General features: G+C 35.2%; 7 protein-coding genes across 22 annotated transcripts in view; 3 read left to right on the top strand and 4 right to left on the bottom strand.

The window, feature by feature from the left end:
• Positions 1-16,169, bottom strand: part of LOC106058711 (N-acetylgalactosamine-6-sulfatase-like) — a 19,718-nt gene extending 3,549 nt beyond the window's left edge. The window contains exons 1-11 of one of the 4 annotated variants that reach the window (XM_056005050.1): positions 16,163-16,169; positions 13,066-13,110; positions 11,510-11,633; positions 10,526-10,600; positions 9,647-9,749; positions 8,894-9,037; positions 8,734-8,800; positions 7,955-8,082; positions 7,715-7,851; positions 1,305-1,408; positions 99-235 (exon numbers count right to left, since the gene is read on the bottom strand). In XM_056005050.1, coding sequence (XP_055861025.1) covers positions 99-235; positions 1,305-1,408; positions 7,715-7,851; positions 7,955-8,082; positions 8,734-8,800; positions 8,894-9,037; positions 9,647-9,749; positions 10,526-10,600; positions 11,510-11,633; positions 13,066-13,074 — 1,028 coding nt within the window. In that variant the 5' untranslated portion in view covers positions 13,075-13,110; positions 16,163-16,169. Of the gene's footprint in view, positions 1-98; positions 236-1,304; positions 1,409-6,402; positions 6,507-7,714; positions 7,852-7,954; positions 8,083-8,733; positions 8,801-8,893; positions 9,038-9,646; positions 9,750-10,525; positions 10,601-11,509; positions 11,634-13,065; positions 13,418-16,162 lie in introns of those variants that run through there. The other 3 variants (XM_056005051.1, XM_056005049.1, XM_056005048.1) reach the window with 3 other exon arrangements.
• Positions 16,170-17,683: 1,514 nt separating this feature from the next.
• Positions 17,684-22,240, bottom strand: LOC106058709 (ribulose-phosphate 3-epimerase-like). Its single transcript, XM_013216200.2, has 5 exons — positions 21,959-22,240; positions 20,935-21,042; positions 20,153-20,287; positions 19,457-19,543; positions 17,684-18,893 (listed from the first exon to the last, which is right to left on the bottom strand). The coding sequence occupies exons 1-5, from the start codon at positions 22,199-22,201 to the stop codon at positions 18,771-18,773; spliced, it is 696 nt and encodes a 231-aa protein (XP_013071654.2). The 5' UTR covers positions 22,202-22,240; the 3' UTR covers positions 17,684-18,770.
• Positions 22,241-24,766: 2,526 nt separating this feature from the next.
• Positions 24,767-33,724, bottom strand: LOC106058708 (peroxisomal membrane protein 11A-like). 10 transcript variants are annotated; one of them, XM_013216196.2, is made up of 7 exons: positions 33,597-33,724; positions 33,233-33,319; positions 31,087-31,253; positions 29,636-29,757; positions 28,185-28,348; positions 27,310-27,471; positions 24,767-26,111 (listed from the first exon to the last, which is right to left on the bottom strand). In XM_013216196.2, the coding sequence occupies exons 3-7, from the start codon at positions 31,149-31,151 to the stop codon at positions 25,932-25,934; spliced, it is 693 nt and encodes a 230-aa protein (XP_013071650.2). In that variant the 5' UTR covers positions 31,152-31,253; positions 33,233-33,319; positions 33,597-33,724; the 3' UTR covers positions 24,767-25,931. The 10 variants fall into 10 exon arrangements, with proteins under 10 accessions (XP_013071650.2, XP_013071651.2, XP_055861045.1 ...); XM_013216197.2 differs by having other exon boundaries at positions 33,624-33,724; XM_056005070.1 differs by having other exon boundaries at positions 33,233-33,346; positions 33,624-33,715.
• Positions 33,725-46,725: 13,001 nt separating this feature from the next.
• Positions 46,726-66,865, top strand: LOC106058707 (serine-rich adhesin for platelets-like). The gene is made up of 10 exons (XM_013216195.2): positions 46,726-46,861; positions 50,526-51,638; positions 52,972-53,061; positions 54,669-54,759; positions 56,557-57,143; positions 57,265-57,472; positions 61,154-61,284; positions 61,801-61,938; positions 64,374-64,537; positions 66,505-66,865. Exons 2-10 carry the CDS (start codon positions 50,534-50,536, stop codon positions 66,673-66,675), a joined length of 2,685 nt encoding a protein of 894 aa, XP_013071649.2. The 5' UTR covers positions 46,726-46,861; positions 50,526-50,533; the 3' UTR covers positions 66,676-66,865.
• Positions 66,866-73,517: 6,652 nt separating this feature from the next.
• Positions 73,518-108,586, top strand: LOC106062836 (uncharacterized). 3 transcript variants are annotated; one of them, XM_056005042.1, is made up of 9 exons: positions 73,518-73,728; positions 80,866-81,865; positions 83,616-83,706; positions 91,076-91,626; positions 91,757-91,919; positions 94,828-94,958; positions 95,546-95,683; positions 103,740-103,903; positions 108,230-108,586. In XM_056005042.1, the coding sequence occupies exons 1-9, from the start codon at positions 73,693-73,695 to the stop codon at positions 108,386-108,388; spliced, it is 2,433 nt and encodes an 810-aa protein (XP_055861017.1). In that variant the 5' UTR covers positions 73,518-73,692; the 3' UTR covers positions 108,389-108,586. The 3 variants fall into 3 exon arrangements, with proteins under 3 accessions (XP_055861017.1, XP_055861019.1, XP_055861020.1); XM_056005044.1 differs by having other exon boundaries at positions 73,519-73,728; positions 80,861-81,865; XM_056005045.1 differs by lacking the exon at positions 73,518-73,728 and adding an exon at positions 75,674-75,820 and having other exon boundaries at positions 80,861-81,865.
• Positions 84,710-87,825, bottom strand: LOC106077888 (intersectin-2-like). Of its 2 annotated transcripts, none has more exons than XM_056005046.1 (2): positions 87,522-87,825; positions 84,710-87,488 (listed from the first exon to the last, which is right to left on the bottom strand). In XM_056005046.1, exons 1-2 carry the CDS (start codon positions 87,777-87,779, stop codon positions 85,653-85,655), a joined length of 2,094 nt encoding a protein of 697 aa, XP_055861021.1. In that variant the 5' UTR covers positions 87,780-87,825; the 3' UTR covers positions 84,710-85,652. The 2 variants fall into 2 exon arrangements, with proteins under 2 accessions (XP_055861021.1, XP_055861022.1); XM_056005047.1 differs by having other exon boundaries at positions 84,710-87,455.
• A 15,406-nt stretch (positions 108,587-123,992) lies between the features above and the next one.
• On the top strand, positions 123,993-127,030 carry LOC106062574 (probable serine carboxypeptidase CPVL). Its single transcript, XM_013220869.2, has 2 exons — positions 123,993-124,101; positions 125,460-127,030. Exon 2 carries the CDS (start codon positions 125,466-125,468, stop codon positions 126,807-126,809), a length of 1,344 nt encoding a protein of 447 aa, XP_013076323.2. The 5' UTR covers positions 123,993-124,101; positions 125,460-125,465; the 3' UTR covers positions 126,810-127,030.
• Positions 127,031-144,179: the final 17,149 nt, after the last annotated feature.

Here is a 144,179-nt window from a genome sequence, read left to right as displayed (position 1 = left end):
CTACCCAAAAATATGGCATTTAGTCTTTCTAATGATTAAGATAACAAATAAATTGGAATGATATTTAATTCCTCTCATCTCACGCTAATTTCACAAACCTTTCAATAGTTTTCCCATTTAATAAAACATCTTTAAGACTAATGCCATCTATGGGCCTATCAGCGGGAAGAGAAATGTTGCTTAGATCCAATAAAGTACTAAACAAATCCATCAATGAACCAGTCTGGAAAGAAATCTGAATCAAGAAAACAAAATATAGGGGTAAAATGCTTGTCACTTTGAATCAATAAAGGAATTTAACAAACTTAAGTGATTAGGGATGAACATAATTAGTAGTAGAGTCTTTGAATACAAGACAATAGATAGATAATTATTAATACATTTCAACTATGGTGACTGTGTGTACTACTTTATAGTGAAACAAGATAACCAAATAAAATAAATTAGTGTTAATTAAAATGTAACTAATCAATATGGTCAAAATATTGTTTATGTTTTAACATTACTTAAAGTATATTTTAAATTGCATGTAGTGAGGTTTAAGGAAATATATATTTTAAAGGGATATGAAAGTTGTATTCAAATCTGTGTTATAATATTTCTATAATTTTAGTTCCAAAGTAAGTCAGTTAAATGCCCTTTATACTTTTTTTGTTTGAGTGTATTAAACAAGCAAAATATGCAGGTGGCAACTGAGTTTGTGTGATGATGTGAAATCCTTATTTTTCTGGACTCAGAATACAATGCCTTAAGAGACCCATACATTACTGGGAAATTAAAAACATTTTCAAGTCCAACATGTCATAACAGATACCAGACATTTATCTAAGGGGGATAGTAAAAATGGTTTGTCATTGTGCTAGTCTACTTTATCTGACCTATTCTTCTCTGGGAGATATAAAAATACAAGGATGAGTAAATCTTAAACCTTAAAATTTGCTTATTTCTTAATGTGATATCTTTAAGCCAACATCTATAACAGAGTCTTGGTGACACTACTATTCTCTGACAATTTTACTGCATTGGAAGCAGCAGCAAAAGCCAACAAGAACATGATTGCCCAACTTTCTGCTGGATGCAGATTCCTCAGGAGGCTGACAATTATTAACCATATATAGTTTAATGATCTATCCCAACAATCAATGAGCTTTGAAAAACTATAATGTAAAATCTAACCACTTGCTAGAAAGACAAAAAGCCTTTACAAATCTTTATCATCTCATGGACAGCCACAACACACACACACAACAGGCTGATAAGTTCACATTGATCAATGATATAATTATTGAACTCAAGACAATTACCTGACCACTTTTTATATGACTTGGCCAGAAAGCAATGGAAGGTTCCCTAGACCCACCTTCAAAAGTTGTCTGTTTGCCACAAAGAAAAGGCCCATTACTCCCACCTAATGAATATTACATCAAAAGAAGTGATTTAATTTAAACTTAAAATAGTTTTCAATGGCAAGATTCCTATTATTTTAATATTTTAGAAATTAAAATTACCAAAACACTGAAGCAGGACGTTTTGGCGCGAAGGTCGTTTTGGCGACGGGACGTTTTGGCGCTAAATACATTATGTACGTTTATTGTATATCCTTCATGCGAAATTTTGTCTTTTCCTCGCTTCGACTGGACATTTTCCATTTTTTATATAGACTTCCACCAGGTTTTCAGTTAGAAATATAATAGAATGAAATGGCGAAAGTTTTTCTAGTCTGCGTACTGGATAAAATGATTAGTGAATGGTCCACACTACGCGAGCTTCTAAAGATGTAGGGGCGAAGAGATTGAAAGAGAGGGGTAGACATTGGGCCGCTTTGGGAATTAAAGATTAAGGATTATAAATTCGCACCTAGGGATGGCAAGTAGAGTGCTAGAAACAGATTATCGTCTTACGCATGAGAGAGGGGAGGGGTGGAGGAAAGAGTATATACAAGGAGTGAAATGTGAACAGAAGAGCGAGGGCGGGATAGGTGTCACATGAAATGACCATTTCCAAGGAGATGATCGCCAGACGCATGACGCCAACGACCAGTGCTCGGTGCTGGTCTTGTCTTCATTTGTTTAACTCTACCTGCATCAATGCGAGATGTGTCACCCAAATCACCCCTACTCAATTTCTCAAAATATATCTTTTCTATCTATTGTCACCCATAGTGTTTGTTTATATTTGTGTATTCACGTTAGAGTTTGTACTGACCACATTCCGTGTCTTGATCTTTACTATGTGTGGAGTTATTGTCGTCATTCAGCGTGATAGAGATTTAGATGTTAACATGGTTTTTGTTATATTAAAGTGTGACACTTAGCTAGTTCGTATATTACACTAATGTCAAATAAAAAAAAATCTTTTGGAAGGAAATCCAAAAATGTCATCCAGTGTGATTAGCAGAACTCACATATAGCATGTCATTACCATTCAGGAATCTGACTTATTATAGGGCTATATTCATGAAATAAGCAAAACCTTTATAATTAAAAAAACAACAATTCGCTGAACGGTGTTAGAATTCATACTATACATACAATATTATGGTAGAATGAAATAAACATTGTTATAAAAGCTAAGTGCTTATTAAATAATCGTCAAATGATATCTCGCGCCAAAATGTCCCGTCGCCAAAATGGTGGGGCCAAAACGTCACGTACCGCCAAAATACAACTAAGATATATACAGTAAATACAATAGAATAATTTTTTGTTTAGATGAAATATGAAATAAACCATTAAAATACATTTTTAAATAATGTTAAGATTACTATGATGAATGTCCTCAATAAAAAAATGTAGAAATTTAATATAGCAAAAGCAGTCTCTAATTATATATAATATAATACATGTCTAAAAAAACTGTACAAACATGTCAGCTCATCTCAACCTTAAGTAATTCAAAAATATCAAGTTTAAGTTCATGGCTTTTAATTTAAAGAATATTATTAATTAGTATTATTACAATACTAGCAGACAAAGGCTTTGTCTGCAAGAGATGTGGAAAAATATGCAGGTATCAACTGGATCTGTAAAATCTTGTGAAACACTGCATTCCTCCTTAATCCTCCAGATCGAAAACATTGCCCTTATTATTATATAATATTATAATACATTAATTAATAACTCCGCCATAGATGGTCTCAAGCCCGGCTGAGAAAGGATGAGGGTTGGGCATAGGGCTAGCTACCCTACCCTGTAGAAACACTAGCTACAGAAACAAGACAATGGACCTCCAGCTGAAAGGTTTATGACATGTCGGTGAAAGCCAGAGTCATCTGAAAGCCAACAGGCCAATGACCATCATCTCAACCAGGACCACCATCACCATCAGTACAAGGTATGTCAGGACCATGTATGAGACTGGGATGACACCACAAGTGGCATGATTCAACCTCACCATCTTACGAACAACCCCTCTATAGAGACTACTGAGACACTATAGAGTGCCTGAAAAAATTACAAATACCATCATTAAGTCATATGAGGGGTGACTGGCAGAATAGTGCATGGCAGACAACTGACAGACACATTTGAAGTCCAAACAGGAGTGAGACACGGCTTTTTACTCTCTCCCTTCTTGTTTCTGATTGGTTCATGAAGACAGCAACAGACCAGAAATGGAAAGGTATACAGTGGACACTGTGGAAACAGCTAGCCAACCTCAACTTTACAGATGGCACACAACAGCAGATGCAAGAAAAAATAGGCATTGTTGCGGACAATTCAGCTAGAATGGGTTTTAACATACACAGAGGGAAGAGCAATATGTTCAAGATAAAGGCATCCAACAATACACCCATTACAGTCCAAGGTGAGGCGCTGGAAGAGGTGGAAAGCTTCACCTATCTTGGCAGTATACTAGACAACCATGGAGGAACAGATGCAGGTGTCAGAACCTGCATTAGTTAAGCTCGAGCAGTCTTCCATCAGCTGAAAAACACCTGGGGATGAAGGGAAATAAGTACCACTACCAAGATCAGGCTCTTCAACACCATTGTTAAGCCAATACTTCTATAAGGAGAACCACCATCACCGACATAAAACAAATCCAGGTATTCATCAGTACCTGCCTGAGGAAGATCTAGAATGACGAACTGTGGCAAAGAACAAAGCAGCAGCCCACTGAAGTAGATATCCTGCATCCATCATAACAAGGAAAGACTTAGAAAAGAAGAAGAGAGGATGGCCCAGAAATACATGGCATCGCAATTAGGAAGAGAATGCCAAGCAGATGGGCAAGACATGGGGACAGTTGGAGACAACTTGCCCAGGACCAAGATGCTTGGAGAAAGCTGGTTGGTGGCCCAAGCCCCAGACAGGATCACAGGCAGAGATAAAATGACATTAATTTAGAAAAAAAAATAATTTTTTACCAGCAGTTAAATGTATGCATGAAAATGTTATATTAATGGATGCATAAAAAACAAGAAAAATATAAAAATACTTTAAAAAAAAAAACAAAGCTTATATCAAGCGTAGTTGTACAAATTAGTTTGGATCAGTCATGTAATTAAATTTGTAATAGATCTAGATAAACAATAATCAATCGTTGCGATTAGAAATATTTTTATTAATTGTTTTTGTTTAGTCCAATTTCATGCTTTTAGCTTTCTCAGTACATTATGATCCTATCACTTGTCTGGACCATTTGAAAAGGGGCTGGGGGAGAAATAAAAGGGTATCTGAGTGAATATTACTGTGATCGCTTTTTATATGCATTAAAAAAAAGGTTTTATAGTTATTTTCAAACTTTAAAGCAGCTACCTATTTCTCTCCACAAAGTATAAAGAGAATTTATTCAACTTATACCACCACATCAGTCAAGTAATATTTCTTTCTCTTGTTCAATACCAAACAAAATAAGTAATTAGCAACAAATTTTTTTTTTTAATTGATTCTTGTTTTGTCAGGTAAAAGAAATAATTGTGCAAAATTTCAGCTTGATATCATAAAGGGTGTGGTAGAAATAACATGTACAAACCTTTTACCAGACAGAGAGTTGATATAAGTTTGTTTAAAAAAAACTCAATTAAGGAAATAACAAGCAATTGATTTTATTATAAAATTATTTATAGATATATTTTTAACATCTTGAGGTGCACCGCTGTTCATTTTTGTTAAACTGACAAAAAACTGATATTATTTTCCAAAAAAACGAACATTATAAATACATCATGTAATCAGTGTATAGAAAAGAGATAAATGGTGAATAGAATAACTAGTGCTGCATACAATTATTTGTAATAAAAAAGTAATATAAATGAACAATTCTTGAAAAAGGAATTTAAAAACAAAAAAAAAAGAACATAAAAAATTATTTAAAAAAAAACAACAAAGCTTTATATTAAGTGTAGTCGTATAAATTAGTTTGGATCAGTCATGTACAGTTCATGTAGACATATAAATCTGTGCGATAGAAATACTTTCACCAATTGTTTTTGTTTGCTTTTAGCTTTCTCAATGCGATTCTATCACTTGTCTGGACCAGTGGTGAAAGGGAGAGGGAACAAAGGGGTACCTTGGTGAATGTTTACATGATCATTTTTTAAATGCATTAAAAAAATGTCAACTAAGGGCGCAAGATTCCTCAAGGGGACTAATTAAACTTATACCACGACATCTGTGAAGTATGATTTATTTTCCTTGTTCAAGATACCAAACAAAAGAATTAATTACCAACAGTTAATTAATTGGTTATTTTTTTTAAATTGGTTCTTGTGTTATCACGTAAAAGATGTAATTGTGAAAATTTCAGCTTGATCCGAGATTGGGTGTGGGAGAAATAACGTGTACAAACTTTTTAACAGACAGACAGACAGTGAGTTCATATTAGCTTTGTTAAAAAGAAAAGTTTTTTGTTTTTTTAAATTAAAAATCAAATTATAAATGTCAGTGATATAAATAAAAAATATTTAGGTTTCAGAAGTCTGTAGGACGTAAAATAGAGTTCATCCATTTCCCTGGCTAATGATTTTGAAGAAATACATAGCTAGCACAATGACTAACCATTCACTAATAATGTTATAAAATATAATAACTTCTACTCAGGAAAACTTTTTCTAATATTTTCAAGTATTTTTAATTTGGAGTGTTCTGTATAGATATGAAAAGTTATTTTATTCCATTTGTCATTATTTTGTTATCTAGTTTATAATGAGATGTATTAATTAATATTTTAAAATGAGAGATTTTTCTCTGACCATAGCCAGCTAAACTACTAATAAATAGTTCATCTTAATTAACTTTATTGTAATATTTTCTTGGCTTTCCTCTTGCAGATTGTCAAACAAGGAAAAGAAAAAGAAATCAAATCACAGACCATTGCACCACAATCAAAGGAGCAATGAAACCCCTTCAGCTCAAAAATAAGCTTACAAAGTTTAGGGAGTGCTTATTGTATAATTACCTGCCCACTACTAACTATGCCTGGCCACCAGGCAACAGATGGCTCCCTCATACCACCTTCAAAGGTAGTCTCTTTGCCGCACAGAAAAGGTCCATTGCTGCCACCTGAGGTTATAGTGCATATCTTTATTCTACATATAGCAAATAAAAGTAGTTTGTATTCTATATTTTGACTACGCTGAGTAAAAGGATCTAGGCTTCTGGTTTTAAGTGTAAATGAATCAATAATAGTATCAAAGAATCTAAAGAAAGGCACAATATTTAGATTAAGTGACCAGTGATGGGGTCAAAATATGCACTGGCTATTTTTTGACTCTCAGATGTCTGAAAACTGCTGATATTAGATGAAGCCTCTTTGAGTTCATGCATGCATGCAATATGCTCTATTTTATGTTTTATAAGGATGACACAAGCATATATAAGTGTCTGTAAGTCTTGGACATTTGTTTAAAGCTAAATTAATTTAATCTAAATGAGCTACATACATTATTACATTTTTTTCATCAAGTTTTTATGAGCCTAGACTAATATATATGATTCTAAATCTAGACGTTCTGCAAACATGTGCTGCAGTCGCAGGATGCTTTCAGTCGACATGATTAAAACGTTGAGAACAATGTGTATTGTAAAATATCAAGCATAAAGGTTATTTCTTCTACAATTTAAAAACAACAAATAATGACTAGCATAAAAAGCTATTTTCAAACTCTAGGGATTGACTAGCATAAAAAGCTATTTTTAAACTCTAGTGATTTTAGAATAGACCAAAGTTCATGAGTTCAAATGAAAACCTGGCCACAGTTAGGGAAAATAAAGGCATTTGGTTGTTGTGCTATCCATTACTTAGCTGCTTTTCCTCAGGTCATATTAATAAGAATTGACTTACCCATTACTGGGCAATTTTTTTTTTTACTTATTATATTTCAAAATTTAAACCAAGAAAAATCAAACCCATAACTAAAAACATTTTTATCAAATGATTATTAATAAAAGTAAATTTGTGTCAATGAATATTTATCAAACAAACTGTAGATCTAAAACCTTGGTATAAATGTCTTTAAAGTAAAAAAATTATGAACATGTGCTGAACATCATTAAGCCATAATAAATAATATAAGTAGTACATTAATTTACTAGACCCATTCAATTTTAATTACAAAGGAGATTAAGTGGCCAGCACAACCATTAACTGCCTTTAATTTCCCCCCAAGCAAAAAAAAAAAAATTAAAACTCAGAAAAATCATAAAATTCCAAGCCACTTCCACCAGGGTTCAAATTAGCACTTTACAACAGACACTGTGTATATACTTGCCTTGTGTTTTAGCATATGTGGCAGCTCCGTTGTCAGAACTAAAGAACACAAAAGTATTTTTGGCAATACCAAAAGTCCACAGTGCCATCAATATCTGTCCCACTCCATAGTCTAGCTCTCTGACAGCATCTCCATATCTAAATAAAAGAAACAAAAAGTGTATATAATATATAATAATAAGGATACATAGGATTTAATGTACTTTTTTTTTATTTGCTTGAAAGAAAGAATTCTACTCACAATCCTCTCCTTGAGGTACCTAAAAATGAAGATGATGCATACAGAGGCTCATGTGTAGCATCAACAGCCCAGTATAAGAAAAATGGCTGGCCAGTTTTGGATTGTTTTTCAATAAAATCAGTAGCTTCCTAAGAGTGACAATGAAATCAATGATGATAAGAAATAAAATTTATAACAGCCAAAAGAGAAATGAAGATTATCAATGATCAGAAGCATTAACCATTTAAAAAACGGAATTAGAGAATTGACTTTTGGCACTTTAAACTTCTTGTGAAACAATTTGTCAATTGAAAATAAAGAAAATAATCCTAGATGTGAAAATCCTCAATCATAGTTAAAGATAGTACACTCTTATTTCATATGAATACAAAGTAGGGGTATGGGTCACAATGAATTCTTATGACACAGTGTACTGCTATATTTTCTGTCATCTTCCAGGCCTGTTCCACATCTTTACTTCTATCCTTATGCCTATTTTTCCTAGCTTTTGATATCTTAAAGCATTACGTTATGTGCAGTAGCAAAATTAGAAGTGCCTAAGCTATTTTATTGTTTATATCCTTTTCTAGTAACAAATTCAGCCAGCAGAAATTTACTATTAACTTTTTAGGAATCAGCCATGAATGTTATTCAAAAGACAGTATATATATTTTGAGCCTAGATCATTGCCAAGTTAAAGACAGTCTATCAACAAGAGCTGAAGTTCATTGACTGTTTCACCAAGAGTTTAATGTGAAAAGAAAATATATTTCAAATGAACTAATTTAGCTAATTCTAACCTTAATATACATTTGTGTTAGATTTGATTCACCTGTTTTTATATCAATGACAAAATCTTCAAAATATCTGGAAATAAAAATTATTATAGTGATCAAATTGTGATAACATATTTTAACATACTTAAAATTTGCATTTCTAACAAGCTTTGTGATTACCTACCTGCCAATCATGTAAGCGTCCCGGTAAATGGGTATATTAGGGGTGGTCTTGTCATCATAGGGACCAAAATGGCAATTAGGTGAACCAAACCATTCATCAAATCCATGCTTTAGTGGATGATAATGAGGCTGATGACCTAAATGCCTGTTAGTAAATTATTAGTAAGAAATATTTAGTAAATTTTTAGTTAGAAATATTTACATGAGATGGAAAAAAAATGAAATTTCAACAAAGGTGTTGCTAGTTATAGAGCACTTAGCTCTGGAAAAATAATGTGAGAAAGAATTCCTGAGCAATTGTTTTTGTAAATAAAATGCATTTATTTATTTATGCTGACCACATGATATGCTTATTAACAAATTATCCCAGAAACATAATTTTATATTAGTTTCCTTTTGGAGATTACTATGCCTCAGAGTAGACTTTATTTATTCATTTCATATTTTGAAATATTTTATTGTAGTTGACATGCAAATCACTTAGCTAGTGAGTTAAAGAGGCAAAGCACTTAATTAGCTAGTGAGTTAAAGAGGCAAAGCACTTAGCTGGTGAGTTAAAGAGGCAAAGCACTTAACTGGTGAGTTAAAGAGCTAGGGATAAAGTGCCAGCCTGGGATGAGATTTTTGTACATAAAGATGTTCTTTTGTACAACAAATACTTATCCCAAGCATATTCAACTCTACATCACTTGTTCAATAAACCTTAATGCTTAGAAGAGGAGCTTTGAACTCTATCTTTAGAAGAAAAACTCACCATTTTCCAATAATTTTATTGCGATAGCCATTTTGTTGTAGTAGCTCTGGCAGAAGAATTTCATAATCTGGAATTCCTCCGACAATGTTTTGTGGAGTGTAGGCTAAAAAAGTTAAAACCACAAAGCAACTGAATATTTCCCAAACTACAAAACGACAAAATGATAGAATGGGTTCTATTTCTATTATTTTGGAGATCTTGACTGAGGTGAACTGAGTCAAATGTATCATTAAGTGGGTTTAGGGCAGAGCTGTGATAAGACTTGATAATATTCACAAAAGTGTTTTATGTTTTAATGTTTCAAATGTTTCAGATTCAAAGATAATTATATCCAAGCCTAGGCCTCCTGCAGAACGGTGTGTCCAAGCAAACAAAAGTCCAGATCACATACCACAAGGCAGCCACCCAAGTACTTTATTTCACAAGAGAAAGGAACTTTTCTGATAAAATTTTTCTTTTACTTAAAATCATTTGTAGAAATATGACAATGAGTGAATCCAGTGTTGGCCGAGTTAAGAGTAAAGCTAGAAAGAAAACTCATAAAAATTCACTGAGTACATGGATATCAAAATAAACACTCACGTTTAAGTTTTTAGCTAAGTAAATGTAACTAACAAGCAGCAGAAGTTCTACTAGGCTTCATTTTTAAGTTTCATCTACCCAAACCTACTGGTTTTGAAGTGTTATTTATCAGTCTTTGCTCCTGGACTTAAAAGTTTAAGCAGACAAAAGACCTTGACTTTTAATAGAGACATTTGAGTCACAAATTTATGAGAGCATAGTATTTCAGAGGTGCATGTGAATCACCTACTTCAAACTATTGCCAAATGATAATTTCAATTTTTTTCATTAAAATAAAAACACCAAAAATCTACTCACCATTTCTTCCTGGCATATTGTTTGTGTAGAAGCCATTTCTAATGGGAAGACGTCCACTCAACAAAGCTGCCCTGGCTAGAAATATTACAGATTAATTTTAAGAGACATCTTTTTAAAAAACTAAAAAATCTATTGAAGATATTATTACTATTTGAAAAATTAGATGGTGTAACAAAAATGACTTGGGAGGAGAATTGATTGTGAGAAATAAAAGACAGAAATGGGAAATGAGTGATGGGCTTGGTCACTACTTTAAAAAAAAAAGATTTTGATGAAATATGAGAGCATGGACTTTGTCCCAACTTCTCAAAGAAAACCTTATCTTATTGCATCTTATATAAAACAGATGTTACTTCAAAAAAGAAGATGATTACATATCTATGTCAATCTAGTCAAGCATGTTAATCAATCATTGACTTAAAAATTGACAAGTCATTGGTTTTCCTGTCTGACTAAGGCAACCTAGACTCCATGCTCTAATAGCACTAGGGAAGGAGAATTTGTACAAATTTGTCCTAGCATATGGATTAAGTCATGTGCCTTTATCTTTGTGTCTTTCTCTGAGTATTTTACTAGGTTTTGTTTGTGTATTTGAAGATTATGGTTCAATGTTTTATGTATAATGCTATTTTACTTTTAAGTCTTCTATCCTGAAGGCTTTCTAAATTTAGTGATTTTACTAAAGGTGTTACTCAAATCAAATGTGAAAATTATTTGTTATGAATCTTACTCTCTATTTTGTGTCTCATCCAGTTTCATAATGTTTTCTTGAGTTGATAAGTGGTAAGTTATTTTGGCCTGTGTAATTTATCAATACCAAGACCATGCAACATCATTGATCAATCTATTGATATTCTATGATTGATCTGCTATATCATACACATACATTTCAATCAATTGTTATTCTATGATTGATCTGCTGTATCATACACATAGGCCAACAGTTCAATCCATTGTTATTCCTTAATTACTTATCACTCTTACAAGGAGAGCACAAAGGATTGGCTGAATAAAAATCTGGAAAAAGCATTCCTTCTGCTGCCATCTGATCTAAATTTGGGGTTTCTTTGTTAGGTTCACCAAAAACACCAAGATCACCCCAACCCATCTAAGAGATAAATTTGAAAAAAAAATTATTGGTTATGATGGATATATGATGGATGTAAAATAACATTTTCAAAATATCAAATATATTGCTTTTGTAGATATTTTATCAAATAATTTTTTTATTTTTTTTGGGTCATATGAAGCCAGCATTGACTGAATATGTGTAAAAATTTGTAAAAACAAAATGAAATGTTACTATAACTGTATTATTTTTGTATTGAAGCTGGAGGTTAAAAAAAAAAAAAGAAAATAGAAGTCTTGGAAGTCTTGACCAAAACCAACATAGAGGTTATGAAATACTTTAACCCAAAACCAACATAGAGGTTATGAAATACTTTAACATTTAATTGAAGCCAAAGAAAATTCAGTGATTGTAAAATTAATTTTTTAAGGGTGTTAATGGAAGTAAGTATAAATTAAGAGATACTAGAATTATCAAACAGAAGTATAATATGCTTTTGTATGTGGCAGGTTGATATAAGCAAGCTACTCTAATTCAATGTAAAATATGTACTATAAATAATGGGCCAAATAAAATTTGGGGAGTGTTAAAGTTCGGACTCAATCTCATGTGAGTGTTCGATGAGCAGGATGCAATAATAAAAAGTCTTCAGACAAAAAGCATCAGAGAGCCTTTCAGATATTTTGATAAAGAGCTGAATGTAGGACTTTTTCTAAGACAAGAGCGTGGGGAAAATAAATATAGTGGGTTAAAAGGGGGTTTCAGAGAGAGAGAGAGAGAGAGAAAGAAGGAGATATATTTAAGGAAAAATCGTGAGCTGTTTCATTAACAAATACAATAATTCAAAGGATAAAAATTATGTTAGGAGGACCTTTAAAACGTGGCCCATTAATTGGAAGCTCAAAAAAAAAAAAAAGGATAGGGATATGTTCCTTCAATAATAAACAATATAGAAAACCTGGGAACAGGCAATATAATGCTAGTATCTAGATCTATTAATTATAATATATATATTTTAAATCACTAAAATTATTACATAGATATATATTTATATATAATATAGAGATCTTTGTCAATATGGCATGTAGCCTAGATGCCATGCTAGATAATAATAGATTTAGATGATATATATCTTCAATCTTGACCGAAATCAATAACTTCAATTTCAAGGGCACTAATAATTTAATTTAATTTACTATATGCCCATAGCCATAGGTCTATTAAAGTCTATTAATATTAAAAAAAGATATTATCTAGAGCGAGGGAGGAGTGACTTGAGTGAGCTTCAATAACTTTTTTCAAAGGCACTAATTTAATATAGATCTCTATAAGTATAGTATAAGTCTATATATATAGCATAGGCTAATAATAATAATATATAAATATATATATTATAATTATTATCTAGAGGAGAGTCTAAATCTAGGTCCACTTAAATAGATATATAACAATAAATGCATTTAGTTTTTACATCATCCATTAGCAATATTACGAAGTTGGGCTTTCCACCATCATTAAATTGATTGTTTTTGTTTATTATTTTCATCTTTTCCGCCAGCTCCGTGATCTCTAATTTGTCCATTAATATGATTAATTTGAACAACTGCTGTGATTAAAACAGCTATCCATAAAACCATGGATCTAGATTTTATATTAAACTTTAAATGTTCTGCTAACATAATTAGAGCTCTAACCACTTATCATGACTTATGTAATCTATAGATCTAGATCAAATCATTTAAAATTAAAATGTATAATTTTCATATTCAAGACTGAGAAGAGTGAGATGAAATCATGAACCACACAATTCTATAAAGTTAGTCACATGAGCCAGTAAAGTCATGTGATCATTCTAAAAATAAAAAAATATATATAAATACTTGAATCGAGATATCTTATTCTTAATATGTGGCATTTTACGTCTAGAGAGACGATCTTTTCCCTTTGTGCATGACTAAAGATTCCAATCCTTGATACACAGCTGCGGTCACAGGTTGGGCATCTGTAATCGCCAAGCGCCGTTGCATTTAAATTCACCATTCTTTCTACTCTGTTGTGTATGGCATCATTTATGCACGCTCTCCATGTGGATCAATCCAGTGCCGCCGTTTTCCCAGCTAGTGTCGATTTATCGAGATGTAGCCTACGCAAAAAGTCACTGTCAGAGGTCCAGTGTCTGCAGTCATTCTGGTGCCAAGAGATCGAAAAACCAAGCATCACATATGGATCTATATCGAGCTCCAGATATAGATATGTCACACTATTGTGTAAACTGCTTAATCTAAATGCGGCGCTATTATCTTACCGAATAAATTACATACCCTACATTCCTATTTTAAAATATTTGCAGTAACATCTAGCTAGATGAAGTGTAATATATGTTTGACTCTTTTGTAGGCTTTTAAATTGATGTTTCGAGTGTTACTTCGGAATTAAAGATGGCATCCTCATTTCGGCTAGAGCAATATATAGGCATAATCCTTTCGCAGAACAGAGGATAAAGCGATGAGCAGGCCCGGGTTACGGTTAGGAACCATCCAGAGTGCATGAACCACACGACCAGGCAGCCATCCTAGCTGGTCAAGATTTACAGTCTGTAATAATTAGGCCTAATATAATTCTATAAATCCCGGACAAAATGCTTCAGCCTTAACGTAGGCTAACGTACGTAGCACTCGGGTGGAAACTCACTGGAAACGGTCGTTAGAGGAGATCGACGAGGCCATAATATACCGGAATTTAAAACAGAACCTCGATATCCGTTGGGATGCCTATATAAGGACCAAGTCCACTGGCGGGGATGGAAGAAAGCTCTAACAAACATGTCACTTTCCACACACCATTCCTCGTCAATTTCAAGGGGCCGTTTTTATGGTATGAATGTGGAGTTTCCCCAGTGCGCCCATCTTTTAAAAATTGGCCTAGCTTCTAACCCGAGCGTCTTGGGATACGAATCATTGGGAGGCTTTTAATTTATGTACCTACTAGTAATAGGAATGTAAAAATGTAGGCTACATCTGATTGGAGCTTTCCCAGGAAGTTTGTTCAGACAAGCAGATATGGAGTCAAGCTTCCGTGGGCGTATAGGCCTAGAGTTCCAAAAAAGACTTGACTCTTACAACGATTATGAATGGAAGCTCTCACTGCATAGTGAAGCCGTTCTATTAGACTCTACCATTTGCTTGACGTGTTTCGGGTGTTCCTTCTGAGTTGAACATAATCTATTTCCTAGATCTAGTTAAAACCCCCCGCAAGACGACAGGCTCATACCTGGCAAGGTATGAACCCGGGACCATCGAAACGATAGTCCAGCGTACAAACTGATCTACCATAGACAGCCACCCTTTAAGGTGATGAGGACAGTAACGAACAAGAAGAAAACTCTATAGGCCTATATGGCCAGTTCATATATAGGCCTATATGGCCAGTTCATATATAGGCCTATATGGCCAGTTCATCTATAGGCCTATATGGCCAGTTCATATATAGGCCTATATGGCCAGTTCATCTATAGGTCTATATGGCCAGTTCATATATAGGTCTATATGGCCAGTTCATCTATAGGTCTATATGGCCAGTTCATCTATAGGTCTATATGGCCAGTTCATCTATAGGCCTATATGGCCAGTTCATCTATAGGCCTATATGGCCAGTTCATATATAGGCCTATATGGCCAGTTCATATATAGGCCTATATGGCCAGTTCATATATAGGTCTATATGGCCAGTTCATCTATAGGCCTATATGGCCAGTTCATCTATAGGTCTATATGGCCAGTTCATCTATAGGCCTATATATATATGGCCAGTTCATCTATAGGCCTATATGGCCAGTTCATCTATAGGCCTATATGGCCAGTTCATATATAGGCCTATATGGCCAGTTCATATATAGGCCTATATGGCCAGTTCATATATAGGCCTAAATTTAGTAATTAATGTTTATAAACTTTAAATAGATTATATCTTACAATTAGGCGAAGTGTGTCATATCAGGTCACACGTTGAATGGCTCGTTAACTTGAAAAGAAATATATCTTAGATTTACAAGAATCCTAGCCATATTTTATTTTATTGTGTCTTTCTGTGAGTAATTCTATTTTAGTAGGTTTTCCCTTCGCATATATCATACTGTGTTGGACTATTGGGCACCACACACGATCAAGACCAAGACTTTCTTCATTTCTCTTTGTCTGTTACCTTTAGTGGCCTACTAGAATCTCTGTTAATGACGTGCCCCTTTCATTTTTAATTTTGTCTTCCCATCGCTTTCAATGTCTGCCTCTTCTTTTTCTTGGTACGTTACTGTTCCCTGAATTAAGGTCTTTGCAAGCCCTGAAGCGCATCGCTAAGTTTTTGGGGGCCGAGGGCTATGACTAAGGTCTTTCCTGTTTGTTTTGACCTTTGTAAGTGCTGCTGCGGATTGTGCAGTTCTGGTCAGTAGTCCAGGTTTTGTTTCTTCGTTTGAAACGAGAGCTCTAAAACATTTAAAACTTTTGATGCTAGCCAGCTTTTCGTCTCCAGTACTGATGTCGATTTTAAAGCCTTATGTTGTTTATTGATCATAATGATTGTTTTTGGCATTGATGTGTATGCTACAGGGCTTTGCTTGAATGGCTTATGAGGCTTTTGGTGCGATAGTTTTGGCAGATTTGCAAATTTCCCTACATAATCTGCTCAAAGTAAAATAAAAACAATGTATTGCTATGTGATGAAGTGGGACACAACCTGGATAATGAGTGATTGGGTCCAGGGCTAGGGACACTCTTTTGACTGTTACAAATCTTAAAAAAGTGCGTATGATACTACTTCGAGTGAAGAATCAGATATTCGTCTGTGTTGGTTACTGCAGTAACTCTGGATCTCCTAATGTTTCAAATTTATACAACTCCCAACAACATTCAGTTTGTCTCCTTAGCACATCTTTCTCAATTATTTAGCCAGATTATTTGGTTATGTCTTTGTATTTAAAAATTATGGCTTCATGATAAGCATTGTTTGTTTTTTAATATCAAAATGTCCTGTGTTACAGTGCAGTAACCAAAAAATTACTTTAACTCTTTTTTTTTTTACTTAAAATCATGTATGGGAAGGGGGAGGGACAACTAAGAGTTCATATATACAAGATATGTGTTAGAATAAAATAGAAAGATAATTATATAGTGTTTTGAATATTTTAGCTCACTGATAGGTCTGTAGCATTTCATCTTCACATTATCTTTTTTTTTTCTAGTTACAATGTTTTGCTTATCAGAAACATTCAGGTCCAAACTCGAGATGTGACTAATATCTTGTGGAGTGATTGAAGTTTTGTTACAGATAGGACTTTAATGCTATACTTCATCTTTCACTATATTGATCCTCTTATGTGTATGTGGTTATTTCTCCAAAAATATTCAAAGAGAAATAAACATAGCCTCAGGAAACCCTTCTGTGGTCTGCAAGTTTTCCCCCTTTTTTTTTCTTTCTGCCCCTCAAAGGGAAATAACTGCTATTAGTTTTTGTGGTCTGTTGGTTCATTCAGTTTAGATAGCAAAAACTAGAAAAGATGTTAGAAATATAATGACATGATATTTTAGATTTACCAAGTTCTGGTGCAACTGCTACTTTTTTACTTTTCTGAAAGCAAAAGTTTAATTTTTCAAATTTAAATATTTAAGTTATTTGTCATAAAAATACGCCATTTTTACAACTATTCACTATTAATAGTAACAAAACAGAGGAGACCATATTAATAAGGGAATTGCAATTTCATATATTTTTAAAGACATTTATTGCAAACAGTTCTGTCTTTGTATGTATACAAGTCGAAAATAATTTAAAATAACGTTTAATAAGCAGTGTTTCATATTATACAAAGTGGACTGCAATATTCAAAATAAATATACATTAAACGAAATGTAGACATTTCTTCCTTGAATGAGAGATTAGCCATTTACAAAACCATTACTAGGATAATCATTCAATAACACTTGTTAAGACAGGTTCAGTGCAGGTTCACACTAAACCTATCTTAACATCAATCAGCTCATTGAATTCATAGGAATATTAGAACTGTAATAAGAAAATGAACATAGAGACTTTTCTTATTGTATCAGGGAAGTTAGGCTTGTCGTTGTTGAGAGTTGACTAAGAATATTGAAACCTGCCAATAAACATCTCACTATAAGTAAAGTTTTGGTAGTTTAGATATTATTCTATGGATTAAAAAGATCACAGGAGTTATTTGGTCATCTAACCACATCTGACATTAATAAAACTTTAACACTAATTATCAAATGTACACAGCTACAAAGGACTACTTTACAGTAACAAAAATAGAACATCACCTTTAAATTTATCTCTCAGAGGTATATTAAAAAAAAACAACAACACACAAATTAATAGCTCCTGTACAAGAATATAAACTCTATGAATGAAAAGCAAAATATTAATCTACAATTATAGGTTTCCATAACATTAAACTCCAGCAAAGGTTTAGAGGAAGAAAAAAATTATTATACTAAATTTATTATGATAGATAAAAAAATTGAATCAGCAACAAGAAAGAAAAACATGAATTATACTTCCATAGTTAATGCTCAATTTGCTTTCACAGAAAACGCTCATTCAACTTTCATTGTTAATGCTCAGTGGTTGTTACCATGGACAGTTACAGAAATCAAATTTTTAGCTCAAATGTGTCTCTGTGCAGATAGACTAAAACCCTGGGGTGTTAAAAACACTGAGTAAATTTTCATACAAAGTCTGCTCTTAGTTGCTGTAGAGGTCAAAGTAAAGTAAAAACAATTTATTGCTATGTCATGAAGTGGGACACAATCTGGAAAGAAACACATTTTTTGTAACTCCCCAAATGTAGGACAACTTCATTACTCTAGTGTTGAAGTCTAACAGTAAGACAGTATCTGAATAGTTGTAATAAGAAGACTTTCAAATTAAATACAAAATCATGCATAAATTTATAAAATGTATATCTAAACAAGGAAAAAAACAAACAAACAACAAAACATTACAATATTGGCAAGGTTAAATAATTTAAAAAAAAAAATCCTAAATATTTTAAAAATAATTTAACTATTTACACATAGAGACAATACAAGAAACAAAATAGTAATTAATTTACTAAAACTATAAAAAGACCAAGGTATGAGTAAATGCTCTAGTAAAAAAGCTTTGTTATCTGTCTTGGTGAAATCTTTCCAGGCCTGCATTGATGATGTTTCTCATTTGTGTGATGCACAGTTTGGGGTTCTCATGTTGAACCAAAGCACTTCCAGACACTATCAGATTGGCTCCAACCTAAACAGGTAACAAGAACAGGAATTTTATTTGATAGATGCCTCTAAAAATATATGACAGTTGTAACAATGTTCATAGCAAACCTTTTCTGCTTAGAATAGGCCTTTTAATAGGTCTTTCTTTCATCAACAAGCTTTTATCAAATTGTATTGAAGATTCTTTCCAAAGCCAAATACTGGTAGCTGATGGCACAGATCACACTACTATTTCTCTATCACAAGTCAATTTAAACATACTCGACTTGACAGTAGGAGATAATACTAAAGATCTGATTGTAATTGAGTGGTGAAAATGTCTTCTTCTGCAGAAGGTTTGGGGCAGGATGTAATTATCTTCATTTCCTAAAGGAATATCCAAAACATGTAAAACAAACAAATAAACAAAAAGAAAAAAGAAAGGGAAGTTGATGAAATTGTGCCAGTTGATAAATTAAGATATCTGGAGAGAAGTGAAAATGATGAATCCACTCAAAGGGTACTTGGCCAAAAAAAAAAAAAAAAACGCTTTAAAAAAAAACTATAAATGTTCACATATATTCACATTTAAAAACACAAAAACCTTACATCAGCACACTCCTGTATTGTTTTTGGACCAACTCCACCATCCACTCCTATATCTAGATGTTTGTACTTCTGTCTCAAGAATTCAATCTGGTTCAAAATATAAAACAATAAGTGGCAATACAAAATGTAAATAGCTAAGCCTTTCATTTTCTGATTAAAAAATGGAAGTAAATTTAACTAAGGATTAGGCATAGAAAGGATGCATGCAGCCCACCAAGACTATTTTTTGTTTCAAATTTATTCACTTTGTTTCTTCCTTAGTCATTATAATTTAAAAGCACCATTTTTCTTACACTTATAATTTGAAAGCCCCATATTTATTACAATTATAATTTAAAAGCACCATTTTTCTTACAATTATAATTTTAAAGCACCATTTTTCTTACAATTATAATTTAAAAGCACCATTTTTCTTACAATTATAATTTGAAAGCCCCATATTTATTACAATTATAAGGTTGAACAGAATGCAGACTTATGATTACAATAAATTAACTGAATTCATACTACAATGCACTCTAAACACCCCCCCCCCCCACACACACACACACCTTTCAATTTTTCTATTGTTCAGGCCAGCAAATGAGATGGAGCACACATTACTTTCAAACAATTTGTTAATATCACACATATAAAGCAGGTATTTAGAAATCGAAAAAAAAAACCTGTCAAATAAAAATGCTGAAAATTGCTTACTTTAGGCAAACAATCTGACATGAACTTCTGACCTCCAAACCCTGGATTGACAGTCATAATTAGGACACAGTCTAAAAGGTCAATAAAGGGTAGAACAACTTCAACATCTGTTGGTGGATTGATTCCCATGCCAGCCTGGATAAAAGCCATAAAGTTACATCAATGTTTTTGATCATTGTATTTTACAGTAAATATATTATTATAAATAAGCCTCAAAACTTTTTAGTCTTTTTTTTATACCAAGGGAGAGAAGTGTCAAACAGTAAAGTGTAATAATCATAACATTATTTAGTTCTTGATAGTCTGCATTACTGGATTACTGAAAAAAAATCAAAGTACCAAAGGTAAGCTTTACTTCAATGAATTTAACAGTTTCAGTCCAGAAAATTCTATTTAATGATGTAATAGGGTATTCTCTTCTGATTTTCAACAGCATAAAATTAACAATAAATAAAAAAGAAAACTTTAATGATATCATTACCCCAGTTATACTCCTATAATCCAAATTTTGTTTTACTCTCGTAATTGTTATGATGTTAATCATGTAGGGACATAACTGGGTGAAATGCCAGGCAAAGCAGGGGGATAAATACTGGTATTTAATCCAGATTTAAGACATTTTAAAAATTAAGCTTTTTTATAATTTAGTTGTGGGGGGCATAGACTTGACATATATTTTCTAATAATATAAATTGTCAGTTATGCATATGATTGATCACTAAAAATTATTTAAAAAAAAATGGAACAATTCATCACATTTTGAAACACTAAGGACAAAATACCTTCATTCCTGCCTCTCGTATTTTTCGAATACATCCTGCCGGATCTTTAGTTGCCTCATAATGAAATGTGTACATATCCGCTCCAGCATCAGCCATGCCTTCAATCCACTGAAATAAAATTACAACTTTATGCTTTAAGCACAACCTCTGGTAATATTTAATTTAAATCCAAATAATACACATTCCACCTTATTTGTATGGTAATAAAAAGTACACCCTATTAGATATTAAAATGTCATGTATTTTTGGTATAAGAACCATGATTAATGATTTTATTAACAGAATTTGAAAATTGTGATATATATGATTAACTTCACTACAGATTGTTTTGCTAAGAACCACATCATGTCATCCAAAGAAGGCACAATATCTGACGACAATGGCAATAAACACTAACATTTATACACATGATTTTTTAATTTCTTTTAATTAAAAAAGTATCAGATCAGCAATTATATTTATTGACAGGGAAAAAAAGAATTCAAATTGAAATTATGTGAATATGTCTAGTCCTAGTCGACTCTAGTAGCTTAGGCCTAGATTGTAATTGTGTTGTTAATGAAGTCAGAATACACTAATACAGAGTCATTACTAATTTTTAATGATTTTGTCTAGACGCTAGATTACACTTGTGACTTGTCTGACTGGCGGGATCTGCTGGGGGAACTTTAGAAATATTATTCAATATTTATTAATTATTTATAAATAGATCTAGTCTAGTATTTTTTTTTATACTTTACTGTAACTATACTCTTCTATAAAGTTAATAAAGTATAATAAAATCTATAGTACTAGTAAGTAACTAGTACAGTAGTCTATACTTAGCTATAGAGACTATAGACTATAGACGTATAGTCATTATAGTGAATAATAGTAATAATAGTGATCCTCCAGATCTAGATTCTACCTTTTTTTTTCTTAAGTTTGGGGGGTGGGGGTGATAAACACTGCTCTAAACTAGACTAGTAATAAAGTCTATAGATCTAGAGTCTAGACCTCTAACTAGATCTAGATTCTAGATTACCTTTTCGGGATCAGCTACCATCATGTGCATTTCAAAGAAAACGTCTGGAAGTTTTGGTCGCAAACATTTGACAACAGGGTGACCAAATGTTAAGTTCGGTACAAAATGACCGTCCATGACATCGAGATGAAGATAATCTGATCCGGCTTCCATTAATTTTTGACATTCCGCAGCTAAATTAGATAAATCAGCATTCAATATAGACGGAGCAAGCTTGCAACAAGATCCACTGGACAGCGCCATTTTACATCCGAGTTGTTATGATTTACTGTCAGGGGAGATAACTACGGAAAAAAAAAAAAATCTACAGCAGATTTTTGTCTGAAGTTCAAAACTCTGCCAGTTAAAACTAGAGTAACTTATGCACTCCATACACCCCAAGGTCAAAAATTCAAATTTTGACTTTGATCTCGCATTATTTACTAATGGTTTGACATAGAAAAGAAAATAAGGTACCCCTAGTCATGTCTGAAGGTTCACACAATAGTATCGACCATAGCCATTGACAGTGGCGTAGCTAGGGTAGGGGGTGAATTAGAAAATCCCCTAATGAGTGTTCGAAATTTTGTTTACATTAAATATTAAGCAAAATGCAGGGCCCCCAATTTGATCTAGGCCCCTCCCCCGGGCCCCTAAATAATGGCAAAATCCTAGCTATGCCACTGGCCGAGAACACGGCGCACCGCGCCTCGGAACGAACCTGCTCGTTCGAAAAAGCCGAGGGCAGCGCTAACAGCTAATATAGCCAGTATAGGAATTGACCTCATATATTAGAAGGCCCTATATACTGTTGCCGCCACGAGTAGATTAACACACGATCCTTACAAGGATACGCATAGATAGTAGCCTAGGCATAATGATCTTTTTTTTTCTTATCTTTTATAATACAGACGTTACTTCAAAAGAGAAGATTAGGCCTACGTCCTACGCGTCATGCATCTAGTCATGTATGTTAACCAATGACTTAAATTCTGGTTGAGTAAGTTAGGCCTACAGAAATGTTTATTTATTTTAATGGAGTGAAATTACCACATAATCATCATCATCCAACTCCATCTGATAATAAACCGCTTTTTTTTTCAATTGAATCTTCTAAAAAAAAGAGACATTTTATTTGTTTCCTTAGATCTAATTAATTCATCAATTACAAACTTGGTTTTAATGGTTTTATTTATAGGCCTACTCAAACCGTTTACAATACTCTATTCAATTCACAACATTGTGGAAACAAAAAACCTGAAACCTGGGTGGGTGGACATGGATCTCAAAAATGGCTCTAACCATTTTCCTAGAAATTTGACAGTTGCTGTATATCTTTGGGAAAAGAAAAAAATAAATGATCCATCCTTGTTAATTTAACATTTATTAGTTACTAATGGAAAAAACATAGCTCTATAAATTGTATTAAGTGGTATTGTCTTTTTAAAAAAGTAATTTTATGTTTTTCTTGTTTAGTTTAAGACTGAAGTCTTTTAAAGCAATTTTAAAACTAGCTCTTATATTTAATCTCTTTTACAAATGTATACAGAAGATTTAACAATAATGACTTAAATATTAGAAAACCAAATTATTGCATTAAAGGTCGCTTAGTGGTAAAGTGCTTGGCTTTCAAAAGAGGGGCCTCAGGTTAGAATCTGGGATTTTGAATTTAGGGATTTTTAGGATACCATGAGTCCACCCAGTTCTAATGGGCACCTGACATTAGTTGGGAAAAAGTAAAGGCTGGCGCATGACACCCTTTCTAACTGTTGGCCACAAAAACAGATGAGCTTTACATCATCTGCCCTATACGTCACAAGGTCTGAAAGGTGTACTTTACTTTTACTTATATTAATCACAAGCAAAGTAATTCATGGAACAATAAAATATTTGTTGCAAATAAAAAAAAGTATTGAATTAAATTTGTAAAATATTTGCAATTTTTGTCTGCCTATAATGCATTTCTGAAATAATGTTTTTGACTTATTTAAAATCAAATACTGTCGATTGAACACTTAATATCTTTACAGATAATGAAAGATTTAAAATTTAGTTAATAAAGATAAACATGATAAAGCATTAAATGTACACTTCTATTTTTTTAAATAATTATAATTTTATTTTGTTAATAACCCAAAAGAAAAAAATGACATTACCTAAATAAAACTTCACCGGTAAATAAAAACAAAAACCTTTGACTTAAGCAACAATTATGAGTTAATAACAATAGATCAATAGAGTTAAATATAATGACAGAGTGTACAAGAAACCAGAGAAAGAAATAAGAAAGACCAACTCTTTGATAAACAGAAAGACAAAATATTTCAAATATCTGACCATCAGCATAGCAACTGTGTCACTTTTGCTTCATTATCCAGATTTACATACAAAAAAATACATTAATTACAAACAAAAAAATATAGGTCAACTACAACATTAAATATGTGTACAAGACTCAGTTTCAGTAAATGCTGATACATCATAATCTCTGTACACACAACATAAATAGAAACGATTGCCAAACAGAATCTCTTAAAACATATAACAGACAATATAATAACAAAGGCAACAAAATTTAAAGCTAATCTCTTAGAACTAGCTTTAAAATAGAACATTTTTACATGAATGGACTTGTATGAAACTAAATTCCAGACTAACACAAATTCATTTAGAATAATATATGGTATAAGTTGATAATGTAATGACTATATATCTGGTGATAAAAAACCCTATGATTTTTTGATACTTAGAAATATAAGCTGCTGATATTTCATATCCACTAGAAGAATTTTTTAGGTTTATGAAAAAAATACCTATGAAAATATGCAACAAAAATGTGTCCCTTCTGCATCAGTAAGAGAACTATATGACAACTATTACCTTTTACTTGTTAGTGAAGTTTCAAAAAGTAGCTAGTGAAGTTTCGAAAAGTAGCTAGTGATTCTCCATAAAGATAAAAGCATATTAAAATATATTTTCATACTTTCAGTAAATTGTAAGTAAACAAAATTATTTTTTATAAGTCTGAAACATTTTTGTGGGTCTCCTAAAACATAGACATTATAAAAAAATTCAAAGCAGACACTTTTACCATTTTTGTGTCCAAATTTACAACTGATGTATTAATTCTGACTGACTGAACATCTTTCATCAATTGGTATTTAAATGAGTTGAATGCAGTGGTGAGACCATAAATATATTTCATAGGTTAGTTCACATTGGAATTCTTAAAGTGTCACAACACTATTGCAGTGTGCTCTTTTTTTTTTAATTGTAAGAAGTGACACTGTTATGAGTAAGATAATCTATGAAGATTAATGGTTAAAAGTTGATATCAAATTGTTGTCATACAACTCTCTCAAAATGCAGTATACAACAATGGAATGATAGAAATATTTATTAATTTAAACAGCTAGCTATAAATTGTGTTTGAGTCATTTGAATAGTTCTTAATTAATTTACTGAGTTAAAATACAAAGTTGCTACAAATATGAAAAGAGTAATAATTTTTGTTAAGTAACAAAAGCTGGCATACATTTTTTATATTATCACTATATTTAAATTTCTTTAAAAAAAAATAGGGTCCAAACAACATAAAGGAAAGGAATATATTTTTTATTTTTACTTGACAACATTTGGATTTAAAAAAATCATTTACTTCATTATAGTATCATAATGAACATTATTTTGAAATAGCCAAAAAATGTATTTGACTTTATCTTTTCAACAAAAGAAGAGGAGCAGAGGGAAAAAAAATCTAAAGAAAGAAAGGAAGAGACGATTGCATTGGAGAATTAAATCAAAATTTTGAATGTGGTCCTAGTAAAATAGTTCTACAAACTGTTTTAAGATGAATGGCTTATAATATTTCTTACATATTAGTAATGGAGTATCAATGTTCATAAATACCTAGTTATGTTGCTATCAGCTATATGTGTTGATTTTAAATCTCATTAACCAATGGTTATGTTACAATTAATTTACTTCCCTAAAACTATATCTCAGGTTGGAAAGGTTTAATGTGTTTCTCCCATTCCTGTTGAAAGCCAATGATAGAGGAGATGACACCAGTTAGTGCAGCAAAGCCTGGGCTCACGTAACTCAATCCACCCAGTGGGATAAACAGATCACAGAAATCTCTCCAGAAGTTCATTCTGGCTGCATGCATTTCAATCTGTAAAAGAAAGTGTCAGCAATTGTCAGACTGGTGTCTGAATAGATTTGAAATGAAGCATCATGTTGAGTTTTAGAAATCTATTTGAACAATCCAACAATGAAATGAGCTATGTTGATCACTCAAAGATCTAATACAGTCCACCAATGAGATCAGAAAAAAGTAAATGAAATAAAATAATAGTGAACAACTATGAATGACAAAAAAAAAGTTAGCAACATTTTTCATTTTATACACAAGTCAATTGGTTTGTTTATGTTATTAGAAAATGGCATTTATATGCCAAATTAAAAAAAAACGACAATAAAAAATGTTTTTGTATATTGCTTTTTTTTTTTATAAAAGAAAGAGACTTTTTTTTTAAATTTTAAAACAGCTTAAACATTACAACAAAATGTGTAGTGAAATGTATTTATGTAGTCAGAGTTTTGAATTAGAGTGGAACAAATTAATAAAACCTGGCAGGTATGTGGATAAGTGCATGCTTGTGTCAAATACTTGGGAGTAATTTTAGTGTTGCATCCATAGTTTGTATCAACTAGCATGTCCAATCCCACTCAAACTAGACAATGACTAATGGCAGGGATGTACTATTTCTAGTTAATTATTCAAAAAATAACTGGATTTTACCAATCTATTGTAAAATTGGATTTTTAAAAAATGTAACATTTGATACTATAACTGTAGCCTGATAACATTAATATCCATCCATAACATTAATACTCAAAAGAATGAAAAAGATATATTTCAAGGAGGAGAACTATACAGCATCCTTTTTTTTTTTAAATTTTATATCTCTCACAATGAGCCAGACAGTGACATGGAGACAATATACTATTTGTACTGTGATACCTAGAGTAGTGTTATTTATTGACCAACTCCCCCCCCCCCTCTTGACATCTAAACCTCACATTTCTTAATCAGGCCCAGGGTATATATATCAGAGTATTTGTGACAGGAAATGAGAGTCAGTCAGTGGAAGCTAGAAACAATGCGCCTGACCAATACTATGCTAAATATCAGACTTGTTCACAAATAAACATTTAGAGAAGAAGCTTGACTGTGTCAAATTATTTTTGTCATTTGACTGGATGAACAAAAAATGTATTAATTACACGAAGGAACTTCATGCCCATGACAATAATGATTTATTAGCTTTCACTTCACAGTAACAGCTTGCTTGATTTAAAAATAATACCTGAAGTTTACTAGTGAGTTTAGCCTTCCTCCCATGCTCTTTGCGGAAGTGATGCAATTGGTTGTGTACAGACTGCAGCTTCACCATGCTAACTATACTAGCAGTTGCCAAAGCCAGCAACCATGCTCTTAGTGACCACTGGGTCCAGAAAGCCTGATCCATCTAGGTTTTACAAAATAAATTCTGACATGTTAACAGTATTATCATTGAATAAGAAGGACTAAAGGATAAATTAAAACATTGCAAGAAACATAAAAATTAATTATTTCACATATAAATTACCATAAAACACATACAAAGAAATAAAAACAATAATCTAGATTAGGCAAAGGCATAGCTAGCAATGTGCGAGTGGTGCGGGCTGCACTGGGCATCAAGTAGTGATGGGCGTCAAGCTAAGGTTAAACTTTCTCTTGTACATACATGAACAAACAGAAACTACTGTATTTAAAATGTTAAGAGAAATGTATATTATTTTTCCTACTTTGTTCATCTCCTATATTCTTTGTTAAAATAAATATAACAAGTAGACCCCCTTGAACAAATTTACTAGTTTTCTTTGAATCTCTTAAGGCAATGCACTTGTACACATCCACTCTTTTCTGAGACACATGGTACATGTTGTTATTTTATTTTCAAAGCATATTGTCTTTATTTACATATTTCTGACAGTTGTAGGTGTGGCTATATTTGTACGGCATAAGTTGATCAAAAATTAATTGCAGTCCACGATGAAAACTTTATGACTCTCTAATTTGGCAATTTAGTCCATTAAACAAGAGCTCATGGAAAACAATGACTTTGATAAAATTATATTTAGTTATCCAGCAGATTTTTAGTGTCTTTTTTATTAAAGTTTAGCTTTGATCAAATACCTTAATGACATCAATTTTTCCAAACCAAAGCATGTTATCTATGAAGAGCCACACAACTTTTGAGGCATTAGAGATGACACTCAGCACTCTAAGAGTAACGTCAGGTGTGTTCAGGGCATCAATAGTTTTAAAGGCCATTTCCACAAAATTACCCAATCGAAGCACTGAATATTAAAAAAAAGCAATAAAATAAAAACATTTTAAAGCATTGTAAATGCTAAATGTTACTTGTATCATCAAGTTCTATCAGCAAATATAAGCGAGATTCAATAGAGTATATATAAAGAAAATATATATATTTATATAACATGAGTTTAAAAGTTTCTTCCTATAAATAAAATAATATTTAAAATAATATTTTTAAAGTTTGCAATGTGGTTTTTTGAGTGATTTTTAAAGTAGATTTCATTGACTAAATTTTCTATCAAAACAGAATTGTAAAACAATTTCTTCATTAGAAATTTGTTTTTTAATAAAAAATTATAAATAAACCACTCTATTCTAGTTAATTGCTCAAAAAATAACTTACCAATCTATTGTAAAATTGAATGTAAAAAAAAAAATTAGCCCTTGATACGCCAGTTTACAATATATGTGTAATATTTAAAGAAAAATATTAAGGAGATGTCAAGACATGAATTAACCTGGAGCGGAGTTTGTGTAAAAGACTGCCACAATAAAGTAGTAGAGAAAAAACTGAATTGAATCCACAGCTAAAAGTTACATTTTTATGCTGACAATTTGTAAGAAATACTTTTAGTTTTTAAAAGCTGTATCTCTAATAATTTTTTGTTAAGAAACAAAAATGACCTAGTGTGGTTTGACTACTGTAGATTTGGTGGTCTAATATGCTGCAATTCCATTCATTAATAATGATGAAAGTATTTATACAACAAAATTAGACTTGTTTTTGATTTGACCTTTGTATAAAACTAATGTGCAATAAATATTAGCAAAGCTTATGTGAACTCACTCTGTCTGTCTGTCTAGTAAAAAGTGTGTGCACGCTATTTCTCCCACTCCTATTCTCGGATCAAGTTGAAACTTAGCACAATTATTCATTAGTATAGACAAAACATGAATAAAAAAACAACAATTAGACAATTAATTATTGTAATTGATTATTTTGATTGATACCAACAAGGGTAAATAATCCTTCAGTATTCATAGATATGGCTAAATATGTAGGGTTTCATCCCCTTAGATAATTGAACACATCATTTCTTCCACACCCATACTCTGATTAAGTAGAAACTTTAAAAAATTATTAACCGTACCTAACAAATCATGAATCAATTAATTATATTGTTTGATAATGAATGGGGGAAATAACTTCTACATTATTGCAAGATATAGTTATAAGTGCAGAGTTCTTTCCCTTTAAGCTTTGTTTGTTTTTTAAGATTTTTAAAAATATTTTGCTTGTTTTAGAAATGCAGTTTAAATCTCACATTTACGAGACAATCCTATAGTTCCTTCTAGCTTTTTCAATCTTGTAATAACTTCTCCTTTTACTGCTGGAGAGCCATAAGTCAGCTGCCATAGTATAAGTTTTGAGCTATACTGGACTAACCTAGAAAACAATTTAAAAAATTAAACAATAATATGACGTTAAACAGTGGTTATAGTTTTTTGTATATTTAAAAAAAAACAAAAAACAACTAAATAATCTAATACTGGCTCAAGGGAAAGGAAAGTGAGAGACGAGTTAATGGATGATCAGGATGTAGAAACTCACTGCACAAAACCTTAATACTTGCAACAGAAAGGCAAAGGTAAATGATGCTAGAGAATAAGCCAAAGAAACACTGGTAGATATTTCTACATTCTTCATTCATAAAGACACCCAGCTTTATTTTGAGTAAAGTTAGGTATATAGAAAAATTGTCAGGCTCTAACTGTATTGTGCTTACCAATTAAGAAAAATAAAAGAAAAAAATTTGAAAAGTGTACTTCAGTAATTACAGTTCTAGAGTAAAAAAAGCCAAGACAGTAAATTAAATCACTTCAAAAAATATCTTCTACCACATCTAATTTATTGTCTGCATTGTCCGATGTTTTTGACAAGTAGATCTATATATCTATATCTATATATATACTGCATAGTTTATTTATGTCTTAGCATCAAACACATAAGATTGATTTATTTCACTTAAAATAGGTTTTGGTTCTAAGAAAAAGGATGGATAAAAGTTATCTTGGTTTACATCAAATGTGTATAAAATTATTTAACAAGTGTTCTTGCAGGAGCTTAAATTTAAAAATATTTCTAAAGAACGTTTAACATCAAGGACTTTCAATTGTTGTAATTTTAAGCAAAAAATAACAGAGTGAAGAAATTCATTCTAAATGTATTTGTCAAGTATGGTATACTAGGCTTGAGACTCTTTGATTAATACTCTTTTATGTGATTTATTCCTTTAAAAAGAAAAAGTTCCCCTTTCAGACCCTAGGGTCTATAGGGCAGATGATGTGAAGGTCATCTGTTTCTGTGGCCCATGGTTCCTTGCTTTGTTGCAAGAAAGCATTGTTGTTTGCAGATCAGGTGTTATTTTCTAGTCTTATGTTTTAGTTCCTTTCATAAATCTGTTGTTGATTTGTTGATTTGAGGCACATCGGCACTCATAAATCTGTCTATTAGAGCTACTAATTCATTTATGGTTTATCTTCTTCTTGTTCTTCTAGCCAGCTTTTTGCTGCTGAGCTGTCAGCTCTTTTGCAGACTGTGCAAGGAAAAATAGTGTGCAGTTTTCTTCAGTTAAATGGTTTATAGAAACAATGATTTCTTCAGAAATTAGACCCAATAACATAAGAGAGAAATTTTAATTACTTAAAATGTATGCTTAATATTAAGTTAGAATCAATTTTAAATTTCATTGCTTTCTCTCAAAGTTGTACTCACCTGAATATCTTGTCCCTCGCAGATGTGTGGGAGTTAAAATTTATTAAATTTTTAGAAATTGTCATTTTTAATATTAAATTCAGGCCAATCTTTTTAATTCGATGTAAAAATATTCTCTTATTCCTCTTGTGAAACTTCAAATCTTTCAGTGCTTGCTAGTCAATGATCTTTAAAATAAAATGTAAGATTTACTAGCATCCAATATCAACCTAGATTAGATCTAGACAGACTAGTGTAAAATCTAGAAATCATGTGATGTTGATGATATTTTTAAACTTAGTTTATGAGATCTAACAATCTAACTACATGTAAAAATACTGACTAGCTAAATTAAGAGCTCAGACTTTTAAGTAATTTACACTAGGATTATTTGGGCTGTTTGATATTAGCCAGTGCGATATTGGAAATGGTATTTTCCTCTTATAGTCAAACTGTGGAATTTTACATCTCAAGAGATCTTTTCCATTTGCAAATTCTCATGTGAGTAAAAAGGCCAACCCTAGATACACATATATGTGTGATCACAGGTTGGGTGCTGCTTTGTTTTTAGCCTTTTTCCTACTTCATTAAACCATCTGTGATGAAGGACTATTCCTTTATGCTTTCTTTCCATGTAATTCTATACAGTGCTACTTTCTCCCAACTGCTGGTATTGATTCTGGCATAAGGATGGCCCCTTTGTGGGGCTTGAGCTTCCAGCCACCCATGAAAGGAGGAATTCATGCAGGGGCTCGGAAGAGCGTGCAACATGCCAAGACAGGTGTGAATAAATGATCACCTAGTCGATGGGGCCTCCTGACAGAGAGATCAGTGAAGAGCCAATTTCTCATCCTGGCCATGAGATAAAAGCTTTTCTCGGGTCACATGGTTCATAAAAGGGGTGTGCTTGCCTTGAACCATTTAGACATCTGAACCAGGTAATTGATTCTGAAGAGCTCCATGTCGCATTCATCAGTGTATGACCTGCAGCTCTCTAGCCTTCTATTTTATCAACACACAATATTTCTTGTGGGAGTCAACCCTGTGGCATTCTGTGATCATGACCCATCCAAAAGAAGCGTATATTGCTGATAACATCTTGGTTGTCCTGGCACCCTGTTCTTCAAAGGACTTCTTCATTGGTTATTTTGTCTTGCCAGCTTATTTTTAGGATCCACCATAAGCATTAGAGTAGGTGGACCATATTCTGCTCCCATATAGCAGAGTGCTCAACACAGGTCCAAAAGACTAGACTTTAGTATTGGTAGCAAAAGTATTAACACATGTACATACTCTTTTCTGCATCAATTAGATATCTATATCTGCATCACCAGCATAGAGCAGTTCCCTAATTAACACCTAACTTTGGTTTTGCCCTCAAACTGTATAAAGACAGGAAATCCTATTCAACAATGTTACTCAATCTATGTTTTTAATAGTTACTAATAGTGTCTTGTCATTTTGCCTACATTATATATATAGAACTATATAGTGATTTAGATTTGAAGAGATCTACCCTAAAGAATTTGTATAAATATTTAATCTAAATTATATATTTATAGTAAGAATTCAGATCTCTAGTCACTAGGCCTATATATTTAATATAGATTACAATATATCTATCTAGGATAAAAGCTTAAATTTAAAGTTAAACTCTAAGCAATCTAAATCTAATTCAATTACTTAATTCTGGTCTAGATGATATTGTAAGTCTTATTATTATAAATATTACATCTATTCTAATCTATATATAATATATATATATATTTATAAAGATATAGTTATAATGTAGACAATGTATAGATTATAGATCTAGGTGTCAAGATTGGCTGCCTGGTCGTGCGGTTTGTGCGCTAGACTGTCGTTCGGATTTGTCGAGGGTTCAAACCCTGCCCGCTCCCATCCCCCGTCGTCCTGCTGGAGGTTTGGACTAGGAAGTAAACTATCTTCAACTCTGAAGGAACATCCGAAACATGTAAAACATTTTACAAAAAAACTTTTTTTAAAACAAGATTTAGAATTACTATCAATTAGTCGTTAGAAAGATTAATTAGATTTAGATTATTATCATGCTATAGACTAGGTCACTAGACTTAAATTAATAGAAAATAGACTATAGAGTCATATAGACCTATAATCAAATAATCTAGATTTTAAGTAAACTGACTAGCTCTTAGGTGAGTCTCTCAATCACTCAACCACCAATCTCGTTGAACTTGTTAGTCGTTGAGTTGTTGGTGTTGACAGCCGACATCTGTTGAATGTTGTAACTTGTAGTCAACTTGTATCATAAAAATTATTCAGATAAATTTCTACAATAATTTATTTTATATCAACGAAATTATCGGAAATAGACTTAAAATAGTAAATCTAGAGTAATCTAGCAATCTAGATTAAAATTCTTTTAGACGATCTATTAAAAATAATTAACTAGATTCTAGATCTGTAAAATAGTCATCCTACTTTGTTACTAGACTATATCGATTCTAGATTAGTTTAGCCTTTATCGCTTCGTGAATAAATTGTTTGACCTCATTGTGAACTTTCAACTTTATTACCGAGTGTTTTATACAACAATAATATTATTCGAGATCTTAGAATAGATCTCTATTCATTTGTTTTTCAGTCGTAAAAAAAAAGTGTCAACTCTAACTTTACCTTTGACCCTAGAAAATCTCTATTTATACAATAAAGAGACAAGAGTTCCAATAAGGGATACTACCGTTACGATTAGTGAATGAAAGTTACCCATTTTATTTTATATCTATAAAGTTACCTAAAAATGTATCGATTTTGACACTTAACTACTCTTTGTTTACATCTTCATTTTTAAAGCCAAGGGAAAAAAAAAGACCACTAAAATTATGAATTGTCTACAGATTAAAAAATGAGCAAATACAAATATAGGCCTTTTTTTCAATATTCAACAGATCTAAATCTAGTCCTAACATGTAATCGATTTAGAAATGTATTTTGTTCATTGTGTATAATGGCTACTATTGTTAGCAGCCAGTAAAGGGATTTGGTTACGCGAACTGTTACAGCACCACTTCGACGAAAGTCAAGGGACAGATGATAATGAAAAAGACAGAATAAAACCTTTTTACAAATTAAAAATATAATGCAACACTGTTAACCATTTATTACTTTAGTTTAAAAAAAGTACAATTAATGTTGACATAGGCCTACATAATAATAATTGTCATGTTACTATTGCTAGTCATCATCATCAAACTCCATTTGAGTGAGAATTTGTCGAGACGGTGATTAGCAAGTTTGGGGAAGATCAGCAAGTCTGGGAAAGATCTGCAAGTTTGGGGGAGATCAGCAAGTCTGGGAGAGATCAGCAAGTTTGGGAGAGATCTGCAAGTTTGGGGGAGATCAGCAAGTCTGGGAGAGATCTGCAAGTTTGGGAGAGATCAGCAAGTCTGGGAGAGATCAGCAAGTTTGGGGGAGATCAGCAAGTCTGGGAGAGATCTACAAGTTTGGGGGAGATCAGCAAGTCTGGGGAAGATCGGCAAGTCTGGGAGAGATCAGCAAGTCTGGGGGAGATCAGCAAGTCTGTGGGAGATCAGCAAGTCTGGGGGAGATCAGCAAGTCTGGGAGAGATCAGCAAGTCTGGGGGAGTTCAGCAAGTCTGGGGGAGATCAGCAAGTCTGGGGAAGATCAGCAAGTCTGGGGAAGATCAGCAAGTCTGGGGGAGATCCGCAAGTCAGGGGGAGATCAGCAAGCCTGAGAGAGATCAGCAAGTCTGGGGAAGATCAGCAAGTCTGTGGGAGAACAGCAAGTCTGGGGGAGTCAATTGGAATATGAAACAAAGTTTCCTCTTCTTCCCCGCAGCTGGGGCTGAGTCGAAGTTTGGCCATAGTCGTGAGAAATATGAGCCAAAAGGACAGTGGCATGTCCTGCACTGTGTTATAATGACTTGCTCTGGCCTGGACAGCCTCCACCACGGGAAGTGCGGCCAGGGCGCCTCATGCGCTTTTAGACTCCACGGGCTTTTTGGGACTTGTCCCAGCACTCAAAAACTCAAACCACTTTTCCATTCTGTTTTTGAATTATAGCCAGGGCATGATGAAAACTTACAGTCTGTTTAGTTGGTGGAATTCGCCTCCCTGGTGGGCCAAGGAGTCTGCAATGGTGTTGAGAGTCGAAGTATGGCCATAGTCGTGAGAAATATGAGCCAAGAGGACAGTGACATGTCCCGCACTGTGTAATAATAACTTGCTCAGGCCTGGACAGCCTAGACCACGGGGAAGTGCGGTCAGGGCGCCTCATGCGCTCCCAGACTCCTTTTAGGACTTGTTCAAGCATTCAAACCATTTTTCCATTTCTAGTTTTTAGATTGTAGCCAGAGCATGATGAAATCCCACAGCCTGCTCGGCGGGTGGTATTAGCCCTCCCTGGTGGGCCAAGGAGTCTGCAATGGTGTTGTCAGACTCGGTACCCAATGCATTATTACAGGGGTGCAATAGCGTTGATTTATGTTGTGTGAAGCCATGATGACATCATGACAGTGTCGATATTGGGGGGTAATGGTCCAGGGCTTTGCAAAGCCTGTAGTACAGGTTTTAAGTCCCTACTATAACAATCTATGTTGCCCTCAAATGTCCCTCGCCGAGTTGAGAGTCAATGATTGCCATGGCCTCCGAATAAAAACTGCAAACACTACCAAATGGTCCAAAGATTTTAACTGAGTCAGAGGCATGCACAGATTTTGCAGTTTGCTAGTATGTTGGTATGGATTTTAAAGTTTTGTAGATCTGCATAATGAGTCATCAAAAGTCATCGGAACCCACTGTTTGAATCGTTGACAAATATTGCTGATGAAAAAACGTCAAAAAGAACTACAAGAGGCAATGAAATATGTCACTTTATGGAATTCAAATGCAACATGCCTCATTGTCTATAAAAAAAATCCGATCCTTCCAAAAAAAAAAGTCAGATGGGACGAAAATAATATTTGCATCTTGCAAATCTTACTTGATCTTTATGAGGAAAATGACATTGAACCCGACAAACATATAGGGCCTAGGCCTACACTAATTCCTGTGGGAAAAAAAAACAACACTTTCAAATGCTTGCTGACAGCATTTCATCAGTCTTTCCAAATGTAGCTGACATCACGTTTGCACTTGCCAGATTTACATTCAAAGTAAAAGTTGAACATGTTCCGAAGACATATTCTATTGAATAGTGATTTCTCTTCAATGTCAGTTACACAAATCTGGATCAAGTGTTTGCAGTCATATCCCGATTTGTCCTTTTCTTCCACTTCCAATAATATATTTTTACGAAACATGAGTTTTCCAGCCTGCTAGTTCTCAAGCCTAAATTCAGAAAAGACTTGATGCAGAAGATGATATTCGTTATGATCTTGTAAATAATTCCTGATCTGGTGAAACAGAAAATTTCTGAGCCTGTCACAACATTATTGTGATTTATAAGAGTTAACTGCTCTGTTGTGATTTTCAAATATTCACATAAGTATGCAACATGATATGAGGAATGAAGAAAAGAAAAAAAAATGCAAATCAAAGACAAAATGTCATTTATATAATTTAATTATAAAGAGAAATATAAATATATACAGGTATTACAAGAATACAATTACATATTGTTTTGTGATAGAAAAAAACTTGGCAATGCATATGAAATATATCCATTAGGATTACGATTACTTATGCTTATGAAAGAAAATCATTTTATGGTTGGGGATCGCCGCATAGTTAGAAATGGTAAAATGGGGACGCCGAGCTAAAAAGGCGGAGAACCGCTGACCTAGGAGAAGAAAAACTCTGATTTAAAAAATTTGCTGCCTTGTAGCTATACCCCATTACGGGAAAGGCTTCGGGAGTCAACCCTGAGGAAAATCAGGACCCGGCGACTTTTAGGCAGTATGAGGCACTCAGTGCTCTACTCTGGTAGAGCATGCGACGCCGCTGACATCAAACTGTATACATCAGCTGCGTGGAGAGGGGGGGGGGGGAACCGATGTGTCGGCGACCACAGCTAACACTCAGGCATTCATCTCATTTCCATAAGATGATCCATAGTCGCTTCGACATAATTATGCATAAAAAAAACCTAGGAACGCCACTTCATGGGTGACTGATCTGTCCGATATGATCCAAAGAAATGCTTTGCAGAATCTGTCGTAGTGAATGTCGTTGGTGATTGTCCCAACGCCTAAGGAGCTTCACTCCTGCACACTTTAACCACCAAAAAGCTTGCTATTTATAGATTAGTTTCCATGTATACGAATTTCCCAAAATGGTTGAAAGACAACATCATGAGACTCGATATTTTGTATTATTATTATTATTATTACGGTATTACCTATTCCCATTTTTTCTTCGAGACATTATGTCCCCATTAGCAGATGTTCATTTCTTAAAATCTATCCCGAGACAATGTCATCCAATTGAACACTAGTGTACTGACGTATATCTAGTGTTTCTTTCTCCGTGTCACGAATCTAACAACGACACATGCTCAAATCTGGATTTACTTTATCGATGAGTCTATTGACTGTCTCACCGTCTGATAACATGTCTGTTATTGTAGCTGCTGGTCATAAGCATACTGGAAACAAAACATACACAAAAAAACTATATTTAAATATTGAAACTGTTTTAGAATTAAATAGATTTGTAACCGATGTTTTGTTTAGATAGTAGTTTCTTCATTACCATGTCTCAGCCTTCCTAACATCCATGACTGCACTTTAGTAGACCTACTTTTGTGCTACAAGTATTAGCACAGACAGGAATAAATAGTAATAAGGCCTAGATGACAAGTATAGTTAGTAGAACGTCGTTTATCCGAAATGTCAAAAATCCGAACTGCCTTTTTTTCTTTACGATAACTGCAGATAAACACTATTCCAATACTACAAGTCAACTCATACAAATATCCGCGGGTTTCATTGTTGACAACAAGCTCCCATGGAGAGACCACCTCGAAACCCAAAGGGGCGTCAAAAAAAAAAGATTTTCTGGAAATTTTCAATAAAAAAAATTATTTTAACTAACAAACATTTTTACATATAAATAATCATTACTTGATCTGTTCTAAAGTATCACTATACTTATTTTATTTCTACAAGAGACTTCCACTCGCGTTAAATCTGATGTATAATCACCGTGATGAATATAATGCGCTTCGTTTATGACAATTTGTCAAAAAATCTTTTACTAATAACAAATCTGATTATAGCTTATAATTCAGTCAACAGTAGATGAGTAAAACTGTTATAAAAGAATTTACTAAAATAATTAGATACAATAAAAATCCATTTTTTTGCTACATCTTGATCAACAATCCTTTTTTTTTCAGTTTAAAATAATTTAGGTTGTTTTTTTGTGAGTTATTCAAATTCTAAGGCCAGTGTTTCTCAAACTGTGTGCCTCCCCCCCCCCCCCCCAACAACCCCCTAGGGGGCTGACAAAGATGCGCAATAGTTATTTTATTTTTTTTTACATTTTTTATAAGAACAAAACAACAACAACAACAAATATTGTAGCTATAATCCAAATTTCGGTAGGCTATTAGTCAAGTAAAAAGAATATTATCAATGCTTAAAAAGAAATGGTTACATTAAGTGGAGTCGTTACATCTACTAATTTAGACCTTTCAAACTGTTTTATATGAGAAGCGTCTGCAACAAGAACGATTCATAAAGATCTTTTCAAGAAGACTTAGATTCTAGCGAGTACTTTCGTAAGGGACACTTACTTGAGCACAGTAAAATTCATCCGAGTGAAGAACCATCATTCAGTTGGCACTTCTTTACGTAAACAAATAGGAACGCTACAAGACATCTTTCTGAACACCTGTACGATATTTCGATCAAGCCTATTACGAACGTACATGGTCTAATGCGTAGAATAGATCTCAATTGAGGATATAATTAGCATGTTTTTCAATAAGTCTTCAAAAACGATTTCTTGATTGAAACATTCTGTTGGCAAAAGCAATATCTACATAGCTAAAGACTTTCGACATTTGCTCTCGATGAGCGATAACATAGGTCGAGTCAAATGAAGTTTAGTGCCAATTGTTAGTTGATTTTCTATATTGATTCCAGAAGATGAACAAACTCGATATAGACACGAATGGCACAACACTAGCCCACAGATGTCTGAAAATTCAGACCCAAACTAAATCAAGTCATCTATTCTATGCTATAGTCAGTTTAGTCATATCATTAGTTCCATGTGGAGACGCAAAAGCTTGAAAAGGCAAATTACAAGACTAGTCATTAAAACTATAATAATAGTAATGATAATTTTATTCATAAAGTGCTGTTAACAAACATGATGTAGGCTTAAGGCGCTGTGATAACATTACAGATACTAGTCATTAAAACTATATGCCAGTGAAACAGCTGCGAGATGCAGGATTGTTTTAAATACTCATCCATAAGAAAGCGTTAAAAAGCTGACAAACCAACATTTAAAGCTATGAAAGAGAATCCATAATTGCCATAAACCCCCCCCCCCAAAAAAAAAGAAATGAAAAAAACTAAGATGCATGCTACAATTAGGCACATAAAAAGAACTGGTGCATGAATTATCCAAAGTACGCACCACAGACAGAGAGTACGAATCTGCTTTTGGTTACAGATTTTTTTAACGTTTCGCCAATAATAAATAAAGGTTAAAGGTCAATGCTACTAATTGTAAGAAGATCCGCGTCTTTTTGAACTAATGGGTGGATTAAAGGGCCAAAGAATTGTCAGACTATGCATTTCTTTTCATTCGTATTGTAATAACTGATGGGAGGCAACTCAACGATATGTGAGCTGGCGATCCTAGATTTAATTTTTTGTTTGTTATGGGTTAGTGTTAGGGTTGCTAGGTTAGGTTAGGTCGGCAGAATGGCAGCAGTGGCAGGAAGGATGCAGCGGTCCCAGGCTAAAGTTGAGGTGCCTCGGAAGAGTGACCCGAGAGGAGACAAAACTACAGCTCTCCCATGCCTTCGGAGAGAGGTCAGCCCAATGTTAACGGATGGCGAGATGGCAGTTGAAGTCTGGACTGATGGGTCATCGCCAAACTTTGTTATTGAATGTGTGAAGCGATACTACCAAAACTTAGACAGTTCCAGCACAGGTTTTTTTTGCAAGTAGCCATGTACTGGCCTGACAGAGGTGCCCCACCGCCACCTCTGTGTTTTAAACAACTGGGCCAGTTTGTCCTTCCATTTAGGACGACTGTCAGCCCAGTTGCAACGGCAGTTTTGTGGCCATTGCCCACACCATGAAAGGTCCTCACCTGAAACATAACTGCTATCAGGTCGTCCATTTGACCCTCCACTCCTTGGTGACCTGCTCACATTTTTGGTGTCAGAAGTGGGATCTGTGCTTAAGTAATCAGACACACATTGTTTTCTTAGGGATTAGGTTGTTGTTAGGTTTTTTTGAGGCTTTTGTTAGGTTGATTTAGGTTTTGGTTAGGCTTCGTTAGCGCATTGTTAGGATTGCATAGGTTGGTATTAGTTTTAGGTTTTGATAGCAGATAGCAGTAGGAATCAGTGTTGGAGAATTTATTTTGTTGTTGGTTGTTAGAATATAGGATATGGATAGTTTAGTTTGTTGTTTGAGTTTTGTTTTATGTAGTGGTCTTCGTTATGGTCAGTAGTGAGTTGGTTTTAATGTTACTTGGAGATGTAGTTCTATGAAGTTGTTGTAGTGCATTGTGAGGTAGTTAGTATTGTTGTTATGGGTTAGTGTTAGGGTTGCTAGGTTAGGTTAGGTCGGCAGAATGGCAGCAGTGGCAGGAAGGATGCAGCGGTCCCAGGCTGAAGTTGAGGTGCCTCGGAAGAGTGACCCGAGAGGAGACAAAACTACAGCTCTCCCATGCCTTCGGAGAGAGGTCAGCCCAATGTTAATGGATGGCGAGATGGCAGTTGAAGTCTGGACTGATGGGTCATCGCCAAACTTTGTTATTGAATGTGTGAAGCGATACTACCAAAACTTAGACAGTTCCAGCACAGGTTTTTTTTGCAAGTAGCCATGTACTGGCCTGACAGAGGTGCCCCACCGCCACCTCTGTGTTTTAAACAACTGGGCCAGTTTGTCCTTCCATTTAGGACGACTGTCAGCCCAGTTGCAACGGCAGTTTTGTGGCCATTGCCCACACCATGAAAGGTCCTCACCTGAAACATAACTGCTATCAGGTCGTCCATTTGACCCTCCACTCCTTGGTGTCCTGTGTCAGCCACTGATCATCTCTACTAGGCAGCGGTAATAGACCGACCAGAGCTGTACCAGTCGTCAAGAGCGAGGAACGGAGCAAACCTGTAGTTGTTTTATTTCTCTTTCTTACTTTCTATTACATATGTTGTTTATAGGTAATCCTTTATTTTTTTGTTATTCTGTTCTTTAAATGTGTATGATTTAGCTGCACTGTTTCTCTGTGTGGCTATGTTCTTTCATGCTTTAATTTTTATGCTCATGTATATTTTTTTATGATTTATATTTTTATATTTCCATGTATGCTTTACTAGTTGTGTTGCCTGTATTGCAACCTAGTAGAGATTAAGTAAGATGTTAAGTAAGTTTTTTTAAAGTCTTTATTGGGCTCTCAAAAGCCAATATTGTGCTGGAATGTTGTAGTTGCTGTAGTAAAGTGCTGTTTGTACAATTTTTCTAGTCATGTTAATTTTCGATGTTGCCGTCAAGGTACTCGTTATGTTATTTGTCTTGGAGGCTATGACGTAGATAAATGTAATACATTTTACTCAGTATTCTGTTGTTGTCTTTGGAAGGCCATGTAATGTTTTTTTGTAAGTAGTTTCGACTTTTTTTTTACTTTTTGAAGTACTTAAGGTGCTCATTAATGTCCTATTAAGCTGATTTGTCTGACAGTGGTACTTTTATTTTGTATTTTTCTATGTCTTACCACCACTAGGTTAGATGCCCTGTTTATAAGTTATGACACATTAACTTCAGGTTAGTGTTGTGACACTGTATGACTATTTTTTTGTGTGTGTGTTTCGGCACTTGGCTGAACATGCCAGATGATGTTTTACTTTTTTCTATGTTCTGGTCTGTATGACCCTAGTAAAGCCTTTAGTGGCTGACCATAAGTCTGTGTGACTATGGACCTGTTTGAAACCTTGTTGGCTTTGTATAAGTCTGTGTGACTTTGTTTTAGCCTGTGTGGCTAAGGAACTGAGTTAAGCCTCATAGAGTTCCTGTTGGTCTGTGTGACTAATCTTATTATGTTTGGCTAGGGCGTCATTTGCTCTAACCATATAGTTTTCATTATATTATTTTTTTAGTTCCATTTTTTTAGGATGTCATGAACTATATTTTGTATTACCTGTATTTTTATTGTTCTGATGTAAGCTTTGCCACTTGTGAAGCCATTTAGTACTGAGAGCTATGGTTATAGTTCTCCGTTCTCTTGTATGAATTCATTTTTATTTTATTTCTGCTGTGTATATTTTGACTTTTTATCTCTGTATTTAGTGTATTTTTATTTTGCGGGGACGCAAAAGTTTTGAGCGGGGGTGAATGTGAGCTGGCGATCCTAGATTTAATTTTTTTATCTATTTTTATCTGTATTTTAAGTTTTGTAAACTATCTAGGCTAGTGCTGAGTGCATGCCGGTCTCCCGCCAGCTCTTTTACTTTAGAAGTTAGTTTGTATGAGTCATGACCTGGCTCTATAAATAGAAAGGGTGCGGTCAGTTCTTTCTTTTTCCGGTGTTGACCGTTGGTCAGTGTGACCATGTAGAAGATATAGTTATTTAATTGTTGTGCTTATATTCATCTGGGACCGCCTGCTATAATTCCTGTCCTTACATCTACTGTATGCTGTAGTTACGTTTACTGCTGTCGTTACGTACTGTCGTTACGTCTACTGCCATTAGTCTGCCATCGCTTTCTTGTACCTTTTTTGTTGTATTTTAAGCTTAGGTCTAGGGTAGTAATTGTAGTGATTTAGTTAGATAGTTGGTTTGGTTAGTTTGTTAGTGTTTGTAGGGGTGTAGATTTAGAGGGTTTTAGTTAGTTGCTGAGTTCAGTTGTAGTGTTAGTGTATATGTTATATTTTATTATTGGTTTATTTGTGTATGTAAATAAAGTTTCTTTTTGTTTTATTTATCCTAAAGTAAAAGTTTCGTTATTGCTTTCTTTTAGTTAGTTTAGTTTAGTCTAGTTGTCTGGTTACTTAGGTGACTCTAGCCCCTTGGTCGTAGACTGAGGTGTCACAGATTGAGCCCACCCAGTAGCGCAAACATCTGCCTACTGTATAAAATTTAATGTTGAGCAGCAGTAAGAATAGGCCCTCCCACTCGCGCCTGCCTGACCTGCTCACAGATATACATGTTTATTTACAAGAAGACATCACACATACATAAAACAACGTCTGCCTTGAGCACAGCATCTTTATCCGCTCTAGACTTAGGCGGTACTTCGTTCACTTCCTTCTAATGTCAATATTCTTCTCAGTCTAGTCTCTGATAGTGCGCACCTTCTCAGTCTAGTCTCTAATAGTGCGCACCTTCTTAGCCTAGTCTCTGATAGTGCGCACCTTCTTAGTCTAGTAGTGCGCCCCTTCTTAGTCCAGTCTCTGATAGTGCGCACCTTCTTAGTCTAGTCTATGATATTGCGCACCTTCTCAGTCTAGTCTCTAATAGTGCGCACCTTCTTAGTCTAGTCTCTGATAATGCGCACCTTCTGCACTATCTAAGATGGCGGTGTGCAAGGCAAGGCTACAACAGTATGTAAATGGGCAGCTCAGTAAGGAGGAGCAAAGTAAATTGATTTGCCTCATAAGGCCATTCGCCCCCCCCCCTCCACCGTCTGTCTGTATTACAATCCCCATACTTTTGGGGGGGGGGGGTATGTTGGGTTGGCTATTGCCCCTACACTCACTCCTCCATGATCCTCCAGTGCTACTGCCCCAACTACTCTAAACGATATTGCTGCAGATCTGTTACCACATTATGTGTAAACGAAACAAGGTGAGAAGGTTGAACTTGATTCTTGTGCACGTGAACAGGGTAGTCTTTGCAAGAGCACAACGAAAGTAATATTCTATATCAAGTCTGCTTCTGTATTTAGATTTGATTATAGTAGCAGAAAGAGAGACAGAGTGAGTTGATATAAACTTTTTCTAAAGTTACTGTCAATGAAAAAACTGTGTATAATGTCAAGTTTTACACATTAATTTAGTAAAATAAAAATGGATGCCCTGAGGAGATCCCTAGCAAATTGTAATTCGACTCCACGTACACACAGGCTAAGAGCTTCCACAACGACCCTACATAACCAACACTCTTAAGTGGCATTGCCAAAAAGCTGAAAAACAAAACGCACGCCTTTTTCCTTGGCACTGACTGCAAAAGAGTTTACATCTCAATTATTCTCAGCAGCAAGAAGCTGGCTAGATGAAGATCTTATGATTGCAACTGAAATTTACGGACACAAAAAAGTGACAGTTTGATGACGGAGCTTAGTCGGCGAAAAGAGAACTTTAACTCAATATCTGATAGTCAACGGATTGGTTTGCCTCAGATGTGGTAGGCCTACTATATGCAGTTCGCAACTGGATCTAGATCTACGTAGTTACATGACATACTGCATTCAACCTTAATCTTCGGACTACAAGATACTATTTAGATCTATAGAACGTCAACAGAAAAAAAAATCCTGCTTTCTGGGAGTTGGCATTAAACGTTTTGAAGGGAAATCTCAAGTTTAAACGTTTTGAAGGGAAATCTCAAGTTTTTAGCGGTGGGACGTAGATAACAAATAGTAAGCGCACGACATCTAACGACATTGTTGGGTGGTCTGTGACTAGGCGGGAGGGTGTGTTAAAGAGGGGCTGGGTTAGGGTCCTTGAAGTGGAGATGGGTATCCTGGTAGCTAGTTTGAAAAAAAAAACACAACGCTTACATAATAATAAATCTTGAGGTAATCTAGAAAACAAGTTAATGTAAAACACCACGTGAGCCCACAATTACGCCTTCTAATTAATTCATTTAAATATAGAGAGAAACAAATAGAAGCTAAAAAGTGCCGAGATTTGGGAGGTCCGTGACCTGGCGGGAGGGTGCAGCAGCTGTGGGGCGGTTGAGGGTTTCTGGTGGTTGGGTGTTTAAAAGGGTTTGGGTGAGGGTCTTTGATTGTGGACTGGGTATCCTGGTAGCTAGCCTATAAAAAAAAGCATTGAAGAAAAACCATTCATTGGGTAATCAATCTTTAAACGCTTTGAAAGGAATAAAGACATTATTGAAGCACTTCTTCAAAAGGCTCTGGTTGATGAAGGAGAGGATCCGGAAATATACTTGTTTGAAGTGGATCCAGATATAGGCGAGCTTCTGAGTATTATGCAAGACTCAACACAATACATGAACGACTCGATACTAGCACAAATTCAACGAATGGGCACAGTGTAGGACAGTAGGACTCGATGGGAACCATGCAAGACTCAATGGGCAACATGCAAGACTCATGAAGAGGTAGGGAATCTATTAAGTACCTCCAAGGATGTGACAATGGAACAATTAATTCAGTGCAAGATTCAATGATGGCTTCGATGGACCAGCTGAAGGATAACGTGAAAGTCACATTTTTTTTTTACTTGTTGGCTGACGAGCCGTTGCCTAATCAAGGCTCTGGCTGTACAAATAGTTTTGACGGAGGCACTCAGGGTTGTAGCGGTTTTTGTGACTGTGTTGTGGACAAGTCTTGCGGGTTTGGCTTTCAAGACAAGAAACGTGACAACGATTGCTGCGACGATAATTGCAGACATGAAAAGAGACAGATGAAGGAAGAAACTTTATAATCTGACTGAAGCCCTTGCTACAGGAGTACCTCATATAAGAGTACCTCAATCAACTGGACAGATCAAGACAACATTATATCTTCATCCAAGCCTGTTGCTATGGACTTTAAAGACTTCTATCTATCTGCCAGTGCCTAGGAGTGAAATTCAAAGCTCGATAACTGCATCCAGAAGTGAGACGCGAGACTGTTGGCTGATGATTGGGGCTCATTGGACTTCGTTAGCAACATGTCTGAACGTGAGCCTGCTGCTCCATGTCTGCTGAGACAGTGTGTCCGATCAACGGCTCTAATGACGACAACCGTACTCGACACTGTGTGTCAAACGACCACCACAGTAAGTAGCCTACATTAAGTCTCGTGGCTCTGACTGTTAAAATCTTTGGACCATGTGGCAATGTTTTTACTTTCAATGCGGATGCCTTGGCGATCTGTGAAGACATAAAAGTCATTGACTCTCAACTCGAGGATGGTTATTTGGAGGCAACACAGATTGTTATAGTCACTAAATGAAAACCTGCACTACAGGCTTTGAAATATGATCCCCCAATATCGAAACTGTCATCATGGCTTCAAACAATATAAACCAGCGCTATGACACCCCTGTACTAATGAAGTGGGTGCCGAGTCACATAGTTGTCACGTCTTTGTCGTTTGCGTCAGTTGCAGCTTTAATGAGTTCTTATTTGTCAACAGACAACTTTGATTTCAAACAACAGAACGTCCATTTTGTTTGATCTGCACTTATTATTGTGCATTAAAACCTGTATCTTTATTGTCCCTTGTCGTTGAGTTGTTCTCCGTAAACCAACAAGTTTCTCTGTTCAACTTGCGCTCATTTCTTCCAAGCCAGTCCATTTGAAAATTTGCAGATTCATCTGACCAAAGTTATCGATTCGAGACGCGTGTGGGCCAATAAATGTGTCGTACTATAAATATACATTCACAAAGTCCCTCTCCACTTTTAATGAGATCTATTTTACGTCTCGACGTCCAAGTAAGTCAATTGTATACTCTAGGACTTGTATTAGTAGTATTTTTTTAAATTATTAATTTATTTTCGTGACAATGACATAAATGTTGAATTGACAAGTTAAAAAACTAAATTTTAAAAGAAACAATAGCACACGAGCTAAAGCAAGTTATCTCAACAAATGATTGCAATGAAGATGTATATAAGTCACACAGCGCCTTTTTACTTAGACAAACTGAACAGTTTTAAATTACAAAAGAACATCTTAATTTGACTTTTCGACGATACAAAAAGTCAGCTCACGTTCTATGTCATTACTTGTTGTGACGTGTGATCCAAACTGATGGACAGTTTAAAAAAAAAAGAGCTTAAAAATCCACCTACATTATATCTTCACATATTTGAATGACTTTTTTTTTGTCTCTGCTAAATCTAAAATAAATAAATAAATAAATAATAATACAATCGCCAATCGCACCATATTAACTTTGTTAAGTCTTCGCGAAATTGGGGACTTCTGTTCTTTAAGGACCGAATGGTACAAAAACTATTTGTTTCTTACTGTGTCAAACTGTATCAGCGCTACAAGTTGACTAGGGAATAGGAAAAAGATCAAAACCTTTGGTATAGTCACACGAAGGATTCTCTGTGTGTCTGTTCTTTTATGTGCAATGTTGCTTTAAATTATCTTTACCTGCCCAAGGTAATTTAACAGGAATGACAAGAGGACAAACAATGAAAAAGCAATTTAAAAACAACAAATCTTTTTTTTTCATCTTATTAACAAGATGTTTAAGTTTCATATTAAAAAAAAACAACAATTCCATAAAAATATTAAAATATGAGCTGTATATTTAATCTAGAGAAATTGATTGTGCTTGATGCGTCTTTTGTGCATCAGATCTATGGCTTAGTTATAAGACAATTAAACGAAGAAAGCAACAGTTGTATTGTAACCATGCTTTAGAGTTCAAAAGTTATGCCCAAATGGAAAGTAAAAGTGTCGGTCAACTCATAATTGAAACTATAGACTATAAATTACATATATAGTCGATGTTGAAACCAAAATTTAACATTAAAAATACGAAATAACAGTTAGCTCTCAAAATATTGAATTTCGTCGCTACTGAAATCTATCTATATAGGTTTTTTTTTTTTTTTTTTAGATAGTATAGAGTTTTTAAAATGAATAGGGTTTGTTGCTGAACATAAAAAATGTATATGTGTCAGACGCGAATAGCCCAATTTTCAGTAAAAGAAATTACAAAAGTCCTTTCTCTATAGAAGAAGTTACGAAGGCTATATAAAATACAACCACAGACCTATATATACTACAATAAATATAGGTTTTTGATTGCTAGTTACGATTTATTTAGGTAGGTGCTGTTTTACTATTACATACCAAGTATTAGAGTTTAGAAAAATCCAGGTTTGTTTCTTGTGCAACGCTATTAGCTAACACCTCATATCATCTTTCCATTAGTATATTTAGATCTATAATCTAATTCTAGTCTAGATCTATATATAAAAATCGAATAGATCTAGTAATAGTATAGATTCTATCTTGAGACTATATTGCCAAGTCTAGCCTATACTATGCCTATAGTCAGTTTTTATTAGAAAAAAGTCTAGATATTAATAAAGACTAAAGCTTTTTAATTATTAGATTATTAGATATAGACATAAGACATACTTGACATAGATCTAATAATACTGTAATACGTTTACTATACTTAATCTACTAAACTAGAGATCTATCAATAGATCTATCTATAATCTAGTAAATCTAGATCTATACAATATTTATTATAATACTTCTACTTATAATGACTTATTTAATAAGTTAGTACTTAGACTTAGATCTATTATAGTTTATAAATAGATTTACTTTTCAATGCCTAGACGTAATAATAAAATTGCGAATGATGTCTATAATGACTGATTATTATTATTTTTTTTTATAATAATATGCCTACTAAATCTAGGTCTAGACTCTACTTAAATCTAGTCTAATGACTGTCTAAGACTCTAGATGATTGAGAAGTTCACATAGAGGTGTTTTTTAATAAAACGGCATGTCGGCTGAAAGTATAAAAAGTGCTTTTTTTTTTTTTGTAAAAATAAAAAAGGCTCCGGTACTCAGTGATAGATTGCCTAACTTTCAACTAATAATAAATTAACAATTAACTTTGAATTACAAGAAAAGTAATCATTTTTTCATACAGTCACAAAAATATATGTATATCTCAATCTTCTTTCATTTAATTTTTTTGGAGGGGTTATTGCTACTTAATACAATGATACCGGATCAATTTAAATAGGGCCTAAGTATACAAGCAGGATTTCGAGCATTGGATAAATTTATTTTTTAAGTACAAAGTTTTATGGAAGAGGCAATATATTAGTTGTTTGAAGTTTGTAATTTCTTAAATTCAGGCTAAAAATATCGAAGCCTACATTTTTACACCCATTTCTAAACAATTAGAAGAGATGGACTGACTCATAGTGTAGCTTGTGTACATCTGCAAAAACACAAACTCAGTTAGACTTTCAAAACTATTAAAAGAAAAACTTAGTGATTATTTTTACTGTATAATTCTATTATTATTCCTTTTTAGAATTAGGATATAAACAAAAATTTGCCATATGACTTTATCTAACAGAAAAAAAAATTAAACTTACGTCTATTTATGCAGCTATTTATAGTTACCTAGTAATATAAAATATATTGAACTAACACGTACATTCTTCATAATGCAGCCATGCGATTTTTCGTTTATAAACATAGCATTATTTAGGACCAATATTTTACAAAGTCTGCTTGGAGAAATCAGGTATACCCATTAGGAGAAAAACGAGCCCTTTACTCAAGAAAAATTTAAGAAACTAGAATAGACACAAAATAAACAGTGACATTCATAACAAAATAATATTTAAAATTGATTAGAGTAACACCTTTTTAAGTAATCATTTAAAGTTTAAAATCACTACAATTTTTTTCAACAACTATTTTGTGTATGAAATTGTGTATCGGAAAATGCCGGGTACATGAAATAAGCTAGTCCTAAAAAAACAACACAGATCTTGGGTAAAATACTCATTAAATAAAGTACTGTAAATGTTTAGTTTCACGCGCTAGTTTCAGGTCTTTTCTTTTTATAGCCTCTATCGGGTTATATCCCAACTACCCGAATTTTTGTGCAGAATTTTTTTCTCTATCAGGTACACTTAAAATTATAGCATAATAATGTCAGTTTAATTTAAAAAGAGAACTGAAAAATACAAAGATATATAGGGAAAAAAAAGCGACTTCCGGCCCAATACTTTTGAATCAAAGAAACGAAACGAACTAGTCCAACAAACCCTATTGAAATCTAAGAAAAAATGTAGGCTAAAAAGTATGTAGAACAAAACATTCGCTGAGACAAAAAAAATATTTTTCTTATCTATCGCGATTACACAAAAAATAGCGTAACATAGTAACGTTTGATAATCGCTGGAGAAGAAACATATGTGACACTAATTAAAGCCCCTATGCTTAGTATTTTTTGTTTTAATATTTATATATTTTCTGGTTCCTTGTATATGTATTCAGCTATTTTCTTCTTTTTGTTTTTCTGCATGAATGTAAAACTAAGTTTTTAATTCCTTTTGGTTGTTAAATGCTTTTTTTAAATTTAATTTCAAGACTAGAGAATGCTGAAAGTCTGGCACCTTGTCACCTGCTTGGCAGTATCCCTGACCCCAACTGTGTATTCCTATTTCGTGGGGTATAATGCTAATCCCGTTAACCCTAATTATTCCCTCCTTCAGACCTTGTTTGGCACATACCTTCAGTACTATCCTTCCATTCTTTCCCAGCCCTTAGTCGCCCCCACCACGACTCCCCCGCCACCACCACCTCCTCCGCGGCCAGTCATCCAACCCACCGTATTTTTCAGCCAGGCCAGCGCCATTCCCATCAACATCTACAGCTCCTACCTTTGCGGAATTCTCAGCCAACCTTTGAAGATCCCTGCACCAACTTACCCGCAGATAAGTTACGATCCTTTCGGTTCGAGCCAACGGCTAGTTCCAGTCTCTCAATGGTTAAACTCTCAGACTTATCAGCCATTGCTTCCTGCTCCTCCAGCACCTAATCGATTCCAATTTTACGATTCATCCGATGAGTCTAGGGATTGGAGTAGCGAAGAGTTCAGATTCGGAAAGCGCCTCGTTCCCATTATGGCTCCCAAAGTGACAACAACGACTAAAAAGGTGACAACCACTCAAAAGTTAACAACCACTAAACCAACCACCACTACATCTAAGTATCAAGCTGCAACTAAAAACATGACAGACGTTTTGAAAACGCTACGGAGCAAATTGGTAGTTGGATTCACTAAACAGCAAATCAATCAGCTTCGTACATTGCTCAACGAGAATCTTAAGTCAACTGACCTTGAACTTGCTTCGGGGGTAATATACGACGCTAAAAGCAGCCTGGCGCTGAGCGCCGCCAACATCGCCCAGACATTCTTTGTCAAAGATCCAGCATCCAGCTCCAAGTCTTTGGCAGAAAGTGACAGGAGAAGGTTGTACACGGAAATAATCCTGGCGGCCAACGGTCGAGGAAACTGTGCCGATTGCCAGTTAAGCTTCCAGACACCAGAAGAGATCGTGCGGGTTGTGTACAGGAACATCCTTCCATCGAAGTTGTCTCGGCAGGAAATCAAAGACGCAGAGAACGGTATGGTGTTCCTGAGCAAGGCAAACCTCAGCAGACAGGACACTACCAACATCTTTGACAACTTAGTACACGGTAATATACTTAAAAAAAAAAGATTATAATAACTTTAAGGAGGCTAATCAGAAAAAAGATATGTTTAACAACATGTACAATGTCGGAATAGGAATCAAAATAGGAACACCAAAAAAGCACCAAATGAAAATAAAAAAAAGTTCCCCTTCAGACTATGAGATCAATTAATCAGATGATGTTAAGGTCATCTGTTGTTGTGGCCCACGGTTAACGATTGTGTCATGTGGCCAGCACAACAGCTTTACTCCCCATTTAATGTCAGGTACCTATTAGAGCTTGGTCGACTCAGAGACGAGCGTCCCAAAGATCCCGAAATAAAAAATCTTAAGTCTTCACCATGATTTGAGTCCGGGACTCCCGGTTTAGAATCCAAGCTCTGTACCCCTCAGCCACTGTGCTTCCCCCAAATGATAATGATGGATATACATGTTTTCTTATAATACGTTATAGTTCGAATATTCTTTATCTGCAAGTGTTCCGTCTCTGAGCTTTTGTATGGTGGATTTTCGTATTATATTGTATTTCTTTATGCACCTAGACTGGTAGAGTGATAGATGCATTTAATCTCAATACATAAAAGCGCTAAAAGATTATTATTTCATGGATATTTTCAATTTTTTAAAACTCTGGGAAAAAAAAATATTTGTAACAAACACTTTGACATCTCATTGCTTCTTCCGTTTCTTGGTCTGTGCTATAAATTACCGTTTTTCTAATTGTAATTCTGTAAGAGACTTCAACAATCGTTTTATCTGATAGACATAAACCATCTGATATAATCATTCTCTGTGTATATTATAATTTGTCAGTGTGCATCAAAATAGATAATCAGGTTCACAGTGAAAACATCTTTAATTATTAACTAATGTTATTCTACATATTTTTTTTGGTGAACAGAGACATTATAAAAAAAAAGTGATATAGCAACCTTCATTATAATCATTAAATAGACCATAAAAAAGACTATTAAATTGCTTGTTAGATATATTCAGCTTATATTGTTTACAGTTTAGAATAACGCAAGTTCTCCTTTTTTTCGTATTTTGTTCACATTTTGAGACCAGAGTTTCTCAAACTGTGGGGCGTCCACCATTCAAGTTTTTAAACAGAACTTTGTAAGATATTGGAAGTTGATTACAATTGAAAACTTTTTACTTTGTATCAAAACCTACACTTGCTTTTATATAGAAAGTAGAGATATGAATATATCGGAGTCCTTTAGTAAATACGTTTCAAGCTTCAAGATTGCTCTTAAACACCAAAACCAATGAAAGAATTGCTAAATACAATAAACATGACAGCTGATACTCGCTTTTTATTTTAATGTTAACAGATATGATGCTGTCCGATCCAACTCAAGATCTGGCTACCTACCAAGGGGCTTCAGTAGCAATAGCCGGTAAAAGAAAGAGACATTACTACTGTAAGAAAAAATATTATCTACCTTTATTTATAGTTAACGCAGCAGCTTCTAGTGGTTAATGCAATGGACTTTTAAAAATAGAATAATCATCAGTTAAACCATGACGCATGTTAAAAGCCAAACGTTTTATTCTTTAATAAATAAACCTGATAAGTAATTAATAAACTATTTGATAACCCAACGTTTAGATCGATAAACTAATGTTATACAAAATGATGCTATTGCATTGAAATAAAGTTAAAGTTCCCTTTTGAGACCTTGCGATCTATAGGGCAGATGATGTAAAGGTGTTCTGTTTCTATGGCCAAGATTTAACGAGGGTGTTATGTTGCCAACACAACGACCAACCATTTTTACTTTTTCCCAACTAATGTCAGGTAACCATTAGGGCTGTTGGACTCAGAGGCGCCAAAGGTTCCGAAATTAAAAATACCAGTCCTCATCAGGATTGGAACCCGGAACCCCAAGCCCTTTACCGCTCAGCCTCTATAAAGATACTAGCTGGATATGTCCCGCGGGCCTTAGTTTGTGTATCAATGAAATAGTGCATTGGATTTATGCTAAACATGGTGAGACGTTGCCTTATCATTGTTTAATTTTCCCATGAAAATGATAGCAGACGATGACAATAATTCTATACATTTAGCCGACATCTGATAAATTATTTGAACCATTCACGTTTGAAAGTGTAAGCTATATTTAAGTATTCGAGAGTGCTTACCTTCAGTAAGACAACCAATTAAAATAAAAGATCTATTCTTTGAAAGCCAAGAGATCTACACATAATACCCCTCCCCATGTAAATTCGTAATTAGTATGTTAGTTAAACGAATAATAGATGATCTCCTGAAGATTTTAAAGTAGGATGGAATGGAATCTAATTATTTAATATTATTACTACAATGTTATTTTATTTAACGTATATAAAAAAACAAATAATAAAATGTTGCGATGACACGGAGGCCATTACTAGAAAAGCCAAACAGGGACATCCTAGTGCAACTTGGCGCGACACTTTTATGGAGGTCCTCAGAGCAGGCGGGAAGAGGCTTATGCCATTGCTAGTGACAGATTTTCTTTTGTGGAAGTAGCTTGCCGCGCAATGCGCCGAACTGCGCGGGAGGACCTAAGTAAGTAAGAACAGCAGATTAGGTTTTTGAAATAAAACTTTTAATCGCAGGATAATGCACTGTAGATACATCAGAATATGCATTTTGTTGGCTTTCAATACCTGAAATAGTGTTTGGCGTCGGTGCTCAGCCCCGAACCCCACTGGAGGATCTCACAGCGCTCCCCCATGCCATCTTGCTGGCAAGAGTGGAGAGTCTACAATTTTTCCACTAACTCCAATGGAAGAACCTATTCTAGGGTACAATGAAAGTCTTCCGAAAGAATAAAGGGTCAGAATGTAATAAAGATTATGCACACACACACACATGTAATTTTTTTTTTTGCTGGTGGGGGGGAAGAAAAAAAATCCTGGCTACGCCCTTGATATATATATATATATATATATATATATATATATATATATATATATATATATATATATGACAACTGTCATAACTAATTCGGACATATATTTAAATTCTGTATTTTCACTTCAGATCAGCCAAAGTTTGACCAGGATGCAGCTTGCTTTGTCTTACATAACTATGTTGTGAGCTCCCGATATTGTGGTGTCCGAGAATCGGCCAAGTAAGTGACAGTCTTATATTGGTATCTTTTATTCAGTGGTATCGAGAATCGGCCAAGTAAATAGGCTAACAGTTTTATATTGGTATCTTTTATTCAATCTTAGTCTCAATGTTATAGCGTTAAGAATCGACCAAGTAAGTGAAAGTCTTATGTGTGACTTTGATTCTTAGTCTCAATCAACTAGAAGTCAGAAACCGGAACATCAATTTAGTTTGTTATAGAGGTAGAGCCCGGGATTCAAATCCCAACTCATTCCTTTCTCTTTATAGCCTCTAAATCCTGTCAGGTGACCTAAATATATCTTTTTTTTAGATGCGTGTGCTATATATAATGATGCTCAACATGAATTAGAACTCGAGGGATTAAGCCTTTTTGATGGAAAGTCAGCACGCTAGCCATAGAGATGGACCAGTGCTAATGAAAATAGAACATTTACAATTATCTATTGTTAGTTTCAGATTTTTAGGCGACGATTACTTCTATACACAAGGCTTATCACCCTCAGCTATATAGAAAAAAATTAAATAATTACTACTTATTGATGTAATAATCGGTCAATTTTATTTATTAATAAATATTTTGTTAGGGTCAATGAATAGTTGTGCACATGTTCAATATAATCTGAGAACGGGATGCGGGAAACTAACGTGTACAAAATGTGTTAGAGTTAGTAGTGTCTCTTAATACGTGTGTGTGTGTGTGTGTGTTTGATTGGATGGCAGGATTTAATTGCAGCAGCTTTTGCTGAGGTATGCCACTGTTATAAAAGATATAGGCCTATATATTGTTTTACACCGTATAACTTTCAGCGCCTAGTGTAAACAACATTTTCATCTTTTGTAATGGGCAGTGCAACTTATTTTCCAACTTTTATCTGTGTTATACGAAATGACTTCGTGTTCTGAAAACAGTGTCTCCTACGTTGAATAGATAACGTAATTTGAAAATAGATATGTTTTTTGAAGCCATCGTTCAGTCTTTATTCTCATCTCTTTTGACGTGTTCAATAAAATAGATTCTAAGAACAACTACGTAGCAGACAAAGTTGAGACAAAGTTACAAATTGATAAATTTAACTATAATAATTTTCTTACAACATTGAATATTATCATTATTTTGATAACATTAAAGTATTTGCTGCTGCTATAATAACGTTTATTTGAATGTGTAAGTTCATTCTCAGTGGAGATGGGACGAAAGTCAAATAGAACCTATCTGCGATCTTAAAAAAATGTTAGTGGTAGTGGAGTATTTTAACTACAATTAGCTCTCTTGCATTTCAGCTTTTTTCTTTAGTGTATTATCATCAAACACCGCGAGTGAGAGATTGAGAAGCTCAAAATCTTCTCTTCCAAAAGCATAGACAAAAAAAGATTCTGTTTTGCGATGTGCAGGTATATTTCAATACAGGCCAAGAGCATATCCCTTCCAAGACATGTCCAAGTCAGCAAGTCTCTGACAGCTAAAGAGAGGGAACCGTAGGTTGAGGATAAGCTTGAAACATACGAAGTTCGGACTAACGTAACAATGGCAAATTCTATATTGGGTATTCGATATTTAGCATGTCAAGACATAATTAGTTTTACTACTGCGAGGGCCCATCAGGGCACCTTTTTTTTTCTCCCAGGGTGATGGAGATAGACGTATCTGACAATTCTTTAGATTTCGCATTAATATTTAAGTGCCATGAGTTCCACTAATATTTTTTATTTTCATAAACTACTTAGGATATGACAAAACAAGAACCATTGGATTGGAGATGTAATGATTTGTTTTTATTGTTTCTCTGTGCAACAGTCTGGTGTATAAACGGCTGAGATGTGAATCTACAAGTTTACTAGTAGCTGCCACTACAGCTAAACCAACAACCACAACAACAACACCAACAACCACAACAACGTCAATAAAGCCAACAACTACGACACCAACAACAACCACTACAAGGCCTACAACTACGACACCAACAACATCAACCACTGCAAGGCCTACAACAACAACAACACCAACAACAACCACTACAAGGCCTACAACAACAACACCAACAACAACCACTACAACAACACCAACGACAACCCCAACGACTACAAAGCCGACAACTACTACAACACCGACAACTACTACAAAAACAACAACCACTACAACAACACCGACAACAACAATAACCACAACAAAGCCTACAACAACAACACCAACAACAACCACTACAACAACACCAACAACAACCACTACAACAACACCAACAACAACTACAAAGCCGACAACAACAACATCAACAACTACTACAACAACACCGACAACCACAACAACACCAACAACTACAACAACCACCACGACAACTACCACCACGTCAACTACAACGACATCAACAACCACCTTGGCTACAGGTATTTCTTTATTTCCTTGCTACGTTTCCTTGTTACTCAGATCCGATTGTCTGTCAATTTACATGAGATCTAACCTGAACAGAGTTTTTAAAAATGCTGAAAATAAATTCTCTATTCTCAGCCCAGTGTGGTGTCAGCGATCTGGCCAATAGGGCAGCTTCGATCAGTTCCTCAGGTTTGCTGGTCACTGCGAGAATCGTGGGTGGCGTTGCTGCTGGCTCCTGCACTGTGTATCCATGGATGGTCCGTCTAAACATTAACAGTTATCAGTTGTGTGGCGGCACTATTTTGGATGCCACCCATATACTGACTGCTGCTCACTGTACTGCGTAAGTTTGCCTATTATCACTAAGTGAATAGACTAGATCTAACATTACAGAAAGAGAGAGAGAGAGAGTATTTGATTCTCTCTAATATATATATATATATATATCATTTCAACTCATTTCTGCCTGTGGTCCCTTCAGGCGCCTCGGTTCTGGACAAGTCTCTTCTACTGTCCCCACGTCTTGCTCATCTGATTGGCAGCTGCTTCCAAATCGCGGCGCCATGTATTCCTGGGCCATCCCCTCTTCCCCTCTTCCTCTTTTCCGCCGTTTTCTAGACAGCCCCCTGAGAAACGGCGTCTGGATTGTTGACAAAGTTGTGGGAGCTCTTTAACAACTCCGCACAGTGCAATGGGAATACTCTCACACCCCTAAAGCACTCCCACGGGAGTCTTGTTTCTCTACCCGTTTGACCCAATCGTTTCCTCATACGACCGTTTGTACCTGGGCGCCACCGTAAGGTAGGGTAGCATGCCAAGGGTGAGGCTATACAGCCGAAAGTGCACCATCAAAGGTACTACACCTTTCGAGTACCCCCCTATGCCCTAAATCTAAACGTTATATGTTAGTGCCGTATGTGAGAATTGAATACCTTAAGAGTTAGTGAAATTACATATCTTTTACTTTGAATCATCATTATTTTTTTTGCCCCCGATAAAGTGTGCACGTGAATGTGTGGAGGGGGTCTGATCTATAGCGTGCGTGGGCCATCTGTATATCCCGCACTGGTTTGATTACGATGTGTGTACTCTGTACTTGTAAATAAGTCATGTAAAATTCAAATGCACGTCTAAATAATGCTATTTTTAATAACTTTCCGTAATTCAGAAACACTAAACTCGATCTCATTTTTACAAAGCCTATATAAACTTACTCTGTCTGTCTGTCTGTTTATCTTTCTGTCTGTCTAGTAAAACGTTTGAACAAATATTTTCTCTCATTTCCCATTCTAAGATCTAGTTGAAACTTTGCACATTTATTTATTGTACCTGACAGGACACGAATCAATAAAAAAATCAAACAGTTAGATGATTAATTATTGGTGGTTAATAATTTCGTAATTTCGTTTGACATCAAAATAAAGGGAATGAATGCAACTTAATGGGAGGTGTGGGTGTGTATATGAATTCATTATGTTTTGAATAAATCTAGCGCGTCAGATATTTACGAACCGAAATCCAACATGGAAATCTCCCCACATCTCTAACAAGACTAAAGTAAGAATCTTTAATTCTATTGTCAAGGCGGTCATACTGTATGGTTCTGAAACAACAACAACAAATAATGTACAGACCTTCATCAACAGATGTCTGAGAAATATCTTTAAAAATACACTGGTACGACAAAGTAGAAAACACCAAACTGTGGGAGATGAGTGGGCAGAAAAATATAGAGGTACAGATCTTAGAGAGAAAGATACCAACAGGCTTTAAAGTGGACCCTACAGGGCCCAAGACATAGAGGAAAACCAAAAAGAATGTGGCGACGCAGTGCACTAGATGAAGCCGCGAGGACAGGAAAAAGCTGGGAAGCCATTATAAAACTATCCAGAGACAAAGGAGAGTGGCATGTTTTTAACTGAGGTCCTATGTCCCATGAGAAACGCGTGTTTACTGAGGCCCTATGTCCCATGAGAAACGCGTGTTTACTGAGGCCCTATGTCCCATGAGGAACGTGTTTTTACTGATGCCCTATGTCACACGAGGAACGTGTGTTTACTGAGGCACTATGTCACATGAGGAACGTGTGTTTACTGAGGCCCTATGTCACATGAGGAACGTGTGTTTACTGAGGCCTTATGTCCCATGAGGGACGTGTTTTTACTGAGGCTCTATTTCCTATGAGGAACGTGTGTTTACTGAGGCCCTATGTCCCATGAGGAACGTGTTTTTACTGAGGCCCTATGTCCCACGAAGAACGTGTTTTTGCCGAGGCCCTATGCTCAAAGGAAAGATGATAATGATGATAGCGTTTTGACACGTTTTTTCTTCCAATTCCCATTTTCGGATCAAGTGGAAGCTTTGCATAATGATTCATAGTCGATGGTTGATAACAATACACGAATCAATCAACATATCAACCAATTAGTTAACCAATTGGTACTAATTCATTAATTTTGTTTTATATGGTAGAAAGGGAGGTAAACCCTAGCATTTTTAGATAAATGGCATTAATTAGCGGTTCTTCTCCTTAGATAAGCTTTTTTTAATAAAAAAAAAGTAATCTTTTTTTTTTTTTTTTTAGCGGCCCCGAAAGGGCTACTTAATTCTTTTCTAAAAGCGAAAAATCTAATTTTTAAAATCAAGTATGCAAGCAGTTTTTTTCATAAAAATACACCATTTTTGCAACTATTGACTATTAAAAGTCACAAACACTGAAGGCTTGTTAGTGAGGGAAATCTACATGCACCAAATTTTCAACACATTTATGCAAACGGTTTTAGATTTTTGTCTTTTTTTTAAACAATTGTACTGTAAAGTTAAATAAGTTCTTTCATACCAACTACTACATTTATAAATATAATGTGTTTACTTTTATTTTTACAGAGAAAAAAATCTTTTTCGTATGCATATAAGTGGAAGATAATTTAAAACAACAATTAAAAAGTAGTTTATCCTATTATCGCGGAGCCAACCCAAATGTAAAAGACATTCACTCTGTAGCCTGTCTGTCCGTCCATCCGTCCCGTTTAGATCTCAGAAACTAGAAGAGAAAATGAAAATCGGACATCATAATACTTTAGATCATTCAAAGCTCTGATGCAACGGCTACTTTTTTCTTATCCAAAAGTAAACCATCGAATGTTTAAAATTATTTGTGCAAGCAGATTATTTAAAAAATACACCACTTTTAAATGAAAAACTTCAGAGGAGGTTAGTCTTTTAAAAAGGTCAGACCTCTTCATTAATAAGTCAAGCTTCATTCATAGATTCGCGCATTGGTACAAAAAATTTGCATCTAAGGTCACAATGGGAAAAGTATCAATTGATCATTATAAAATAAATTTTCCATTTATTAACTAATTCATGGAATAGAATACTGATTGAAATGTTGTTTTTAAGAATAATTTTAATACGAAATTCGTTTTAGTTGAAAGTTTAAAAAAAAATTAACTAGGCCTACTTTTATAGCGCGCAGTTTTCACATTTCCTCGTAGCCTATAAACTTAACATTCTAAAATAGTTTATCTTCTAAAAACTTAGGGGGTGCAGATTTATTTATTATGTAAGCAGTAGTATCACATCAAGAAGTGAATCTGATGCAAACAGCATAAGTGCGATATAACCCAGTAGTAGGCCTTCTAATCATGATCGTAATATTGGCCTAGATCTAGCTCTAGTAGATCTATATTCTATTTCTAGATTTCTAGGTCTAGTTAGATTCTATTCTCGATTAGGCTATAGATTTAGTTCTGGATCTTTATCTAGAGTCTGTTTAGTCTAGACCTAAATCAAGTCTAGATCTTTTAAGACTAGACCTAGTCCAGATTCGAGATCTAGATTTTGGATCGAGATCTAGAATCTCTGTCATTTGCCTTTGATAGAATTTTATTCCGATATTTTTTCTTAAAATATGGAAACCTGCCAGTTTACCTGCCTGGGTGGACCAGTTCGGGGGCCTATTTTGAGTTTGTGTTTCCACACAAACTGTCTTTGTAATCTTGTTGATTATTATATCACTTAGAGACGCTCTAAGTATCACAGCCACAGTTGGTGAATACGATTCCACTGTAGAGGAAGGAACAGAGCAAGTCTTTGATGTCAGTGTTCCAGACGGTGTCTCTCAACATCCAGGTTTTAGCTTTCAAAACCAAAGTAAGTTTGTTTTAATCCCTTAGACATCCCATGTGATGAGCAAGTTAAATAAAAAGTAAAGATAGCCCTTTCAGACTCTATGGAGCAGATGATGTAAAGCTGATTTGTTTCTTTATCCGACGATTAAAGAGGGTGTTATGTGGTTAGCACAAAGGCTAACTTAAGTAGGGTATCCATTACAGAAGGGGCGTCGCAAAAAAAAAAAAAATCCACGGGATTTGACTAGAGACCTTCAGTTCGGAAGCCAAGCGTTTTACCACTCAGTAATCACGCCGCGATTAACAATTAAATGCCTTAATTTCATAAAAGCTTTAAACTATAAACGTAGACTTGAATTAAGCTAAAGCACGACAATCTAAAATATAATTTAAAATGCTATCAATGATAGTTAGAGTTTAGGATTCTAGCTAAAGGTTGAATTGTGAGGTAGCGTAAGAGCTTACTTTGACACCCAGTCCGCCAATAATGCTTTTGAAATGTTCTTCTTTGTTTCAATGATTGACCTTCCTATTTCAGCCAACGATATTGCCATTTTAACACTAAGTACACCTATCGACCTGTCCAGGATCTGTGCTAAGCCAGTCTGTCTGAATCCAAATTTTCAGGTGACCTCTGGTCAACAATGTCAAATAGCTGGATGGGGTTTGCTCTTTGGTAAGTGGTTAATTAACTTAAGATATAGAATCTTCTACCTTGCAAATATTTGTTTATTGTTGTAAGCTCAAGGAGGACAACTCAACTAAGTTTTAAAATTTAGCAGTTGTAATGACAAATGATGTACAGATGGTCACAACGAACATAAAGCGACTGTCAGGCCATGGGCTCACTTCTATAATTAGGTTTCACTTGTTAAAATGTCCAGTAGGGAATCGGTGCCGAAGGCGATGACTGCTGGAAAGAATTTATCAAATGGTAGCCATTAATACGATTGGGTCATGTTATATGCGGCCCAGAGTCCACCGTTTCTGCGTTTACAGTAGTTATGCTGAGATTGTCAATTGTAGTCAAACTGAATTTCCATGGGATTGTGCCAATAAAAATTATCTTATCTATCTCTTATCTTTCTTTACATGTTCTTGCTGCTAGTCCACGGCTCAGGCAACCCAAGCCGTGCAGCACCAATAACACACTTCCCAGCTCGACAGCTACAGACTCCTAACACGCCCGTTACCAGGCAGGGCTAATGTTTGCGAAGGACGTCTCTTTCCTCTTCCTTTTAAAATGCCATTCTCGGTAATTTCCTTTTTTTTAGTGAACTACCTACACAAAGCAAGAGAGAAAACTGAACCTATTCCACTTGCACTGCCTCCGAAGGATCTTGAAAAACACATGAAAAGAAAGAGTGTGCAATATTGAGATTTTTTCAGCATCTTTACAGTCCTCAGACAACGCCGCCAGCGCTGGCTCGGACATGTTCGCCGGATGGAGAACAATCGCATCCCAAAAATCATTCTCTACGGGCAACTCGCCTCTGTGTCGGGAAAAACTGGTCGCCCCCACCTCCGTTACGTGGATGTGATAAAATGGGATTTAAAATCAGTGAATATTGATACTGACCATTGGGAAGACATAGCCTTAGACCGCACTAGTTGGAGAGAGACGGTGACCAAGAAAGCTATAGAGAGCGAGAAAACATGGACCTCAGCTCTGGAAGAAAATAGTGCCATACGAAAAATGGCCAGCTCCTCTACCACTAAAGCAAAAGCCACCTTGACATGCAATATTCGTGAACGGGAGTGTCTCTCCAAAAAAAGGGCTCCTCAGCCATATGAAAACGTGTTCGAGATGAACCATAGTCGTTCTAGGAATGAAGAAGGCCAAAGCATCTTTTTTTAACACAATTTAACAATGTTGTTTGGAATGAAACTTATGAATTTTATCCGCTTAACAATGATGTAGCAGTACAATTTTTAAATTGTCTCATTTCCTGAGGCTCTAGTAAGAAAAAAATTCTTTTGTGTTTGTGTTGTACGTCTGCTCTTCTGTCAGTCCATTAAAATTTATTTTGTTATTATCCTAATGGTCATCATATAAAATCATTGCATTTAATTAAACTGGATTAATTTCTTTAGGGTTAGCATGCCCTTTTGTTTAATTAATTGAGTTTCTGTCTGTGGTAGCAAGTGACAAGAGCTCTCTGACTTTCTCTTATATCGGAATTAACACTGCAAACTAAAAAAAAAAAAGAAAAACAACCCAGCATTGTTTTATAGCTTTGAACAAAATATACTTACCGCGCGCATATAATCGCGTATAACCCGCACACAAATTACAAAGTAAGTCGAAACAAAATCAGCACCCTTATATACCCATGTTGAAAGCGTGACTTGCTGTACTCTACCTGTCGATAAAGTTGCTGCTCATCAGACGTCTGTCCCTCGAGACGTCATCGTGCGTCAGTTGTCGTTCCACCATCGAGACATAGAGTGCAACAAGCGTGTGAAATAGATGTCTGGGTGGCTTCACTAACTGTAGCAAAGACAGTGAAATTAGTGAGAATTAGTGAATTCAATATCGTAAGTTTTTTTTTTCGAATTTTCAAAATATAATTATCTTAGGAATTTTAATAGTCATGTTGTTGTTTTTATAGATTATCTGTAGTTAAGTGTCATGGCCACATTCCTATATACTTGCGAGTCTTGGACGATGACTGCAGAGTTAGAGAGGATGATCCAATGGAATTGAGATGCTACAGAAGGATAACAAATTTAAAGACCGCATCACAAACGAAGAGATTAGAGACAGGGTTACTAAAACCATTGGATTGGACCCCACGAAGAAAAAGAAAACTCATATTTCAAGTTTTTCGGGGCTCGCAAAGACTTTCCTTTAGGGAACAGTACCAGAAAAAGAAGAGACAGACAGAAAAAGCGATGGAAAGACAAAAAAAAAAAGAATGGACGGACCTGCCAATGAAAGAGGTTCTATCTAAGGCAAGAGACAGAAGGGAAGGGAGAGAGAAAAAAAATAAATCACGGTTTCCTTGATGTCATGTTGACATTTTTATGTAATATTAAGATACAAAAATACATGATTAAATATATTAATCAATATGAATAAAGATGAACAAATGTTGGTACAATCAACAGAAAACGACATCGTCCCATCTGATACATTACAGACTACCACAATCACTACATACCCAGGCGGTGACTGCGCTGCCGCGTTCCCCGATGCCCCAGCTAGTTACATTAAAGACCCTACAACACAACTTTGTGCTGGGCAGCCTGCAGGGGGAGTCGATACCTGCTCAGTAAGTATACATCACTTGCTCAGTAAGTATACATCACTTACTACCTTAAACAGTAGTACTACCTATGAATTCGTAACTTCAACCTCTCTGGGATAGAAGTTAAAGTACCAATAATTTTCCGAAATCTCCATTATATCAATATACACAAAATATTCCTTTAATATGTCGACTTCCACTCTTGTCTTTTTTTCTTCTCTTTTTTTACAATACCTCTATTCATGTCACTCTTTCATGGAACCTGGATCCAGGAACCTGGACCCAGCCTGAACTTGGACAGCTGATCTCAAAATCAGCTCTAATGATTTTTCTAGAAATTAAACAGTTGATGTATATAGCTGAAAAAAGAATTACTAGCTCGTTGAACCACACGGGGAAACCTCTTGTTTGACCGTTATAATTTTTCAAAGTAGAAAAATAAAAATAAATCTAAATTTGGCTTGACTAGTGTCACAAGATGTATTTTTATATTTATGATGATAATTAAACGTCTGCTTTTGACTTGGCTTGAAGTCGCGTAAGTCTACTACTGAGTACAAGGACTATATTTATAATGGCACAACAAAGATAAAGATTCAGAACTTGAAGTAATGAGTAGCAGACATTAAATTTATTACGTATAAAAAAACAATTCCCTGGTTAGACCAGCCATCAAGAAGTACATGAAATACTTCCCCTCTAATACTGATGCCCATTTTAAAGCCCTGTTGGCTATTTTCCATAATTTTTTTTCGGCATTTATTTACATGCCATATGCTGCAGATGGCTTGTCAATGCGCATCACAAAGTCAGCTAGTTCTTCATCTGTCCCTGCTAGGCCATTAATGTCATCTGCGAAGCGCAAGTTAGTTATTCTTCTTCCTCCATTTCCTTCACAGCCTTCGAGAGCATCTTCCATTATCCTTTCAAGGAAGATATGGAAGAATGTTGGTGAAAGTAGGCAGCCTTGTCTTACTCCAACTGTGGTTTTGAACCAGTCCCCAATATTATTGTTGAAGTACACCGCACTGGTGGCCTCCTTGTAGAGGATGTGGATAACTTTATGTTTTTATTGATGTTGTACTTTTCCATTGTCGCCCAGAGAGCCCCGTGCCTTACTCGATGGAAAGCTTTCAAGAACTCAATAAAGACTGTCTTGGAAAAGATTGTCTTGGTGTTAGAGATATTTTTCACAGAGTATTTAAAGTTGATTCAATTTTATAAAAAGAATATCTAAGCTTTACTAATATATTCTACATATAAATCTGATATAGATTACATCTAGATTCTAGATCTAGAAGTAGATCTTGATCTAGACTAACTCTTAAGAGATCTAAATTAGAAGTCTAGGTTTAGTATTAGATCTAGATGTCCATATAATGATAATGTCACTAAATAATTGCTATAGTACGAAGTCCCAGTGGCTTAAATGTTAAAAGCACACTTTCACACAACTGAGGGTGTCTTTAGCGCGGCTCGATACGCTGTATGAAACAAATTGTAAAATGGAGGTGTTGTCTATTTTAAAAATGTGTTTTTGTTTGTTTTAAATTCAACACGCATTAGAAACATTTGAAATTCCCACCCCGCTGCGCTCTTGTGCTTCCAATCTTTAGTTTCCACCCATGAAGAGAATGTAAGCTAATAGGAAATGAAATAAATGAAAAACTTTCTCGCTCCTGGCCATCACAATTGGTAGCCATGGTAGGCGCTCGTTTGGTTAACCATCCCTGTCTTAAGTGTTTCGCTGAGCAACTTAAAGGCCTTTCTTTCAACGCGTTGGGGAGGGTACAAGATAAATTATAATAAGTATTTACAATTAAAGTTTTCATTGCTTTTAACAAATAATACAAATAAAAGGTAATTTAAAAAAAAAATTACGACGGAGCTTTATAATAAAGTATACTAGGCGTATAGCATTAATTATTTACATTTTTACTGAAAGATATATATTTTGTAGTTCTTTTCAATGGGTCCTGTGGATCTTTCAGGGAGATTCTGGTGGACCTATCTTCTGCTTGGATAGTGTTACGAACACATGGAACGTGGTCGGCGTGACGTCATACGGAGAGGGCTGTGCCAGGGCTGGTATACCTGGGGTCTACACCAACACAGCCGCCTACTACAGCTGGATACAGCAACAACTGCAGATAAAGTTGTAATGTTAAAAGAAATGACAAACAGAAAAGGCTCTTGGTGTTTTTCTGAATTGGTTTTATGTGTCAGAAAGAAAAGAAAGCCTCTGTTTGCTAACTTTAACCATTGCAAAATGTCAAGGCCTACAGGATGAACTGCAGTTAATATACAAATTACGATAATTCAATAAACTAAAGAAACAAAAACACATATAAATGCACAAATGTATTAGCAATACAATTAGTTTGTCTTTGTTACAGAGATGTCTTAATAGTCTCAGTACTTTCTCTACAAAAGCAAAGGTACTCGCTGTAGTTCTTAACGATCACTACTTTGACTTATAAGATACTTAAATATTTTGGATAAATGTTGGAAAATATTTCAAATAATTTCTGGGTATTAGATTCCAAGAGAGGTTTAGAAATTTGTTATGCTAAATCCAACACACTCTGATAGGCAGAATGAATTTATTAACGGCGTGAAAACATTGAAAATGGCTGTTTTTTTTTACCACGTTTCATTAACCAAAGTCATATGAGAGAAACCCCACAGTAGTTAGAGAAAAGGTTGATTGAACTTTGAGAGAAACCCACGGTAGTTAGAGAAAAGGTTGATTGAACTTTGAGAGAAACCCACAGTAGTTAGAGAAAAGGTTGATTGAACTTTGAGAGAAACCCACAGTAGTTAGAGAAAAGATTGATTGAGCTTTGAGAGAAACCCACAGTAGTTAGAGAAAAGGTTGATTGAACTTTGAGAGAAACCCACAGTAGTTAGAGAAAAGGTTGATTAAACTTTGAGAGAAACCTACAGTAGTTAGAGAAAAGATTGATTGAACTTTGAGAGAAACCCACAGTAGTTAGAGAAAAGGTTGATTGAACTTTGAGAGAAACCTACAGTAGTTAGAGAAAAGGTTGATTGAACTTTGAGAGAAACCCACAGTAGTTAGAGAAAAGGTTGATTGAACTTTGAGAGAAACCCACAGTAGTTAGAGAAAAGGTTGATTGAACTTTGAGAGAAACCCACAGTAGTTAGAGAAAAGGTTGATTGAAGTTTGAGAGAAACCCACAGTAGTTAGAGAAAAGGTTGATTGAACTTTGAGAGAAACCCACAGTAGTTAGAGAAAAGGTTGATTGAAGTTTGAGAGAAACCCACAGTAGTTAGAGAAAAGGTTGACTGAACTATGCAAAGAAATGATCGGCCATCATCCGGCCTCTTTAATGATGCACGTTTGTTGAATGCTTTTGACCGAGAGCGGAATTGCACACACTGTTTTTGTAGCGGACGGTAAAAACAAGCAAAATATTTAAAAAATCCTTTAAAAAAAAACAAAGCTTTTCTATGGGAAAGAACTCCGCCCTTACAAGTATATCTGTCAACAATGTAGAAGTTATTTCCCTTATTCAATATTCAGCACAATAAGTAATTACCAATAATTAATTGACTAATTGGTTAATTTTTATAAATTAATTCATGTATTGTTAGGTACAATAAATAACCGTTTAATGTTTCAACTTGGTATGGGCAAAAGAAAACATTTTAACAAAGGTAACTTGTAGCCACTGACAAGAATTGCGTCAACTTTTCCTTACCGTTCTTTCGACTTTTGAGTGCTTTAATAGAATAAATATTTATAAAGAAAACTTACTGAATTTTCAGCTTAATAAGGATGACAAATTGGCCACCTCAATATTTTGCTACCGAATATAATAGCTGTAATAGCAAGTATGTATAGACTAATACAGTAAGTCGTAGATAAGAAAAAATTCAACTATAGAAGAGCTCTTAAAATAAAGGACAAAACACATTCATGAAAGTTAACGTATACACTCACAAGTTCATATTTAAACATTTTTAGAGTAGTACTATATATAACATGTAAAAGTAAACTGTTTTCCCTTTATTTGGCTTAAATCACCTTCCGCTGTCCATACGTTTTTTGACCTTTGAACTAACAACCGTCTCACTCCTTTCCTCTTTGTCTTTTGCAAGGATTAGTCTCTTCCATAGTCAGTCCAGTCGTCTAATGTAATGAGACCGAAATTTGTTTGCACAAGCCCTCACCAAACTCTGAACATAAAATTAAAAAATATTTTTCCACAATTGTTGTTGACCGCCTTTAGTAAAAAAAAAACAAGGTTACAAAAACAGTTTGTGTGGAGACACAAACTCAAAATCGGGCTCCGAAGTGGTCTACCCAGGCAGGTAAAAAGGCAGGTATCAATATTTTCAGAAAGAATATCAGAAAGAAATTCTATCAAAGACAAATGACAGAGAAGAATGGAGAAAGAAGGTTGACAGATCTTGTATGGTGCCCTAGCGGTCCACAGATCAAAGGATAGGTGAACGTGAAGTTAGATGTGAACCTGGCCTAACTGATGTCTTATAATGAATATCTAATTGATCTAATTGTTTGGTAAAGGGACAATCTCTTATTCCTCAAGAAAAAACATTTCCGTAAAAAAATAATTCCTTTAGTTCAGTGTTCTATCGTCAAAGAGCCACACTGCAGTTCACGCGATAATGAGAAAAACTACTTATTAATTGTTGTTTTAAATTATGTCTCACTTATAGACAATTTACAAAATAGATTTTTTTCTCTTAAAAAAATTTAACATTTTTTTTTGTAAATGTGAGAATGTTCTTAAGGTTCAGTTGTCACTATACCCGCGGTTGCTTTAACAAAAGGATGTGGCGTTGTTTTAGTCAACGTCGATTGTTACTTAATTGCCTAAGATTTTCGTATTTTGTTCTTTTTTTTTCACTTTCCTTTCTTCTTATATAGTAAGATAGTGATACGGTGTTGTCAATAGTGTGATAGTGATACTGAGATGTCAATAGTGAGATAGTGATACTGTGTTGTCAATAGTGAGATAGTGATACTGCGATGTCAATTGTGAGATAGTGATACTGTGTTGTCAATAGTGAGATAGTGATACTGTGTTGTCAATAGTGAGATAGTGATACTGCGATGTCAATAGTGAGATAGTGATACTGTGTTGTCAATAATAAGATAGTGATACTGTGTTGACAATAGTGAGATAGTGATACTGTGTTGTCAATAGTGAGATAGTGAGATAGTGATACTGCGATGTCAATAGTAAGATAGTGATACTGCGATGTCAATAGTGAGATAGTGATACTGCGATGTCAATAGTGAGATAGTGATACTGCGATGTCTATGATGGTTGCAGATTTTTTTCAATAAACATTAAATTCGAGTGATTAAAACCCACCGACTTATTAGTCAAAATAGTTCTATCCCAATATAGTAGATAGTATGTTGACTTGAGACCACGAATGCACCTCTTTCTAAGACTTATAAGACAGATCATGTGTCAAAGCCAGGTGTTGATGGAATTTTTTCGCAAATTGGTTATGTCGACCTAGGTTGGCAGATTCTGAGAACCCGAACCATCCTGCCATTGTGTTTGATTGACTCACCCACGTCTCCGCTCTTCCAGCATAGGTCAATATCATCAAGTGTTAGGATATTCTTTTTATGATTCTTAGTCTTAATAACTCCGTTCAGTATGTGACAAAGCCTTCTGTTTCAGGGTAGAGATGACATAGTTTTGACCCATGTCAAAGAAGCAGCCACGTCAGTCTTGTCACAGTATAATAAAATCCGAAATTTTCCTTGAAGTGCTTTTTTTTTCATTAGCATCATTTGAACCAATGACAATATCAGTATTTTTCAGGTTCATAAGAGTAGCTTCAGTGACGTATTTGCTAAGGAAACTAGTTCATTGCCAGAGGGGTGAAGTTTGGAGAATTATTACAAAACTTATATCGACTCACTCTGTCTGTCTGTATGGTAAAAAGTTTGTACACGCTATTTCTCCTACACCCTATGTCTGATTAGGCTAAAAATTGTGTACAACTATTTCTTTAACCTGACAACACAAGAATAAGTAAAAAAAAAAGCCCAAACATTTAGTTAATTATTTATTGGTAATTAATTATTTTATTTGGTGTCTTGAGCAAGGAAAAGAAATCGTACTTGACAGATGCGGTGGTATAAGTTGAATTAGTCCCCTTGAGGACTTTTGAGCCCTGAGTGAACTCTTTTATTTATGCACGTAAAACAAAACGTTCATCTAAACATGATCTAATCAGAAACAGGACAAACTCTGACATTTATCAATTACTAGCCTGGCATTACCCGCAACCTGCGGGTCTAAGTTTGTGTTTACTAATCTAGTGGATTGGATTTAGATGTATGTTAAACTTAGCTAATGATCCTTTCAAGTTTTTTCTCTTGCGCTACAAAAATAAAATTAGTTTTGCGAAAATGGGTTTACCCGAAGCCGATACATACATATCTATTACAAACAAAACGGGTTTACCCGATTGGTTAAATGAATGGGATTATAAAGTAAACAATTAAACGAAATAATTTTTAGTACGCGATTCATGAATGAATATAGGCCTATCTCAACACGGCTTCGCAGCTTTCGTAAACGAATGTATTAAAAATGCTTTAGAAAACCAAATTTGAATGTTAATTTGGTCAAAATATGAAATGAATAGACTATAATTAGTATGTTCATGTATTAAAGTATAAAACTATCTGTGCGAAGAGAATTTATATCATCTTAGAGTTTTAGATCTAGGAATGGAAAGATGTGTAACATTACGGTATTGTTTAATGAAAGAATGTTCGTCAGGAAATCTGTAGTCACAGATATAAGGAACTATATTTATGTAAAAAATATATATGTAAAAAATGGTTTTGAAACACAAACTTGAAGGTTAATTTTATTATATAATGAAATCAATGGACCTTCTTTTGTATTTTCATGTGTCAAAGTAAAAAAACTATCTGCGCAAAGTGTATTTCTTAAAATTATATCTAGATCTAAATCCTTTCGATCTTTTCTCATGTCAACATTGTATACATGGCCTAGATCCATAAAATACTATAGCTGTAATAGAGTTGGTCCTTTTTTTTTTTGAGGGTCTTAAGTTTGTTTTATGGCTACAATACATACACTACGGTCTAAGTTGGTACCCAAGGAACATTTCTGCCAAGTTTTATCAAGATTGGTCAAGCGGTTTTGATTTCTATACGGGGACATACATACATAGGCCTACATACGCCAAACATTCTGCTTGATATATTAGATATTCTATCTAGATTGGTTGACAGACATCAAATTAGTTCGTATTTGTAAAGGTTCTATTATGCGTTGACGTAGTATTATAATATTACACATGAGGCTGGTTACTATTAGTGTGTCACGACTGCTGGGTTCGTGCTTCCTGGAGTCACACTGACACGTGACAGACACAGACATTACAGATTGACTCAAGATCTCTTTGACAGACAAATATATGTTTTTTTTTAATGACAATAATAACAATACTGCACCGTTATTGGCAGTTACATCAAGACTTCCGATATGACACATTATTGCATCCGCATAACAGCTGTATTAAATATCCAAGATGATTAGTTACAGAATAAACCACAAGTAACGTCCGCATCACAGCGGGTAACAATGATACATCAATAATAAATATCCAGTGTACAGAAAAACTTATAGGAATATACGTAGTGTTCACTGACTGCAACTGCCCAAAAGATACTTCTTAACTCAGAGTTACAACTCCACTCTCTAAGTCGCTACTAAGATAATACATGACTGCCTCGTTCAGAGGATAATTTTTAACTCTCTCTGACTGAACTGACTGAACTGATTCTACTTCCTACTTCCTGTTTTCTACATCAGGAATTCACGAGTCCTTTCAACGTCTTACCATGAGGTGAACATTAAATCAGGCAATGTCAACTGAGACTGGGACAGTATTGTCTTTACTGTATTACAATGTAACATCTAGAGCAGTGTTTCCCAAACTGTGTTCCTCGGAAACTTAGTGCTTCGAGAGGCTTAAATAGGTGTTCCGAGAACTACTGGAATAATTAATTAGTAGGCCACCACGTAATTAATCTCTCTAATCAAATGTGCAAAGTGTTCCACTAAATACTCAGAATGTGCAAAGTGTTCCGTTAAGGAAAACAAATGTGGAAACACTGATCTAGAGTATATTATAACAAAATAATAGCTAATGACAAAAAGTCATAATCAGATAATGACAACGGTGTTGTCATAGATTCCATTATAATGGAATGGGTTGCCTGAATCAGCCACGAAAACCAACAACTTAGCAGAGTTAAAGTCATTCATTAACATGCATGATTAAATTGACACTTGAAATGCGTCGGACGTAATTATCATCTTTTTCGAAGTAACGTCAGTAACATATAAGATAAGAAGATAGATTACATACCTTTTATTGAGTACTTAGATTGATAAAAGACATTTGAAGCGATTCCCTTATAAAATTCTTCCAATAAATAGATAGGACAGAAAAATAAATAGGATCATTAGATATGACAAGTAGCACGAAATGTGGAATAGACGATCCATATCAAAGTGAAGCACGGAACAGAACTCTGAGCTTTCATCCTGAGCCACCTGTAAGTGTGGTCGAAATAATTTACTCCAAAACATATCGTGGTGTTGTGTACAAAGATGAATGAAGTATAATGGCTACTTTGTTCAAGGCTTACTGGAAACCTTATTATAATACTAATTTTATTCTTGAGAGAGAGAACATTCCCAATGAATTATAGCAGCTAATGACATGACATTGTATGTGAGCAGCAAGACAACCACTCGTGTCTGTCCTTAGAAGGAAAGTTTAATGAAGCATAGAAAGCTGAACGCATGCACGCGTTGGTATACATAACGTGTTTCTACATGCAGGTAGGCTCAAAACATTACAAGTGCGTTCAATTTGAATTTAATAGAATGAAAATATGTTACACAGCTTTCATGTAAATAATAAAATCCTGGTGAACTTTAATGTAATCCACAATAAGTGAGCAATGTGTGAACAATAAGTGAGCAATGTGTGATTTTTCTATGTTTGTGTCGGAATGCTTTTAAAGGACTGTGTCATAAGAAAATAATTAAGACGATGCGCCATATTTGGTGTTTGATTTATCGGTTTCAACCGATCAGAAAATCTGATATTTAATGTCATTGTACATGTCTCTGTTCATGCCGACTCGGGTAAGTCTACGTCTGCTTTACACATTGCATGTGTCTGTCCCTTGGAGTAGCGTGTCCATTACAGTTTGAACAACGATTGTGAAATATCTTGTGTTTTTTTAATGATCAAAACAAGTAAGTAAACGACATAACTCTATACACAAGACTAATCTCCCTTTAGCCTATTTTATTTTCGATAAATATAGTTAACGAGCCCGCCCCCCCTTCTTTTTTTTTTCTGAGTTTCGCTCTCTGTCACCACGAAAGTTACGTGGGGGAACTCTAGTCCGACTAGCAGAAATAAAAGAGTTATCTTTCCTTGACTTTTTCATCGTGTTGTCTCGCATGGTGGGGCCACGAAGAGAATTCTATATAAAGATTAGGACTAATTGATTGAATTGATTGGTTAATTTTATTTTCATTAATTCCTGAATCGTCATTGACATTGAATAATTCTGCAGTGTTTCAACTTGATCCGAGAGTAGGAAGTGGGAGAAATAACATACAACAGACGGACTAATGGACTGAGTAACTGTAGGCTTTGTAAAAGTTGGTCTACAAGGCTGTGAAATAATTAGTGTTCTATTTTATGAAAGTCTAACAAGGACGGTAACCTATAGAATGTAAACTTACATTCAGCTATCTAGTTCAGTTTGTATAAGCTAGGTACACAAATTCACACAATAGGCCCACTTGTTTTTTTTTTAATAAAATTAAACAGAAAAATCTTCCCCTATAACTTTTATTCCATGCGAAAAAGAGCAAATGCTGACAAGATCTAGTGATGATAATTTGCAGTTATCAAAAAGGTTTTGCTGAGGGAGATATCTGGAGAAATACATTTGAATAACTGGTCATTAAATATTTTCGCCTTGTAAAGAAAATTAAAATGAAGAATCCCAATCAGGTTTTACTACTAATAGTCACTCCGTTCTCTCTGACTCTGTTCGGTGCTTAGAAAACAAATGTGCAGATAGGGAGAAAGTTCTAGAAATATTTCAAGAACGGAGCAAGCTCAGAGAACTATAACCACACATATAGTAAAAAGTAAAGTTCCCCTTTCAGACCTTGCGATCTATAGGGCAGATAATATAAAGGTCATCTGCTTTTGTGGCAAACGGTTAACTAGGGTGCCATGTGGCCTGCACAAAGACCAACCACCTTTACTTTCTTCAAACAATGTCAGGTTCCCATTAGAGCTTGAAGGACTCAAAAGCCCCACAAGTCCCGAAATTCAAAATCCCAGTCTCCACCAGGATTCGACCCCGGTTCGGAAGCCAAGCGCTTTGCCGCCCAGCCACTACGCCTCTAACCACACATATCAGAGGCGTGGAAATATGGTTTGACCCTCACGTGTTCTACAGCCGTCCGTCTAGCAGAGATGATAGTAGAGGTGCGAAAGGCAATACAGCTTAGACTACAGAGATGCAGTAGCGGTTAAAATAAGACTCGATGCCGTATGGACAGTGGCTATTTGTGTAAAGGTGATACGGCATAATATGCTAATATGCAGAAAATAATTTCAAATATGCTTCCGTTTAATCCAAAATTGGTTTTATAACAACTTAGATAGCACTAAAATAAGTAAAACAAAGAGATGTACAACTAACCTGGGCGACGTCATATATATATATGTATATATATATGTATATGTATATGTATATATGCTTTATATCAGTCTTTGTGTCTCGGAAGACAATGAATGCGCTCAGATGAGTCACTAGTTTTTGAATGAGCGATTGTGTTAATCCTTGTTATTGCTAAGATAAATTATTTCCCCCTTTTCATATAATCGTGTACATCTCAGTAAAGTATTCAGTTTTGTTAAACGCAAATTCTGCATTTCAATGACGCAAATGACCACGTGACTAAACTACGACGACTGGACATAGTTGGGTTCACTTCCTGGCCAATGATTGACTAGCAGCAACCACTTCCCTAAACTTCTCCCTGCAGTTTTCACTTTAATGTGTCCAATCAGCGTGAACTGGTTCACCCTCCACAGGTTTGTGGTATTGGGCTAATAGTTGTGTGTATAAATGAAGCCTACTTTTAACGTTAGGACTACATTTAGTATTTTTTCTTTCTCATGTGTATAAAAAAACAAACATTTGTAAGTATTTTTTTCTTCATATTTTTTTTTTTAATTTCATACAAGCTTATTTTTAAAGTTGTGTCCCAGCCTCATAATTTGTAACATAAGTCAATGTTAATGTCGAGTTTATTTTGGATATTTTATTTTACTTCTACTTACTTCTGTCAATTATTTCATCACTTGTAATAATTTAGATTTAATAATAAATTAAGTTTAAAAGTAAACTCCAATTTTGTCATGATTAAGGTCAGTTAAAGATAAAGGGCGAACATTTATTATAAAATTATCATATAATTACCGTATATCAGTTAATGACATTCGCGAGTCTCAATACACCTAATGCACATAAAGGGTAAATAACAAAATTTACTTATGTAATCATTGAAGTAATTAAAAATATTAAAGCCTATACTTCCTAATATGGTAAACTGACCACTAAATCAATCTAAGACTCCAAAATTATTAGTCTATGACTCTAATAGCCTGTATCTCTAGATTAGTCTTTTGATTTTAGATAAAGGTTTTGACAGTGTTCACTCCATTTCAGTTTGTTGTTGATGGTTGTACCTAGATATTTTACAAAAGCGATATAAGACACCGATAGCAAAGACAAACAGAAACAAAAACTCTGTTGTCCCCCTGGCAATCGAATAATAAAATAAAATTCAACAATCTGATATAAACGTTTCACATGTAAATTAGGAGTGAGTCTGATGTAAATGTATATTTAGGTTTTCTATTGTTTTGTTTGGTGGGATGCACAAATTGTAAGATAAATTTCCTTAGGATAATAAAGATTATTATTATTATTATTACATAGACAATTTTTTTGTCTAGAATCGTTTAAAACTGAAGCCTATGAAATATTAATAAAATCCTAATCTAACGTAGCACAAAGAAATCCTATGCCTGGGACTCGCGCAGTCAATAAAGGGCTTGACCGAGCGTGTCATTAGGTTTGTGGGACATGTTCTCGGACAGAATGACATTGAGACCATTACGAGGAAAGAGCGAAAATTGTCGCCACACTTTCATAAAGGAACTCAGAGCAGTGGACACCAGGTGGGAAGAGGCTTTAGGAATGGAGAAAGACAGTCAACAAATCTTGTTTGGTGCCCTAATGGTCCAACAGACTACAGGATATGGGAAAGGATAAAGGTGAAGGACAAAACAAGAAAAAAGTTTGCTTTCATAACTCATTGAAAAAAGTTTGCTTTTATAACTCATGAAAAAAGTTTGCTTTTATAACTCATTGAAAAAAAGTTGATTTTATAACTCATTGAAAAAAGTTTGCTTTTATAACTCATGAAAAAAAAAAGTTTGATTTTATAACTCATGAAAAAAAAAGTTTGCTTTTAATAAGAGAGCGAAATACAGATATCTGACTTTTTCTTCTACTTCACAAAAAAACAAAACAAAAACAACAACAACAAACAACTCGTTGCTAAAAAAAAATAAACATTAATTTTAAATACAAGATTATAATTATTTATAAATATACCATAATCAATTTTATTGGGTTATAGATAGAATACACTAAGATCCTATCTAGTACATACATCTGTCTGAAATTTAAACTAAAAATACGAAGGGCTCAAAAAATGCCCTCGGGTCCCAATTTGCCCTAGTTTCTAACCTAGTTTGATATGACCTAGTTAACTTGATATGATGGCAGTTTGAATAAAATGTAATCCTGTGAAACGGTTACGGACATTGTAGAAACTCAGGCACGCGGTGAAATGGTGGAGGCTCAAACATAATCTATGTCTTTGATCTAAATGTCTATTTCTAAGGATTATTTGTGTCCCCTTGATATGTCATCTGTGGCCGACATAAGATAAAAATAACTTGTAATAGTTTCCTCTTAAGAAACAGTTTGCCTCACACACACACACACATTTTAAAAAATAAAATCAGCAAGTTTGTGAACAAAAACTCCACCCAAATGATTTAAGCGTTAAATATATTCATTACATTGATTTCTTTCGATATATATATATATATTCTCCCTTACATTGATTTCTTTCGATATATATATATATATCTTCTCCCTTACATTGATTTCTTTCGATATATATATATATCTTCTCCCTTACATTGATTTCTTTCGATATATATATATATCTTCTCCCTTACATTGATTTCTTTCGATATATATATATATCTTCTCCCTTACATTGATTTCTTTCGATATATATATATATCTTCTCCCTTACATTGATTTCTTTCGATATATATATATATCTTCTCCCTTACATTGATTTCTTTCGATATATATATATATCTTCTCCCTTACATTGATTTCTTTCGATATATATATATATCTTCTCCCTTACATTGATTTCTTTCGATATATATATATATCTTCTCCCTTACATTGATTTCTTTCGATATATATATATATCTTCTCCCTTACATTGATTTCTTTCGATATATATATATATCTTCTCCCTTACATTGATTTCTTTCGATATATATATATATCTTCTCCCTTACATTGATTTCTTTCGATATATATATATATCTTCTCCCTTACATTGATTTCTTTCGATATATATATATATCTTCTCCCTTACATTGATTTCTTTCGATATATATATATATCTTCTCCCTTACATTGATTTCTTTCGATATATATATATATCTTCTCCCTTACATTGATTTCTTTCGATATATATATATATCTTCTCCCTTACATTGATTTCTTTCGATATATATATATATCTTCTCCCTTACATTGATTTCTTTCGATATATATATATATCTTCTCCCTTACATTGATTTCTTTCGATATATATATATATCTTCTCCCTTACATTGATTTCTTTCGATATATATATATATCTTCTCCCTTACATTGATTTCTTTCGATATATATATATATCTTCTCCCTTACATTGATTTCTTTCGATATATATATATATCTTCTCCCTTACATTGATTTCTTTCGATATATATATATATCTTCTCCCTTACATTGATTTCTTTCGATATATATATATATCTTCTCCCTTACATTGATTTCTTTCGATATATATATATATCTTCTCCCTTACATTGATTTCTTTCGATATATATATATATCTTCTCCCTTACATTGATTTCTTTCGATATATATATATATCTTCTCCCTTACATTGATTTCTTTCGATATATATATATATCTTCTCCCTTACATTGATTTCTTTCGATATATATATATATCTTCTCCCTTACATTGATTTCTTTCGATATATATATATATCTTCTCCCTTACATTGATTTCTTTCGATATATATATATATCTTCTCCCTTACATTGATTTCTTTCGATATATATATATATCTTCTCCCTTACATTGATTTCTTTCGATATATATATATATCTTCTCCCTTACATTGATTTCTTTCGATATATATATATATCTTCTCCCTTACATTGATTTCTTTCGATATATATATATATCTTCTCCCTTACATTGATTTCTTTCGATATATATATATATCTTCTCCCTTACATTGATTTCTTTCGATATATATATATATCTTCTCCCTTACATTGATAAGTTGTACCACGTTCTTTACTACATTGACCTTTGATGTAAACCCCAATCTCTGGGAACATATTTTACGCTGCCTGACTTACTTGCATCTTCCTCCATGTCTAATCCTCCTCTTTCAGCCTTTGCAAAGATGAAATGAGATTTAACAGAACAAGGAAGATTTGATCTTGTTCCTACATTGAAGGTCGTAAAGAGGACAAACGTCATGGAAAGAAGAGACTAGTCCCATTGCACTCATCTGACCAGAATATCACCGCACCCGTTCCTGTTCTATTTGGCTGTCAAATATGTGGGATTATTATTATTATTATAGCTTTTATATAGCGCTACTTTCCTGCCTATAGCTCAGTAAACGCAACTCTGCCCGAGTCGGGTGTCGTACCTCGAGCCCCCTTCTAGGTAGCCAAGCCAAGCCAAGTTCAAGCGTACTTAGCCTCTCGACCATGTGAATTCGTCTTTACAACTCGTTCTCCCCATTTGTTTGTGTGTACTGTAAGTAATGTGTTCCCCATTGTTTGTGTGTACTGTAAGTAATGTGTTCCCCATTGTTTGTGTGTACTGTAAGTAATGTGTTCCCCATTGTTTGTGTGTACTGTAAGTAATGTGTTCCCCATTTGTTTGTGTGTACTGTAAGTAATGTGTTCCCCATTGTTTGTGTGTACTGTAAGTAATGTGTTCCCCATTTGTTTGTGTGTACTGTAAGTAATGTGTTCCCCATTGTTTGTGTGTACTGTAAGTAATGTGTTCCCCATTGTTTGTGTGTACTGTAAGTAATTTGTTCCCCATTGTTTGTGTGTACTGTAAGTAATGTGTTCCCCATTGTTTGTGTGTACTGTAAGTAATGTGTTCCCCATTGTTTGTGTGTACTGTAAGTAATGTGTTCCCCATTGTTTGTGTGTACTGTAAGTAATGTGTTCCCCATTGTTTGTGTGTACTGTAAGTAATGTGTTCCCCATTGTGTCATTTTTTTTCTCAAACTTGTACCAGTGGCGCCACACCTGATAAAAAAAAAAACACAGTTTTTGCGCCGCCACCCCGCCCCCCCCGCAGTTAGCCAGCTGGTGGTTTGGAGGAGCGCTGTAAGCTTTCAAAGTGGGGTCGAGAGGGGTGTTAAAGATGAAACAACATCTCTTAATTAAAATATTTTAATTTTTGAAACATACATGTATTTGTGTTCTAAGGTATTCTTAGACAACAATTACTATAACAATAATTATTTTTTTTCCATTAGATTTGAGATGAAAATTTTGTTGTGCAATTATTATTAAGAACATAGACATATATAAATGGTTAAGACACCATTATTAAAATGTTTCTGTGCTTTTGTTTTTAAAATTTACGTCAGTCCATTTAGCACCCTAGTGGCACGCGCTAACATGGCTCGAGCCAAAACAGACTACTCCAAAAAGGCTGTGTCAAAACATCCAGTATCAAAAATTTTTTTTACAATATTTTTTTTAGCTTATATCTGTTTTATAGTTGGTCGTGTTCGTTAATAATTGGCTTTTTTTTTTAAGAACAGAGAATGATGAAAGCCTGCCTTCTGGTCACGTGGTTGGCTGTATTCTCGACACTCAATTGTAGTGCAGATCCAGTCAATACAAACTATTTACTTCTCCAGATCTTGTTTGGGAAATACATTCAATACCATCCTCCAATTGTTTCCCAGCTCCTTGTTGCACCCATGACTCCATCGCCACTTCCGCCTCCCCCGCGCCCTGTCATTCATCCCACCCTGTATTTCAGCTATGCCAACGCCATACCTATAGGCATCTACAGCTCCTATCTTTGCGGCATTCTTAGCCAGCCTTTCCAAGTTCCCTCACCGACCTACTTGCAGATAACTTACGATACTTTGGCTTCAGGCCAACAGCTGGTTCACTTGTCTCAGTGGTTAAACTCTCAGACAGATCAGCCATTACCTTCAGCTTATCCACCACCAAATCAATTTTCCTCTTCGTATGACGAAGATGAATCTAGTAAATTGAGGCACAAAGAGTTTAAAAGATTTGGAAATCGACTTATTTCCGTAAAGACTTCCAAAGTAACAACAGTGGCGTACGTTTTTAAATCCCTAAGAAACAACCTGATTATTGGATATAGTAAGCAGCGAATCAGTGAGCTAAGCACATTGCTTAACGACAACCTTACGTCATCAGACCTTGAGCTTGCTTTGGAGGTGATATACGACGCGAAGAACAACTTGGCAATGAACGCCGCCAACATCGCCCAGACATTTTTTGTCAAAGATCCAGCATCCAGCTCCAAGTCTTTGGCAGAAAGTGACAGGAAAAGGTTGTACACAGATATAATCCTGGCAGCTAACGGTCGAGGAAAAACTGCCGATTGTCAGTTGGACTTTCAGACACCGGAAGACATCGTGCGGGTTGTGTACAGGAACATTCTCCCATCGGGAATGTCTAGGCAAGAAATAATAAACGCGGAAAACGGCATGGTGTTCCTGAGCAAGGCTAACCTCAACAGACAGGAGGTCGTCAACATCTTTGACAACCTAATACAAGGTAACGTAATGAAGTATTTGCATATAAACACATATATCACTATACATAAAAATAAAAAAAATAATGAAGGAAAGTAAATGAACAGGGGCGTAACATTTTGTTTTTATTACAAAATCTATTTCAACAATTATATTTTGATCTTATTTGTTCTAGCTAAGTTCTTTGTCCAACTTTCGAACACACAGCCCAGGACGTGGTTTGTCATTTAAGGAAATCAATATTATAAAATATACAAAATTTGATTAAAATATAATAATAAGTGTTTTAGAGTCTCACGGCTAAGTAAGGATTTTACATGGCAACAATCTCAAAGTGGTCACCTAGAGAACATACATCTCAGAAAGAGTGTTAAAGTGTGAATCTTACAAGTACATTTCTCTGCTATACTTAGACTAAGTTCTACCGTTATTACTTTCCTATGTGTTCGGTTTACAGAATATGGAAGACTATGAAATCGTGAAGTTTCAAAAAGAATTCACGCTCCACTAAGTCAAATGTGTAAAGCTCGTCCGCTTTCAGCAATATGTATTTTTTTTTAAATACTAAAAGGCGGCAAAAGAAATCTTTCAATATTGCGTTCTTGGTAGTCTTTATTTTGATTATGTCACAATCATTTTGCAAATATTTGTATAATGTTTAACATGTTTCGGATGTTCCTTCAGAGTTGAAGATTATTTAACTTCCGTGTCCAAACCTCCCTCAGGACGACGGGGGATGGGAGGTGGCAGGGTTTGAACCCGGGACCATCGATAGGTTCGAACGACAGTCCAGCGCGCAAGCCGTACGACCAGGCAATCATTTTCAACCTTATTGTTTGCAGTTTTAGTTGGCATTTCTTTGATCCGTGATCTCATTCATATATCCTTCTATACATATGTATTTTTTTCTCTCTTAATATGTTTTCTAGCTTAAAGAGATATTTATTAAAACGGATATTCCAAATTAAAATGTAAACAAACAGTAGACTACTATGATTACCTTCATTATAAAAATCTCTTATTTGATGTATGATTCGTAGTTTGGTGTTACAAAATTTACAGAAGCCAGATAAAAGTATAAAAAAATATCAATGGTTTTCGAGATTTCTTCCTTATATTATTAGAATGTAAACCAAGGTTTATTGTCTCATAACAAAATGAATGATCTTAAATCTTAACAAATTTGTGATACTTTGAAGTGAGGATGGAACACAGGACTGATAACTCGGTCCAACAAGTCAGTCACGCTGTTCCCCTCAGGTGGGGTGGGGGCTTTGGCTTTGTGGCGTTAACGAATATGAATATGAAGAAATTCCAAGTGGTTAGCGCGGCATTCTGCTGGTTGTAGCGAGAGGGTTTCAGGAATGGAGGACATTGTGCCACGTCTATAACACGACCCAATAGTAGTAATGGACGTTGCCATTCAGGAACCTCCAGACTTGGGGTGAAGAGCTCCCGGTCCACGCCTGACCGTTGAATGGTATTAGGCCTAGGGATACTATACCGGACTTGATTGAAGGTGCTCACGGATTTGAGTCTTCCGAAAAAGAAATGTTGTGGACAGCTATGTTTTGACGTTCCTCTTTTCGGCTTTTATGTTATGGTAGACATTAGTTAACTTGTTCCTTCTTATCTAAGGATCTGTCCCACAAATCTCATACAGCCTACTAAATGAAAAATTTTATATCCTAAGTGTTTGGAAAGCCAATATTCAATACCTTTATATAAATAAACTAAACTTGATCTGATTAACTTTTTAAATAATATTTCAGATCATCCAAAGATTGATCAACCATTGATCTGTTTCATTTTGCATAACTATGCAATTAGCTCTCAATATTGTTCTGTTCGCGGAACGGCAAAGTAAGTGATATTAATATTGTTGTCCCTGATTCCGTTTTAGTCTCATCATTCAGTTGGATGTCTGGCTAAGTAGGATTAACTCTTTCTCTCCGTAATTATTAACCACATTCTGGTGGAAAAAAAGTTGGTATCGTCAGTTAGGAGAGAAAGAGTTGAAAACTTATTCGAATCCTCGACTCGATTTGCTTTTCGCCTGATAAGACTGTAAAGTAAAAAGGATGGCTCCCCTTTCAAACCAGGCGGTCTAAAGGGCAGATGATGCTAAGGGAGAGAAAAGTGTCGGGGTAAGAAGTATTCCGTTTATTTAAATAAAGAAATTAATTTGTTAGTAACGGCAGAATAATTGCTGTGTTGTGTAAAGGACAAATTGTTTAAAAAATTTTTTTTTTGTTACTTTTTCATCATCCTCTGACACCAAAAATTGATGGTCATGGCGTAATTTTGGAGAGTTGAAATGTCTCTCAAATTACGTGATATATGGAGGTATGGAGTTACCTTTACACCGTTAGGGCACGATGAGGAATTAATAATTTGTTTCGGACATAGGGGAAGTTTTGACTTAGTGACAATCACGTGACTAGTAAAAACAAGGAATAGGTTTTGAGATCGAACGAAATATCAAGTCGACGTAAACAGACTACTTCCAGGACAACGTAGAGATGAATAGCATTTAATGAAAGTATAGAGTTAGCCGACATTTGATGGTTCCCTTCATTGCTATTAAACTTGTTCTACATTCAGTATCAGCATCGACTAACTTCCATTGATTGTTCGGCTTTTTGCCTGTTAAGACCTCTGCGCGGTGTTGATTCTTGACAATCTGTCTAGTGTAGATCTGACTGTAGGTAACGCTGAACTCAACACTTCAGTAACACCGGCGAAAGGCCGAAACAACCAAATAGGTAGTCGACGCTGATATGTTGTTCTAACAATATGTTTAATACTCGAAAGGGAATCGTCCGATGTCAATAATGTCGTACTCAAGTCTACTACTTTACAATAAGCGTCCTCCTTATAGCGTCGTTTAGAGCGTTCTTCTTTTTAAAAGATCTGTCACGTCACTTGTCGCTAATTAAAACTTTACCCTATTCCCGAAACAAATAACTAATTCCTAACTACTTCCTAATCATGTCATAACAACTCCTCCCCCTCCCGCTAAAAAAAATTGCCTGTCAATTTTTTAAATCTACTGTCTTAGTCTTACAATGTGCAAGGGCCAAAATGTAGGGAAACATAAAAGACAACACAACTTGAGTCTTGATTGCGATTTCAACTTCTCTTTCTGTGTCCACAATCAAGTTCCTCTGAACACCTATTTCCCTCAAGTGTCACTAACTGATACTGTCCAATGTGATGTGCCATAGGTGACCGCAGACATAGTTCGTTTGCGCTGACACTATAGGTGTGTCTATCTATACTTCATCACATCACGTTCCAGAGGTTACACCGATTTCCCTCACACGTCAGGACAGACAATTTACCTAATATGACAAATTGACATTTATCAATGCTCGTTCTCCCACTATACACCTAACGTTCTTTCGGGCATCTACAATTGTATTTTACTTCCTCTCTCCACTTACTTGTCCCCACACGACCTAACTCTTGACTGATGTATGATCATGATCAAATACAAAGAATAAATTATAAAACTTACTTTTCCTTGATGTAACTACATCGTCGCCTTATAAATGCCCCTTTTATTCATACCAACATACATACAATCCATACATACTACCCGAAATCGATAACCAACATAAGCTAATCTAATAATAACGCAATCGCATATACATTATAACATAGGTATCATATTCAAAGATACCTTAACACAACTTAATACCCGTCTAGTTATAACTACTAGTTAGGTCAATTAATTTAGAATAAACAATTTAAATAAAATCCAACTTATTTACACACTACGGTCTCATAGTGCTATGTTTCACAGGCTATCTACACGACTCATACATTTGTTCTCTCCAACTGGAGTTAACATCTCTTCTTACACCACTATAGCCCGCTTGTGGCCTTCTACCTCTGTATGACTTGCGATTACCGCTACCATAGTCATCTCTTCTATCATCACTATCGGATACAGACCTGCGCCTCCTATCCGAACTCGCAATCTTCTGCTCAGACTGTTCTGCCCTACTCCAACAGTCTTTAGCGATGTGCCCATGTTTATGGCAGTTAAAACAAATTCTGTCATTACTAGGTTTATTTCGCCTCATGTTGTTATACCTGCTTCTCCAACTTCTAACCTGCTTGTCCGAAGCGGCTTTGACACCTGTTACATTTCCAAGTAAAACATCTCTAGATAACCTTGGCATGGCTACACCTTCGCAATACCCTGTGTATAATGGAGATCGAAGGAACACTTTGCACGCTTCGAATCTCTTAACTGCGCCGTCTGCCAACCTGACTGATTTGGTATAGCCTAAATAATCCTTAGATTTCACTAATCCCCCTCGAACCGCGAGTGTACTGCTAGCTGTGTCCCGGATCACATTTACCTGTTTATTATTTATCATGCCTGGATATAGTTTAAATCTATCTTCCCCACAATCAACGTAATTAATTTCTTCATCTGGTTCACTATGTCCACTATCACGATCCCTGTCTTGGATGCTCCTTACAAAATTAACCCTATCCGGTGGTCGATTATCCCTCACTTGTCTACGGTTTCCTTGATTACCTCTCCTACCCCTAGTGCCACTATTATCCTGTGTATTCCCATTGCCAGCTCCATTCCCTCTATGTTTCTTACACTGGTATGCCATGTGTCCCTTTTCCTGACAGTTAAAACATGTAACGTCCCTAAAGTTTCTATCACCCGCTTTAGGTCTATCTATTCTCCTATCATAACTTTCCCTGCCATTGTTTTCATTTTCCCAAGGTCTATCATTTAAGCCTTCATACCTGTCCCGACCATTGTTCCCACGTTCCCTGGACCTATCATTTCTCCTACCATAATCCCTATCACTAACATCATTTCTCTTTACATAATTTACCAGGTCAATAACTTTTTTGTGGTCGCTAACTGAAAGTGGGTTGTTTGGGTAAGCATTCTTAAAGATCCTAATAATTTCTACCAAGTCTTCAATTACCTTAGGGTTTCTTTCTTTTACAAAAGACTGCAGCTGAGGGTCGCACTTATTGATAAAGTTATCAATCAAGATAAAATTCCTTAACCCCTCGTAGGTGTTCTCTACATTCTGGAATCCGAGCCATTTAGTGAAGAAGTCTTTCTCTGAGTTGATAGTTGTTTGTGGATCAACTTGGCTGGATGGGGTGTTTTCGTAATACTTCTTTCGGAATGTTGCCGCGTTGTGCCCGTATGCGTTTAGCAGTTCCTTCTTTAGCACCTGATAGCTGTTTTGCATGGAGTGGTCATGGTTTTGGCAAATCGTGAGGGCTTTCCCATGTACGAAGTCCAACAAGATTTCGGACCACTCCTTCTCCTGAACATTAAACTTTGCAAGTTTAATTTCAAAGCGTTTCAGATAGTCGCCGATGTCGTCCTTGTCTTCCGCAAAAGGTTGGATTTTCTTCTTCATCCATGCGGCGCTACTATGGCTTTCTATGTTGGCACTATTGTTGCTGTTTCCTTCGGTGGGCACACTTACACTAGCCTCTATCCTCATCTGTTCTACTTGAATTCTCACTTTTCTGTCCGCCTCTTCTTTTTTCTCCCTCTCGATGCGTTCCGCCTCTCTAACCTTTTCCCTCTCTAACTTTTCTGCCTCTCTAACCTTTTCCCTCTCCAACTTTTCTGTCTCTCTAACCTTTTCCCTCTCCAACTTTTCTGTCTCTCTAACCTTTTCCCGCTCTATGCGATCTGCTTCTTCTTTTTCTTTTTCTCTCCCTCTAGCTTTCTCTCTCTCCAAGCGTTCTGCTTCTTCTTTTTCTTTTTCTCTGCCTCTAGCTTTCTCTCTCTCCAAGCGTTCTGCTTCTGCCGCCACCATCTGCTGTACATAGGCAGTTAGTTCTTTGCCGCGCAGTTCTAGTTCTGTCTTAGCTTCATGAATTAGTTTTTTTCTAAATTCTTCCAGGTCGTAACCTGAAGTAGTTGCCATATTACCTTTGTTACTTTACCTCGCTATTTTTTTTTTTTTAAATTATCTTACACACAGGCCTAATAGCTTCTACTACCTATGTTCTATAAATCAAATTACCTTTTGAGCGTAACCTCGCTCCGCGGCTACCTAATACCTCTTGATTCAAATAAATTAAATTCGCCACTCTACCCTCGGCGTCTAGACTACCAACTCCGACTTCTAATAAATTCTGTACTTTCCAAGATACACTTAGTATCCTTGGCACCAGTTTGTAGGCGTGTAGGCTACACCCTGACCCGACTGAATACGATGTGCGACATACGCACACTCCACCGACTATGTGTTACTCAACACGAGTCGCCGGTAAATAGACCAACCTGTCTATTTCCAAATACTAAAATTTACAAATGGGCAATCAGGCTTCACCTCGATTGTTCCCCAGATCTAGTCTAGATTACGCTAGATCTTAGTTACTTCTTACCTGCTTTCACAGCCAGGAGTGTATATAACTTACTCATACAAATAAACTATGAAATTAAACCTAAATACGTTAAACACCAAACTATAGATCTAGTTCTAATGAATGAGACTTTCGTCTGACAGTAAGACTTAAGACAGGAGTATTGCAAACAATTAATACATGACGTTACTACAAAAAAAAATTAACTAAATGATTCACATTCACATACAGGACGAATTAACAGCTAAACGTATATCTGGACCTCTTGCTAGATTACACCTACTTTTAAGGATATCCCCAATCCACCACGATTTAACCTGGTAGTGATAATCTAGCGAGTGGTCACTTCCCTACAGACTCTAATTATTCTACGGAGAAAGTAGTTAAATAACACTTGACTTATCTGTCTAAGAAGCGGCGATGCGATAACTCCACAGTCAGTCTCGGGTCCACTCTTCCTACGCTAATGTCTGTCCCGGCGGCAAGGCTCACGGCGATGTCTTCCCTAGCGGTGAGATAAAGACAGCGAACGTTTCGGCTCTCCAAGGTCCTTTGGTACTGGTCTGCAACGGCTCCGGTTCTTCGGTGGTACGGCGTCTGGTTCTGGTTCACGGTGATCTGTCGTCTGGCTCCGGTTCGTCGGTGACGTAGAGTCTGGTTCCGGTTGCTGGTTCCAAGGCAGGTACGGTGGTTCCAGGTGGTCGTCTGTCCAAAGTGAAACTGGAACGGTCCAACAGTTGACACAGCGACAAAGTCAAAGTCCAGTGCTAAAATACCGGCTATCTGGCTATCTAACGTGTAGCACAGATTCAGCCGAGACGTAGATCAGATTAGCACTACTGTACTTAAGTGCCGTAGGCAGTAAGATGGTTCCTACGTCACAAGTTCTTTGGCGTGACCTCAACGGTCAATCTTGGCCTTGCAGAGGTGACCTTCACGTTCGTTCTCAAGATGCCGGGCAGGCGATATCTCTTCAGTACGGCTTCGACAGGACGGTTTTCTTCCCTTCAGCAAACTGTAGCCTTCTCGATACCGAACTACAGGCTTCAATACGATGCCCCAACGTATGGGCGTTTACAAATTACAAATGTAGATCTAGATCAATATTTCGTTACCTCCTAGGTCTACGAGTCCAGGATCTCACTGGCTTTCCTTCGCCGACGTGGCTGTATAATCAGGGTCTAGCTGCAGACTAGGCCGATGACGTTAACTTCTGCCTCCTCCTAACAGAGGGCTTCTATCCTTCTGAACGTTGATGCCAGTGAGCTCCGAGTCAGGGGTCGCCACGTTGTTAAGACCTCTGCGCGGTGTTGATTCTTGACAATCTGTCTAGTGTAGATCTGACTGTAGGTAACGCTGAACTCAACACTTCAGTAACACCGGCGAAAGGCCGAAACAACCAAATAGGTAGTCGACGCTGATATGTTGTTCTAACAATATGTTTAATACTCGAAAGGGAATCGTCCGATGTCAATAATGTCGTACTCAAGTCTACTACTTTACAATAAGCGTCCTCCTTCTAGCGTCGTTTAGAGCGTTCTTCTTTTTAAAAGATCTGTCACGTCACTTGTCGCTAATTAAAACTTTACCCTATTCCCGAAACAAATAACTAATTCCTAACTACTTCCTAATCATGTCATAACAGCCAGTGTTATTGGATTATGTTGAGTGTTACCTCCATTTGGTTTATTTGCATTAGACATCGCGGAAGGGCATAACAACGCCTATGATTGAATGTACCGAAATAACACAGTATCAATATATATTCTTCTTAAGTTCAATGTTTTATAACTCAATGCAATAAAACAAGAAATCCAACAATGAACAAAATAATATATAACATAAATTTCTTGTAAAAATCATATAACTTGCTGACATATGATACTAATGTTGAATAAATAAAGCACGGTAGAGATGCTAAGTATCCCTCCCAGACTAATGACCACTGACTACTGGAACAATGACCCCGATAATCACTTTCACCCCCTTTATAGAGAATCTCTGAAAGACTTTTCTAAATTGTTGACATCATTTTTCGTCTTTACTTAAAACTTCTTAATCATCGATTTCTTCCATTAAGTTTTTTAAATGACGTTTGTTTTTACATCGATTCAAGGTCTTCGAAAGAATTTTTTTTGACATTAACAATTTCTTGTTTTACAAATACACAATGTGACCCAATAACCATGTCAATTCTCGATCGCCTGTCCGGATGCTATATGTGCTGTAACGCGTGACATAGATACATATTGTTCTACCTCCTGTAATGATTTTCTAAAGTTTCAAGTCGTTGTTTTCATAGTTTTTTTTGTTTTGTTTTAGTGGTAGTTTAAATAGTCGCTTTATTTCATTTTTTAATGAGCTTCAGAAACGAATTGTAAAACCTAACAGAATTTATAGAATATATATTAGCAGCTTACACACATGCACACAGACACAAAATAATTTAAAAAAAAGGAGACAAAAAAAAAAAAACAACTAATAAGTAACATCCCCTTTTTAGACCTGGCAATCTATAAGGCAAATAATTTATAAGTCCTTTAATTCTATGACAGACGGTTAAAGAGGGTGTCATGTGGCCAGCACAACTTACAAGTGCATTTACTTTCCCCCACAAATGTCAGATACCAATTACAGTTGGATGGACTCAGGTGGGCCCCTAAAATCCCCAAAATAAAATTCCAATCTTCACCGAGATTTGAACCCGGGACCACTTAATTCGGAAGCCAAGCGCTTGTTCATGAATGTCAAAAATGTGTTTCGGCACATCGCTGCTTATATAAACACTAGGTTATGAGTCAAAGATTGGAATGTGATGTACATTTTAGATTTCATTCATTTCTTTTTGCAACAGTCTGGTGTATGAAAGGCTGAGATGTGAATTTACAGGAACCACAGAAGCAACCACTTTGAAGACAAGCATGTCTGATCAACAAACATCAACGGCTGCTACAAGCTCTACAACACAAACGACATCCACTTTAACCACAACAACACCAACAACAATGACAACAACTACAATGCCGCCAACAACCACAACAACACCAACAACAACGTCAACAACTACAGTGCTGCCAACAACCACAACAACAACAACGAAAACGACAACAACTACAATGCCGCCAACAACCACGACAACACCACCAACAAAGACAACAACTACAATGCCGTCAACAACCACAACAACAACAACGACAACAACTACAATGCCGCCAACAACCACAACAACACCAACAACAACGACAACAACTACAGTGCCGCCAACAACCACAACAACAACAACGAAAACACCGACAACAACAATAATTACGACACCAATGACAACATCTACAACCACCACCATTACAACTCAAACTGCAACAACCACGTTAACCACAACGACACCAACAACTACTTTGGCTACAGGTATTTCTTTATTTCTTTCTTTATTTCATTTTAACCCAGACAAATTATCAATAATCTTACTTAAAAGCAATGTTAGAACGTTATTTAATTGAAATAGAAATGAAACAATAGGATCTCTCTCTGTTCCAAGCCCAATGTGGGGTCAGTGATATTACCAGTGACGTCGGTGGCGTTGCTGGAGGCTACTGCGGTGTGTATCCATGGATTGTCCGTCTAATCGTTAACGGTTATCGGTTGTGCGGCGGCGCTATTTTGGATTCCACGCACATATTGACTGCAGCCCAATGTACTGCGTAAGTATTATCCGACAGAACTGCAGACACTTAAAACACTAGACCGAACAGTACAATATCAATGTATTCGATTTTCTATGTATTTCAATATTATTAACGGAGTGTTATGGAATCTATGTGTATGTTTCCAAGGTAACGACAAGGAAAAGGATTGTTAGTTTTTTGGTGGTGTAGAATGATAAAATAATGAGCTGGTCTGTTACGTTAAGAAGTCAGGTGGAGAGACAAATCAGTGACGTGAGAGAGTAGAGGCGTGTATTTGGAGTGAAATTTTATTTAAATATCATTTTTCATCTTTATCCAAATCACAAGAAAGATGACGCTTATTACAAGCTATCCCGACAAAACCAACGTCTAATCTTTCGACTCAGGACCGGACACAACAGAATACGACAACACATCTACCGGAAGCTCAAAATTGGAACCAGTGAAATCTGCCCATGTGAAGTATCACCAGAAAATGCCGACCACGTCCTCTAAAACTGCTCTCTTTACCAAGAGGCCAGTATAAGACATTGGCCCCAAATCACCCCAATAGAAAGAAAACTATATGGAGAGCTTCCTGATTTGGAAACCACTGCGCAGTTCATCTCATGTATTGGTCTAGTCATATGAACACTCCAACATACCAATGAGAACGATGAAGAAGAAGATTTCATCTTTACCACTAGATTGATATCTCAAGTTCAACCCATAAATATCTACACTATAAAGTAAGGCGTATGTATGTATGTATGTATGTATGTATGTATGTATGTATGTATGTATGTATGTATGTATGTATGTATGTATGTCCCGCATAGAAATCAAAACCATTTGACCAATATTGATAAAAGTTGGCAGAAATGTTCCTTGGGTGCTAACTGGATCCGTAACGTATGTATAGTAGCCCTTAAACGACCCTCAAAAAAAAGTTGCCCAACTCTATGAAAGTATTAGCATATTATAAATCTAGGCCATGTTTACCATATTTACTTGAGAAAAGATCGAAAGGATCTAGATCTAGATCTAATTTTAAGAACTACATTTTGCACAGATAGTTTTTTACTTTGACACATGAAAATTACAAAATATAGTCTATTGATTTCATTATTTAATAAAACTAAGCTTCAAATTTGTCTTTCAAAAGCATTTTTTACATTACCTTATATCTGCGAAGTTAGAACGTCCTGAGTTACTTTATAATCTCATTCGTCTATCGAAGGAGACATCTAGACAGTCTGGATCTCACTCCAATTCTAGACCTAATTCAAAGAGGAAAGATCTACTTTATACTTGAACACATTAACATACAAAATAAAGTTCATTCATTTCATATTTTAATCACATTAACCCTCAAATTTTGTGTTTGTAAAGCATTTTTCATGCATTCGTTCGCCAGAGCTTCCATGTTGACATGTAATTTAATAGTCTCATTCATGTGTCGTGCACACTAAAGGCTACCTGACTTGATTAGGGAAAGTAAAGGCGGTAGGTCGTTGTGTTGGCCACATGATATCCTGCCCGTTAACCGTTGTCCATAGAAACAGATGACCTAAAATCATCTGCCCCAATAGATCGCAAGGTCTGAAAGAAAAAACGTTTAACTGAAGGAATGGGTTTGAATGCCGAGCTCTTGAGAATTCTCACAATACACTTTTAATTGTAAACAATGTCAAGGACGCTATATTATAAGATTTACAGCCGCATATCTCAATAATATAAGGTTAATATCCTTTTTTTCTGTATACAACAAAATAAATTAATTACCACTAATTAAATATTTAATTGGTTCATGTTTGTATTGATTCATGTTTTGTTAGGGATATTGAAACATTGGGCAAAGTTTTGACCATAGACTTATATATATATATATATATATATATATATATATATATATATATTTATATATATATATATATATATATATATATATATAGTATATACTATATCTAGACTGGACATGGAACTTTTTAACACTACAAAAAATTTGATTTTTTTTTTAAAGTTAAAACAAGGCGTTGTTTTGCACAGTGGTTATAAGAAGTAAAGTGTTTTTTTTAACCCTAACCTATGTAACATATAATTTTTAGATCTAGATCTAGTAATTGAATATAAAAAATAAGAGTACTCTCATTTCATAATTATTATTTTGCAATTTTTAGATACATAATCTAGAAAGATCTAGGCAATGAATCTATTTAAATGTACATAAAGTTATTAAAATCAACAGACATGAATTATTTCAATCTAGGATTTTTTAAACATTATCTCAATGGAAACTAACAGGAAATGGCGTTGTTTCATATATTTGCGTGAATATATAGTTATGTGATTAATAGCCCATTCTAAATAAAATCCGAGAAATGATTTTGCATTATTTCTAAACTTTGAAAACTAAAGATCATTACTTTTCTAAGACAGAAAAGATTGATTGGGGCGACTTACCTTAGAGTTTGAAACAGAATTACTTACATAAAAATCTCTATATATAGGTCTTTGAATCGATCAATCGCAGATAAGAATTTGTTTCCGGTTTCCAGTCTAGATATAAGATATAAGTCTATGGTTTGGACATGATTCGAGAATAAGAAGTGAGAGAAATATCGTGTACACAATTTGTACAGACGAAGTGAGTTGATAGAAGTTTTGTAAAAAGTACTTTGTTTTACAAAGAGTTTGATAAAAATCAGAAATGAGAAAAAAAAAAGTTTTTTGAAAGGTTCTTCGTAAACTCAGAGTTAGATAATAAGAGTTACAAAAAGGCTAATCATGTATACGTTATATTCTCTATGCTTTTAAAAGAGTTTAATCTTAAAAAACTAACTTTCACAAAAATTTTTTTGAAAGTCACGAAGATAAGATTTTCAGTACAAACACTATATATTACCTTTTTGTGGACTTATTTCCCGATCATTGTACCTCTTAGAGACGCTTTGAGTATCACAGCCACAGTTGGTGAATACGATTCCACTGTAGAGGAAGGAACAGAGCAAGTCTTTGATGTCAGTGTTCCAGACGGCGTCTCTCAACATCCAGGTTTTAGCTTTCAAAACCAAAGTAAGTTTGAACATTATAAATAAGCAATAGCAAAAATTAAAAAAAACTTAACAATAAAATCTTATCTAAGGGAAGGAACCGCTAAGTATTGCCATTTATTTGAAAATTACTGGGTTTATCTCCCTTTCTGCTTTGTAAAACAAAATTAGTTAATTAGTACTAAATTATTAACTAACTGTTTAACGTTCGTATTGATTCGTGTATTGTTAGAGACTATGAATAATTATGCGAAATTTCAACTTGATCCGAGAATGGGAGGTGGGGGGGGGGAGTGTCAAAACGTAATAAGGGGGACTAAATCCATAGGATTTGAACCCGAGACCATCGATAAGTCCGAACGACATTCCAGCGCGCAAACTGCACGACCAGGCAGCCATTTGGATAGAAGGCTTGAATTAATCTGACCCTACAATAATCAATAATTATTTTTATCAATACTATAGAGTATTTATGAATTTCCACTTTCGTAAGAAACTAGGACCAAAGTTGATGGTTATGCGGTATAGGCAATGATGATTTTAACAACCGATTCGCCCAAGACACTTCTAACCATGTTTTTGTTGAGATGTATCGCTTTCCCGTTTCAGCCAACGATATTTCTATTTTAACACTTAGTGCACCTATCGATATGTCCAGGATCTGTGCTAAGCCTGTCTGTCTGAACCCTACCTATCAGCTGACATCAGGTCAACAATGCAAAATAGCTGGATGGGGTTGGCTTAATGGTAAGTTGCTGATTTGCAAACTGATATGTATTTATAGGTTCATAAGAAAATATTGGCTTCTAATTGAAATTCGACATATAAAAATAGCTTCTGTTCGTAAATACATATTGCTTACAAGTCTGCTGATAGCCATTTTTTAAATTACATAAGTTATAACATCCTGCAACTTAGAAACAAGATTATTCTTCTCAGTCTATGTTGTGCTCAACCACTGGCGGATCCAGAACTTTGGAGTGGGGGGGGCGATTTTTTTTCCAAACCCTAACCCTAACGCCCAGTAAACCCTAACCCTATGCATAAACGTGCGTACAGCATATATATATATATATATATATATATATATATATATGTATATATATTGTTATGACATGATTAGGAAGTAGTTAGGAATTAGTTATTTGTTTCGGGAATAGGGTAAAGTTTTAATTAGCGACAAGTGACGTGACAGATCTTTAAAAATAAGAACGCTCTAAACGACGCTAGAAGGAGGACGCTTATTGTAAAGTAGTAGACTTGAGTACGACATTATTGACATCGGACGATTCCCTGTTGAGTATTAAACATATTGTTAGAACAACATATAAGCGTCGACTACATATTTGATTGTTTCGGCCTTTCGCCGGTGTTACTGAAGTGTTGAGTTCAGCGTTACCTACAGTTAGATCTACACTAGACAGATTGCCAAGAATCAACACCGCGCAGAGGTCTTAACAACGTGGCGACCCCAGACTCGGAGCTCACTGGCATCAACATCCAGAAGGATAGAAGCCCTCTGTTAGGAGGAGGCAGAAGTTACGTCATCGGCCTAGTCTGCAGCTAGACCCTGATTATACAGCCACGTCGGCGAAGGAAAGCCAGTGAGATCCTGGACTCGTAGACCTAGGAGGTAACGAAATATAGATCTAGATCTACATTTGTAATTTGTAAACGCCCATACGTTGGGGCATCGGATTGAAGCCTGTAGCTCGGTATCGAGAAGGCTACAGTTTGTGGAAGGGAAGAAAACCGTCCTGTCGAAGCCGTACTGAAGAGATATCGCCTGCCCGGCATCTTGAGAACGAACGTGAAGGTCACCTCTGCAAGGCCAAGATCGACCGTTGAGGTCACGCCCGCCAAAGAACTTTTGACGTAGGAACCATCTTACTGCCTGCGGCACTTAAGTACAATAGTGCTAACCTGATCTACGTCTCGGCTGAATCTGTGCTACACGTTAGATAGCCAGATAGCCGGTATTTTAGCACTGGACTTTGACTTTGTCGCTGTGTCAACTGTTAGACCGTTCCAGTTTCACTTGGGACAGACGACCACCAGGAACCACCGTACCTGCGTTGGAACCAGCAACCGGAACCAGACTCTACGTCACCGACGAACCGGAGCCAGACGACAGATCACCGTGAACCAGAACCAGACGCCGTACCACCGAAGAACCGGAGCCGTTGCAGACCAGTACCGAAGGACATTGGAGAGCCGAAACGTTCGCTGTCCTTATCTCACCGCTAGGGAAGACATCGCCGTGAGCCTTGCCGCCGGGACAGACAGTAGCGTAGGAAGAGTGGACCCGAGACTGACTGTGGAGTTATCGCAGCTTCTTAGACAGATAAGTCAAGTGTTATGTAACTACTTTCTCCTTAGATTAATTAGAGTCTCTAGGGAAGTGACCACTCGCTAGATTATCACGACCAGGTTAAATCGTGGTGGATTGGGGATATCCTTAAAAAATTAGGTGTAATCTAGCAAGAGGTCCAGATATACGTTTAGCTGTTAATTCGTCCTGTATGTGAATGTGAATCATTTAGTTAATCATTTTTAGTAACGTCATGTATTAATTGTTTGCAATACTCTTGTCTTAAGTCTTACTGTCAGACGAAAGTCTCATTCATTAGAACTAGAGCTATAGTTTGGTGTTTATCGTATTTAGGTTTAATTTCATAGTTTATTGGTATGAGTAAGTTATATACACTCCTGGCTGTGAAAGCAGGTAAGAAGTAACTAAGATCTAGCGTAATCTAGACTAGATCTGGGGAACAATCGAGGTGAAGCCTGATTGCCCATTTGTAAATTTTAGTAGTTGTAAATAGACAGGTTGGTCTATTTACCGGCGACTCGTGTGAGTAACACGTAGTCGGCTGAGTGTGCGTGTGTCGCACAGCGTATTCAGTCGGGTCAGAGTGTAGCCTACACACTGGTACCAAGGATACTAAGTGTATCTTGGAAAGTACAGAAGTTATTATAAGTCGGAGTTGGTAGTCTAGACTCCAAGGGTAGAGTGACGAATTTAATTCATTTGAATTAAGAGATATCAGGAAGCCGCGGAGCGAGGGTACGCTCAAAAGATAATGTGATTTATAGAACATAGGTAATAGAAGCTATTAGGCTTTTGTGGAAGACAATTTAAATAAAAAGCGAGGTAAAGTAACAAATAAGTAATATGGCAACTGCTCCAGGGTACGACCTAGAAGAGTTTAGGAAAAAGCTAATCCAAGAGGCCAAGACAGAACTGGAACTACGCGGCAAAGAACTGGCCGCCTATGTGCAGCAGATGGTGGCGGCAGAAACAGACCGCAGAGAGCGGGAACGAGTCAGAGAAGCTGAAAGAGCCAGAGAAAAAGAAAAAGAAGAGGCAGACCGCAGAGAGCGGGAACGAGGCAGAGAAGCTGAGAGAGCCAGAGAAAAAGAAAAAGAAGAGGCAGACCGTGTAGAACGGGAAAAGGTTAGAGAGGCGGAACGGGTAGAGAGGGAGAAGAAAGAAGAGGCGGACAGAAAAGTGAGAATTCAAGTTGAACAGATGAGGATAGAGGCTGGTGTAAGTGTGCCCACCGAAGGAAACAGCAACAATAGTGCCAACATAGAAAGCCATAGTAGCGCCGCATGGACGAAGAAGAAAATCCAACCTTTTGCGGAAGACAAGGACGACATCGGCGACTATCTGAAACGCTTTGAAATTAAACTTGCAAAGTTTAATGTCCAGGAGAAGGAGTGGTCAGAAATCTTGTTGGACTTCGTACATGGGAAAGCCCTCACGATTTGCCAAAACCACGACCACTCTATGCAAAACAGCTATCAGGTGCTAAAGAAGGAACTGCTAAACGCATACGGGTACAACGCGGAAACATTCCGAAAGAAGTATTACGAAAACACTCCATCCAGCCAAGTTGATCCGCAGACAACCATCAACTCAGAGAAAGACTTCTTCACTAAATGGCTCGCATTCGAGAATGTAGAGAACACTTACGAGGGGTTGAAGAACTTCATTCTGATTGATAACTTTATCAATAAGTGCGACCCTCAGCTACAGTCCTTTGTAAAAGAAAGAAACCCGAAGGTAATTGAAGACTTGGTAGAAATTATTAGGATCTTTAAGAATGCTTACCCAAACAACCCACTTTCAGTTAGCGACCATAAAAAAGTCATTGACCTGGTAAATTATGTAAAGAGTAATGATGTTAGTGATAGGGATTATGGTAGGAGAAATGATAGGTCCAGGGAACGTGGGAGCAATGGTCGGGATAGTTATGAGGGCATAAAGGATAGATCCTGGGAAAATGAAAACAAGGGCATGGAAAGTTATGATAGGAGAATAGATAGACCTAAAGCGGGTGATAGAAACCTTAGGGATGTTACATGTTTTAACTGTCAGGAAAAGGGACACAGAGCATACCAGTGTAAGAAACATAGAGGGAATGGAGCTGGCAATAGAAATGCACAGGGTAATAGTGACACTAGTGATAGGAGAGGTAATCGAGAAAACCGTAGACAAGAGAGGGATAATCGGCCACCGGATAGGGTTAATTTTGTAAGGAACATCCAAGACAGGGATCGTGATAGTGGACATAGTGAACCAGATGAAGAAATTAATTACGTTGATTGTGGGGAAGATAGATTTAAACTATATCCAGGCATGATAAATAATAAACAGGTAAATGTGATCCGGGACACAGCTAGCAGTACACTCGCAGTTTGAGGGGGATTAGTGAAATCTAAGGATTATTTAGGCTATACCAAATCAGTCAGGTTGGCAGACGGCGCAGTTAAGAGATTCGAAGCGTGCAAAGTGTTCCTTCGATCTCCATTATACACAGGGTATTGCGAAGGGTTAGCCATGCCGAGGTTATCTAGAGATGTTTTACTTGGAAATGTAGCAGGTGTCAGCGCCGCTTCTGACAAACAGGTTAGAAGTTGGAAAAGCAGGTATGGCAACATGAGGCGAAATAAACCTGGAAATGACAGAATTTGTTTTAACTGCCATAAACATGGGCACATCGCTAAAGACTGGTGGAGTAGGGCAGAACAGTCTGAGCAGAAGATTGCGAGTTCGGATAGGAGGCGCAGGTCTGTATCCGATAGTGATGATAGAAGAGATGACTGTGGTAGCGGTAACCGCAAGTCATATAGAGGTAGAAGGCCACAAGCGGGCTATAGTGGTGTAAGAAGAGATGTTAACTCCAGTTGGAGAGAACAAATGTATGAGTCGTGTAGATAGCCTGTGAAACATAGCACTATGAGACTGTAGTGTGTAAATAAGTTGGATTTTATTTAATTGCTTATTCTTAATTAATTGACTTAACTAGTTGTCATAACTAGATGGGTATTAGGTTGTTTAATGTATCTTTGAATAGTATATTTATGTTATAATATACATGTAATTTGGTTATCAGTAGATTGACTCATGTTAATTATGTAATTTCGGGTAGTATGTATGCATTGCATGTATGTGTGTATGAATAGAAAGGGCATTTATAAGGCGACGATGTAGTTACATCAAGGAAAAGTAAGTTTTATAATTTATTCTTTGTATTTGAGCATTATCATACATCAGTCAAGAGTTAGGTCGTGTGGGGGGACAAGTAAGTGGAGAGAGGAAATAAAATACACTTGTAGATGCCCGAAAGAACGTTAGGTGTATAGTGGGAGAACGAGCATTGATAAATGTCAATTTGTCATATTAGGTAAATTGTCTGTCCTGACGTGTGAGGGAAAGCGGTGTAACCTCTGGAACGTGATGTGATGAAGTATAGATAGACACACCTATAGTGTCAGCGCAAACGAACTATATCTGCGGTCACCTATGACACATCACATTGGACAGTATCAGTTAGTGACACTTGAGGGAAATATGTGTTCAGAGGAACTTGATTGTGGACACAGAAAGAGAAGTTGAAATCGCAATCAAGACTCAAGTTGTGTTGTCTTTTATGTTTCCCTACATTTTGGCCCTTGCACATTGTAAGACTAAGACAGTAGATTAAAAAATTGACAGGCAATTTTTTTTAGCGGGAGGGGGAGGAGTTGTTATGACATGATTAGGAAGTAGTTAGGAATTAGTTATTTGTTTCGGGAATAGGGTAAAGTTTTAATTAGCGACAAGTGACGTGACAGATCTTTAAAAATAAGAACGCTCTAAACGACGCTAGAAGGAGGACGCTTATTGTAAAGTAGTAGACTTGAGTACGACATTATTGACATCGGACGATTCCCTGTTGAGTATTAAACATATTGTTAGAACAACATATAAGCGTCGACTACATATTTGATTGTTTCGGCCTTTCGCCGGTGTTACTGAAGTGTTGAGTTCAGCGTTACCTACAGTTAGATCTACACTAGACAGATTGCCAAGAATCAACACCGCGCAGAGGTCTTAACAATATATATATTCGATATATGAGAATAAAATAAGACTGTTTCTCAATCTTCGGCGAAAAAAACAAAAAAAAAACAGTCTTTCTCTTGCAAGCTTGGGGGTCTGGGAGAGCGCTGTAAGCTTCCTCAGTGGGGTTCGGGGCGAAGCCCCGACGCCCAAAAGCGTTTTCTTGCATTTTTCTCTGCAGAAACGCATTCTTCTGACATCTACAGCTTATTATTTATTAGTTGGGTTCGGGGCGAAGCCCCGACGCCAAAAGCGTTTTCTTGCATTTTTCACGGCTGAAACGCATTCTCCTGACATCTACAGCTCATTACTTATTAGTGGTGTTCGGGGCGAAGCCCCGACGCCAAAAGCGTTTTCTTGCATTTTTCACTGAAGAAACGCATTCTTCTGACATCTACATCTCATTATTAATCAGTGGTGTTCGGGGCGAAGCCCCGACGCCTAAAGCGTTTGCTTGCATTTTTCACGGCTGAAACGCATTCTCCTGACATCTACACCTTATTATTTATCAGTGAGGTTCGGGGCGAAGCCTCGACGCTAAAAGCGTTTTCTGGCATTCTTCACTGCAATAACGCATTCTCGTGCCCTACAGCTCATTATTCATTCTATTATAAAGTGCCTTTTGAATAATGAGAAAAATATTCTTATATGAATTTATAGTCCCTTAATACATTGCAAATAAAATCGATTTGTTCTTTGAAAAGATTAAATACCCCACATATTTAGATTAAGGTTTTGAGGATCGGCGCCGAAAAAAAAAATTCGATTAATAATATTTAATAAAATTCTAGTATACATTGTGAGTTATAGTCATAAATGTATTTAACTAGAAAAATATGAGATAGAGTAAAGGTTGGAAAAAGTCGACTAGGAAAAGATTATCATCTGGCTTTTGAACTCATCTCAACCGTGACTGTTATATTGAAAAATTTCGTTTGAATTAAAACTTTTCCAAAGCAAAGTCTTTCTTAAAATAGTTATGATAAATTCATGTCAAATTACACAAACTCTGTCTGGAAAGGGCAAGGGCGGTAAAATGAAAACTATTAATTCTCGCTCCTTTTTATAATTTCTGCTATTGATTGCATTTTGCATTAAAGAATAGGGGTTGGGCGACTCGATATAAGAATTTACTTTATAGCATATATAAATTATATTAGTGACAGATTTTTTTAATTTTGTAATTTCTTACTATAATACAAAAAGAAAAAGTATTGATTTGTCCGATGGGGGGAAGGGGATTAAATGTATCGCACTTCCACCTGTTTATACTATATAGATATTCGACTAATTTTGTTCACATACTATGATTTCTCTATAAAAGTAGAACCACCCCCCCCACTCAAAGATGGGAAGGGCGGTAGAGGTATTTTCTCTTCCCCTTCCAATCGGTCAACAGGTGAACGAAATTATATAAAGACCGGTTAAAATACCAATAACAAGTTTTAATCATATAGATATTTAATTGATTCTGTTAGCAAACTGTGACTTCTACAAATAAATAAGACCGCCCCCCCACTCGAAAGTTTATGGTGGGGGGGGGCGGATTGATGCCATCGCCCCCTCCCGACCCTACCAAATTAGACAAAATACTAGAAGGGGGGGGGAAATTATCCAAAAATAGGTTGAAATATAAATAATTAGTATATATTATTAACATAAGTAATAAATTCGCATACAAATTGTGTGAATTCTATACTATAATTCGTCCGCCCCCCCCCCTTCGGGGGGGGGGCGGTCGAGTGGGGGGGGGGCGATCGCCCCTACCGCCCCCCCCCCTGGATCCGCCAGTGTGCTCAACAAGAATAGAACAGTAAAATTAAGATATTGTTTCTTTTCGTTTGTTGCTCCAGTTTCTGACTGTGTTGTCTCCCTCGTCTTAGGTCAGTCTATTTTTATCTCGATAACACTACAATTGGTACATCCCGCTCATTCATTGTGCAAGCAGAAGATAGCATTAGTCTTTTGAACGCGTGCCTTGTTGTTTATTGAACTTAGTATACGTATAGATGTTCATTGTTTTTCTAATGTAAGCTAAACAAGTATATGAATTACTCTTTTAGATAATATGTACAATGATACTGGTAAATTTAAGATATATTAAATGCTACATATGATTCTTTAAGATACTAAATATAAAATTAACATTAATACATAGTAAAGTCATCTCATATTCTGTATAGTGAACTTACATATATACCAAATGAATAGGTCAAAGAAAGCTAATAAATAGTTCACTCAAAATCACGAATTAAGCTATATGTATGCAGCTGTTAGAATTCATTTATACAGAGCGGATAAAACATAAAGTCTTTTACTTATGTGTGTATGTGTGCATTAACCTTTTCGAATTTAGAAAAAGAGTATCCAGTGTATTTATAACTCCTAAAGTAATGCTATTACAATGAACAGAAAACGATGCCCTACCATCTGATACACTACAGTCTACCACAATCACTACATACCAAGGCGGCGACTGCGCTGCTGCGTTTCCTGACGCCCCACCTAACTACATTAGTGATCCCTCCACACAACTTTGTGCGGGACAACCTGCTGGTGGGGTCGATGCATGCGCAGTAAGTATTACCTCACTAGCTTAAACTATGCAACTAAACGTACAGTACGTATTCTTTATCCAGCAGATTTACCCTGGGTTATTAGAGTTCCATAGTTCCGACCACACATGGATAAAAAATTGTTGAACTTGCTTGAGGAGGGATGACCCGGAGGTTTTATGTGCTGAATTTAGGCGTCGACCCATCTCAAATTTGGATTTGAATTCGAGATCCCTTGAAAGGTAGCAAAGCGGTTCTTGCAACTCTTGGCCAAACTTGTGATGCCGCAGCTGATTCCAAACTGTATTGGAACTTGCCGTTCCTTTGGATACAGCTATTTGCTTTAGATGTTTCAGATGTTCCTTCAAATTCTGAAGATAATCTTCCTAGTCAAAACCGCACTAAGAGCGACGAGAGATGGCAGCGGGCAGGGTATAAACCATGAATCGTCAAGACGTCCAAACAGACAGTTCAGCGCGCATATCGTACGACCAGGCAGCGACGTGTGGGCGATATCGTTACGACTGTTAGGCTATTCCGCACTTATGCAGATAAGTCAAACGCAGGTAACACACGAGAGGCCAACAAAAGTTGACGTTGATAGCAAACAAGAAGTTTAATAATTACGAAGGGAGCCGTCAAATGTCGATAGTTACCATTACCAGGTTCAGGCTTTCATCTCATTTCTATGAAATGTTCTATAGTCGATTTTTTACTGAAGGATTCTGGTTGGACGTATTATTTTAAGTATACATTATTAAGACGAATACAATACAATAATAAAAACATAATCAATCGCTGAACACAATTCAGTTCGAGTCAAAGCACCTGTTATCCTGGGTAATACTTATCTAGCCCTTTTGTAATTTAAGTTTAGTTTACTTTATCTCAGTGTCTCATATATTTTGGTTGTTATAAAAATCAATAATATTTATTCATAATCTAAATAATAATAATGGCAATGTCTTCGATTCCGATGATTAAGGATGAGTACAGTGTTTAACTTAAGTTAACCCATCAACAAATTGGTAGCTTTGAGATTTAAATAATGAGTACGCAACATTCAGTGACATTTTGTTTCCACTTCAAGTCAACTTGTGTAATAAAGTGAATGACCAGAAAATGGACAACTATGAGAACAATTACATTTTGTACATTTTGATCTCAATGTCGTAAGATAAGATAAACCCTGACACTGTTGTTTTTAAGAAAACAATAAGATAATTTTGACATTGATATGTTAACTATATATGAATATCCATTACATTTAATATACTTTTGATCGATACCTAGATTAGCAAAGACTATACAATTCCTAATGAATACATATTTAAAAAAAAACTTTTTATTTGGTTTGTACTTCATAATTTGTTAAGTCATACTAAATAAAAAATCTACAAAAGAAAAAGTTCATGTTATCCAAACAACACAAAACTATGAATGAACTAGACCTCATTTAGGCTTCTTGTCACAGAAGTATATAGTTGACAATGTCTATTTCTAGCCACTTAAGTCTGTTTCTAGTCACTAAAGTCTATTTCTAGCCACTAAAGTATGTTTCTAGCCACTAAAGTCTGTTTCTAGCCACTAGAGTCTGTTTCTAGTCACTAAAGTCTGTTTCTAGTCACTAAAGTCTGTTTCTAGCCACTAAAGTCTGTTTCTAGCCACTAAAGTCTGTTTCTAGTCAATAGAGTCTGTTTCTAGTCACATAAGTCTGTTTCTAGCCACTAGAGTCTGTTTCTAGTCACTAAAGTATGTTTCTAGTCACTAAAGTCTGTTTCTAGTCACTAAAGTCTGTTTCTAGCCACTAGAGTCTGTTTCTAGTCACTAAAGTCTGTTTCTAGTCACTAGAGTCTGTTTCTAGTCACTAGAGTCTGTTTCTAGTCACTAAAGTCTGTTTCTAGCCACTAGAGTCTGTTTCTAGTCACTAAAGTATGTTTCTAGTCACTAAAGTCTGTTTCTAGCCACTAAAGGCTGTTTCTAGTCACTAAAGTCTGTTTCTAGCCACTAGAGTCTGTTTCTAGTCACTAAAGTATGTTTCTAGTCACTAAAGTCTGTTTCTAGCCACTAGAGTCTGTTTCTAGTCACTAAAGTCTGTTTCTAGCCACTAGAGTCTGTTTCTAGTCACTAAAATATGTTTCTAGTCACTAAAGTCTGTTTCTAGCCACTAAAGTCTGTTTCTAGCCACTAGAGTCTGTTTCTAGTCACTAAAGTATGTTTCTAGCCACTAAAGTCTGTTTCTAGCCACTGAAGTCTGTTTCTAGCCACTTAAGTCTGTTTCTAGCCACTAGAGTCTGTTTCTAGCCACTTAAGTCTGTTTCTAGCCACTAGAGTCTGTTTCTAGCCACTAGAGTCTGTTTCTAGCCACTTAAGTCTGTTTCTAGCCACTTATATCTGTCACACGTTCATTAAACAGCCAGCACTTTTTCAAAAACATCCAAGACTCATTCTCAGTTCACGTTGAAGTGTTTCTTCTCCTCGTCGCCTGCCTGCTAAATACATGTCTTTTGTACTTCAGCTTTTATTATTTTGTTGCTTGGGCAGTGTGACAAGTCAAAAGCTTGCTGTCAGTCACTCAAATTTATCACATCATTAATCATTATTTACTATTATTTATTTATTTTATTTTAGTTATTTCCCCGTCCTATCCCCACTTTCTTCACCCGCCCCACCTTTACCTCTTCGAGCTAGACTTGGTCCGCCACATTGGCGTCCTTTCATTTATCTTCCCTTGACCGGGGTAAAGATAAACACAGTCTCTTTGATCTCACCCGCAGGATGTCTGACAGCCGCAGTGGACACCACCTTGGGTGGAATGCGAGTCAATTTTTCTTCCCCCCCCCCTCTCCCAGGTCTCTCTTTGATCTAGGAGATCACTCGGACCAACACGCCTCGTGACGCTTTAAGGTGCGACTCTTGTCGGACTTCACCCACGTGTAAGATAATTCTTAGCCTAGGACATTTCCTGTTTCCGCCCACAATTTCCGGGCCTATATATAAGGTAGATTAAATCAAGCCAGACCCTCTCATTTCTATATCGCTGTCAATTGAGTCTGGAATATATCATTTATTCTTACTCCTAGAGGAATACCTGGTGCCTCCCTCAGGTGTCTGCCTATTTATTGGATCAATCATCTATTTGCTGTTCAGTGTGTACTCGACACTACTCAACTATCTAGCGGATCACTCACCTGCCTATTTATTTAGCATTGTCTGTCTAGTCAACTGCCTATTAGCTATTGAGTATCCTCTACTGCCTACGTGGATCTACTCAACTCTACTACTTGGCGCTATCGGATCTACTAGCTCGCCTATTCGACAGCCCACCTGTCAACTTATTAGGTGCGACGTCCCTATAGACTCAGATCTGTGCGAGACGTCATAGCTACGCCAAACCCTCTGCAACTCACTGGACTAATCCTGTCAACTACACTGCCCCCGGCAGATCAGCTCTGCCCGCAGTAACCTTGTGCCCATGGTAGCCGGCCACCCACCCTACTGTGCCCACTACAGATCTCAGAACTTTGGATTGAGACTCCACAAGCACTGAATCACCGGCGTCCCTCTATCCGCTAGAGCGCCACCTCCAGCTGCAGAACCTCAAGCCAGGACACAGCCAGCTGCGACATCAACAGGACAACCAGCTACGTTCAGAAGACAAAGTGACATACTCTCTTATTACGTGCAAGAGTGATGATTAAACATAGTATTGCTTAGAGATAGATGCAAACCCTCCCCCTTCCTTTTTATTCTTCTATGTAAATATTTATGTAAATAAATATTCTTCATTTTTAACTTTGTATCTCTCTTTCATTGCTTGTCTCGTTGCGTGCATGCTCCCGATTTATATGCTGAAAAAAAATAAAAATAATCATCCCCTAGACATTAAACGCGCCAAACACACGTCACTTTCGCCAACCTGTCACAGGCAGGCATTTGAGAAACACATTCAGTTTACTTGTAAAATTAAAACTTGAACCGTCTTCCTGAATCGTCTATTCTCTACCAGGTTAGCAGGTAAAGGTAATTCCTAGAAACATATTGCGATAAATGTGATATATCTGTACAAGAGGGGATATTTAAATCTTATACCATATTATATTGTTTTCTTTTCACTTTTTTTTAGGTCAACATATTTAATGTTAAGATCCCAATACAAAGAAAAAAAAAGATAAATTATTTAATTCACTAGGATGATAAAACAATGTTTGTATTTTATAATTACCAAACCAACAAATGTTGGTAAAGGAGTTCATACAAAAGACATAGTGTCATTGTTAGTATTGTTACCTATTACATTAGTACAAAATAACATTATGCTATTTCTTCTGTATTTCTGTATTTCAGGGAGATTCTGGTGGACCTCTCTTCTGCTTGGACAGCGCGACGGACACATGGAACGTGGTTGGCGTGATATCATACGGTAATGGCTGTGCCATGCCGGGCATCCCAGCGGTCTTCACCAACACAGCTGCCTACTACAGCTGGATACAACTACAACTTTAGAAAAAGTTGTAATATTTAGAGGATGCCGATGAAGATCTAAAGCTTGATGAAATCCATAGCTAGTTCTAGCCATAGAAAATAAAACTTTTTTGTTCTGTACATTAAAACAAAGCAGATTGTTAGAACATTGTATGAATATGTTTCGGCTAAAAATGAAAAATAAAAACTTTACGAACTTAAAACTTGTTTAAATATTGATATAAATAAGAAAAAATATAAAATAAAAATAGTAATTGAATAATACTTGCTTTATACAATTTATAGAGCGATCATTTTGCTTTTAAATTCTAATGAATGTTAGATTTTAAACAATCAATATAAAAAACAAATATATGTGAATACTGAAGTATTAATTACCAGCAATAAATTGATCAATTTGCTGATTTTTAAAAATTGATTCTTGTATGTCTATGACAATGAATAATTATGCTAAATTTTAACTTGATCTGAGAATGGGTGTGGGAGAAACACTGGCGGATCCAGGGGGGGGGGGCGGTCCAATTTTTTTGTAGAAATCACAGCTTGCTAATAGAAATCAATTTAATATCTATACCGTTGAAACTTGTTATTGATTTTTTTTACCGATCTTTATATTATGTCGTTCCCTGTTTGCCGATTGGTTTGGGGGGGGGGGGGGCGAATACCTCTACTGCCCTTCCCACCTAAACCCTTTCAGTGGGGGGGGGCGGTCCTAATTTTATGGACAAATCATAGTTAGTGAACAAAATTAGTTGAATTAATATATACATTTTATACTATGTCGCTCCCTTTCTGGTATTTTGGCCGATTCGGTGGGGTGAGGGGGGGGGGCGATTGCATGTACTGCCCTCCCCACTCTAGCCCTCTGAGTGCTGGGGGGGGGCAGTCCTATTTTTGTGGAGAATCATAGTTTGTGAACAAAATTAGTTGAATATCTATTGTCACCGTTTGATTTTATATATTATGAATGTGGCTGTGGTTATCAATGTAGGCGTGGTGGTGACATTGGGTTCTTGTTACAAATCACTGAATAATGAAATGACGCTGGGTGTAGCAGATACAATAAGTTTAATATAACACCACATAGTGAATACACCATACAATTCGACCCAGGAATGGTCAGTATTAATCCAACAGTAATATACGAATATCACAACTTAGTACTTATTCAATAACCAACTACTTTAAACATCTAACTCTACTGCTTATATCTTAAGTGACTCAATACAAGTGCTTGCTACAAGATCTCTATGTGGACTGACTTTCTTTAACTCTCTGGTTCACCTAAGGTCAAAAGTGTTCACCTTAGTGCAACATGGGTTGTGAATAAGATTCACAATATGGAATTAACATACACAATACAGAATTAGGGTTTCTACTCTATGGCACCAACTTTGTGGTGGTGACATTACCTATCACCCCCCTTTTGAAAAAAAATTTCTTCAAAATTTTTTTTCAGCTTGACGACATAATTATTCTAAGTAGGATCAATTGGAATTCTTGGGGTCTATGAAATGTACAATTGCAGAGTTCAAATAGAACTACAAACTTGCAATAAAATATATAATATGACAGTGTTACACAAAATATTTGCTGAATCAAAAAAAATTCATACAAGGTCAAAATTCTCTAATTCATCATATTCTTGTAAGGCAATTCAAACAATTCTCTGAGTCAAATACTTAACCTCTCAAATAATTCTTTACATGTAGTTCTAATATATACATCAATGTTCAAATGTGTTCAATATTTACAAGTCTTTTTCATAATAATATGTGCAAAGTGTGACAAAAATTTCAATGACAATCTCCTATGTCACAATGTGAAAAATTAATACAAGTTTTTATTCACAATATCTATTTATAAAAAATCTTTGACACTATAGAAATGTTAGAAGTCTGGGTTTTTTTTTAACACCAATAGTACACTATGTACAAATCATGTAGAAAATGTTACAAGTAAGTCTCAATATGTAAGTGATAAGTATAGAAAAATTCAAAATATGTGTCAAAATTCAAGATTAAATTGCTTAATGAGCATTGTTACAAATTCAATGTATCCATTTACTTCAATATGAGGTTTGACATCTCCATAAAAAATTGTTGTGCATTAATATTACACAAGTAAATATGTATAATTCAAGTATCAAAATATTGTTTGCTCAAAAGTATCAACATGAAATCAAAGTAATAAGTATCCTTCATAGTGCTTGTTACATGCACCTTATGTTTCAATTAAGTATTTCTCCATATGACAGTTCAAATAATTTGTAGCTAGTAATGGCAAAAGTTTAATGTTACATTGTTTATCAAATAATTATTGAGTACAAAGTTCAAAAAACTCTTTTGTCAAAAAGATTCAACTGAGAAAATGTGTCAGTTTTGATACAATCTTTGAGTTTACATTAATTTGTTCAAGCATATATATACAAGCATAACATCATAATGGTTTAGTTGTATTTATTTTAATCTGTTGTGAAAAAAAATGCAAGTCCAATTTAAAAAATAATATCAAGGGTCTCTTTCAGCACTTGAAATATCAAAAAGTGTGTTTACAAGGATCTTCTTGTTGACATCAATGATTGTTACAAAAATAAAGTTCATAAGAATAGTTTGACAAAAATGTTTTCAAAAAAATACAAGTGTATGTCAATATTTCATTACCCTTATTGACATTAAATAAATAAGTTACATTATGAATCAATCTCCTTTTTTCAATAGTATTGAAAAATGTGACTAAGTTATATAACTGTGATAAATGACATAGTAAAAAAAATTCCAATTTTGTTTACAATAGCTGTAGAAAAAAATTTGTCACAGTTGTTCTCAATACAATGAGAAAAAATAATGTTTACATTGCATGGAAAAAATTAAGCTAGGTACTGAATAAGTTTGGAAAAAATTCAATGTTTGTTTACATTGTTGAGTTCAAAAATGTTATTCTTGTTGACAAAAGAATGTGAAAAAAATGTAGGTTACAATGAAGTAATCAAATTCCAAAGTTTGTTTACAAATAGCGTTTAAAAAAATGGTTTCTAGTTCAATGTTTAAAAATAGTACTCAATGTTTACAAAATAATGCTCAATGTTTACAGAATAATGCTCAATGTTTACCAGATGCGATGTATTAAGTCAACAACACTGATATTAATTGTGAGTCCCTTAATTGGTGTTCCATATATTTTATGTAATAACTCTTTGTAATGGCCAAAGTTTTTTATTTGTACCCACATTGACTCTCCAAGTTCTGGATGTTTCCAAACTTTTTTATATCCAAAATCACAAGTTATATCTTGTACTATTTGAAAAATTTCTTTCTGAAAATCAGAATCAGACAGGTCATAAAACCATATTGTTTTATGTATTACTGGCTTTTGATGCACTTTAACTTTTGGATAAGATCCAATAATTACTGGACTGATAGTATTTTCAAGTACTACAACTTTTATTTTCCCTTTTATAAATGGTGATTTGATTTCAGCTATGGCAGTTTTACATTCTATCTTTCTAGAGTTTGGTAAGGTTACAATGGCTATATCATTCAAATAATCTTCTTTTTCTACTAAATTGGGCTCTACAAAAGTGATTGTGGATTCTTCATCAACTATGCATACAACATCCTGATAATTGACTTCTAGATCATATACTTCTATCTGTTTGCTGTTTTTAAATGTCAAGGCTAATATTTCTTCTGTTATTATTACTTTAGGTGAGCTAGTGTTAATGTCATTTTGTATTTCTTGTTTTTCAGCTTTATCTTTATCATCTATTTGTATTTCATCTGTTTGTATTTCACTATCATTTGTTTGTGTGTTAATTGTTTGGCAATCTTTATTTAGTTTAGATGCTTCTGTTAGCAAATGAGTTTGACATTCTACATCTATTTTATTTGTATTTGTAATTGACTGTTTAGTTGCTTCATGTATACTGACATTGTTGTACTCATGTGAATTAGTAGTTGATGCTAACTCAATGTTTTCTTGATTCACACTATTAGCCCATTTTACTAAGGCTTCTTCTGATAGTTCAACTATATTCTCTATGTTCCCTATAATTAGTTCTTCAGCTGGGTTGTTCATTACTATGGCTTTGTATTGACCAGTGAACCATGGTGATTCAATGAAAACTAATGCTGTTTCACATACTTCCCATAAGTCTTTATTCGCATAAGTCAGTGTGACCTTGTCTTCAAGTATCTGTTCAGGTTTTACTAGTGATTTCTTCACAATGATTGAGGTGCAGCCGCTGTCACGTAATGCATATACCTTAATGCCATCCACATAGGCAGGATACACTTTTAATTTGGCTACCTTTGTCTGTATATATGCTACTGTTTCATATTCTATTGGTGTTTCAGTTGCTACAGCTGCTATGTTTTGTCTGGTATGATTGTTATTGTGGTAAGTATGTTGTCTATCTTGAAATTGATCTCTTCTAGACATTCTGTTGTTTTGCCATCTTCTGTTTGTTTGATGTGATCTACTGTTAGTTGGACTGTAGCTTTGCCATGTTCTTCTGTTATATTGTTGTTGATAGGATCTATTGTAGTTAGGACTGAAGCTCTGGAAAGTTCTGTTATCTCTTCCATATTTATGGTTTCTATTTACATATTGCTGTTTTTCTGATGCCATTCTCTTTCTGCACTCTGCTTTGGTGTGACCCAGTATGCCACAGAAAAAACATTGTATGCTCTTGGCATATTTAAATTTATTTGTAGATCTTGGATGGTTTTCTGTCACTGTTGCAGCTACATTGTATAATTCCCTTTTGTCAATGGTGATGTTTGGGTGTGAGTCTTTGTATGTTGTTAAGTTTGATATCAATTCAGCTTCATTTTTTATTTTTCTCTCCTTCAGGAATGAGAATGCTGCATCTGTAACATTTATTAACACATTCTCAATGAGAAAAAAATCTAAGATCTGTTTGGGGTCATCTAAGTTACAGTTTGCGAGTTGTAGCCACTTTGTCATGTTCTGGCGCATGTCATGTATTGTTCTTTTTAAATCTGCATTCTTGGCTAGTTTTATTTCCCTAAAAAGTTTTCGATAGTGTTCCTCTGTCTTGCCAAAATGTTCAATAAGTCTTTGTTTTACTGTGTTGTAGTCTTTTCTTTGCTCCATAGTTAGTGTGTCGATGATGTTTAGTGGTTCACCTCTTAGGTTAGCTAGAAGTTGTTGAGCCATTTGTGCACTATTCATATTTGCTGTTTGACAGATGTATTCAAATTGAATAATGAAATTTTCCAATGTGTCTTCTTTTGGGTCAAAGTTCCTAAATTTGCTATGATACTGATGATGAGATGAAGTTTGACTTGCTGAATTGTCTTTGTTTTCTTTTGCTAGTTTTGCCATTTTTTCTTCATGTTCTTTTAATTTTATTTCATGCTGGCGTTCTTTTTCTTTCTCTAAGTTTTCTTGTTCTTTCTCTCTCAGTCTTCTTTCATGTAGCCTTTCTTCCCGTTGCTTGTCTTTTTCTACTCTAATTCTATCTATTTCAATTTTAATGAATGCAGCTCTATCATCTTCTTTTAACTTTAGTTTATCCACTATCTCTATTAGTTTTTCATACTCAGCCATTTTCAAAGATTCAAATTAGTAATATAGTTAATTAATAGATATGTGTACACTAGGTAGTTGTAAATGAATATTGTACGATAAATAATTATTATAGCTCAAATAGTAATTGCAGGTAATAGTAGATATATATTTTGTGCGAAACAATTGAGGTTATGAGGTATCTTAAGTTATTCTTGGTACTTTGTCTAGTTCATAATGTAATACTTTACTGATCAATTATATGATTATGTATTTCTTGTATCTCCCCTTGCAATGTAAAAGTTTATTGCAACAAATAATTCACAATTATGTGAGCCTTATTAGTCTGATAAATAGTGATCAATGTATCAATAGTATCAAAATAGTTCAATGTGCTCAAAGTATATATTATATACAATCAATCTTGTCACAATCTCAAATCAAAATATATCCCATAGTGTATCAAGTGTGTAGTGTAGTGTTGATAATAATAAAAAATAGGTTGAAATAAGAAGTAAAATAAATATATATATTAATAAGTAATTAGACAAACATAAATACACTATAGATACTAAACAGTCTGCTTTAAAGAGACATTACAAGATAGTAGAAATAGTAGACAAAAGAATTACAATTAATAATAACAATGACGCAAAAAGAAAATTCAACAAATGTCAACAAGACAATAAAAGAGTTTTTGATATATGACGAAATACAAACTTGACTAGTACAGCTATACGATCAAGTATTTACTTTATCTAAAGAGTCCCTACCAATACCTGGATGCTGACTTTGAAAAAAAAAATAAATGCTCAGACTCAATAGATAATGAAATTTAGTCCCTACAGGTCAGATGTATATATAAATACAGATGTAAACAATGAAAAAAAATTGTGGTGTAGTTCAAAGAGAACTAATCAATACTCATTAATACTAAAGGGCAATTAAAGTTACTTCCCTTAAATATTCACTTGATGCTTGACTTGTCCAGAAAGTTCCGGTGATGCTCCACATAAAATATGTCCACAGTACAGTTCATAAGTAATCCACTTGCTAAATTCGCAGCACAACGGTACAGTTCATAAGTAATCCACTTGTTAAATCCACAGCACAATGGTACAGTTCATAAGTAATCCACTTGTTAAATTCACAGTACAATGGTACAGTTCATAAGTAATCCACTTGTTAAATCCACAGTACAATGGTACAGTTCATAAGTAATTCACTTGCTAAATCCACAGTACAATGTTACAGTTCATAAGTAATCCACTTGTTAAATCCACAGTACAATGGTACAGTTCATAAGTAATCCACTTGTTAAATCCACAGCACAATGGTACAGTTCATAAGTAATCCACTTGTTAAATCCACAGTACAATGGTACAGTTCATAAGTAATCCAATAAATACTTCAGATGTTTGACAGGTAATCCATTAAACAATTCATATAGTTGACAAGTAATCCAATAAATAATTCATGTGCTTGATAGGTAATCCACTGTTTCGTACAGTTGCTGAAACAAATATAAATAACTAAAAATGACCTTAGGTAGTGACGACAAGAGAGGTCTAAGAGTGAGAGCGCTCTCTTATTAACTGTGCTGTTAGACAGCGACAATAGGAGTGTGTCATTAGAATTATGACGAGCACTCGATGTAGATGATTCTTGAATATGTCAGCTACTTCGACTGACCATATATCAGCTGTCTTCAAACGATGACTTGAATGACTTGTAGTACTAGATTTTCACACACACCGGTTGTAGTATCACGATTGTCTAGTTTCACCCACACAGGTTGTAAGATCAGGGTTGTCTAGTTTCATCCACACAGGTTGTAAGATCAGGGTTGTCTAGTTTCGTCCACGCAGGTAGTCTCAGCATATCATGTTAAAGTGACTTTGAACAATGCTGCCATAAATGTCGTTTTCGGCCGCTTCTGACACCATAAAATGTCACTGAGTGGTTTTATATATTATGAATGTGGCTGTGGTTATCAATGTAGGCGTGGTGGTGACATTGGGTTCTTGTTACAAATCACTGAATAATGAAATGACGCTGGGTGTAGCAGATACAATAAGTTTAATATAACACCACATAGTGAATACACCATACAATTCGACCCAGGAATGGTCAGTATTAATCCAACAGTAATATACGAATATCACAACTTAGTACTTATTCAATAACCAACTACTTTAAACATCTAACTCTACTGCTTATATCTTAAGTGACTCAATACAAGTGCTTGCTACAAGATCTCTATGTGGACTGACTTTCTTTAACTCTCTGGTTCACCTAAGGTCAAAAGTGTTCACCTTAGTGCAACATGGGTTGTGAATAAGATTCACAATATGGAATTAACATACACAATACAGAATTAGGGTTTCTACTCTATGGCACCAACTTTGAGGTGGTGACATCTATATAATAAAAACTACGTATTGATATGTGACCCATTGTATATTATGTCGTACCACAATCTAATCTCAAATTGTATCATTAGTACATTTAAATGAAAAAGGGTTGTACCAGGTGGGAGGGGCGATACATGCAATCGCATTTCCCCCATCGGACAAATCAATACTTTTTCTTTTTGTATTATAGTTAAGAAATTACAAAATTTAAAAAATCGGTCACTAATATAATTTATATACACTATAAATTAAATTCTTATATCGAGTCGTCCCACCACTATTCTTTAATGCCAAATGCAATCTTTAGCAGAAATTATATAAGGAGCGAGGATTAATGGTTTTCACTCTACCGCCCCTCCCATTTCCAGACAGAGTTTATTTAATTTCACATGAATTTATAATTTTTTCAGTATAAGAGTCATGATCGATATGAGTTATAAACTCAAATAATGTTTACATAGTCGCCTTTTACGAACCTTTACTCAATCTGATATTTTTCTAGTTAAATAAATTGGGACTATAACTCACAATTTATACTTTTATTTTATTGAATACTATTTATTGAATAATTTTTTTTTCTGCGGGGATCCCCAAAGCCAAAATCTAAATATGTGGAGTATCCTATCTTTTCAAGGAACAAATCTGTTTTATTTGCAATGTATTAAGGGCCTATAAATTCATATGAAAATAATTTTCAATTACAACATTATTCAAAAGGTCCTTTTTTAATAGTATGAATAATGAGCTTCGAACTCCATTGAGCTGTAGATGTCAGGAGAATACGTTTCTGCAGTGAAAAGAAGAAGAAAACACTTTATGCGTCGGGGCTTCGCCCCGAACTCCATTGATGAATGATGAGCTGTAGAAGTCAGGAGAAGGCCCTTCTGCAATGAAGAATGCAAGAAAACGCGTTTGGCGTCGGGGCTTTGCCCCGAACTCCATTGATGAATAAAGAGCTGTATTTGTCAGGAGAATGCGTTTCTGCAGTGAAGAATGCTAGAAAACGCGTTTGGCGTCGGGGCTTCGACCCGAACTCCATTGATGAATAAAGAGCTGTACTTGTCAGGAGAATGCGTTTCTGCAGTGAAGAATGCAAGAAAACGCTTTTGGCGCGGGGGCTTCGCCCCGAACTCCATTGATGAATAAAGAGCTGTACTTGTCAGGAGAATGTGTTTCTGCAGTGAAAAAAGCAAGAAAACGCTTTTGGCGTCGGGGCTTTGCCACGAACCCCACAAGAGAACCTTATAAGGCTGCCCCAGTTGTTTTGTTTTTCGCCGAAGGTTGAGAAATGCTGCTTTTTTAAAATTCCCATATATATATATATATATATGTATGTGTGTGTGTGTGTGTGTGTATGTACTGTACGCACGTTTATGCATAGGGTTAGGGTTTACTGGGCGTTAGGGTTAGGGTTTGGAAAAAAAATCGCCCCCCCCACTCCAAAGTTCTGGATCCGGTAGTGGGGAGAAATAACGTGTGCAAACTTTTAACCAGACAAACATATAGACAGACAGACAGACGGACAGATTGAGTTGATATTAACTTTGCCAAAAAGGTGCATTATATATTTTTTAAAATGACTTACATAAATTGTTTTAAAATAATTTGGTTCGCGTTCGGATGACAAAATTATGTTCGAAGCATATAAGCTTTGCAAACCGCAAAACAGAATAATCAGATCTTCTCATAGCTTTTGAGATCTAAACGAGACTGACAGACAGACAGACTACACAAAACTTATAGCGACTTTTTCCATTGAGTGGGGACGCTAACGATGGACAAACAAAACAAGTCAATAACTAAAGGTTGTAAGTAACGCAGAGCCTGCATGTTGGTCGGACTAATTCAAAGACAAAGTCACATATTTATAATACCCTCTATTGTTTACGGATATACTCTCTAACTTGACATGAGCAAAAGTCCTCGGCAAGTACACATCAATGTATTGTTATGACACAAGACGAGTAGAAGTTGGGTTTAATCGGGTTTTTCCGTAGTGACGTGGCGAGTAATTAAAAAGTAGAATTAGAAATAGGGTAGTAACGCGCAGGAAGGACGCCACCAAGTTAGCAACGACAGAGGACTGTGCCCTTTTCCTTATGCATTCAAGTGTTTGAGGTTTATCAGCTGTGATTGATTCAATTTAGCTTCATTGTTCAATCTGTTGTTGAATTATCAACGAACTCGCATACATCAACAGTTATACGAACAGACCATCAACAGTTTAACAAAATCATAAAACCATATTGTCTATTTCTGGTGCTGAATGAACGAATATTTTCCTCATCATTCATAGCAAGCAATCCACAATCCCAAGAGAATTCAATGTTTGGCCGCACCACCCCCTCACGCCATTTTGGATAACTTGTATCACGTGATTATTGTAAATAACCAATTGTTTTAATCAATTCTTCCGTCTCTTCCCAACGTTCATTTCATATTTTCTTTACATCCGGGTATTTTTAGTTTTGTTTTTTTTTGGTCTTTTTAAATCTCATTATATTTACATTTTTTCCCACGTGCTGGGTGTCTCTCTCTTCACAATCTCTTTTTTCTCTTTCTTTTTGTTTGTCCCTATAAACGTTTCTTTATTGCCTTCCTTCCAGATTGGTTGGCAAGACTCGATTAAAGTCATCAATATAGGTAGGCATTCAAAGGATTTAAGGATGAGAGGTCACCCGAAGACACATAGAAAGAAAATTATCCTAAGATTGTTTGTAGTTCATAAAGGCTCTATATTTTCTCTATATTTGAAGGTATAATTGTAAATTTAGTTTTATTTTTAATATAAACATTATTATTGCTGAATTCACTACCAAATGAAATTAGGCTAATGGAAACATTGTGCCTCCAGCAGTCTGACAAAATTTGAAATTGCAAGCTGTAAGTTAGCCAAGGCAAGGCGAAGGTCTCCTCTAGTTGCTACATCCAGTCTATTTCTTTGCTTATTCATTAAGCTTGCTTCGTACTAAATCTAGGTTAACCATGTAGGTTGATAGAAAAGCTAAAACATAATTCCATTTTCGACCACAGTTTTGGAATTTTCCTGAAACATTTAAATGCAGCCGCATCTCTGGTGTGCCTCCTAGGTTAACATTCTTTTAACTATTAACATTCTTTTGACTATTAACATTCTTTTGACTATTAACATTCTTTTGACTATTAACATTCTTTTAACTATTAACATTCTTTTAACTATTAACATTCTTTTAACTATTAACATTCTTTTGACTATTAACATTCTTTTAACTATTAACATTCTTTTAACTATTAACATTCTTTTGACTAAAAACATAATTTTGTAAATCTATTTTTTTCTGCAACTCAATTTGAACATCAATAACAGATGTTTAATAATTGTATTAATTTTTTTTTATTTACATCCTAGAAGTGAATCGTAAAAGAATGTCTTCATAGAGCATTGTTATGTGAATGCATAGATATCGATGTCCTTAGGCAGTAATTCATTTATCGACAAACAAGTTTTGTGAGATTGTGAAACTCTTTAAAATAGATTTAATATCTCGATAAAAGAGAAAATGATTTAATCAATGAAAGTCAATTTCTTTCCTTGCAGTCGGAGGTTGATTTCATTCATTTGCGTTAGATACCTACCATGTAAAACAATTTTTTAGCCTGCTTTAAGTCATCACCAACCGTTGAATCTTCCTGTGTTTAAAAAATTCAAATATTGTATTTAAGAGCTTAAAAAACAAGCTATCACAAACTCCTTTCGAAATCCAGCGAACTTTAGTTTACAAGAATGTAACATCTTTCTCATCATTTGTTTCACAAAACTGTTGTAAGACGCGCTTATTCTCGGCATGGGTTTGTATTTTACTTACAATGTTTATAATTAGATTCAAATAGAAATGAAATTGTGGGCTAAACTTTTCTTAAGATGTTGCCTTGGTATCTTAACTCACAAGGTGAATAGCGCCCCGTTGAGGACCACTGCTCTATAGGCAGAACGAAAATACGCGCTTATGCCTTTAACATCATTACCCACAGTTTAATACTAATAATGTCCAGAGATTTAGTTTCTCTGTCTCGATAATTACATAAAAGACCCGCACAGACAAGAAGATTTAGTTGTTTAGGTCTAATATTGGTAAAATTATTGCTTTATGAATGGTTTCTCAAATGCGCTATATTCATGTAATGACGAATAAAATGTATATAAAAGAAATAAAAAAAAATGTCTGAATCAATGCAATGATACCCAAAATTAGAATAACAATTAGAAACAGAGTTAGCATCACCAGAAGGTAACGGGATGACATTATACTGTGTTAATCAAACGTTGAATAAGAGGACCGAACATCTTACCTACAAGACTAAACAAATATCTTACCTACAAGACTAAGCAAAGATCTTGACTAGAAGACTAAACAAATATCTTGCCTACAAGACTAAACAAATATCTTGCCTACAAGAGTAAACAAATATCTTGTCTACAAGAGTAAACAAATATCTTGCCTACAAGACTAAACAAATATCTTGCCTACAAGACTAAACAAATATCTTGCCTACAAGACTAAACAAATATCTTGCCTACAAGACTAAACAAATATCTTGCCTACAAGACTAAGCAAATAAATATCTTGCCTACAAGACTAAGCAAAGATTTCGACTATATCTCTGTGAAGTTCTATCAAACGTCCTATTTTTAAAAAAAATTCCTCCTAATAGACATCAAACTCTTCCTGGAGACTTGGTGGGTGGGTGGATACGATCTTGAAAAAAGTTCTAACGATTTTCTCATAATTTCTACAATTCATGTATATCTTTGAGAATTAATGACGAATTGCGCACACACTAAAAAACGGTTTCACCGTTACACTTTTACAAAATATGATCATCTAAATATTAAATTTGGCTATTTTGAACTCGTACGACAATTCAAACTCTATACTGTTTCTTTGTAGTCAGTAATGAGTGGAATTCATAAAAAAATAGACCTTCATGGACATTCTGCGCACCGTCTTCTGTAGAAATCATTAGCTTTAGTGCTCTCCTATAAATAAATTTATTTGGCTCTTGTATTGTCGAAACTCATATCACCCTTTTATTAACCCTTTCCCACTGCTTCACATTTTTAAGGTCTGTTGGAAACTTTTTAAAAAAAAGAAAAAGAAAAAAATGGTATAACAAATATAGAAAACAACAACCACAACAATACTGTAGTTTTGATATAAAAAAGTAAAGTTTCCCTTTCAGACCATGCGGTCTATAGGGCAGATGATGTTAAGGTCATCTGTTTCTTAGGTCAACAGTTAACGAGCAGGGTGTCATGTGGCCAGCACAACGACCAACCGCCTTTACTTTCCCCAACTAAAGTCAGGTACCCATTAGAGTTGGGTGGACTCAAGGGAGCCCTAAAAATCCCGAAATTAAAAATCCCAGTCTTCACCGGGATTTGAACCCAGGACCTCAGGTTCGGAAGCCAAGCGCTTAACCACTCGACAACCGCGATAAAACTAATTGTTCCTTCTCTCGTCATTTACAAGGCAGAATAGTTGTTAATGATGAAAGCCTGGGCATTGTCTATGGTCACTGGGAAGAGATAGCCTTTGACTTGACCGCAAAACTAGTTGGAGAGAGACGGTGACCAAAAAAGCTATAGAGAGTGAGAAAACATGGGCCATGACCCTTGAAGAAAAGCGTGCCTCACGGAAAATGGCCAGCTCCTCTACAACCAAAGCGAAAGCCACCTTGACATGCAATACATGTGGACGGGAGTGTCTCTCCAAAATAGGGCTCCACAGCCATACGAAAAAGTGTTCGAGATGAACCATGGTTGTTTTACGGCTCACGGAGGCTAATGATGAGTGAGTTGTTAATGGTTATTAGGACAGGGTCTGCTAGACGAATATATTTTGTTAAATACATCTGTTTAAAAAGAAACTGATAATCAGGTTTTATAATATTTTACCGCTTCCTCCGAGACGACCTTTTGCAGTTAGCCACTGTATGGTGTAGGAATATAACGGGTCTCCTTGTAAGGATCGGCCTCCGTTCTTGCTCCGGCAGGTTTAACCGGGCAATGGCTAAATAATCACACCAAACGAATGAGAATGTGAATAAATGTTGATATTTAATTTTGGTAAATGCTTCGTTTTCAGAAATTAGAAAGTAGCCGTAGCTTCTAAAATTTAGAAGTAAAAAGTTATGGTAAAATAGTATGACACGACATGGCCTAAATTGTGCCGATGTGCCAAAAACTCAAACTAAAATAGTACTTTTCTATTGCTCTCATGGTTTTAGAGATATAAACATGATAGAAGGAAAGATCACACTAAAATTACAATTGACATAAAAATTGTATCAATAGAGTACTTTGTTAGTCACCACACAGCATATAACAATTTAATTAAGCTTTCTTATTTGTGAATTAGTCTTTGAAACAGTTATGTAACAACTGGGTGACCAATGTCATAATTAAAACATACTTTTCAAACCTTACTTTGTCATAAACACACTTATACACAGTCCTGGAAATTCTATTGAAACAAAAAAAGCTACATTGATTTATTGTTTCATTAGATATTCAATATTATTCAATACTATGTTAACTAGGTGTAGAACCTGTCTGCTTGTGTTGTATGCGCTCTAGACTGTCATCCCGATGGTAACCCTGCCTGAAGTCATCTTAGATGTTCTGCGGGAACTTTTGGACAAGGATTTAGTAATCTTTAATTTTGAAAGAACACCCGAAACTAGTAAATCAAACAAGCGATTACATAAAGGAATAAAGGAAGAGTTGTATTGCTATATCAAAAAGAAATGTATTGGAAATATTATAGATGGATGACACTTCTTTCTCAGATTTTGTTTCTTATCTTATCTTATATAACACAGACGTTACTTCAAAAAAAAGATGTTTTGTCCAACGACATTTAGTGGAGTTATCGTGGAGCGAAATGTGTCGCGAAATTTGTCGCGAAATGTTTTATTGTATCCGGGTCAATGACCAAGTGAGGCATAGGGAGTTAATGGAAATATATATATAAAGTTTTGGCTTTAAAAAAATTCATTAAAAAACATTTGTGTACACTATTTTGTTAGGTACACCATTTGTACCAATGACCACGTCTGTCTCTCTTTATACAGCCCAAACGTAGGTAGACTTATTTTTGACTTGTCCATCGCAAGGCCATTTCTTAATTTACTTTCACCTGACTGTCACTCTTCTTACAGTGAGACATTTGTGCATGAATGCTCTTGGCTTACAGCGCTTCTTCCACGACCGACTGGCTGGCTAAAGAGGTCAGGGGATTGAGAACCACTACAATGTAATGACTGATTTTTTTTTGGGGGGGGGGGGTGAGGCGATCTAGGGTGGGGGAGATGGGGGGAGAATTTGAATATCTCACCGGGCCCCTACTTCAGGGGGCCCCCAAAGAATGTTCTTTACATTAAAAATAAATGATTACGCAAAATGAAGGGCCCTCAAAGAGGTCAAGCTACCCGGGCCACCAAACGAAAAAAAAATCCTAGTTACGCCCCTGGGGGCGATGAAAGAAGTCTGAGAAACATTGTTGACAATGGTCGTCCTTGCTACAGATCGAACAGAGCCTGTCGTGACGAAGGAGTGTACGATGTAGGAGTGTATGATGTAGGAGTGTATGATTATATCATTAAACTTGAAGCTTAAATTCACCTGTGTAGAAGTTATCTGGACCATCGATCTGAATACCATTATGAGGGAAATTCATTGGAAGCAATCTTATTACGTCAATTGTATTGTGTTGCTCCTTTCATTGCTTGCACAATACAGTTTGTTAGGTAAGTCATTTACTCAATGTGGGTATTTTTTATATGTATCTGAAACGCATTCTTTATTGTTAACAAAATAAGTGATTAAACTTAGGTATGTCAAGGTGACTTTATAATAAGATAGATTAGAATGGGAAGTCAACGCTTGTATATAAGTATATCCTACTACGTTTTGTCTTATTTTGGAAGACATGACATAGAAATCTTGTAAAAAGCCAATAGGTTCTTTAGTTTTATGTAAACGTTTTTGAAGTAACGTCTGCATTATATAAGATAAGATAATGACGATAAGATCGAGAATGTTTTTTATTTTTATTACAAAGCTTTTATCAACTCATTTTGTCTATCATCTGCAGTCTGGTAAAAATAAAATTTTACACCTTATTTCTCCCACACCTATTCTCGAGAATTAGGACATGAATAAATTTTTAAAAAAATTAGTAAAATAATTACTGGTAATTAATTATTTTGTTTGTTACCAACAAGGGAAGTTAATCTTTCAATATGTTGTAAGTGAGAAATTCTTTCCCTTAGATAACCTTTCTTTATATATAAAAAAGGCTTTTACAAATTTTGACTTTTTTTTTTTAACTTTAGAAATAGTGTTTTTTTTATATTAAGAAATGTTCATATGATCAGATAATTTGCTTCCACTACCGAACAATAAAACCTTTAATGAACACCCTAGAAGTTAGCAATGAAATGGGGTTCACGCTAAAATGTAAATGTAATTTATAATTTAGAACATTAAAAATCAATTGTTTTTTAAATATTGAAATGACCAAAAATATGTCCACGGTACATTAAGATAAGAAATACATTTTAGACTTCAAGCTAGGGGCCATGGTTCAACCATTTCATCTACAAAATTGAGAAGTGAAATAACTTTTTTTTTTCTTACCGTTTAACGTTTGCTCATTATGAAGCTTAAATGACCTCAGAACAGCAATACACAATGAGCTGAAGTCATCAATACATAGTACAAGACACTTTAATTAACTGAGATTTTGTTACAATTTTTTAGATATTGTATTTCTAATAATATTCTAGAACCGCTTATAAGTAATCTTTTAAACGCTGGTAAAATCTCACTATTAATAGCGACGTTCAATCTAAAATAGGTATGGACAAATATAGATAGATGAATACATTGACGGATAAGTAGACAATCAGACAATCAGACAGATATACAAACAAAAAAACAGACAGACAGACAGACTTACAGACAGACAGACTTACAGACAGATAGATAGATAGATAGATAGACAGACATGTAGACAGACAGACAAATAGTCAGACAGGTAGACAGACAGACAGATAGATAAATACTCTGATGTTCTATTGATAATTAATTTCTTTATTTACAGATAAAAATGAGAACACCACTTTCACGAGATTCCATTCTACTGATATTGATCATTAGCTTGTTCAATGGTGTAGCCAATCAACCGTTACATCTTACTCCATACTTGGAACAGGGTAACATAGAAACAGCCAGGAAACTAAGTCTCGTAGATGACCTCACTAAAGTTATACCGACCAGCTATTCCGGATTTTTAACAGTGGATCAGCTCCTTAAAAATCATTTGTGGTTCTGGTTTATCCCAGCCATGAACTCTGACCCCAAAGCTCCACTTGTGATCTGGTTAACTGGTGGCCCTGGCTGCTCTAGTGTGCTAAACATGTTTTATGGTAACGGGCCTTTGAAACTGACCAAAGATTCTATCGGAAAAGATGCCTACGAGAGGCGGATCAATTCTTGGGCTCAGACATTTTCAATGCTGTATATTGACAATGTTGTTGGTGTCGGTTACAGTCACAGCGACAGTGGTAAAAGAGGTATAAAGACATCAAAGAACGACTACACTCAACATTTGTACGACTTTACTCAACAGTTCTACGTAATGTTTCCGGAGATGAAACAAAACGACTTGTACATCGGAGGGTCGGGTTTTGCTTTGAAATATGCTGCAAGTGTCGCCTATAAGATCCACGAAGACATCCAAGCAAATCGTTCCAATATTTTACTTAAGGGAGTATACGCGGGAAGTCCACTGATTGACGCCAAAACTCAACTGAGACATTTCTTTCAGTACTACTACTCACTGGGTATTATCACAAATAAGGAGCTAGTAGAATATACCAGGGAAACTGAAACTATTCTAGTTCGGAACGAGAAAACCCAAGTTTTGGACATCAGTTTTTTAGTCTATACATTGTCCAATCTCTCGCTGGAGAACATTAATACATTCGCTTGGTCCCCGGATGTCGAAATCGGAAACATCATGTCAGCGGACACTATGAAGTTTTTATTACACGTAGGAAATAACACATTTGAACTATGCAGTAGTGACGTTTACAGTCAGTCAGCCCTTGACTTTTATCTCCCCTTACCAGAATTAGAGCTGGTGACGCTGCTAGATAACTATAAGGTCTTGTTTTACACCGGTGTCTTTGATGGTGTCATTTCATCCCCTGGTCTTGAAGCAGTTCTGATGGCCACGCCCTGGTCAATGCAGTCTGCCTACAATGCTGCTCGACGGACTCTCTGGCGAGACGATGATACTGTTAAAGGTTATTATACACACGTTGGGCACTTGTGCAGAGTTGTCCTCCATAATGCTGGGATGTATATGTCAAATGACCAACCGGAAAATACCGTGCACATGATGGAGGAATTTTTTCAATATGGCTGCATATTAAATACATCCCATTAAATACTAGTAAGATGAATGTTTTCCTACAAGCATAATAAATTATTACCTCAAAGACAATATTCCACAATATGTATAAATATTGATTTGTTACGTTCTCATTACATCTATGTAGTCGTGTATTTGTACAGTAAACCATTTGCTGTTTGATATTTAAATACATTTTTGGTTTAATTTTCATTAGATTTATATATTTGAATATTTGTCCTGTATTTTTTTTTAAAAGTATCTTAATAATGGTTATAACATTGTTAACAACAATAACAATGATGATAATGGAACAAATCCTCAATAAACATTGTTAAAAAAACTTCTATGAATTTTGTTTCCCTTTAAAAATACTCGACCCAACCAGTGCCAAAAAATGAAAATTAATTCAGTTCTATAAATAAATAAGAAGGACAAGGCAGCAATACTAACAATTATACATTTTAATTGGTAATTTAAAAGAAAAAATAAATGTAAAAAAACCCAAGGTTACAAAAGACAGTTTGTATGGAAACACAAACTCAAAATCGGTCCCCGAAGAGGACCACCCAGGCAGGCTTCAATATTTTCAGAAAGAACATCCAAATGAAATTATATCAAGGACAAATGAGAGATAAGAATGGAGAAAGAAGGTTAACAGATCTTGTGTAGTGCCCCAACGGTCCCGCAGATCAAAGGATAGGTGTAAGTGAATGTAAAGTTAGATGTGAACCTGGCCTAACTAGTTCCCCTTTTAGACCTTGTGGTCTATAGGGCAGATGATGTTAAGTTCATCTGTTTTTGTGGCCTACGGTTAGCGAGGGTGTCATGTAGCCAGCACAACGACCAACCGCTTATACTTTTCCCCAACTAAAGTCAGGTACCCATTAGAGCTGAGTGGACGCAGAGGCGACCAAAGATTCCAAAGTTGAAAATCCCAGTCTTCACCAGGATTTGAACCCGGGACCCCCGGTTCGGAAGCCAAGCGCTTTACCACTCAGCCACCGCGATCTCCCTGGCCTAGCTGATGTCTTATAATTGATATAATTGTTTTGAAAAGGCTCAATCTCTTATTCGAATCCTCAAAAAAAAATATATATAAATTGTATTTCCGCTATAAAAAGTATTCAAAAAATGAAGTTTATAAGATCACTATTCATTTTAAATTAGCTCTAACTTATAATGCATACTAATTAGTTTTCTCTTTAAAAAACTGCTTGCATAACTGATTTCAAAAATTAGATTTTTCGCTTTCAGAAAAAAAAAATGTAGCCGTTGCATCAGAACTTTGAATGGTCTAAAATATTGGGATGTCGGATTTTCAATATCTTTTCTAGTTTACGAGATCTAAACGGGACGGACGGACAGACGGACAGACAAAACTAATAGCGTCTTTTCCCCTTTCGGGGGGCCGCTAAAAAAACAACAACTTCTCATAAAATCAAAGAAAAACATTGCCATAAGGCGTTTATGAAAATATCCTTAATTAGTTTCACGAGGTTAGTGTTATTGTAATACTGACGTAACATCCGCGTTTGAAAAATTAATCTCACACGAGCACACAGTCTCGTTTTATTGATTTAATTTCTCTGTAAGTGTAAAGTGTAACCATAGTTTGATGGTTTGATGACAAGAGGTTTACCATTTGTTCAGTAATAGATTGTAAAAGCCTGTCGAATATGAAATTACTATCATGAGCCAAGACGGAAGAGAGAATTTTGTTATGGATGAATAATATATATATACTAGACTGACATTACCCGCGGCCTGCGGGTCTAAGTTTGTGTTTACTTATGTATGTTAGAAAACCTAGCTAATGATCCTTTCATTTTTTTCTCTTTCGCTACGAAAATAAAATTAGTTTTGCGAAAATGGGTTTAACCGAACCCGATACATACAAATCTATTAAAAACGAAAAGAGCGATAGATTAATAGTAGATTTAAAACAGGTTTACCCGATTTGTTAAATGAATGGGATTATAAAGAAAACAATTAAACGAAATAATTTTTAGTACGCGATTCATGAATAATTATAGGCCTATCTGAACACGGCTTCGCAGCTTTTGTAAACGAGTGTATTAAAAATGCTTTAGAAAACCAAATTTAAATGTTAATTTGATCAAAATATGAAATGAATAGACTATAATTAGTATGTTCATGTGTTAAAGTATAAAACTATCTGTGCGAAGAGAAGTTATATCATCTTAGAGCTTAATTAATTAGAGTTTTAGACCTAGGAATGAAAAGATGTGTAACATTACGGTATTGTCTAATGAAAGAATGTTCGTCAGGAAATCTGTAGTCACAGATATAAGGAACTAATGTATGTAAAAAATGGTTTTGAAACACAAACTTGAAGGTTAATTTTATTTTATAATGAAATCAATGGGCCTTCTTTTGTATTTTCATGTGTCAAAGTAAAAAACTATCTGCGCAAAGTGTTTTTCTTAAAATTATATCTAAATCTAAATCCTTTCGATCTTTTCTCATGTCAACACTGTAAACAAAGCCTAGATCCATAAATAATATAGCTTTACTAGAGTCGGATAACCTTTTGTTTTTTTTTGAGGGTCTTAAGTTTGTTTTAGGGCTGCACAATACATACACTACGGTCTAAGTTGGTACCCAAGGAACATTTCTGCCAAGTTTTATTAAGATTGGTCAAGAGGTTTTTATTTCTATTCTTAACATACATACATACATACATACATACATACATACATACATACATACATACATACATACATACATACATACATACATACATACATAAATACATACTCCTTACTTTCTACTTTATATATATATCACTGGCGTAGCCAGGATTTTTATCGTAGGTGGGTTTGGGGGAAAAATTTTCTCCCCCACCGCCAAATATATAGTAGAGTCACTATTGCGGAACAGTTTGCAGCTACTTTTAGTTTTCAATTTTTTGCTCCGTAATGGTTAGACCTATGGAAAAATTAAAAGTATCTTGGCTTTGCCCATCCATTTTCCGATAAAAATAAACGCATTGTTTAGTTTTTCAACAGATATTTAAATTTTACATTCAAATCGACTGAGATATGGTCAGTCACATTTACGGAACAGGATTTTTTAAGAAGTCACAATTGCGGAACACGGTAAAAATGTCGGAACAAAGCCTATATAAAGCATACATTTATATGTCTTATATAATACTTGAAGTCCTTATCCTTTACATTAATTTAATTTTATTAAAGCTTAAGACAACACATTGTCATCTTTTAATTCTTTACCTATTTAATTTAATTGACGTCTCACTACCCTGATTTTCCTTACAAGATTTTATTTTCCACTATTCTTTAATTCTTTTTCGTTATATTTTGTTACATAGGCCTATATGATATTATTTGATATTATGATTTGTCCTCTTTTTGCTGGACGTCTGGTAATCATAAATTATATATTATATGTAATATTATTGTCTAAATGTTTTTAAATTTATGTTTACTAATACAAACTCATATTTAAATTCTGATAATCTAAATCACTGTGTAAATATTAAGCTAAATGCGCAGGTCAAATAAATGACATCTATAGTGTTCCACAATTGTGACTATCTTTAAAAAGGTAAAAACTGGGTTGACACCTCCCAATTTTTGTAAAATCAAATTCCTGGTAGATGGCTACGACATGAAGTTTTTTCACATCCATTTATAAACCTAAAAATAGGTGTATCATGCAGGTGATGTGTCATTATCATTTTTAAAAAGCCTTAAGCCCTGACCTATGCGGTTCTCCTGGTACGTGAAAAATAATGGACGATTCCACACCTGTCAACTTTAACCTGAAGTCAAAATTAATTTTCTGCTGTGAAAGGAAACCCCTTATATTGGAAATGTAGAGAAATGGACCATGCGCAGTACCGTTACAGTAGTTTAGCAGAAAATTGCAAAATAAAGTAGATTTTAACTAATTTCGACGAGCTGTTCCGCAAACATGCCTGCTCCGCAATAGTGACTCTACTATATATGCGTAATCCATTTTTGTCGGAGAACATGTCCCCCAAACCTCATGCGACACTATGTGACAACCTTACTAAGCGGACCATGGGCGTAGCCAGGGGAGGGGTGTTTGGATTCAAAGCTCGCTCCAAAATAAAATCCCTCCGCGCAGAGGGGGGATCGGAATTTAGTGACTGATTTTTTGTTTGATTCTGTTTATTTTAGGTGAGATTTTAATACTAAACCATCACTTGCCCCAGAGCAGCCAAGGAGGTTTTGAGTTTAAAACGGCCTATCAGGGATTTTGCAATCAAATCCCCTCTTCTGTTAAAAAAAAAGAAAAAAAAAAAACTGCAAACGACAATCCATCAAATTCCAAGAGTATAGCTAATGAAGATTTTAATTTTAAAACCCCTCCGAAATTTATGATAAAACCCCCTCTTCAATATAAGACTATCCATACATCAGTCAACAGATTCTATGAGTGTAGCCAAGAGGGGTTTTGGGTTTAAGCCCCCCTCCAGCGGGGTTTAGAGCTAAAAACTGCCTCTTCAAAAAAGCAAATTCTATGAGCGAAGCCAAAGGGTTTTTTGTTTAAACCCTCCTTCAGCGGGGCTTGGAGCTAAAAAATACTTTTTGAGTATAAAAAAAGCAAATTACAAATTAAAAAATCTATAAGCGTAGCAAAAGGGGTTTTAAGTTTAAACCCTCTTTCAGCGGGTTTCGAAGCTCAAAAGATACCTCTTGAATATAAAAAAAGCAAATTAATCACAAAAAATGTTATGATCTTAGCCATAGGGGTTTTGAGTTTAAATCCCCTCCAGCGGAGTTTGAAGCTAAAAAAATATATATTCAATATAAAAAGAAAGCAAACTACACACTCAAAATTCTTTGAGAGTAGCCAAGCCAAGGGGGTTTTGCCTTTAAACCCCCCTCCTCCAGAGGGCTTTTTTTTTTAAAGCTTAAAACTAGGGGTGCACCGGATAGTACTTTTTGATATCCGGCCGGAGCTGGATATAACCGGATAGTAAAATTAGATATTCGGCCGGAGCCGGAGCCGGATACCTACATGACTCAAACAGCTCGTTTTACTGAAGTTTTTGCAAATCTTCTATATAACATACCTATATTCATATTATTTTGTTATTTACTTTCTTACTTTAAACTCTATCACTGATTGAGCATTTTTTTTTACAGATATGCTTATCATAAACTAATCTTTGTAACATGAGATGGTGTGTGCGTATGTATGAGGCCGCTAATTGTAAAGTAGAATGTGGGATAACTCATGCAGAATATATAAACTTATATGTAACTAAGGTTTAAGGTAAAGTTCAATCTTGGTTTTATAGCGTTAATCTCTCTTAAGTACAGTCTAAGTTGTATAGTGGGTGGATGTTTGTGTTCATGTATTTGACACCATCAACTTGTCATTAGGCTCGTGTTTTAAAGGCCACAAACCGCTTCTGGTTTGTACATAATACAGATAGTGGCTACGTAAATATCTTAAGTAATTTCAGTAATAACGAGGAGTTACTTAACACTCTTAAATTATTATTAAGAATATTGTGATTCAATCGAGACACGCATAACACAAGAGTAAGATTTAAAGTTAACACGTTAGAAAAAGTAATTCAACAGTAATATTTATTTATTTATTTACAAAAGAATACATAATGCTAATTTAATATAATAAACGTATACACATCCTTTAAAAGTTAAAGCATTAAAACACAGCAAAAAGAAAATGAATCTATATGACAAGAACTAGGTTTCAAATGAATTCATTAGTTGTTTGTTATATTAAAGATGAGTTATATTTTAGAAAAATAAGTTTTTCAGCATTGTCTGGTATAAGTTTCGTACGATAGTCATTGATAATTCGTCCAGCGACGCTGAACAGTCTCTCCTATGGCACACTGGTTGGAGGTGGTGCTAGATAGATTTGAGCAACCTTTGCTAATCCAGGAAATCTACTGGCATTAACCTTCCACCATAAAACTGGATCATCTTTTCGATGAATCAGTGGCTCACTCAGGTATTTGGACAGCTCTTCATTAATCATATCTTGCTGGCTTTGTACTTTGACGACCGTTGGTACACTAGCTTCTTCTTGTGCCACCAATTCATCAAAACAGTCCCACAAACTGGATTCAGCTAACCTGGCCTTTTTTGTTGGCGGTTCAACTGCTTCAGAGAAGAGGTGTGCTTGTGTTACACTTTCTGTGACAGGATTTTGGTGACGTGTTGCACAAATTAGAACTCCTGCCTTTGCTTCAGTGCATGAATTCTCATTTAGTACAAGAGATTTAAAACGAGGGTCAAGCAATGTTGCTATGCTGTACAGACGGTTGTTGTCTAAGTTTTCAAACCTGCTGTTCAAGCATTCGAGTAATGTACTTTCATAATTTTAATTCCTTTATCATTACCCTCACGCTGCAGGAATGTCTTCAGAACATGTACTAATGGAATTACAATGGAAATAGAAGCTGCAGCTGCACTTACTTCACGGGTAACTTCCTCAAAAGGTTGTAGAAGAACAGCCACTTTCTCACCAACAGACCACTGGCTTGGAGATAAATTGCTTAATTTTTCATTTTCTGCACAGTACAGTGTTATGGCTCGACGTTGCTCCAACAGCCTCTTTAACATAAGGAAGGTCGAGTTCCAGCGGGTATTGACGTCTTGAATCAACTAATGTTGTGGAAGGTCGAGTTCGCTCTGTAGGTTATGTAAACGGTCAGATGCCGAGGACGAATGTTTAAAATGGCATACTATTTTTCGTGCTGCAATAATCATATCCACTACACATCGCTGACTCAAAACACCGTCGTGTACACAAAGTTGTATTGTATGTGCGAAGCAACCAACACTTGCAAATTTACCATCACGAAAGCATTTGGTGATGTTTGCTGCATTGTCACGTAGAACCAAATGACAGTTTTCTCGAGGTATGTTCCAATTTTCAAGTGATGTTTCGAATGCTGACAGCAAATTTGCAGCTCTAATTTACATTTCTCTTCAAGTAAACAAACTTAGTGTCATCATCTAGTGACCTCTAGACAGTGTCAATATGTCTTAACAATTTGGTTTGTGGTCCAGACCCTTGATTGACAACCTATCTCATAATAAACAAACTCATACTAGATTAACCTTATAGAGATTTGGCTTGTAGTCCCGCCCCTAATAAAAATTCTAATCCAAGTAAACAAACTCAGTTTCCTCATAAGATGTGACCTCTAGACAGTGTCAACACGTTGACATCTGGCTTAATGTGGTCAGTTGCCTATCTGTGAACTCAATGTTATGGACTAAACAAACAAAAGGAGGTGGGGGTTGCTCATCTCTACATCTGGAGATATACCCACACATCTAGACAGATTATCAGTGTGACGTAGTTAAGGAATATTACGTGTTTACAAGTCCACTCAAAGGTCAAGACAAGCTTTTAAAATGTGCCAGACATCGCTGCTACGTATGTAATACGAATTTATAATGTAAAGTCTAGTCTACCCCCCCCCCCCAATAACAAACCTAGTTCCCTCGTGTGACCTCTAGAGAGTGCTTACGTCCATCGTATCTGACTTGGGGTCACCTGTCAATCAATGAACTCAATGTGATGGGCTAAACAAATAAAAGGGGGAGGGAGTTGTTCATCTAGAAATCTACCTGGTTACCTTAGAGATGTGGCTCTTGTAGTCCAGCCCCCTCCCCCAATAAAGATTAACTACTAAGTAAACAAACTCAGTTCCCTCGAAAGGTGTGGCCACTAGAGTGTGTCAATGTGCTGACATTAAACCTACGTCCATCGTATTTAACTTGTGGTTACCCGCCCATAAAAAACTCAATGTGATGGACTAAACAAATAAAAGGGGGTGGGAGTTGTTCATCTCTACCTCTGGAGATATACCCGCACAGCTAGACAGACGTCTGGTCAGCATGACGTAGTCAAGGAATGTAGCATTTTAACATGTTAACTAACTTACTCAAAGGTCAAGACAAATTGAAAAAAGTGCCAGCCATTGTTGCTCTGTATGTAAAGCGCATTTATGATGTAAAGATTCATCTTTATTTATATTAAGTTATTAACACGCCTTGTCTTTATAATAAACGATGTTTGGTGCATATTCATAATGGCTCTATTTTTAAGCACATTATTTTGTTTTCATATAAACATTAATACATTCTATAACAGACAGTAATGGAACGAGGTCCACTTTATGCATATTAAATTATGTACTTTTTACTATCCGGTTTACTATCCGGTAGTGATATCCGACCGGAGCCGAATAGCACCGGATAGTAAAAAATGCCGGATATTCGGCAGAAGCCGGAGCCGGAGGGACTATCCGGTGCACCCCTACTTAAAACCCTTCCTAATGGTTTTAAGTTTAAATACCCCCATACAGAGAGTTTTGAGGTTGAAAACCTGTCTCTTAGTTCTAAAGCAAACTGCAATCACCAAATTCTATGAGCGTAGCTAAGGGAGGTTTTGAATAAAAAAAAAAAAAGAAACAACTTAACGGATTTTTTAGTTTAAAACTTCCAAAAAGATGATTTTGACGATAACAATCCCTTTTTTTTTATTGAGACCCGATCTCTATAACTGACTCCTAAAATCCGTCTTAGCCATCTTTGTTGAGACAAATTTAGTCTTTCTTTTTTGGCAGATGACTTCCATGCTATTCACTGCACTTTATTAATGGATCCCAGCGACTGGTAGAAATGTGTAACCTCTCTTGGCTACGCTCTTTGAATTTGATGACTATAGTTTGCTTTAGATTTTATATCGAAAAGGGAAGATTAGATGGCAGTTTAAGTGTAAATGTCACACAATTTGTATATAAATTTATTAGTTATGTTAATAATATATACTAATTATTTATATTTCAACCTATTTTTAGATCATTTAGCCCTCCCCCTCTAGTATATTGGCCGATTTGGTGGGATCGGCAGGTGGCGACGGCATCGATCCCACCCCTTCCAACCATAAACTTTCGAGAGGGGGGGCGGTCCAATTTATTTGTAGAAATCACAGCTTGTTAACAGAATCAATTAAATATCTATATAATTAAAACTTGGTATTAATATTTTAACCGATATTTATATTATGTCATTTCCATTTTAGCCTATTGGGTGGAGAGGGGGGCGAATACATCTACTGCCCTTCCCACCTAAACCCTTCGAGTTTGTGGGAGGGCGGTCCTACTTTTATTTTGAAATCATAATTTGTGAACACAATTAGTTGAATTACTATATACTTTTTATATTATATCACTACACTTCTGGTATCTTAGACGATTTGGTGAGGTGGGGGGCAATTTCTTCTACTGTCTTTTCCACTCTAACCCTCTGAGTGGGTGGCGGTCCTATTTTTACGGATAAATCATAGTTTGTGAACAAAATTAGTTGAATATCTACTTAATATAAGGTACATATTGTTGTTTTAACCTATTTGTATAATTTGTCGCACACAGACTCTGATCTCAAATTTTATTATTAGTAAATATAAAATGAAAAAGAGTTGTACCAGGGGAAAGGGGCTATACATGCAATCGCCTTCCACTCAACGGACAAACCAATATTTCTTTCTTTTTTGTATTTTTTTTCAGAAATTACAAAATTAAAAAAAAATCTTTCACTAATATAATCTATATAAGGTATAAATTTAAATTCTTTTGTCGAGTCGCCCCATCCCCTATTCTTTAATGCCAAATGCAATCATTAGCTGAAATTGTAAAAAAAAAAAACGAGGATTAACTTTTTTACTCTACCGTCCTCCCCATTCCAAACTAAAACAAGACGTTTTAAAACACAATAGTCAAATATGTCGACAGAGTTTATGTAATTGCACACGAATTTGTCTTATTTTAAGAAAGACTTTGTTTTGGAAAATTTAGAATTCATAAGAAATTGTTCATTATAAGAGTAACAATTGAGATGAGTTCTGATCCCAAATAGTATTTTCCTACTAATCTTTTTCCAACCTTTATTCATACTGATATTTTTCTATTGTATAAAAAATTTTGAAACTGAAACTCACAATATACACATAAGAGTAAGAGTTACGCGCTCTTGGCAAGATGGCTGCTCCCTGTTTACTGTTATAAGAGATGAGTTAAATTTTTCGTTTTGTTGTATTAAAATCAAACCAAATTCATTAAAAAAGCTATTTAACTAATAAACTAATATCTTTAAATTATATATTTAACTTAATTCAGCATTTTTTTTCCACTAATTAATTCAAATTAACAACTCTTAGCTAGCCCTTAGGACTAGATCTAGACCTAGTCAAGTCAGTCTAGTCTAGTTTTAGTGTTAGACTTAGACTTTAATTAAGGCTTTAGATCTACTAATCATCTACTAATACTACTACTAATAACTAATAGTAATATTCTATATAGTTAATTATACACGTAAATATATTGATCTAGAATTAGATCTAGTCTAGGTCCATATTTTGAATTTAATAAACCATTTCATTTGATTTAATTGTCATTGTAAATTAGCTTTCAATTTAGATTTAGACATAAATTAGGCATTGTAAACCTTAAACTAGATTTAGACTAGACCCCTATAAAAACTAAAATCAACAACAGTCATCATGAAATTGCTCTGGCTATTTATCCTAATAATTACTAAATACATACTAGCTGAACACAGAACTAGATCAACCTTAGTCAACACTAAACTTAAAAAAGAAACAACAGTCATAATCAATCATCACACTTTAGATCAAAGCAACTTAAAAAATAACCTAACATACACATCCATAACACTAAAGAAGATTACCCATCACAAATGGAAGTTCTCAATCAGACACAGCAGAAATAAATACCTATCACTGTTAATATTAATAGCAGGAGATGTAGAGTCAAATCCAGGGCCTAGATCTAAAGATAGATGCAACATCTGCAAAAAAGTATGCACCATGAAACAGAAAGCCATTCAATGTGACACCTGCGATGAATGGTACCATGCATCATGTCTCCATATGAATACACCTGTGTATTATGCCTTAGGCAACAAAGATGCATCATGGCACTGTGTACCGTGTGGGTTACCTCAGTTTACATCAGGACTGTTTGATTCCTTTGATGCAGACACTTCTAACCCATACAACATCCTAAACACCATCCCAAACCAAACTTACCAACCACTAGCCAGATCCACTCCTGTTAAACCTAAATCTACTAAAATTAATACAACAGCCTCATTAAACAAACCTACTAAAGAAGTAACACCAAAATACCTTAAAACCTTAGTAATAAATTTTCAAAGCATTAGGAACAAAACAGCAGACTTAGAAATTTTATTAGAATGTGAGAAACCAGACATAATTGCAGACACAGAAACTTGGCTACATCCTGATATTTATAATGCAGAAATTTTCAATAGTAATTATGAAATTTTTAGAAAAGATAGGGCTGATAATCATGGAGGAGTTCTTTTAGCAATAAAAAACACTCTTATAGCAGAAGAAATTACCTTACCTAACTCAAAAAATATAGAATCAACATTTTGTAAAATTAATACCACCTCAACATCCCTAATAATAGGCAGCATTTACAGACCACCAAATTCTAGTTTAGAATACATGCAGGAACTATGTAATCAGATTACGACACTTAAAGAGACAAATAAAAATGCAGTTTTTTGGATTATGGGTGATTTCAACCTACCTGATATAAATTGGAAAACACTAACCATAGATAAACACCAAAACCTTAAGGACATAAATGAGCTTTTCATAGAAACTTTACACAACCTAAGTTTAGATCAAATCATTAAAAAGCCAACTAGATTAAACAACACATTAGATCTCTTCTTAACCAACAGACCTGGATTAGTAGTTGATTATGATATTATCCCTGGTCTATCAGACCATGAGATCATAAAAATACACAGTCAGATAAAAGCAGTAGCCAATACAAAACCCCAAAGAAAAATCTTACTCTGGAATAAATGTAACCTAACACAACTACACCAAGCTGCATTAAACTTTCAACAAACATTCTTATTAGAAAAAGACATTAACCAACCAGTCGATGACCTCTGGAAATTCATTAAAAACCATCTTAAAAGCATTATAGAAAATCAAATACCAACTAAATACACATCAAACAAAATAAATAAATGCTAATTTAATAATAGACTAAAGAAGCTTTGTAAACAGAAGGAAAACCTATATAGAAAATTTAAAGAAACTAATGCAGAAAGAGTTAACAAAAAGTATATAAAAATTAAACACTTAACCCAAAAAGTAAGCAGACAGCTGCAGAGTGAATACATAAACAATGTAATATCTAAAGACAACAACAAAAACCTATGGTCATACATTAAGTCTAAGAAAATGGAAACAACAGGCGTAGCGCCATTAAAAGATGAACATAACATAATACATAATGATAATGAAACTAAAGCAAACATTCTAAACAAATACTTTGCATCAGCATTCTCAGCCCCAGGAGACAAAGACATATTACTGAATTTGAACCAAGTAGACAACATAGAAGATATAGTAGTACAAGAAAATGGAATTCAAAAACTATTAGCCAACACCAAACCAAATAAAGCTTCTGGACCTGATGGTATTCCAGCTAGATTACTCAAAGAACTAAGTAATGAGCTAGCCCCAGTGTTCCAAATACTCTTTCAGGCTTCACTTAACCAGGGCAGAGTACCAAAGGACTGGAAAGAAGCTAATGTCACCCCCCTATTTAAAAAAGGAGAAAAATCTGACCCAGGAAACTACAGACCAGTATCACTTACCAGCATTACATGTAAAATCCTAGAACACATAATATGTAGCAACATCATAAACCACTTAGACAAACATAATGTCCTCACACCATACCAACATGGCTTTAGGAAATATAGATCATGTGAAACACAACTAATAGGACTAATTGATGATTTTTCAAAAGGTTTAGATAATAGTGAACAAATAGATGCTATCTTACTAGATTTTTCTAAGGCTTTTGACAAAGTTCACCATCATAGTTTGCTTAAAAAATTAAAATATTTCGGCATTAATGGTCCACTGCATCAGTGGATTAAAGACTTTCTGATAGGGAGAGAACAAACTGTAATAATAAATGGCTCTAAATCAACACCGATAACAGTAAACTCAGGTGTACCTCAAGGAACAGTCTTGGGTCCACTACTATTTTTAATTTACATAAATGATTTACCAAATTGCATTACTTCAGGAACAAAAGTCAGATTATTTGCAGACGATTGCATAATATATAGAACAATAAAAACAACACAAGACACAGATATTTTACAAAGAGAATTAGATGAATTACAGAAATGGGAATCAAATTGGAGCATGTCTTTCCACCCAGAAAAATGTCAGTTGTTAAGAGTAACAAAAAAACTAAAACAAATTAATTCCACTTATCTTATTCATGGCAAACCAGTAACACAGACTAAAAACGCAAAATACCTAGGTGTTATAATAAATGAAAAACTGTCATGGAATCCACATATTGATGAAACTACAAAAAAATCAAACAAAGCATTAGGATTTATTAAAATAAATTTCTATAAATCAAATAAGAACATAAAACTAAAATGTTATTTAACCTTGGTTAGGCCAATAATAGAATATGCATCCTCTGTTTGGGACCCCTCAACTCAAGAAAACATTAAGAAACTAGAACAGACACAAAATAGAGCAGTGCGATTCATAACAAACGAATATTCACATTTGACTAGAGTAACACCTTTAGTAAAATCACTAAATTTAGAAAGCCTTCAGGGCAGAAGGCTCAAAAGTAAAGTAGCAATAATACATAAAACACTGAACCATAATCTTCAAATACAAAAACAAAATTTAATAAAATACTCTGAAAGACACAAAGATAAAGGCACATTCCTCGTCCCATATGCTAGGACAAATTTGTACAAATACTCCTTCTTCCCTAGTGCTATTAGAGCATGGAATGGGTTGCCTGAGCTAGCCAGGAAAACCAGTGACTTGGCAGAATTTAAGTCATTTGTTAATATGCATGACTAAATGCATGACGCGTAGGACGTAATCATCTTCTTTTTTGAAGTAACGTCTGTATTATATAAGATAAGAAGAAGATAAACCCTAAAGATGCAAAAAAATGTAAGTGTAGTATCTAATCTAATCTAATTAATTTCTTCTCCCACTTCCGAAATTTGTTTGTTTAAAACTTTGAATTATATTTCAGTAACAAAACAAAGCTACACACTATTGAACAAAATGTATCACATTCATATTAGAATATTTTTCACGTAAACATTATTCAAAAGGTCCTTTTTATAATAGATTTAGCTGTAGATGTCAGGATAATGCGTTTCTGCTGTAAAGAATGCAAGAATACGCTTTTGGCGTCGAGGCTTCGCCTCGGACCCCTCTGGGTGAGCTTACAGCGCTACCCCAGACACCCTTGCTGTCAAGAGAAATGTCTCAACATGGCTATTTTTTTCTTCGTTTTGTTTCTTTTTTTTTTCGCCAAAGGTTGAGAAACATTGCTTTTAAAAAAAAAGGATATATATATATATATGCTGCATCTCTCACTATATATGAGTATGGGGGGGGGGCGATCTTATTTTATGGACAAGTCATAGTTTGTGGAAAAATTAGTTGAATATCTATATAATATAATCTGCATATTGGATAAGAAACTTACCTCCGCTGAAGTTTTCCATTTAAAAGTGATGTATTTTTATTTTAAATTTACTTGAATAGATAAATAGAAAAAGGGTTTCACTTTCGGAAAAGAAAAAAGTAACCATTGCATAAGAACTTTGAATAATCTAAAATATCATGATGTCAGATTTTCCTTTTTTTTTCTAGTTTTTGAGATATAAACGAGACCAACCGACGGACGGACGGACAGACAGACCACACAAAACTAATAACGTCTATTCCCCTTTCGGGGGTGGCTAATAACAACTCTTCATAAAATAAAAGAAAAACATTGCCAAAAGGCAATACATGATAGTATCCTCAATTAGTTTCACAAGGTTAGTGTAATTTTATATATTGACGTAACATCTGCGTTTAAAAAATTAACCTCACAAGATCAAACAGTGTAGTCTGCCGTGATTTAATCTATGTGTGTGTGTGTAACGTGAAACCATTGTTCGATCATACAAAACAAGCTTTGTATTACATTTTTTATAATAGGCTGTAACAGCCAGTCAGATATGATATTACTATTTTAGCCAGGCTTTTACAACCAGTCGAATTAGTCTATTCATGTTTTTTTTTTTTTTTTTGGTAGAGAGGGTGTGGATGAGTTTTATTTCTTCTATAGTTGGTTTTCCTACTGCTCTTAGATCTATCTAACAGTAGATGTCAACAAAGATATCAATAATAGGCCTACAGACTACAATTAAATCTATGCTTGGCAACATTTAAGGTTCAAGCTATAAGTAGGTAAAATGAATGTTCCCGCTGTTAATAAAATTCAGATTCCAAGAATTAACCAACAACTATCAGTTTTAAGCCCTTGAAGCCAGAACCAGAAGCGTCTTTGGACTTCAAATTACAAGTCTGATGACCAGTTGTTGGTCAGAAATTCTTGAACGCATACATCCAACCACTATACAAGCCAGATTGCACTTTACTTATGAGAGATTTACATGAGTAACTGGTTAAATATATACTAACATATTTTACATTGACCCTGAAACACGCAGACTTTATGGTTGGTGGCCTCGTACATACACACAGACACGCTCATGCTACACAGGTTAATTTCTGTTTATAAATACTGTTAATCTTTAATAAATCAATCAGTAGCACAGTTTAAAACAATAAGGTATATAAAAAGAAAAAAAAACCAACCATGTTATTTAACAGTTTCGTAAAATGTTCAGCAACACAAGCTATCTACAAGACATATAGGTATCCTGATCCGGTCGAATATCAAATTTTACTATCCGGTCATATCCTGCTCCGGCCGGATACTCCATGGTACTATCCTATATATATTGTCAGGGAAGGTATGGCGAGAATGAATGTTACTTTATTTTGGTATGATAGTTTTTATATCCCCTTGTGAATATGAATAGTCTTTTGCACGTGTTATGACTGAATGATTTAGACTTCGTTGAATGTGCGAGAGAGTGTGTTAAGCTAGTGATGTCTTGCTCCCGGTCCAGGAAGGTTGGACAGTCGCTTCGTGGACTGGTGTTTGTATTATTTACTAAGAGTTAATATAATAGTGTGCTTCATTAAGTATTAAAGTATTATTATTATTCATTGGAAACTGGAGTTACAGTTGATGTGTATTGAAGTATAATTGTTCATAATAGTAATCGACTATCTAAGTAAACCCCCATTGAGCCACAAGAACCCTGTCAGGAAGAATAATAATATCTGTCACATATATATATATATATATGTATATATATATATATATATGGAATTGTGCAACAGTAGATCTAGATGAGAGTGATTTGCTTTATTAATTTAGCCCAGCGATTGGTAGGAAAACAGGTCAATAAGTGAATTTTTTTTCGGTTGGTGGGGTGGAGTTGAACTCCTAGCCGTACAAGCTACACTCGTATCTTAAGTTGATTGTAGGCTTTTAAAATGAATGGTATATATATATATATATAGCGACATTTTATTTTCATCATGAAATATTTTTTTTTAAAGATAACTAAATGAGTTAAAAAAAAAGGAACAATTATAATCTGAAAAAAATCAAGAAAACTTGGATATAAAAAGAGTTTATTTTAAGCCGGTCTTTGTGTAAATAACAACAAACGATTTAATTGCTTTCAGGCAAAGTAAATGAGAACCCTAAACATGAAACAAAAAGACTTACATCAATTGAAATCAATCTAGAATTTTTTTAAACGTTATCTATATTTATATATTGTAATATATCAATAATATGTTTGTAATGCTGGTAAAGAGGCATATCTAAATAGCTGTAATACATAATTGTAATGTCCAATAGTTTATTACACTATTTCATTTATAACTAGACAGAGGTTACCCGCGTGGCTTAATTCCTATACTATTGGTATAGTCACTGTATTAGAATCAATTAGTACAAAATTAATGTTATCTGTAAACCGACTGTGTGAATGAAAAAATATAAGAAATAGATCAAAGCTTTGATGTTTTTTTCGAAAGGCTTGAATAATAGTGAGTAAATAGATGCTATATTATTAGATTCTTACAAGGCTTTTGACAAAGTTCACCTCCATAGTTTGCTGAAAAAAATAAATTCAATATTTTTGGCATTGATGGCATACTGCATCAGTGGATTACAAATTTTCAAATATGGAGAGAACAAACTGTAATAATAAATGGCTCCAAATATACACCAAAAACAATAAATTCATGTGTACCGCAAGGAACAGTCTTAGGTCCACTACTATTTTTAATTTGCTTGATTTAAAACATTTTACAAATTGAATTAGTTCCGGAACAAAAGTCAGA

This window comes from Biomphalaria glabrata, chromosome 11 (genome assembly GCF_947242115.1).
Source record: "Biomphalaria glabrata chromosome 11, xgBioGlab47.1, whole genome shotgun sequence".
Lineage (NCBI taxonomy): Eukaryota > Metazoa > Mollusca > Gastropoda > Planorbidae > Biomphalaria > Biomphalaria glabrata.
The sequence above is the reverse complement of the archived record's forward strand: the minus strand, read 5'-3'. Positions and strand labels throughout refer to the sequence as shown.

Coding starts and splice junctions, on each gene's coding strand:
- LOC106077888 (XM_056005046.1), bottom strand. CDS start 87,779: ATGGCAACTACTTCAGGTTACGACCTGGAAGAATTTAGAAAAAAACTA. Junction 87,489..87,521: donor ATCGCATAGAGCGGGAAAAG/GTTAGAGAGACA, acceptor GAGAGGGAAAAG/GTTAGAGAGACAGAAAAGTT.
- LOC106058709 (XM_013216200.2), bottom strand. CDS start 22,201: ATGGCGCTGTCCAGTGGATCTTGTTGCAAGCTTGCTCCGTCTATATTG. Junction 20,288..20,934: donor TACGAGAGGCAGGAATGAAG/GTATTTTGTCCT, acceptor GCTTTTATCCAG/GCTGGCATGGGAATCAATCC. Junction 18,894..19,456: donor CAATACAGGAGTGTGCTGAT/GTAAGGTTTTTG, acceptor TTACCTGTTTAG/GTTGGAGCCAATCTGATAGT.
- LOC106062836 (XM_056005042.1), top strand. CDS start 73,693: ATGTCATTGTACATGTCTCTGTTCATGCCGACTCGG. Junction 73,729..80,865: donor CTCTGTTCATGCCGACTCGG/GTAAGTCTACGT, acceptor TTTTAAGAACAG/AGAATGATGAAAGCCTGCCT. Junction 95,684..103,739: donor TGGATGGGGTTGGCTTAATG/GTAAGTTGCTGA, acceptor TACAATGAACAG/AAAACGATGCCCTACCATCT.
- LOC106058707 (XM_013216195.2), top strand. CDS start 50,534: ATGCTGAAAGTCTGGCACCTTGTCACCTGCTTGGCAGTATCCCTGACC. Junction 51,639..52,971: donor CTTTGACAACTTAGTACACG/GTAATATACTTA, acceptor TAATGTTAACAG/ATATGATGCTGTCCGATCCA. Junction 57,473..61,153: donor ACTGCTGCTCACTGTACTGC/GTAAGTTTGCCT, acceptor TATATCACTTAG/AGACGCTCTAAGTATCACAG.
- LOC106062574 (XM_013220869.2), top strand. CDS start 125,466: ATGAGAACACCACTTTCACGAGATTCCATTCTACTGATATTGATCATT.
- LOC106058708 (XM_013216196.2), bottom strand. CDS start 31,151: ATGACAATTTCTAAAAATTTAATAAATTTTAACTCCCACACATCTGCG. Junction 28,349..29,635: donor TATAGGATTGTCTCGTAAAT/GTGAGATTTAAA, acceptor TTTAATATTCAG/TGCTTCGATTGGGTAATTTT. Junction 26,112..27,309: donor AACTCACTAGTAAACTTCAG/GTATTATTTTTA, acceptor TTTCTTTTACAG/ATTGAAATGCATGCAGCCAG.